This window comes from Indicator indicator, chromosome 7, assembly GCF_027791375.1.
Source record: "Indicator indicator isolate 239-I01 chromosome 7, UM_Iind_1.1, whole genome shotgun sequence".
Lineage (NCBI taxonomy): Eukaryota > Metazoa > Chordata > Aves > Piciformes > Indicatoridae > Indicator > Indicator indicator.
The window spans coordinates 26,090,149-26,219,515 of record NC_072016.1 but is presented as its reverse complement, the minus strand read 5'-3'; the positions used below and the strand labels follow the sequence as shown (position 1 = coordinate 26,219,515).

The window sequence follows — 129,367 nt, the reverse complement described above, 5'->3', positions numbered from 1 at the left end:
AGTTTAAACTGAAAGAAAATTTCAACATTTCTTCTATCTAAAAATGGAGTACAAGATTTTTGGATACTGTGCGTAAACACTGTGTAAACATCAGCCCCAGGTATGAAAGCAGCCTGGGTTATGAATCAAGCTGTGTTGCTGGGGTTTATCCTAGTGACAGTCCACCTTGAATTACCTACTGCTGTAACTCTGGTTTTACCCTGTACTAGGAAGGTTATGCTAATAATGGAGCTCAGGGCAATGACAGGAAGAGTTCAAGGAGGTTACCCGTATGAAAGCCTTCTTTTTTATGTTTGAGCAAAACTCTGGAGTTGCAATTCACAATGTTTTATTTCATTCTATGTAACAGCTTGATGGTTTTGTTTTCTGTTTGCTTGTTTGTTTGCTCTTGTATGTGGGCAACATTAGAATGGCAAGACAAGACTGAAAGTGGGAATGACAAATCTCTGTCTTACAAGGGTAGAATCACCAAAGTAGAGTTACTCTAGAAATTTCTCATGTGAGATGTTCCTGCTACATTCACCTAAGATTATTCTGTAAATTTCTGCAAAATAAAAATGCTGAAGATCCAAAATATTAGATTCTTCTGGCAGGTTTTTTTTTTTGCCAATGCCAAAAATAAAGCAGTGATTTAGACTGTTGACTGGACATATCTATCATCCCAATTTTAAAGAAATGTCTTCCAGTCTTTTATCAGAAGTGAAAATTGTGAATTGTTTTGCAAATTGTTTATTCATTCACTAATGTCTGAAGGAAGAGACCACTGAATATCCTGCCCCCTTATACAGCACATGTAAAGGACATTCAGTACTGCAAAGCAATAACGAATGAAAAGTCCTCATTTACTGGAGCTGTTACAATTCAGGTAAATGGTATAATTCAGGTTAACTCAGGCAAATGCACCCCAGATCTGCGCTGCTCTAAAAGTGAGCACTTCTACAGGAACAGCCCAATCAGTCCCCACAGAGAACACCTACACAGCCCATCAAAACCAAAGATTATACCTTGTTATTAGTTGTAATCAAGAAGATCTCAGAAAGCCACACTCATCACTACTTTATTTCTGAACTCAGAACTATAACCCCTTCAGCTTAGCAAGCAATGACATCACACATCAAAAGTATTATCCTGGGAGAAAGCGTGTCCATATTTTGTGCTGCAGTGTATTTACTTTACACGTTAATCTTCATTGGTGAGGAACTCCTCAGCAGCTAATAAGGCCATCCTTGCTGGGCAGCAATCATTCTTTTACTTTCCCTTACGGCTGTACCTTCAGTTTACAGCTACTATAACTAAACTGTGCAGACAGTTTATTTAAATGCCTCAAAACCCTAATGTAAACATACTGCAGAAATTTATGAAAAATGAAGGGCTTATTTACAAGAAAAACGGCCTTTTTTTATTTGATCAGAGGCTGAACAGATACTGCAGCAGCTGGGGAGATCACATTTTGATTAGAAGAAATGATACTAGACTTGGAGAAAGGCTTCTGCAAAATCCAGAATTAGCCCTTGACAGAAATATCCAAATTTTCCAGGAAAGGAAACTGCCCAGGCTGGAATGAAATTCATGAGTCAAAGGCAATTCACCCTATTAATAATAAAATAAACATAACTTCTCTTCATGTGGATCACATTTTCCAGCCTAAGTCCATGATTATGCTACTTTACAAGACTTGCTCATCTGCAGGAGAACTACTTGTGGTCATTCTGCAGCTTTTGTAATTTGGAGAGACAGCAGAATCAATGAGGACTTCAAAAGACTACAAAGATCTACATACAGCTAACTCCAAGGATAACAAAGCATGTATTTTCATCCTGATATTTGTTAACACAGATACACCTGCAAAAAGCATCTGACAATCAAAACTCCTACCCTTAAACACACTACTGAAGGTCCGAGGAGGGCTTTAAATGCACACTCACACAGCATATGGTGAAATTAGTACACACAGAACATGTGCCTGCAGCCACGTGCCACAGAAAGTCAAATCAGATTCTGCCCTCATTTATTCCCACCTAACCTTCCTAAAGAGAATCAAACAGGGTATGAATTTCCATTAAAGGGAGGCTTTCAGCTTGGTAAAAGCATTATTCAAAGCTGAAAAATGAATATTTCTGGAAGTTCTGAAGCTTTCTGGCAGAGAGAAAATGATATTTAGGTCTTTTGTTATACCAACTTCAGGATTAAATAACCACTTACTTGAAAAACACCTGTTTGCACATTTACACCATTTGCAACTAAAGAATCACAAAGTTTAAACAAATTGAATAAATTTCTTACATTTTACCATGCAATTTCACTGCCTCCTCAAGATTAATCTAACAGGTTCACAGTTCACAGCTGTGTAACAAAAAGCAATTCTAATAAAATACTTCAGTATTTCCATGGTTCACAGCATCAGTAGCCACTAACAGCCATTTAAAAATCAATCTTCTAATTGCTTTCTTTATTAAAAGACAAATTAAAAATACTGCTGTCAGCATAATCACTTCCCCCCCAAATGAGAGGCATCATTTAAACGATGAATGAATTTTGAAAAAAAGTGCTATCCAATCTGCTGTTGAAAAATAAATGATCTATACACAGCAACCATCCCGTTATTTTCTGTTTTGGCTTGCAGGAATCTTGTTTTTATAATACTTGGTAAAACTGATCTGCTGTATTTACGCGTTGCTTCACATCTGACAAACCTTTCATACAAACTGCATTGTCTTGTGGTAATTATTGATAACATTAATGGCCTGTGAAAAGCAATGTATTCAGGCACTTGACAAGACACAAAATGTTTCCTTTGGGGGCGTAAGCAGACTCGTTAGAAGAGTATTTTTTCAACTATCAGTAAGTTACAATTCATATGAATATGAACTTTAGCCAACCATAAATAAAAAAAAAAATCTAGATCATAATTTCCTGTCCTGGACTATGTATCCTGTGTATTGGACCAAAAGAGCCTACTTAATCTGCATCACAGTCAGTACTTAGGAATGGTCTACATGTGGAATAAATCACAGAATCATAGAATTAGTTTGGATGGAAAAGACTTCTAAGATCATTGAGTCCAACCATTGACCTACCACCACTGTGGCCATTAAACCATGTCCTGAAGTGCCACTTCCACATGTTTTTTGAACATGTCCAGGGATGGTGACTCCAGCCTATTCCAATGCCTGACCACCCTGTGAGTAAAGAATTTTTTTCCTGATATCCAATCTAAACCTCCACTGGTGCAATTTCAGGCCATTTCCTCTTGTTGTATCACTTGATACTAGGGATATTTGATTGACCCCAAGCTCACTACAACCTCATTTCAGGTAGTTATAGAGAGCAATGAGGTCTCACCTTGCTCTCCTTTTCTCCAGACTAAACAATTCCAGTTGCCTCAGGTGTTCCTCATAAGGCTTTTTCCCTAGAAAAAGACCCTTCACCAGCTTTGTGGCCCTTCTCTGGGCACGCTGCAGAACCTTGATGTCCTCAGTATCTTGTAGTGAAGGGCCCAGGACTGAAGACAGTACTTGAGATGCAGCCTCACCAGTGCCCAGTACAGGGGCACAGTCACTTCCCTACTGCTGGCAGAGACCTGAGGTTCTGTAAGACAAGAAGCACTAAACCACAACTGCAGCTCTTTTAAGTAAGCTAGAGCTGTGTTGCGAAAGTATTAAATTCGTTGTGTACCTCAGCGATGCCACTGCTGAAAGCATTCCCATACGCGGCCTGTCAGGCACTTTCGGACTCTTTCGCACTAAAGGTTTCGTTAGCCGCTGCCACTCATGGCCTCGCGCAGGGCAGACGCTGCCGCTTTCGCGCTCCGCGCAGGCCCCGAAGCGCCGCCAGCTACGGCCTTCTCGGCCACCACCTGCAGTGGCGCCAGCGGGGCCAGGCTCCTGTCCCTGGTCCTGACGGCAGTCCCTGCCGGACACCCCCCGCCCTGAGAGCCCACAGCCGTCTGCTCGCGCCCCGTGAAGGCAGACGGCACTTCTGGAGGGGCTGAGCTCCGTCAGGGCTTGACCAGCGCAAGGAATCTTCATTCCTGTGCAAATTCCAGGTGACTTTGATGGCGCACGGCAGAGTTCGAGGACTCCAGCGCTTGGGAATGGGCTTTTTTTCTTCACACACTCATAAAGCAGCGTCTCTGTCACTGCACTGAAAAAACAGCTGTCTTGCTGGGAGATACTCTTGGGAGCATAAAAAAGGTAGGACTGCTGAAGAGCGGGAAGTGCATAGTGGGTAGTTTGGCTCTTGACAAACTCAGCAGTCATATGAAATCACCACGAGGCAAAAGCATCCAAAATTCAGATGCGTAATGGCATTATTTTTTTTTAAATTGTCTTCCAAACCCTCTTCCTCTACTTGACTTTCCCACTCAAGTGAAACGATCATTACCTATCACCACCAGTGAACCACCGAAGGGGAAAAAAACCCAAAAACTTCCACTTGTTGTAAAGAGAAATCACAAATGTCATGTGTGTTCTGGAGGTGAGCCGATGAGAGGTGAAGGCTGCAGGCTCCGAGCTCTCACAGCATAGTAACAGCACATGCTTCAGAGCTTTCGCTGCTTCCCGCCTGTGCCTGCCGGAGCGTTGGCAGACCAGGAGCCCAGTGCCCCTTGCAAGAAGTGCTGGGAAACCGGGGGAGCACCTGTCTACCACTCCAACTTCCAGAACTTTCCGAGTCCCTCCAGCAGGCGCAGCCGCACCCTCCTCCCCCAACACCGCCTCTATTTCTTCCCTTGCTGCGGCCCCGAGGGCATCCAGACTCCCGGCTACCCCTAGATACCTGGTTCAGCCGAACCGCTGCCCACAGCTTTGTATCACCTTCCTGCTCTGCCACCCGGGCCAAGAGGTAGTCTCCGTTCACAGACGGATTTGTTATCAGCACTTGGGCGCGGCACACCGCGCTTTCCCCGCTCACGGTCACTGCGCCACCACCCGCGGCGCCAAATCCCCTCACGCTCCTCGTCGCCCACTCAGCGCCCTCTCGCGGCGGCCCCCAGGGAGCCGCCGCCTGCCTGACGGGCGGCCTCTGCACAGCTCAGCCGCCGGCGGGAGCTGGTGGGCACCCGTGGTCTGGGCACGCTATGCCCACGTCCGGCGGCGGCGCCTGGGAGGGCCGCGGGAGCTGGGAAAGCTTCAGCTCGGCCGCAGCGGTGCTTGCCTCGCCTCGGGAGCCGGTGGTGTCAGGGGCACTGCAGACTAGTCCCAAGGGCCGCCCTCTCGCTGCGGGGGCGGCATGTCCGTGGGCACGTGTGACCGCAAGCACCGCCCGCTGAGGGCAGCAGCTGCGGCTCCCGCGGGGGCGGGGACCTCCACTCGCCGGGCGGTCGGGAGCTGGGCCGCGGCGGAGTGGCCGTCACACGCCTGCCGACAGTCGCCCGCCTGCCCGCTCGGCACGGTAAAGCGGTGCGTGGCCAGAGGCAGAGCTGCGCTCCCGGTCGGCCTAGAGTTACCGGCTGTGCTGCTGGAGCAAGTAGGCAAGGTGGGTCGCACCGTGGCGCCGAGGGAAGGAGCCGCCGCGGCACCAGAGCGAAGGGAAGAGCTATGCCACGCAGAGCGGGGCCGGGGTCGGCGGGGGCCGCCCGCATTCGCCTCCCCCATCCGCCGCCCACAGCGGTCCGTCAGCGAAGGGAGAGCAGGCTGCCAGCGCTCTGCCATGCCGAGGTCAGCAGAACGCCTCCCGGGCAGGAAAACGCAAGCGCTGCTCTTGCCAAAGCGGCTTGCAAGCGACCGCTATAGAGCGGGAGCCGCTCACTCCCCTTACAACTCTCCCTGAAGGTTTAGAGAGTGTTTCTAGTGGGAAATGTTACCCAGTAAAGCCTTTACTGGTAAGGCAGAAACAAGTAGGCGAGCTGTTTCGCTGAGATATTGACTTAGGGAATCTGCCCAATTTGAGGTTAAATCCTGCACCTTTGCGCCCGAGGGCATATGCACAGTCGTACACCGCTATATGAGCATGGTGTAGCGATCCTGGAGGAACCTGCAATGGACAAGTTACGCTGAGGGCACAGGATCCCTCTCCTAAGCCTTGTACGTTAATTGCCCTCTGCCAAACCTCAGGTTCTCTGGAGGCAAGCCAACACCGTAGTGGCCCGGTGACACTGATGTCATAGCTCTTCTGCTGTTTTCTCCTGTAAGCACAGTCAGTTAGGATCCCCTGCAGCAAAAGGCACAAATCGCAGTAGTCACAGTAACAGTGCTGCTACAAACTTTCCTGATTTTAACCCAGCATTGAGGAATAAAAACCACAACAGTAGTAACATGTTTTGCAACCTTCTCTTTCTGATTCAAGTACCCATGCTAGAAGCTGAGCCTTGGGTTTTAATCCAGTTGCTGCTGTTGATTTATCAGTCACCTAAATCCAGGTAACCTAAGTGCTATGGCTACACAGACATGCTAACAACAATAGGTTTTTAGGTATTCTTTACTTTGAAGAAATTTTATATTTTGGCAAGGTAAGTGCCATGGAAGTGTTAAATACTATGTGCTGCAGTGGATGCCTTTAAAAACAATGACTGAAATGCTGGTAAGGTGAGAACTTAGTAACATGTCCTTAAGTCTTCTGTAATACAGGGGCAGAAAAAGCCTTTGGAAAGAGTCTGGACAGGTATCTTTTCCTCTTCTGTTGGTAGGCTGTCTCTCCACAAGTGTGGTTTCCAGTTTAATATCATTACCAGAAATCTTCAAAACTTATAAAGGTCAAGTCTAATTACACTCTTCTGTGTACCCAGTCTAGTTGCAACAAAAGGCCATGACAGGGTAAGGGGGGGACAGGAAGAGGGAAAGAAGATCACCTAGCAGTGAAAAAAATGTGAAATGTCATTTTTCCATAATGGCAAAAGTAGTCATGGTGAAGGATCAAGAGGTGAGAATAAAGAGCAAATTTGATTATTCAGTAAGATGACACTGTCAGCAGCAAACAGCCAAATGGAAAACGGTTTGAGCTACATTTGTGAAGGCATTGTGTTACCAAGAAGGGACATAGTATTTCATCATTATATTGCTCTATCATATCTCTCCAGCTAAGCTATATTCTGTTGGGATCCACAAACCGCATTACTAGAAGGGTATTGACAAAAGCAGAATTTGGTCAAGCCATGTGTGACAGAAAATTTAGCTTTGTAAGAAAAATCACAACTTAGGAGATCTTGGCAAAAGGACTAAGAGGAACTCAGTACAGTGAGAATGTAAGGACTTTGGTTAAATGGGTGAAACAAAGCTGTATATGGAATTACAAGCGGGATTAGTTTGACTTCATTCACAGCTCACCAATGAAGGAAAGGAGATAGCAATGAGCTCTTTTGCATTGTAGAATGCTCTTGCTTTGGAAGGAATGTTGAACTTGTGCTGAACTTGTGGGGAAAATCTTTGCTCTTGGTAATTACATATTCAATTTGACATCAGCAAGGTAAGAATTCAGAGGTAAAAAGCTTTTATATCTACAATATGTCAGTTTCAAATTCAAGTTTTAGTACTGATTAGCCAGTATATAGTAAACACATGACATTTTGTCTTATGGATTGTAATGATCAGCTGTTGTTTTCTTGTTATTCTACATGCAATATAATTAGCAGTGGATTGATTAATTTTTTTTTAAACTCTAGGACTGCATATACCAGAAATCTGTTTCTAAATGTAGGTTTTCTTCATGCATGCATCTAGGTGAGTAGGTCCTTCATACACTCCTGATCCATCTGCTTTGCACATCCACACTTGTAAAACAATGTAGATAATCTTACTGGGGACAGTGCATGGGGACATGTTTGTCATAAATGTGAATGCTGCTTCCTTGTACTGCCACTGCCTCAGATGAGAGAAACTGAAACAAAGGCAGCCAATACTTTGCCTGATTTTTTGTCTGCCCTTTTTTTGTTTGCTTGGGTTTTTTTTTAAAGGAATGCCTATCTGGCTCGTTGAAACTGTTTTTATTGAAGAAATTATAGTTTATTCCTTGTCAGTGCAAGTCATTCACTTGCCTAAAGCAAAACATGTAAGGTTATTGAAACCACAACGTTGCATACATCTTTGTATAGGTCAGAGATGCAGTCTGTTGCAGATCAGAAGTAAAATTCTCAAGCAATTTGCTTCTGAAATCCTTAATGGTAGAAATGATACCACATTGTTGCTGCAATTCAGTGTGTCAAGGCTCTTCTGTGAGCACATCTACCACTGCAGCTAAAACAAGATCAATGAGTATTGTGGCTAACTTAATGAAGTAGTAGCAACTTGAACAATTGGAGTTTCCTTTCACCTTAATTTAGCCTTGGCACTAGTGGTTTTTTATTTCATTCGCTTAATGGCTATGCACTCCCAAGCATGCATTTGTAGCTTTCCTGAAGTCAGTTCACTATAATACAACATCATCTTCTAGCATATGGAAATTTTTTCCACTAGTGTAACACCACTGACGTAGTTGTGGAAGGATTGCTCTGCTCAGCAGGGTCTGAGGCATTTGCTGGAGATGGCAGCATTCTCCTCTGCTGTAAAGCCTGCATAGCCTGGTACCCATCCAGCTCCCTCACAACTGTTCCCATCAGTCCTCTGGAGACAGCTCTGGGGGGACCTGGTGAGCTCTGGACAATTCTCCAATATCTGTAGAGAAAATGTCACACTGCTTCTGAAATATGTTTTTAAGGTCACTCCTTACACCAGTGACCTCATCTGACTTAGCATACCTTCTCTCTAAAGGGACGGGACTGTAAACAAGTCATAGATTTTGACATAGCTGGAGAACGCAGAGAAGGAAGCACACCAAGAGAAACAAAATACTGTTATTTGAACAAACAAAAACTGATTTTTGTAACAATCTAAGAGGCAGTTATGTAAAGCAACTAAAACCTAATCACAAGCTTCTGAAAGCAGGGGAATTGTGTATTACATATACACAGTTTATTTCATCCTCACATTTCCCAGAAGGTTTTGCTGAGATTTTTGATGGTAGCTGTAGTGGCACTGTACCTGCTGCACCAGTCCAGTTCCTGAGTTTGCTATGCATGTTTGACAACAGTGAGGACACCCATGTCTCTCACCTTTGAAATCGTCATCTGGGTGGGTCACTAGCTTTCTCATTTAGAGAATAATTGTATTAAAAGTCTGTAGAAGACAAGTGAGACCTATGCTAAGAGTGTCCCCAGCAAATGAAGTTGTGACTACAGCATGAGCTTCTTTACTGTTTGCACTTCATTATTTGGCAAAGAGCTTTCTCCAGGCAGGCAGTAGGGAAACAAACACAGAAAGGCCCGGAGAAAGAAAACTGTGGAATATTTTTGCTCCAAAATGCACCTGGTAGTCACAATGCAGGCACATGAAAGAGCTGTGATCTTGTTATGTTGAAGAGGAATGTTGGCCAGGACACTGGCGTATCCTCGGAATTTTAAAATCCTTGGAATTTTAAAAATTCCAAGCTGTGCTGATCGTTCATGCAGACAGATAGAAACCAAAGGAGTAGGAAGAAGTGACCTCAGTTTAATGTTTCATTCAAATGACTGTGCCCCTAATGAGATTACCACCCTGGTTTCCTAGCACACCACCCTGGTTTCCTAGCACACCACCCAGCATGAAGGATCTCATAGCTCCCTTCACATGTCCTAAACTGATAAGCAAATGGCATGTTACACATGTGAAAGTAGTACGTAGTGTTTGATTAAGCGGCATCACTGTTTCTCAATGCTTAGCTGAGTTCAGCTTGCTGTGCAGTTTATTGTGTTGTGGGTTTTGCTTCTCCTCAGGCCTGAATATTCTGACTTTTGGAGTGCAAGAAGGCAGATTTGTCTCCCATCGAAAGTCACTGGTCCAAGCTTAGATTAGAAATGCTGCTAATGTAAATGTGCCCCAGAGGTATTTGTGAGACATCAGAAACCCCTATTCTTTTCAAGCTGTGTCTTGCTGATTTACTTTGATTTTTTTTTTGTGCCAGTTCTGCTGGCTTAGTGTAACTTGCTTAAATCCATGTGAATTGCTGTGGTTTGATTTGAACCTCTAACTAAAAATATGGTTGTGTGGTTTAGTCTAGCATGTATGTGGAGCTTAATGATTCCCTTGTACAAATGGCTCTCCTGACACCATGAATGCTAAACAAAGATATTGCCTCACAGTTTTGAAAAATTATCAACCATCTCATCAGATAAAGACTGAGGCCCTGGTAGTGTTTGCTCTCTGCCATTTCAACATTAGTTTTTCTATCATGTTTTAAAGTAGATGCATGGGCAGACTGATTTATTATCAACATTCAAACTGAGCAACCTCACTCTAGCATATTGTGTGGTTTTGGTTATGCTTTTTGATATCAGTGTAGAAGCTATGGGTTGGGTTTTAGTTGGTTGATTGGTGTTTTTTTTTTACTTTAATGCAATAGGAATTTCTTTCTAACTGGAGGGTAAAGGCAAGGATGCTGTGGTAATACAGGAGAGTGGTTCTAGAGGTCATGCACATATTAATGACTTGAACAGGTTGAGCATTATTGAATGTTTACAAGCTTTATCCTGACAGCAGAAGCTTTTTTTGTGTTTGTCTGTAGTTCTGCTAGCAGCTTCTGCTCTACTCTCATTCTCTGTATTTTAGCTATTCCCAGTCTAAAGCAAAAATGCTATCCAGCATTACTGAATAAGGTTTATAAATTTTTATGGAATAACTAACTGGGACATAAACTATGAAAAATCAAGGAATGAATTAAGGAAGCCTTTAGGTAGGTACTTGTATTCTTAGCCTTCAACTTACGTGTCATGCCTTTAGAAGACTTGTGTTGAAATAATGAGACAGATAACATAGCGAAACTGCTTTTGCCGTGTAAATTAAATGCTGATTAGAAATAAGACGTACCTCTTTCTGCATTCAGATAGAGTAAGTTTTAATTTTCTTGCAAGAAAGCAAGGGCTGTGGAACCCAGAGCCCAACATAAAGTTGTGGGGATTTTTTTGTGAAGCTCAATGCATGTAGTATATATATATTTTTTTTTCAGTTTAATAAGCCAGTGCAAAAGAATGTAACACTCTGGTTTGGTGCCATTCCTGCTACATATGAAAAGATCTATGTAAAAAGAACTTGTTTGTAGTACATTATGTATCACAAGTACAATAAACATGTTCTGAATCAGAAGTTACAAATGGGTGTGTAGTTGTTAACAGATTAATAAAGAGATTTCAGTGTTTGTGGTTTCAGCATGGGATTGTTTACTTGTTTTATTACAGAACGTATTTTGCCCATAAAGTAACTGAGCATGAAGAGGGGCTTGAGAAGCCTAGAAAGATCTGTCCCCTTCCCTGGGGGCTATATTAGACCTCTGAGTCATGGAGTCTTTGCATAGTAGGTGTCTGGTTACAAACCTTTTATGGCCCCTACTCAGCTGGGATATCAGCATCTGCGTTATAGCTACCATCTATTCTTAGGTGATACCAGAGCACAACTGAACAGGCAAGGCAGAAAGATACTTGCTTTCATTTTTTTCCCCTTCTCTCATTCTGTTTTTTCACACTTTCTCTGTCTACCCCATCCTTGTATTCCACAGTGCCCTGTTGTTGCTTTGTGACAGAGGTTCAAAATGGCTTACAGCGTAACTCTGAATGGACCTGGACCATGGGGTTTCCGACTGCAAGGAGGCAAGGACTTCAACATGCCCTTGACCATCTCCAGAGTAAGTGAGCAAAAAAAGCCTTGTTGAGCATGTTTAGGTTGGTAAATAGCAGTGAACTGACTGCTTATATGTACACTCTAGCCTGGCCTGGCGAAATAAAGGATCTTTGCAGCTAGGTCTGAATAAAGGAAATATAATGTGGACTTTAAATATACCAGTGCAAGGTACAATGTGGCATTGGTGATGCCTCAGGAAGACAGTTGAGGTTAGTATATTTTAAAGAATGACAACACTGTCCCTTTTAATAAGCTTCTAGTTCTATTTTGTACAATGTGATCTCTCTCCTAGTGATAGGGACCTGAGTGGTGCTATGTGGGGGGAAGCAAGTAGAACAACTACGAATGTGACTATAAAATTTTATTTCTAGAAAATAAACATGTAACTTCTTGTAAATATATTAACTCTACATGTTAAAACTAGACAAAGATAAGGATATATGTCTCCTCTTTGGGGGGGGAAGTAATAATTGGGTGAAAATTGGACATGTCAAGCAGAAGACTCAATAGTGCTTAAAATGCGGTCTTAAATTATGCAGAAGCCTTCCATTTGCAGCTGGCAAACAGCATCTGATTTAATAATTAATTGCCTGGTGTATCTGTCGATTACAAATTAGTCTGTTTCCTGGCTGTCTTTTTTTTTTTTTTCCTGTAAAAGCAATGTTTTAAGGTGTTGCAATGGAGTGCCCTTATTACCCTAATTAGCTCAGTTTCTTAGAAGTTTTTAGTACAGATTGATTTCAGGAAATTTGTAAGAATTTGCCTAACTTACCCTTCTCTTCTCAAACTAGGTAATTCTTTGTTAACTTCTGGTTTAGGAACACTACTTTCTACTACCTCTTACAGCTCCCTCCTTTTTTTTTTTCAGTTTTGTTTCGGACGCTCTCAAATCTGTTCCAGAATGTTCAGATCTTTTTAGAGACATTTTGCCTCCACAAATCACCTGCAGAATGCTTATTTTGTAGCATCTTGACAAGAGAGATTATTTATATAACCATGTTTAAAAGAAATACCAGAATTATTTAATCAGACAAACAAATAGAATACAAACAAAAGGTTTGCACCACTGAAAAAACCAAATCAAAACAAAAAATTAAAAACCCAACCAACCAACCAAAAAAAAAAAAAAACCAAAAACAACACCCAAAAAGCCACCTACACTACTTTTAAAACTTTTTTTTTTTTTTTTTAATGGTGAAAAAATAGTCTGCTAAGTTTTGGATACCAAATTGATATCCCTGTTTCAATCATGTTTCAAAGTCATCAGTGAGTGTCTGAAATTTTAACTATGCTATTTCATATTCATACTGTAAAGCTCTATATTATTTGATCTCCCTTATTCTTATGCATAATATTCCCTTCTCTGAAGACAGAGCTGCATTTGCCTTAGTGCTAAGCCCTGTGATGATGAGAGGAACCTTTTGTAACCTCTTTTGCAGAAGTGGCATAGTAATTGCAAAGAAAGCTGTTCTGTCGGTGTTATTAAAAACAAACAAAAGACAAACAGAAAAAGCCTGCCCACAAAAATACACTCATTTAAATACTGATTTCACTATGGTAAATAGGTTTGGTATTTCTTTTCTTGTCTCACCTAAGGTAAGTACAGAGAGGTGCCACCATATTTCTGTAGACATTTTTATGTCACTTTGCAGCATGCACTGTTTGGTATTCACTATTATTTTGTAAGTAATTCAGTCATACCTAAGGGCTGTCAGTCAAGGGCTGTAGCTAGGGCACCTGCACCATATATCACACAATCAGAAATGAAAAACCAGTTGTTTCCCAAAGCACCCATTGTCTCAGATTCTAATCTCTGAAAATAGGATCATTATGCCCAAAGGCTGTGTGATTCTCATGGGGCTTTTGAGAGCATGTGATGAGGAAGAGTGAAATTGAAATGGCTGAATTCCCAGAAGTGTGGAGGAATTGCCCCTTCACACAGATGGCTGCATTTCCAGCAGCATAAGTGTCACAAAGCACTGTTAATGTTTTGAACTTCCCAGTGAAGCTTAGCTTTCAGCTGGGAACAGTGCTTTGAGATGGGATTGGATTTTGTAGCCTGCCTTAGAGGGGAAAAGCAGGCATGTAGAAATGAATGTAGCCCCTTTTAGGGGGAATTGGAGGAAGAATGCCTACTAGTTGTGATGCTTCTTATTTGGAACACAGTGTAATACACAGCTTTTGCTGATAGTATTCTTAAAGTTTGTTTTTTCTTTAATATCTTTCATAATGTATCTCCAAACAGATCAGATATTCCCCTTAATTAGCAATTTACAGTCATAAGTGAGTTGAGCTGTGAATTTAGCTCTAATTGCAATCTTATCATGGGGGAAAATGGGAAGAGGAAAGCTGTACTTATATTCTTGGGGGTGTGGGGTGGGGGGGTGGTGTCAGCGGGGGAGGGAAGATAACTGTGAAGAAAATCCTCTTCTCAGGAAGGGTGTACAACTCTAAAATGTTGCCAGAGGGTGCCATATGCTTACCAACTGACTGAGTTTGATCCACAGCTGCCCTGAGATGGGATTAGACTTTCTGTGTGCAGTCCAAACACTTTAATTTAAGTGGTCTTATAATTGCATTTAAAACTAGATAGATAGACCCTTTTGCCTAGACGTGCGTAGTATCCCTCTGTGTGGGCAGGCAGGGTTTATATGAAGATGTGCTCGTTATACTTGTAACTGCCCCCAAGTAATAAGGCTGTCTGTGGTTGGGCCACAGAGAACAAAAGGATTCATCTTTTTTCAAGACTCTGCTATTCTGTCATGCTGCAAGTCCTGCTGTGAGAGAGTTGCTTCTGAGAAAGACAATGGCAACAGTACCACACTGGGATTGCCCCATCTATAGGTTTATGGCTGCATGTTTCCAAGGACCTTCCTGAAAGGGGAAGATATTATTGTGCCAGTACAAAGCTAGCCCACGCTTAGACATCAAATGGGCACCCTGGACTTAGAGCTGTGGCTTGGCTGTCTGTTGCCCTGCATTCTGTCAACCAGCTCCATACAATTCCTACTCAGCTTGCACTTCACCTGAGAAGTGAGGGAGAAAATCTGAAGGTCTCTGAAGTCTGCTGACAAAACACAATACAAAATTGTGGCATTGCTGCTGCTTCTGTTCAGGAAAATGCTCTAAAAACAGTAGGCAAGAAAAGGAATTACTCAGAGCTGTTTGGCACAACAGTTGAGTTTTAAAGGGCTCTACAATGCTGTCTGAGATGCTGTATTTTCTTTCCTTCAGGTAGGTCCAGGTAATCAGCTTGCTGCTGAATACTCAATAACACAAGACACAGGAGTCACAGTCAGCTGGGTAACAGGTGAACATGTGTTACCCTGAAATGAATTCTTCTCTTTATCTGATCTTTATCTAAAAATAAGTCACCACCCTGCTGATCATTCTACCCTCTAGAATAAATTCTGTTGTGAGATGTCATAGGTAGGAGGCAGAGGTAGGAAAATGGTATTGGCAGACTCTTAGTAAAGCTGAGCATCTGTCACTCCTACTGAAATGAATGACACTTGCAGGATTTTGGCAGTGCTAAGAGCTGTCACTGGTGGCATGATCATATGTATAATTCTGGTCTTTCCACATTGGTGTGGGCAGCAAAGCAGGTATTTTATTCTACTGCTTGCATGAACTGTCTGGAAGCAAGAGGAATTAATTAATTTTACAGACCTAACTCTTTTTAAGAGGGCTTTTAGGCCTTATAATTAGGTAAGTGCCGTGTTGCCATGTTACCCAAGATGATACAATTGTACATTCACAGATGCAGTAGCAGAGCCTCTTCATACGTTTCTGAATGCAAGCTTTTCTAGTTAGAGAGTCTGTCTTGCAGGTAATGCAATGAGCTTGATGCTGTACAAGAACTGTCATCATCTGAGAGAGTGGAAATATTATCCATGTGGTAACTCATGACTGGTATATTTACTCTGTGATTATCCATTTACTCTGTGATGATCCACTTAGTGGTCCCTGTCTCTGGAGGAGCAGGAACGCTTTTCTCAGATTTGTCTGTCTCTGTTATCAACATCTTTTCCTGATTACTTCATGTCCACCTTCCACTCCCTAGTATATGTATGTCAACCTCTTGCTGTGACTGTTTCCTTTAGATGAGCTGTATGAGAGTGTTCATTTCCTGAGGGTATAGTGGGTATCAGTGCCATACAACAGGCAGGTGATGGATGAAGGGGACTCATCCTTTTACACTTTTCCTTCTAGTCTTGAATGCAGGGAAACCTCAGGTTATCTGAGTGCCGTTTACCTCTATTGACTAAAATGATCTGGTGGCATCTCTAATCAAACACAAGTGGCATGTGTATGTTGAAGGAGGGAAGGAGCAAAATCTTTAGTTGCATTCTGCTTAAGTATTATTTATGGGACCAGAGAAAGAGATACATTCTGGCACCTGGGGATCAGAAAATGCCTGGATACTGAAAATTTGATTCAAGCCTCTGTTCTGAATAAAGCAGAACAGAGGTTTAAACTTGGCAGTGCAGGTGCTCTGAGATAAAGCATTAGTTATTCTGAGGTAGACAACATTTCTTGCCTTGACTGAAAGTACGGTATCAAGTCTGAGAATTAATCCCCACAATGGATTTTTCACCTGAGCCACTAACACTTTTAAGAGAGGCTTCAGCCTCAACAATTACATGATTTTTTTTGTAATACAAAGCAGTTTCAGCACAAGATGTATTTTTTCCCCTTTCTGGTTAGTGAGAAGCTTTTGTTGTCTTTCTGTGCAGAAACATTCTGAAAAATCCACAGAGCTTGTTGTTGTATCTTTAAACTCAGGATTTTGGGGGGAAGAGTCCCTTTATTACAATTTGTATTCAAGGCCTAGCATCATAATGAAATATTGTATGAATGCATGTACTGTTCTCCACCAAATAACTTTCAGTAAGGATATGGAGCAAACTACAGCTCTTGGTCAAATGACTTCTCCTTCAAATGAAGTATGTGCTTGGAGAGGAAAGGCAACCTCTCATTTGTTTGTGTTGATTAAAGTAATATCACTGAATACTAAGCTCACAGCTGAAGGCCAGGGTCATATGAGGAGTATACTCTGCACAGTGTGCACAAATCATGAACAACTCTGTTTAAGGTTTTGTTTCTCAATTCTATCCATTTTTTGAATATCAGGCGAAACATTTAGCCCTGTTAGAATGTAGGCCAGATTAATACGAATAGCTGAAGTACAGGCTTGACTCATGTTACATCATCTAACTTCCTGCTCTCACTGTTCTGGCACATAACACATAACACATGGGTTTGAAGCCCTTCCTTTATTTCACCTGTTAAATGCAGGTTTTCCCATTGGAGTGTGATTGTATGTGAATCGTCAATGCTTGTCTGGTATTATCTGTGAAAAGAGCTTGGTGTATGAAGCAGTTTGGCTGGGCAGCATCTAGGCAGTTACAATCTCAGTTATAAATACAATCAGTAGTTACTTGTGCTAGCTTACTATTCAAGGATGGCTTATATACAGCATGTATACAGCCAACAGGTATCATCTGTCAAAATGTGCCACACAGATAGTGAGAAAAAAATGAAGATGTGTTTTATGTAGCCTCTATCATAACTTAAGGTCTTAAATAAAAGCTTGATCATAGAAGGTGTTTCTGAAGCTTAGTCCAGCCCTACTGTTGGGTATCCTTGGGTACCAGTTCCAAAAACTTTCATTTTCAGATCCCTCCCTGAAGAATATAATTTTTTTGCCCCAAGTGTGAAGCTCTTTGTGTGTTCTTCTGAGAGATTTTCAAGCATGAGAACATGCAGTTCTTACTCATAAGCAGAATAAAGAACTTTTATTTTTTACCCACTGACTGAGCTTAAGTACCCTGCACTTCTGTAATTGTTTCCTGAAAATAATTCATTTCCAGCTTACAAATGTCTCCAGATGACACCTTGAATATGCTTCATACAAGGTGACTCCTCTTTTTGTTGGTAGCAGCTAGAAGCCGTTTTTTCAAAGAAATCAATGAGATCTTGCTCTTCCTAAAGGAAGATGTAATGGGTCAAGTTTCCTAAAGGCATGCAAATCTCCTGGCAAGGATAGAGTTACTTTCTGCACCTCCCACATGCGTAGCTGTTGTTGTGATCATCTGTGCCACAGGTGTTCCAGTTCACAGACACTGTGCATAAATAGGTTTTAACCTTTCCCCAAAATCCTTCTGAATACACTTGATTTGTAGCAATGGCAGCTGAGGATTAGGAGCAGCACAGCCTTTCATACGCTCACACCGTATCCTCTCCTTTCCCTTACCCAAAGTCTAAATTCCAACTGCTGGGCTGTTTTGGCTCCCTTCCTTGCTGCTCTTGGTTAGACATACTTGTTAATATAGACATAAAGCCATATTCTCAATGAAGGTAACAGACTTAAGGGCTCACACTTTAAACTTACAATGCTTCACTTTAAAGCCAGCAATAGTGACAATTAGTCTTTGTGGCATGAAGGAAAATAACTAAGTACCTATTATACCTGGTTAGGGTGCCACACACACTCTTCAGAAGCCTCTGTAGGACACTCATGCTATATTTAAAGCATCCTGTTGCTTAGGAAGCTATTTTGAATTGGAACGAATGCTACATTTACTTCAAGCTTCTGGAATGGGACATGGTATCCAAAACTCCAAAAATACTACGTGTAACCCCAGATTCTGGTATCCAGTGCCAAATCTGAATGCTCTGGTATTAGGGTGAATTTGGGCTGCCTTTTCTTGATCCTGGGGGTCACTGAGACTGTCCTGCTCTATTTGAGAATGTCAGCATTCTCTCCTTACCTAGTCATAGCTGTTTCAAAAATGGCCAAGGGCAGTTGGGACTACGGCAGGTGTTTAGAAAAGAAATAGGCAGCCAAAACAAGATGGTCTCTTTCATTAGCATTGGCTAAGATTAACTATTCTGGAAAATAAATGGATAGTCTTTCTGCTAATTTTTTGACACTCATTGCAAAGTACCTTCCTGTCCTGCTGTCAAAATTGGTTTCCTGTCTTGAAGATTATCTCACTTGTTCACTTAAATTATCTAGCAAATTATTCCAGATTAAATCCTTTTGTATGGGGTGGTGTGAAAGTAGATCTCTCTATTACATGCCTGTTTTGCATTCTTGATGGCACTAAGTCATCAAAAGTCTATTAAGTCTTAGCATTTGTTTGAACGACAACAAACCAAACCTATCTGAACAGCAATCCCTTCTCAGTTCAATTGCTTACTGCTCAGTACTGCTTCTTTTCACTATAACATTTATAAAACTAATGCATGTGCTGTGTTCACATACAGTTCTCAGTAGCTCAGGATGAGTGTGCAGAGCTGCAGGTAGAAGGCTGTTGGAGGTAAGCCCCCGAAGGAAAAGGTGAACAGATTATTAGGGTACCAGAACTGTTTGGCTGTTTCATCCCTGAGGCACAGCAAAACTGTTGCCTCTTTTGAAGGAGGAACTATCCCACACTCAAGACCTGCATGCCTTAGTCGTTGCAGTTTGCTTCATGGACATGTACTGATATTGCTGTAGTCATGTGGCAGATCCCTAACACTGCCTTTTGGCATTACTCTTTGCACCATGTAGGATGATTACTGTGCTGTCTCCTCCTTCTGTACACCCAGGATGCTGGCATGGTCTTCCTCCCCTGCCTGCCTTTCCTTGCTCTGCACCAGACGTTCTCCCTCATTGGAGTCTGCTGACCTTTCTTTGCTTCCGGCTTTTGACGATGTTCAGATTAAGTGCACTCTGAGTGGAGGAGCAAAGAGGTGAAGGCTGCATTTGGAAAGATAAAGTTACAGAAAACCACAAGGTGTTACAATTTCTTATAGAAGAGTGAAGGGAAAGAGACTATGCAGGATGTAAGGATGCAGGAAGGAGCTGGCTAAACAGGGTACCTTTTGGAGGTTCACAACTGCTTTGTGTGTAGCTGTGGGGTTTCCTGTTTCTCTGATTACTTACGTTGCTGTATTAAATAGTCATCCTTACGCTGTGTTGGGGAACCCAAGCTGTAATTAATACCAATGTAATTTCTGTACTGGAAATAGAGTATATCTGCACTGACAATTCCTGGAAGAGACTTTCCTCTGTTGAGAGCCATATATCCTACAGCCTGCAAAACCATTCTTACTCTCCTTGTCAGCAATTCTCTTTTCCTGCATTTCTGTGCTTAAGTTTCTGCAGAGCTTTTCTTCCTCACCATGCAAAATGTCATATTAGACTGTAATCTCCAACTTTTTCTCTAAAGAAAATTCGCTGATCTTAGATGACAAAGCATATTAGTCTTCTTTAAACAAACAATAAAACCAAACAAAAAGCCCAAACAAAAACCCAACCCAAACCAAAACAAAAACCAAACCCCCCAAACTTCAAACAATAAACAAACAATCAAAAACCCCAAAATAAATCAAGCAGATAGTGGCTGTGAGCATTTCTGTAAGTTCTTCTTGGCAACACATGGGAATATGCACATCATTTCTAAGCCCATGTTGTATCTTCTGAGGCTAACATAATTTATTTGATTGGATTTCTAGAAACACTGTTTTAGGTGACCTACAGAAATAGGCACATAAGTAAAAGTTTTAAAAACCAGCCTTCCCTGCAGAGTAAAAGAAACAATCTTTTGTGGAAAATGTGACTTGTGAAGATGTGCATGTGTCCTAAGTGGCAATGTAGACACTTCAGTGACTATCATCAAAAAGGTCTGAATCATCAGCTCTCACAGATCTAGTATTTTTATTTTTATGCAATATGATAACATGTTTTGATCTTTGGGAGTCAGAGATGAATAAATAGGGGCAAAAAAGGCAAAGCAGAATTAATCTTACATAATCTCTGGAGAATCTTTGAATTAATTGAGTTTTAATTTCAGAACAGTTTCATCTAGAACAAATTCTAGTTCCTGTCCTAGTAAGAATGGGAAGAAGTCTAAGAATTGATAATTTACATAAACGGTGTTGCTGTCTGTAGGAATATGAAATGTTTGGGGTTTTTTTCGCAGTGTGTGTCAGGGTGTGACTTGTCATAGAGGTTATCCCACATTGTGAGAACACTACAGGCAAAAAAAAAAAAAGTGATCATCACTTCCAAAATATTGAAGACATATTTGAAGTATGATTGACAAGATGAGGAGGTGGTATATAATTTCTTTGCTCATCAAGGGACTGGCAGCGAATGAAACCAAAACTAGAACTTAGCTGCGTTATTTATGCTTTGAACAGGTGCAGTACAAGCAGCTGCAAAAAGATCCTTTATACATTCCACCCATGATTCCCTGGAGTTCATGTGTCCTAAAGAAAACCTGAAAAGGAGGCAGGACAGTCTCTTGTACAGTATTATATTTTATAAGTACAGTGTGAGATGCTGATCCTTCCCATGGGGAAGGAATTCAAAGCTGGAGCTGAGTTTCATACCATTTGATGCTATGGGTAGATGTCTTTTTTTCTTGCTACTCTGAGTGTTTGGCTCAGTTACTTAATTTGGTTTCTAACTTTTTTTTTGTTTTGTTTTAATAAAACAGTTTATAGGTCAAGAAACAGCACAAAGGAGTAGTTTTAATATAATTTAACAATTCCAGTTATTTGCCTTATTAATTGGATATTTGATTTGATATATCTGAGGAAATAATCACTAAGAAAATTTGTTGACTGTGTTACTTTTTCACCTACATTTTTTTCCTGATCCTTCTCCACTGGTTTTGGAGAAATTGCATTGGGTCCCAATATTAAATACATCTCCAAGCTTAGAAGGTCGAGAAAGTGCTCTTGCCATGTGGTTGGTTGTTAAGCCTCCTTGTTCAATGTGTAGGTAGTTTAGGAAGAAACTTTCCATGCTGGCATTTATTTTTAGAACATACACAATGTATGTTCTAGCCTGGATGCCAGAAGTCTTTAGTGTTAATCTAAAGCATCTGCTCTAGGCTACTGTCCAAGTACTGGCTATCTATCCCATACATCCACACTAGTATAAAACTGCCCCAGGGTATATTAATGCTGTAAAGAGACATGTGTAGAAAGTAGTCTCTAGAATATTTTTTGTCACTGCAGACAAACTTCTTTTACAATAACAAAATATGGAACAGGGACTAGCAAGAAAAGCCGCGAAATTGCCAAAGTCACTCTACAAAAAGAAGAGGGTACTGTCACCTTCTGAAGCAGTTCATACCCTCCAATCATTACTACAATTACATTAGTGTGATACTCTGTACTGAATTACTTGTCTCAGTGTGGCATAAGAGAAAAGCATTTTTCTGGCTAAATTCTAACACCCTGTAAGAGCTGATGGTGACCACCTTGAAGAGGTGAAGTTGAAACATCTAGTAGTTTCTTAATATTTATTTGAATATTTTCATATATTTATTAAAGCCATGATATTAGAACTTACATTTCCCTTATGTTTACTTCTGTCTTAAAAAAAAACAAACAAAACTGTAAAGAAAAGAAGTCTGAAATCAAGTAAAAGCATGTTTGTTTAGAAAGATATCAAATACTGAGATCAGAGGAAGGTGATAGTATCTTGCAGTATCCTTGGTACACTTTCTGTTGAGCTTAGTTGTATATTTTCGGCTGGTCTGCAAGAATTGTTCTCCCTGCTTTTCCCTCCCTGAATGTAGTCTCCCTGTGATCTGTGTGTTTATCTTTGGATGCAAATGGCCTGTAGAAAAAACTGTCCTGTTTTTTCTTTTTGTTTTGTCTGTGATGAATAGCTGCTGTTGACATATGTAATATATCATACCATGACTTACATTTTGCCCTGTTTATCTTGCATTGCTACAAGAATAAGTAAAAATCTTGGATGTTTTGATGGTATTGGTGACTTGTATCACTTTGTATTGCAAATGGGTTGCACTGTGACAATTGTCAGTTTAATTGGATAACAGGGAGAGTGCCATGGCCTTAAGTTTAAGAAGCACAGCCTATAAAATTGGTGGTAGGATTCTTAACCTCTGCTTAGCTTTGAAATGCAGCTTTCACTTCCTGTAATGCCTGATATTGTATTGAAATTTTGTCTCTTTCCTTTGACACTTCCATTTTCTGTTTTTTTATGGCTAATTTTTCAATGTGAAGACTAGTGAGATAGAGAGAGGAACCAGGGCAGGTGTTTATTTTTTGATTAAAATATACATTGCCCATTTTCTGATATGGGAAAGCTATGTTAAAGATGATGTGGTATTGTTTTTCTAGCTTCACTCTTAGTCTTATCATAAACATAGCTGTTTATACCCTCTGTGTAGAAAGCCAGGTAAGAATTAAGTACAAAAATGGACAAACCACACAAATACTAAAGAGGTAAGCACATATTCCAACATGGTTGAGGTTGTTAACAAGCTATGTATATACCAACGAATATGTAGGATGCTTGTGGAAATGACTGGTCTGCATCTTCCTCTATCAAAGCATTCATCAATGTCCTTGTAGAACTGGGACAGTATACTAAAGTTTAAGTTTCAATTGAGTAGTGTCAAGAGAAGGGCCAGGGTCAGGTCTGAAAGAGAGAGCGCTGCAAGCCTATGTGTACTGATGTGGGACTATAAGGAAGAAGTTCAAAGTCTTGCCTATCAACTATCCTTCTAGAGCAATCCTCCTATTTGAATGAACACAAGATTAATCTATTTTAATTTAAACAGGGAAGTTGGAAGACTGGAGAATAAATAGTCCTGCTTCTGCTCCAGTGCTTGCTGACAATATTTACATTGGGGGTTAGAACATGGATGATTTGTTTTGTTTTGATATATAAGTTATTTTAAACGTGTTCCAGTTTCTCACTAGGGGTAAACCACCCCCCCCCCCCAAAAATACCAATCAAAAAAACAAACAAAAAATCTGCTCCCCCCCAAAAAAACCCACCACCACCACCAAAACACCAAAAAGGCAAGCAAACAAAAATACCCAACTCAAAACAAAACAAAAAAGCAGCAAATTCTCATTAGTATGAGTAAAGATTTGGCCTTTAAAGAACTGAAGCTATTAGGTAGAATATAATTAATTATTTTGATTTTGCATACTTTGAAGTGAGTACTAGGTCTCTGAGACATCCCCAATTCCAAATGTCAGATTTCCTTTTTGTTTTTTTCCTGGCTTTATCAAAGTATGAAAGTATTGACTGAGTGAGATGCTATTGTTGGCAAGTCTTTGAGGGACACTCCTGGAATTTCACTGCAGGAGCCATGACTTCTGTTTTATCTGAAATCTCACTGGCTCTTGATGACAGACAAACTCTGTTTTTAGCATTGCACTGAAGGTCAGACAAATGACTGGTTTCCAAATAGAGTAACTGAAGGTACTGGAACAGATTTATTCCTGGTATAATTCCATTAGTTCTGTGAAGTTACAGGGGAAATATATTTGTCTAGAGCCTTATGAGTTAAAGGATAATGCTGATGTTCTCAATCATTTGTGCACAAAAGGAACTTGAAAAGAAAGGAATTATGAATTTAAAATTCCTTCTGTAGGAGAAATGCTACACTTGCTAAGATAAGAGTAATATTTTTAGCTGGCATAAACCAGGATAACGTTAATGAAGAGACTGAACACCAAGGAATGTGGCATTTTTTGATAATGTATGAGAATTTAGCTTTAGGTTTTTAACCAGGGATGAGCTTGAGGTTTTCTGGCTGCGTATATATTTTAGGGTTAATCTAGGAAATGCATGTATTCTTAGGTTGCTTTCCTAGTGGCATTTGGGAAGATAGCATGATTTTTCACAGGTCTTTAATTCTAGCTAAATTTCTGGCATACTTCAAGTCTATAAAGTGACTATCAAACACTTACATGGTTAGATACTTCTCTTCATTTTTTAGAGTTACCAGTGACCTTAATTCATATATAAAGCAATATATTGGTTTTGCAGATGAATCAAGAAAAGTCAGTATTGTGAAGTGAAGACCAGGTTATTGTTGTACCATTGCTCAAGTATTAGGAAAGGAACAATCAATGTCTTTGTAGAATGACATTGCAGAGGCCAAAACTATCAGAAGCTGCAATAATTTTTTTTTTGTAGGAGAAGGCTTTGTTGTGCAGATCACATCCACATTGACTGTTTCCAAATCACTGTGAAAAGTGGAGGAGCATATGCTTGCTTATGGATGAAAGAAGTGTATGTGTATCAGCAGTCAGGCAAAGCTGTGGCTAAAAAGAGGAGCTTTTCGTCTCCTTCTTAAAGTGAACTGGTTAGTCTAGGTTGGGCACATATAAAGTCATAGATCCTTTCATTGATAAAAGCTATCATTCTTCTGTGCCACTTTGTGCCTGAAGGATGAGGAATATATTGATTACCAACATCCTGTAATACAGAGCTGGTGCGAAAATTCAAGATAAGGTTTTTACAGAGGGTGCTATCAAGAATGTGCAATAAATGTAAACTGTGTACACTATGTAAACCGTGTAAACATTTTGTAAAATAGATGCAAAAATAATTTTTACAGTTCCTGTGTCAGACGTGTATCCCTTAGAGCTCAAACAACATATTTTAACATTGTGATTTTGCTTCCACCAAGAGGTTATGCTTCAGTGGACTTCTCCCTTCAAGGTGGCAAAATGTTTCTTTGTGACAGAGACCCTGATGATCATAAAGTATAACAACCATTGCCATGACAAGGCAGTATTTCTTCAAATTCAGTTAGCTTTGATTCTAATGCTTTAGCCCAAAGGCTTTGCTTTTCCAAACCACTCACAACATATGCTCATTTTAAATCCATCAAACAATCCTGTGCTCATTCTATACCCTCTGTTCTAATGTCAAAGCAAATCTATGTTCTACTTGTGGCACCTGCTGTGGCACATATTTCAGCTACTTTAGGGCAGTACTAAGCATACCACCATACTTAAAGTCCTGTCAACATAGCTGTGATAAAGACCCTTTGGAAAATGTATGGCTTCACCCTAACATAATAATTTGTCATACCTCATAAGAATTAATTGTAATTTAATAATTGTAATAATTTGTGTTAGTGCCCTTCATGAAACAGGGCTGTGTATGTAAAGTGCAAGTCTCATACAGAATACTGGTACTTTCATTTTGAACAAGACAAAATTATTTCTGTTACAAATAAATTCCACTTTTAAAACAATACCTAAAACAGTCAATACATTAGCAAGTGCTGATTTACTAAATACTCTTAAGTCAGGCTTTGGAAGCATCAGTCTGAGTTACCACATACTGAAAATCCTATCACAGTTTAAATTACAAGTTCGTAACAAAAGTATATTAAATCTTTTTCTTTTAGCAGTATAAGCATAGTTCAAATGATGGGTTAACAAACTGGTGTATTCCACTATAGAAATACCTGTGCTGTGGACTGACAAATATTTGTCTATAATTTATGCATGAATGTACAGACCCCTTAACCTCTTTGGCATGTTATAGATTATGTCTGGAGAGTGTGTGCTATCTTCACATGGACGATGTTTCCCAGTTGGTTGTACTATGTATTACATAAAACTAGAAAGGGAAACAACAACAAAAAAAAATTAAGAGTGGAAGAAAAAAAATCTACTTTCTTAGTATTAAATCATGTACAACTTGGAAATCCAATCTGTCCTAACTCCATTGTACATTTTTTTTCCAAATTATTTTTAGTTGATCTCTGTGCTTTATAGGTTTGTCATAACAACTAAATGTAAATGGATCCTTTTGATCCTGTGGCCAACATGGGCTTGTCTGCATTCTGCCAGCATAGCCATCTTTAAACTTTAATTTCTGTGATTTAGCCTTATACGTAATTCAAAAGCTTGCAAAGAATGTGTGCTTTGAGTGTTCACATACTACAGCAGAAAAGGACTGTCTGGTACAAAGAAGAAGGTCTGCTTCACATTGACTTTGCAAGATGGCAAATTATGTATGAATCCTGCCAGCTGTCTCTTTTGTGAAGGGATTTTGCTGGGGTCCTGGCCATAGTCATTAGAGAGGGGTTCTCAAATATACAGGTGAAATGGACTTGAAAATTCCTACTTTTGCTAAGAAGAGCAGCGATGTTGCTCTTCAAGACAAAAGGAAATATGGACATGAGCACCAGGCTGCCTGTAATCCTGAGTTTTATTTCCATACTCATAAAACCATCAAACATTAACAAAACTGTCGAGGGAATAGAAGAGCCTTTAGAACCCTGTTGTAAATTTTCCAAATGTTGCTTAAGAAATCACTGATATTTTGCCTGAGGTGAAAATGCAAACTCTGATTTACAATTGCCAGGCAGCTGTGCAGTCATTTGTAGTGCTACAAAGCAGTTAACAGAGAATCTGAAATACTTGCATTTGCACTGAAGAGAGTAACTTTGTGCGAGTGATGGAGAATTGGGACCATAATATTTTTGTTGTGCTAAAGCTTTATGTCTCATGTATTGACAGGCAGGACAGAAAAATAAAATATCAGGAAACAAAAGTTCTCTGGTCCTCCAAGCAAACAGACTGGGGTCACAGGAGGAATATGTACAAGGGAATTAATTTCCTGCATGAAACTCCTTGTCTCACTCACTCCCACAGCAGCTTGATTCACATCTTACTTGGGGAAAGTACTTGTAATCATGCTGTTTCAAAAGCTGTTAATCTTAAAGCAGTTCTGTTCCTTGCTCTTCCTTCTTTTGATATTCCGACTTCCAATTCTCCATTATGTTTTTGGCTGTTTTGTTTCATTTGTTTTGAGGGGTGCTTATCAGTGTACCCACTAATACAAGCACAAGACTTTCTTCTTGCACACTGATATAGCGTGAAGAGCACACAGCCTTTTTATCAGTCTTTACATAAGATGGGCATGACTTTGTGTCATATCTGAGTTGCAGCCAACAAAATCTCTGTTTGACAGTCTAGTGATTTTCCCTCTGGACTGTCACATTGCACATTCTTATGGGGTCATGCATGATAAAAAAAGGATAAAGGGCCTCCAAAGAGGCATTGCCAAAACCTTATTGTCTGTTGAGCTTTTACCTCTGCACTATCACTGCAAATCTCTTCCCAGACACTGTAGCAGATGCTAGAATTATTACCTAGACTACAGAGCAGAGTAGCATAAAGCTTGAAATCCGTACTTCTGTGTCAATTCTGTTTGTCTGTGGTATTCACACAGAGGAGCAGTTAGATGAGATGATATTAGATGTTTTAAAGTGGAAAGTGAAGACAGTTCTTCTCTGACATAGTCAGAATCTTGTAAAATAATTTTTTTTTATGTCTCAGTTTCTTTCTTTTTGTTTCTTTTTTTCCCTCTGTTTGTATTTTTATTAGGAACTAATTTTAATACCTGGATGATTTCTTTATACAAGTCTCCTGTATGATTTGCCCCAAAGACTGCTTGATGTCTTGTTTGTCACTCTTGTCACACAGTGATTCATTATTTTATTACCCTGAGGTATAGGGCTGGGGAAGGTGTGGGCTAGTTACCGAATACAGGCAGAAAAGAGAGGTCAGTGCCTCACTGTTTAAAAGCAGAAATTTTCCTCAGATTTCTGGTGTGCTTCTTCATCAGAAAAGAAAGGTTCATCTAAGGTTATGCTTGCATCTTTTCTGTTTGCTTGACACACAATAGCTTTAATATCATCTACAATTTATGCTTAATATTATCCTCAGAAGTATCACCAATGTGATAATAACATTTTTCTGGTAGTGACTCAAAATGTTAAGTCTGAGTAATAGGAGTCCTTTTCTAGTTCTGGTGTTCCATAGCTGTTGAAGAATAGCATCATTATGAAATTGTTACTTTCTAGATATGGAATAGGACGTTAATATCACTGCATGGAATAGAAATTACTTTTCCTTAAATGTATGCTGGACTAAATATGACCCAAAAGACTCATTGGTATGAGCTGTAATAGTGAAGGAGCTCTTCTCTGAAGGTTTTATGTAGAAGATACACAGGAAATGGAAGCAGAAAGTAGAAGGGTGAATTCCTTTCAGTCCTGGAAATGATACAAAAAGGCAGAGGGGAAGGCCATTCAGAAAAAAATGCCTGTAACCAGCTGAGAGCACCAGATGGACATAATCTGTGTTACTATTTAAAATACATCTAGTAAAAGTTTGGGAGCATCTTCAGATTTTATTGGCCAGTTACATGTAAAATGCTTATGTTGCTTCTATGTCTTATGTGTATGTCACTTACAGTCTCTTGAAGAGCTATATAATTCTATAAATAGAAGACCCATCCCAGAATAAAGAGAGATTACTAATACAGCTCCATTTGGTACTTCTGTCTGCTCCAGGAATCTCCCCAGCTGCCAAATAACCATCCAGGCATTCGTAATTTCCATTTATTTCCGCTTCTTAGTATGTGATGTAAAATCCTTCTGTTGTTAAGTAGGTGCATATCCACTCTGAGAAGTGTTTTCTGCTGCCATTGCAGTTAGCATAGTCTTGATGTGGAGCACATCAGACTTCCATTACTGAGTTTTTTATAGTTGAAGAATGAAAACTAGGGAGAATGGGAGCCAGTCATCCACAAAATAATCTCCTGATTGAAGAGGGTTTAGGGGAAGTTGGCCAATATCAAATTCTGACAACTCCAAAACACCTACAGATTTTGTATGTGGATGTACAACTCTGAAAAATACTACTCTAAATATAACTCCACCTAGAACAAAACTCTCACAATTCCATCTGCCTAGATCTGAGATTTGCATTTTGGTATTAGGGAATACATCAATTTTCTTTAAAGACATTTTTGCTTTATGCAGTCCAAAATTTCACTTCAATTTAGCCATTCATATGCTTGCTTGGTGACAAAATAGTGATGAAGCTCATTGTCCTGCCATTTGACTAAGTCCTCATTTGAGATCAAATTGGAGGGTTAACTTTTTTTTCTTTCTACATGTTCTTTCATTCCTCATTCCTATCAGGCAAATAATGGTTTTACTAGCAGCAGGAATCCCTATTAAAGTAACTGTCATATTTTGTCATCTACACAACTCATTGTTTAACAATTCATTTGGTGCCAGATGAAGGAAAAAAAGACAAACTGGGCAGAGAAAGGCAGACCACCTTAGACTTTCTGAATTTTTTTTTCTTGGTCAAAGAACAAACTTTCCTGCTGCCTCTTCCAAACCAATTATTTTGACATGCTCCACTGCAGAAGTTATTGTCTAATGCAGCCAAGGAAAACATTGTTAAGCCAAATTCTGAACTTGATTGCATTCCATTCATGGACTTAAATAGATGTCTTGTAAACATTTATTCCATAACAAAATATGCAATCAGATTATCATAATTGGTGTACTTGCCTTGGACCAGGAGGGGAAAGTTCCTAATTTGGCATGCAGAATTTTGAAACTCACTGTGGCTAAGTGTGTAGCCTATCACAACCTCTGATTCCAGTGCTTCTGAGAAAAATGTCTGCAGTTACCAAGGAATGAGTAGAAGATCTAAAAAAAAGCTTTGAAATGGAAGTGAAGTATCCTGAAGAAAAGATCTTTTATATCCAAGATATGCATAAGTTACGTAGCTTGATGACCCATGAGAAGCCATGTTCTGAATCAAGGATGTATGGATATCTTAAGCTAAGGATCAGAACCACATTCGTCTAGATAAAGCCTAGCTAAGTATACCAAGCAGGCTAATCATGGTTGTCACATGTAATTTATGCACCTAACCTTTGTAACCTAAGAATGTTTATTAGATACAAATGTGTAAGCCATTTTTTAAAATCTACCCTAAGCTCCTAAATCATGTATCATGCTGCCAAACGGGTAGAAATCTTTGTTTCAGTGTTACTTTTAAAGTATAGAATCATAGAATCAGTCAGGGTTGGAAGGGACCACAAGGATCATCTAGTTCCAACCCCCCGGCCATAGACAGGGACACCTCACACTAGATCAGGCTGGCCAGAGCCTCATCCAGCCTGGCCTTAAACACCTCAGGGATGGGGCCTCAACCACCTCCCTGGACAACCCATTCCAGGCTCTCTCCACTCTCATGGTGAAGAACTTCTTCCTCATGTCCAGCCTGAGTCTCCCCACTTCCAGCTTTATTCCATTCCCCCCATCCTAAAACGTATAGTTGACTACCTGAAAGAAACAGGAATGTACATAGAACTGGAGGAGTATATGTAGACAGCATGTTCAAGGCCCTGTCTGAAACACTGTTAAAACCTGTGTGCTCTGGAAGAATAATCCCGCCTTAGCTTGCTTCTGCTTGCTCCAGTAAATGGTGAACACCAAATCTAGATGAAATTACACAGGAACAATCAGAGTATCTGAAAAAGAATTGGCGCAAGCATTGCTCCCCAGCTTAACAGGTAAAAGTACTTAGAGAGCTTTCAGTTTGCATCAGGAATGCTAAGTATTGCATCTTAATAAATTATTTCACTTTATTCCATACTACATTCCAGAGGGTCCAATGAAAAATCTCCTTTATTTACAGGAAGCAAAGTGGCTGAGCAGCAGTTATGAATGAACACTTTCTGTCTAACCAAAAGCCACCTGCAAAAGCCAGCCTGCAGATCTGACTGTGATACTGATGATGCTGGTCATGGTTTAACCCTGTCACTCCCATGGCAAATTGAAAGTGCTCTAACCCTCACCTGTTGATCACCAGGATGAGCTGCTGAGAAATGGAAAGGCTGCCCACAGTAGCATGTCAGCTGGATAGGAAATATACTGATCAGGCTTCTCTTTCTGCCTTAATACCTTCTTTCAAGAGCCGGTTACCATTCATAGACTTCACACACTGAAATCCCCCTACACCTGCACATGTGCTGGGTAACTCCATGGGGAATCCAAACCAACAGATCCCCTTGTCTACAAGGGAATGCTTCTGTGGGCACCAATGAACTTTGACGAAGTAGGTAATACACTCGGTATTACTGCTGGCAAGGTGTTCAAATATCCCAATAACTATATAAGTTATTCTGTGAATGTCAAAAAGTTTCTGGTTTTCCTATTGTGGAAGGAAGTTTTGCTTTTCTGACAGTGAGTATTTGGGTTATGCTGCTAAGTGGGCTGGTCAAGTTAATATGTTTTCCCATTTTTAGAGAACTCTAGACGGATTGGGAGTTTGAATAAATAATTTTCCCTCTAAAAAACAGCCAAAACAAACCAACCAACCAAACAAAACAGCCAAGAAAAACCCAAAACAACAAACCCCAAAATCCCAATAGCTTATCCAAAGATAATTAAGGCTGCTTGAAATATCCACTCTGCTGAATTAGGAATAATGAGATCACAGACTCCTGCCTTTATCTAGAATGGAAATACCCCCAAAACAGCTTTCCTTGTAATGGCTGGAAATTTTTGAATCAAGTTGCAGCCCAGTTCATGGGCATGGAAATAGAAGACACAGCATGATGAAAGTGAGTGGCATTGTTTGTATCTTCAAATAGAGGTCAGTTTAAATGGAGTGGTGAATGAAGAGCCATTCACCATATGCAAATAGATATCAGCTAGCTGAAGTAATTTATTTCTGAAAGCTCTTTCTAAATATCCTGCTTCTAGATAAGCCCAAGTTTATGGGACATTCCAGTTAAAACTTTATTTCAGTGCACCCTTCTTGATGCTGCTTTTTCTTAACTTACCTTTCAGGATGTGTTGGCATATAAACAATATTGATGTTTAATGAAGACTTTCTGTAAATTTTCAGAACATAACGTTTTTAGGTTTTTTGCAGAGTCTCCCTAGGAAGTGGTACAGATTGGGAAGGAGAACTGAAGCAGTACACTTGTAAGAAAAGAAGACTGTGTATAGCACACACAGCTGATCTGCCTTCTTTTCTGAACTTAAAGAAGGGTGTGAGCCCTACATTCATGTAGAAGCTCCTCAGTCAGGGTTTGCTTGGCTTCCTGTTTCACCACAAGCTTGTAGGCAGAGAAGTAGGTAAACTATTATAGTCACCAATCTACCTATGTTGCGTTAATAGTTAAACAAAAATCACAGTATCTTTCTCAATAAATGATACTTTGCCTATCTCATTAATTTATTTTATTATTATTATTTTGAGTCTGAAATAGTCTTTAACTACAACCAGTACCAGTATGTTAAAATAGGAAGCCATTCTAGTCACATAGAAAAATTTATTGAAAACTTACACTCTAATAGGTGGAAAAAACTTCTCAGCTCAATGCTGCTACATGCCCTGAAGCCACTGTGAGATGAGTGGGAAGGTTCACAGCTGCACTGATGCAATAGAGGATTTTTAAGCTGATGGATGTAAAAATCACTTAGAGGGATGCTCTTACCTTGTGAAAACCGTATATGTCACTGTCTTGTACTTTATCAAATAAAATCTGAATTTTTTTATTATGCTCTGCAATCTTTAAACAGGACATTTTTGAAGATTGCTGTACCCACCACTTCAATGGGTTAAAACACCCAAAACCAGCATTGAAATCACCACAATACAAAGTTCAACCTTTGTCCTCAGCAATAGCCACACCGCTCCTCAAGCAAGATAAAGAAGCAGTACAACAAGATGCCTCCTTTTTAAAAATTCAGATTTGCTACTTTTTATTTTTATTTTGTCTTCAATCTTCACAATACAACCTTCAACATAACAAGCATTCCCTTTTAGATTTGTTCAAATTATTTCCTGTTAAACAGATGTTGTTCCTATGGCTTCATGAGGGAAGTGGCTTCTCTGTGTTTAATTGAATAGCTTAGAAAACAAACCTTAAGCTATTACATTTTAAGAGGTAAAGGAAACATCTTCAGTATCTACAACTTCCATTGCTTCCTGAAGCATCCAGCAGTAGACATACCTGTTAAATGTGTCAAGATTGCATTTTACCTGATAGATCTTTAAGCATCCAGGGATCCTGCTGGGTTACCTGAAAGGAAGTTGTGTTGTACACTAAACACGATACAGCATGTTACAGAAGAAATTTGCATTGTACTTTCTCAGGGGAACTTTGATTCTGTTCTTTTTTATTCACTTGGATCTTGAATACTTCACTTACTGAAGTTTGAAGCCTGTGCTTTTGTTTATTCTGTCACAGAGCATGGATGAATGCTACAGGCACACAACAGTTATTCTTGTGGATAAGAAGAGTGTTTAATGAGTAATTGATGCTATATAGTGGATGGTTAATGCTGAGCTATCCTATCGAAACAGATTCACATTGGTCAGTACGGCTTCTTAAAACCTTAGATGCAAAAGTAGTGGCATCATCCTGGGTATATTTTCTGCAAATTTAGTTCTGATTCAACATCTCTGTCACTGTGGACATATGCTATATTTCTTCTTTCATACAGATGCCTTTCTGTGTGTAGCCCCTGTAGGAAAAACACACAGCTGAATACAGTGTACATCTGATTTAGAGACAGGACTGCTATTTGCTGTGTCAAACTGGCAGCTCATGTTTTAGTGATCAGAGGAAAAATTACTACCCTGGTATTCTGGTGGCCAGAAACAAAAATAACTCAATAAACAAATGCACATTTAATAAACAGTTAAATGTAAGCCTGCATCAATGTAATAATGTAATTTACAAACACACAGGATCAGAAAAGTCACACATCAGTCACGTCTGTACTTGAATGTTAGAAGTTACTCAAAGTCAAAGCTATCTTACGTTGCTTAATATCTAAAGTTTCTGCAGGCCACTAACTGCCAAACTAGAGTTCTCAGTATTGTTTCAAACGCCCTTCTAGTCAGGCCTTATTTTTGTTGAACCAATTAAAAGCCCTTCAAAGTTCTAAAGCATTGCGGTCTTAGCCTCTACAATGAAATGCATTAAGCAGAATGAACTTGAAAAAAAAATACAAAAACCAAACAACAAACCACTAAAATCTTACCATAGTGGCCAATAGCAAAAGAAATAAACCTCTCCAATTACTGTTAATGCTTGTAGGGGGAAATAAGACAAATCGTGTTTTATGAGGATGTTCGAAACCCATGCAGAATACTAAGCATTAATACCTCAGTTATATTCTCAATTTTAATTTGCATTAAGGTTATTAGACTCTCTTAGCAAAGAAGAACTTACTCATTTGTTCCTTAAAAACTGTGGCAACAAATCAATCTATTATTATTATTATTATTATTATTATTATTATTATTATTATACTCACTACTTCGATGTCATCTCTGCAAGATACACAGCTCATACTATCCTGGCACAGTATGTGATGCTGAGAATAGACTGAATAGATCTAACAGCTATTTTTAAATGAAAACTGGGAGAAGAAAGATTACTATTAGTCATACCACACAGGATTCAGAGAGCTGCATAGTCTTTTAGCTGTGCCAACACATCCACATTTTTACTATCATCTGTATAGCTGGTGTACATGAACAAATCATCATCCTAACAGGCTAAGCTGCAAACTCCAAAATAGTTCCTTTGCTTATTTTTAACAAAGGATTGATTTTTTTTCAATCAGATAACATGGAGTTGAGAGAGGGAACAGAATGATTTTCCTTGAAACCAGGGACAGCATTATTCCCACTCATTCTCAAAACCCTTTCCTAGGGCAATCCTCTAAGCGTTGCCTATATGCTTCCTTTCATTTCACAGCTGAAAATCTTTTACATTTGTCTTATTTGTATCACCTTAGTCTATTTGGCTTGACTAGGAATAGATGTCTGTCCTCTTTCTTGAAGATCAGCAGTCCTATAAAAGCATTAAGTAGAAGAAAAAAGTCGTGGTGTTGGGTGGTATCACTCCAAAATGGCCTGGCGTAACTGAAACTGAGGTAAGTTGAATAGCTCAAGTGCCAATAGCCCTTCTGCTCTTGTGGTACAGATTTCAGTACAGGGTGTCCTGAACTGCAAGTGCTTGACTCGCTGTCCCACAAAATCTCAGTGCTGCAATGGCTCCTGGTACCCAAGTGAGGTAGATTAAGCTATTTTGAGTGTGATCACATGTATTGTAATCTCCCTTCCTAGCTACACATGAAGCATAGCCTTGAGAGGCCACTTCAGATTGTCTCTGCAGATTGCCAGCTCGGTTCTGTTTAATATAAGTAGAAGCTCTTCAAGGTGTCAGTGGCATATTTTGCAGATGCCATAAGGTTCATTTAAGGCAGGTTTTGTTGTCTCACTAAAAAAAACCCCAAAAACCAAAAAACAAAAAACCACCAACTAAGCCAAAACCAAGCCCACAAAAAAACCCCACAACCCAAAATCCCAAAAAAACCAAGAAAGAAAATTTTAAAAAGTCAAGCCTGATATTAAATTGAAACCAATGAAACATATTCTTCAGGACAATGATAGCTGCAAAAACTGGGAGTTTCTTTAGGCTTGGTTAGTGGTATGTGAAAGGACTTCCATTTCCAGTTTCCTACAGTCCTCTGTCTTTATATTTATTTGGTGTTGCTCAGCTCTCCCATCTGATAATAGAAGTTGTGAAAGTCATCATCAAAAAGTGGGATGTTTGCTCTATGGTGCAGGTTATCTAGTCTGTTTCTTTCTTTGTTCCTATTTTATGCCTTCCAGCAATGCATCACATATGGTGAAATTCACAAAATGGTGAATTTGTGCCTGATGACTTATCTCAGTGGTTTGGGTTGTTTTTTTTATTTTGGTTTTGGGGTGTGGGTTTTGTTGTTTTGTTGTTTTGGTTTTTTTTTGAGTGGCCTTTTTTTTTTTCTCCTGTGTTTTCTTATTCAGAATAGTTTTCTAAGAAAATCCATGATTTTCCCTTTGGTGCTGTTACACACTTATTGTGGGGACAGGGATGGAAAGTGACTCATTTAGCAAACAATAATGTATGTATTTCCTTTATTAACTTGTTCACAATGGGAGATGTCTCCAGCCCAGAGATAACTACTTGGATTCATGTGGGCATTCAACAGTTGAATATAACTGTTCTGTGGTGGGATTTCAAGGCATGTTTGTCCTCCTTTCAGTAGGTTGTGCTCCATGTGTAAAATGAGAAAGTTCTGCTGCTGCTTCCAGGCAGTATGAGCCTTCACTTAGAAAGCCCATGAAGGCTTGTTGGAAGCATCTATATAAAAACTCACTTGCAAAATTGTAATGGGAAGAGATTAAAATCTGTTTTCTCCATAAAGGAAACATATTTTCTTTTTTAGTGATCCTTACTGTCTCTCCATTCTTTTTCTCATAAGAATGTATTGTCTCTGCTAACTGATCTCTTATGTCCTGTCTCTAATTTCTATGAAAAATATTTTCTTTTAGTATTTTCTTCTTTTCCAAGGGTCCTGAGGAAAGGGTATTCATTCCCATTGCTTTAGCATATTTCTAGTGCTAGTGAATACCTGATTCTCTGAAATATTCTTCTTAAATGAGAAGTGTAAAATATAACTTGTTGATTTTGAGTTGGGATCAGGAAGGGGTTGAGGCATAGCTCAAGTCCTGGAGAAAGAAGAGGCCCTGGCTAATGCTGCAAGCTACCGTGTGAACACCTTATCAGACCTCCCGTAGACCTCTCATAGACCTCCCTGGGGTTTTTTTGGATGGTTGGTTGGGTTCGGGGGTTTTTTTCTGTCTTGTAAACTAGAGGTTCCATCTGTTTATATAAGCATTCTCATTAGTATTTTAACACTCAGCCACTCAAATGCTGCTGATCCCTATCTCTTCCCCTTTGGATTGTAGCTGAGGGGGCTTGGATAGTAACATGTGCTGTTCTCAAGGTGGAGCAGCAGCTGCACTTTGTACGCTGTCTCCCAGAGCTCCTGCTAAATAGTGTTTACTCTTAACCTAGTGCAGATCTTTTTTTTTAGGGCACAGCTGTCACTGATGTATTATAATTCACCCAATATACAGATCTGCTCACAACAGAGTGCCAGAAGAATTCTCTGTGGTTCACTGAAAGATACATGATACTTCCAGCCTGCCCACTTGCTTTCAGCTGGGGATATTGGAAGTCAGATATGTCTTGTAGGAGATTTGTGAGGGCTGAAAAGTCACACCTTTGAACAGCAAGTGTTCCTCTCTTTTCTGAGAGAGTTGAAAGATGCTTTGCTTTTCATGATGAAGTCTGTGCTTGGGCTATCAGCACTAAAGAAAATGATGAAAATCAGTGGTACCTTGGCCTGGATTTCATAAATCAATTGACTGAAATTGCTATAACTTGAATTTCTGGTGATCATCTCTCTGTAGCCTTAAATAAAGTCATTTGCAATACCTAGCAATCCAGAGCAAATAAGTTAAGACTATTGCAAAGGTTTTCAGAAATAGTTCTGTCTAGATCTTTCTTAGAGACGTTTGAAGAAAAAAACCCATAGGTGGTCAAATAAAAAAATACATATTTGGCCCAGGCAATATTTTATTCTTGTCTTCTTTTACTTCTGAAGATGAGACAAAACTCAACTTACCAAACATTGTGTAGACAGCTTTGGATTTGCTCTCTAATTCCAATGGTTAATTAATATACACCCTTAATTTAAGAAAGATTTTTAAACCTTTAAGTACAAAATAATGCCTAAAGATTTCATGAAGACCCAGCAAGATATTCTCTATTTGTGATTATATTTAGTAATTTTTTTTGTAGATCAGAGATGAATTTTCTGTAGAAAATAACAATAGCTAAACACTTTGCACTCCATTGCTTTCTGCTGGCTCTTTAAAAATGTGAACAAGACAGTCTTGAATGTGCTGTGACACTACAGATCTGGCTGCCCTGTATTTCCATCTGTACACTGGTATTTTATCCCTAACATTACTGTTTTCAATGTCTGCTGTAAACGCATACTTTGGGTTCACTTGAAAGTCCCACAGAGAAGCCTGTTAGCTTTTGATTAAAATACATACAATTTTGTACTTTGAATATTTTATGCATATTGCCCTCTAAACTTTAATAAGAAAGAAGTAATTCTTTCCCAATTCTGTGGTTTTGAATTACAGATACAATAAACTTGATCCTTCTGTTATACCTATGAGTCTTACTGCCTATGAAGCTAAGATAAACAGAATTTTAGAGGTAAAGTGACATCAGTGGAGTGATGGCCCCTGAAATGCAAAGTGGAAAGGGTAAAACTATATGAAGGAGTCTATCCCAGAATTTGTTGCCACTATACTTAGCTGAAGAGAAGACTACAAATCCCTTTCATTTCCTTTTTAAATAAAGGAAGGCAGGATGGTAAGCCATGGCTGAGACCATTTCCCTGTCTTTCACAGCATGGTTGTCCTGTAGCATTTTGCCTCAGAAAGGGTGTTGCAATGGCAATAGTTAGAAATCCATAAAGTCAAAATTTAAAATTACCCAGGACTTTTTATCTGGTAGATTCTTCTGATTAATATATTTTTAATTTAAGTAGTGTCTTCTAGAAGTGTTGGGCAGAAATAGGTCATTTGTTATAACCACAGGTGAAGTAGGTTAGGTGAAATAGGTCATTTGTTATAACCATCCCATCCCTCTTAATTTGAGTCTAATTCTGAGAGAGTTATAATTGCCTGCTATATCTTTATTTTTCTTTTAAGATATAGCATTTAAATTTGGGACTGCAAAAAGCATCAATCAAAGGAACTGAGAGGGAAGTCAGTATGTTGCAGCTATGTTGGACTAGCCCTAGATTTGGATGGCTGTATCCTTTTTGTGGAAGTGCTGCTTCTCTGAGCTTATTTTGTTTGAAGTATCACTAGGGAGTGGAAGAAAAGATGTATGTGTTAAGTAAGAATTCCCAAATTAGGGCAGACATTTGATTTTCAGTAACTGGGTTGATGTTCACAAACCAGTCTTTATTCTTGCTGAGCAAATGGAGGAGTTCCCAGCATTTGGAAAAAGCTGTCTGGAGAATGGAAGTATCAGCATCACGCAGTTAACATTTTGTGGCAAGAACTTGCATGTTTCATGAGGAGGTAAAAAGTGGTGGTGTAGAAAAGTGATGTGTGAATATTATTTATTAAAAATTCTATATTAAGAGGGCTCAAGTCTTTGTATCTATCTGTTTGACAAGCAGTTCATGTTAATAGAGAAAAAGGATAAATTGAGAAAGGATAAACTGAGAAAGACCAAAGTGTCCTACTTGATGAATTCAAGTCTTACTGACTGATTTATCTGAGTCTGGCTTTTGTTCACATTTTACCTTTTCCTGACCTCTTATTGAAGATTCTGCTTCTTGACATATCTGGGAAACTGAGCAAGGAAGTCTTTCAGTAACTGTACATGTACATGTGATTATGCAAATAAATCATATTGTTTATAGGTCATAGGTAAGAAAAAACATGCTTCCAATATGAATCTCTTGTTTCAATGAATCTCTTTGTAGGAGGATACACTGGACTGTAGAATAAACCTTAACTGTTGAAACTACCACAAAATATTTCCCCAACCTCTTGATTCCAGAGAAATGTGTCAGGGAGTGGCACTGCTGTTATCAGTCAACTCTACTTCACATGAGAACATTGTGTATGTGGCAGTCTTTTCCTCAGAAAACAGAACTGTTACTACTTCTATCTCTAGTGAAAAGGTATAGAAAGCTGTTTCTCTCAGTCAGATCAGTTCTGGGTTATTTACAGGACTTAAATCCAAAGTAATCTCTTTTTTTAAAGTAGTGTCCAAGTACTCTGGGTGCTGTGTTCTAGCACTCTGGTACCTCTGAGGAGGTTCCATCTCAACATGAGGAGGAACTTCTTTACTGTGAGGGACATGGAGCACTGAAACAGGCTGCCCAGAGAGGTTGTGGAGTCTTCTCTGGCTATTTTCAGGACCCATCTGGGTACATTCTTGTGCGACCTGCACTAGGTTCTATGGTCCTGCTCTGGCAGGAGGGTTGGACTCGATGATTTCCGGAGGTCGCCTCCAACCCTAACATCCTGTGATCCTGTGATACTAGAGCATGTGTTCAAGTAAGTTGACAGCTCCTCTTGGCAAATTATACTGTCAATTAGACTGCTAGCCTCAATACTGAGCACCTTTAATGTGGTGTTAAGAACTCTTTTTTCTTTTTTCTTCTTCATCTTTGCCAGTGGAAGAGCACAAGCAAGCAGTCTAGGAAATTGTTTTGGAAGGACTTTTTTGTTTTGAGTATGTACACATTTTTAAGTGTTTTGAGGTCATATTAGAGAAGGAAGGTTATGAAATTTCACTTCACACTTGATGAGGAAGCATGTTTGGATTTGCCTTGGGCGTTGGTTTTCCTTAGAAGTTTAAATTCAAAGTTTAAGCCTGGCTGATTTCACAAGGGAAATTTGGCTTATAATCAGACACATCTTCCTTTTATGTTCACTATGCTGAAGGAACAGTGTTTGACTACAGCCTTTGTTGTAGTATTTTAGATTATTCTTGGGTTTTCTTACAAGTGAGGAATCTAAGGAAGTGAGTACCTGAAGATAAGAGCAGGACTATAGTTTATCATAGAATCATAGAAATCAGTGAGGATCGCAAGGATCATCTAGTTCCAACTCCCCTGCCATGGGCAGGGACACCCCACACTAGATCAGGCTGGCCAGAGCCTCATCCAGCCTGGCCTTAAACACCTCCAGGGATGGAGCCTCAACCACCTCCCTGGGCAACCCATTCCAGGCTCTCTCCACTCTCATGGTGAAGAACTTCTTCCTTTCGTCCAGCCTGAATCTCCCCACTTCCAGCTTTATTCCATTCCCCCTAGTCTTATCAGTACCTGATATCCTAAAAAGTCCCTCCCCAGCTTTCTTGTAGGCCCCCTTCAGATACTGGAAGGCCACAAGAAGGTCACCTCAGAGCCTTCTCTTCTCCAGACTGAACAGCCCCAACTCTATCAGTCTCTCCTCATAAGAGAGGTGCTCCAGCGCTCTGATCATCCTCGTGGCCCTAGGTCCATAACCTTTGAGTACTGAATACTGAAAGCAGAGGCCAGCTCTGACATGCTCACTAAAATTTGTCTGGCTGATGGTATGTGAACGCTCTTCTGTTTTAGTTGGGAGTTCCCTAAAGGAGTCACGTTTCATAAGTAGCTCTACTTGTATCAATGTCATCCAGATGCAAGCTGAGAAGGCTGTGTAAAGATGAGGTCAGGATTCTGTCCTTTCAGAGAAGATGCAGTTCACAAGGCATCTTGAGCTAACAAAATACAATGCCATAATGTATGACCGGAATTTCTGAACTGTTGTCTCAGTAGCTGAGTTTATACTTTAAGCATTGTGGCTTCTTATTTCTGAAAGTGCTGGTCTCTCTTTGGAGTGCTAGGTCCAACAGGTTGGTGAGGTCATCTTGGGTATGTAGACATCTGTCTGGGTAACGGAGCTGTACTTGGATGTGAGTAAGGTTAAGCAGAATGATTTCCAATAAATCTTGCAATAAAAGAAGCAAAGCATGGCCAAGGCCTCTCATACACATTCTCTTTCTGTCTGCTCAATATAATGAATTAATTCAGGATAAATGGCTGTTAGGAGGAAAAATACAATAAAATCATGCAGTAGATAGTGGCTCATTAGTTTTCTGATTCTGAGTAATGTCTCTATATATTAGTCCAATATAAACACTGATAATTATCCCCTGAGGAGGAGATAATATGTGGTAAGGGAACCACTACATTGGGCTCAATGACAAGTAGATGTTGTCTTGGAACTTTGCAGAGATGTAAGTTAACTTTGAGTTTAATTTCCATAAATGTTGTTGTTCCACCCATGCAATAATAGATGTAACTACAATATTGCTGTATCTATTCCTCATTATAATTCTGGAAAAGTTCTCTATAAGGGCTTTGTGTACAGAATGACTTCTCCTCATGTGACTTTCTTTTCTTTTCCCACACAGATCACCCCTGGCAGCAAGGCGGCACAGTCACAGATGAACCAGGGGGACCTTGTGGTAGCCATTGATGGAGTCAATACTGACAGCATGACCCACTTAGAGGCCCAGAACAAGATCAAATCAGCCAGTCACAACTTGAGCCTCACTCTTCAGAAGTATGTTGATACAAGTTAAAGTCTTTGCATTCCTAAGGGCATCCTATGAGACCTGTGATTAAGTAATATAAGTGCATTATCTCTGTCTATTAGAATTTTTTTTTTAATTTTCATGGCACAGATATGGGATGGAAAGACAAAATCTGTTCTGATTCTTGTAGAAATCAGCATGGGTTCTTACAGGAGTCAGTCTGATTGATACATTGAGTGAATCTGTGTTGAATTCAGTCTGTTGAACACAGGTGTAATTCCATATCCACTCAAGCTTCTGTTAAACTATACATCTGACAACTATCTTTTTTTTTGTTTATTTCATGGACGACACATATAGTGGGTTGAAAACTCCCCCCCAACATTAGATTTGCCAGGCCAGCTCAGTTGGAGGCGAATGAAAGCTGTATTTACAAGGAAAACTACAATCTACAATGAAATGCAATGAATATGTACAAAATATACAGTATTCACATTATTTACAGGTATTTACAACTAATAAGCAGCACAAGGAGCTCCCTGGCCAAAGACCAGGGGAGCTAATAGTTTCTCCCCCTCTGCTCATTGCCCTGCCCCCCTATACACAAAAAGGACAGGAGACAGAGCAGAGAAGTTAATACCAGTCACAACAAAGAGTGCAGTGAAGGTCAGTAAAGCCAGGAGAAGCATCAGCCAGAGCCGAAGAAGCGAAAAGAGAGAAAGACTGTTTTGCAGACTAAATCTTATGGTAGGTAACTCTCCAATAGGATTGTTTAGAGCTAAGAGCTATCATTATTTTCCTTTTTACACCCAATGGTGATTTATTTACATTCTACTACTTTCTGTTCAAGATCTGTGGAGAATTTTGAAGGTACAGCCTAAAACTACCACAACACAGCTTTGTTTCACTAATTCATGGGTGACTATTCTAGGAACAACTATCATATCAAGTGCTATGAGTGTTTGGGAGGAACCTGTGCTTCACAGGGTGAATAACCACAGCAGACTGAGAATTTGTGTTAATGGTCTGGTACCTGTGAATTTGAAAGTGTCCTCTTGCCATCCGACAAATTAAGAGAGGTGTAGTCACTGTGCAGGAAGGGAAGTCAGTAGAACACAAAGATGTGATATAAATTGTTTTGCTATTGAGAAAGCAGAATCTCTTCCCATAACAGGGCTCTCAGCTTCTCATAGTTAACACTGCTTCCAAGGAAACTTAAGTCAGATAACCTCACAGAAGGATTTTCTGTTGCACTAATATTTAAAGTTCCATAATTATACAAGGCAAAGTAACTGATAATGCATTGTGGAGAAGAGAATTTTTACATAGGTGTGGAAAGACTGGTACAGAAAACCAGGTTGTCATGTTGAAGTATGATTTCTGAGAATATATCAGAAAATCTCATACGTGGGTGTGCAGTAGAGCTAAGCAGTACCAGGAGCAGACTAACACCTAAGGGAAAAAAATCTTTAGCTGAGGCAGGGTACTCTAAAGCGAAATGTATGGCTGCATTTCCCACATGGCTTTGTACTGCTCGAGTTTCTCTTTATGTGGATATTCCAGAAAATATGTACAATAAGTACCCAAAGTAAAAAAGTTGTTAACAAAATTGCAACATAGAATCATAGAGTGGTTTGGGTTGGAAGAGACCTCCAAAGGTTGTCTAGTCCAACCCCACTGCAGTCATCAGGGACATCCTGCATTAGGTCAGGTTGCCCAGAGCCCTGTCAAGCCAAACCTTGAATATCTCCAAGTATGGGGCCTCAACTACCTCTCTGGGCAACCTGTTCCAGTGTTCCACCACCCTCATGGTTAAGAACTTGCTCCTAACATCCAACCTAAATCTACTCTTCTCTAATTTCAAACCATTACCCCTCATCCTATCGATACAGGAAACAGTACCTCTCCAGCCTTCTTGTAGGCCCCCTTCAGGTACTGGAAGGCTTCTATTAGGTCTCAGCAGAGGCTTCTCTTCTCCAGACTGAACAACCCCAGCTTCCTCAGCCTGTCTTCATAGCCCCCACTTATTTTCGGTGCCCTCCTCTGGACCCTCTCCATCAGGTCCATGTCATTCTTGTGTTGAGAGCACCAGAGCTGGATGCAGTATACCAGGTGTGGTCTTACCAGATCAGATTAACGTGGCAGAATCACCTCTCTCAACCTGCTGGGCATGCTATAAGAATACTGAATAAAGTATTTTCTGGGAAAGAGCTTAAACTGCATCTCTTCAGATTTTTACATGTTCCACGTTTTCCCAAGGAAAAACTGTGGAGATTTTTCTCAAAGGCTGTTGTGTGGCCTGTCTCTCTCAGTGAATGCTGGGGCAAGGTAGGGAGATGCACAGAATAATTTCTTCTACCTCATATGATGTGTGTGTGTGTGCCTCTGCTGTGCTTAGGCAAGACTTTCATCCAAATCTGAGGAGAAACCAGGAGCCTAATCCTAAATATGATGAAATGGCCTTTATGGCAGAAGTCAGACTACAATGGTCTTCCAAAATTGTTGAGAGGAGATAGGGCAATGTCTTGTTATATGTTGAATTTTCATCCTATGGCCTACTCCGGCTTCCTTTTGCTCCATTCTAATGACTGCTAGTGATATTATAAATATAAGCATGATACTTTTTAAAAGAAATATTTACATTGTCCTGGATTATTTTGTATTGGAAAGTTAAGGAAAAGGCTTTCTGCTAATTTATTTTAGAACTTGTGTCTGCTCTCCTACTGAATCCTTGTGTTTTTACATTGTGAAAAAATATTTCTTATTGAGCTTTGGCTTGCTGCATATTTGAAGTTCATTTTCCTGAGTGTTGGACCTGAAAAGTGTTTTGGTGGCTGCACTATGGTCTACAAACAACTCTTCTTCCACACAGAGGAAGAATTCTCAATTCTGTGGCTAATAAAACGTTATCCTAATACACATCACAGATGCAAGTCACCGAAACCAGTAATTTTGATCAAGTGTTGTCAGGGATATTTCATGTGAGTAATTGCTGTGCTTTTATACTTGCTGACCTCTAAATTACAACATCAGAAACTCTATTGGGCACATTTTATTTTTTTTTTATTTAAAGTGTTTTACATCATCAGAAACGTCTTATTTATTATTTAATGACTGAAGCAATAGCTAGCTTTTCTTAATGTATTTTCAGATTGCTAAACCTTTGTTTATTGTTGTATACATTATACTTTGTTCACTTAGTTCTGATGAAGATGTCATTATTATTTTCTTCCTCTGTAGTTGTTTGGGTTTTTGTGGGTGGGTTTTTTTTTGTGGGGTTTTTGTTTGTTTGTTTGGGGGGTTTTTTTGTCTCTTGATTCCAAGACAATACTATGTGATTCAGATAATCAAGTTACATGGATAATGAACAGCCAGAGTAAGCAATAAAGAAGTCTTCCACAGGCTTGCATAGATAATAGATGTAGCTGAGTTAAGATCCATTTGGAAGAGAAGAAAAAAGGTATAAAGTGATAGGAGATAATACTAAGCAGAAACAGTTCAGATAACTTCTGTGCTAGAAAGTGACAGCTTTTGCAGATGATGTTTTTGCCTTAAACTTAGTTCATAAAATCTTTTCTTCAGTATGACAGTTGCTTTTTGATGTGAGCTATTAGTTTGTACTGGTGACCCATTTCAGCCTCACTAGAATTATATGGGAAAAAATGATAGAGATTGAAAAGTGTTTTTTTTTTTTTAAGTAGTGTTGTGTATTGGGTTGATTGAAAAAATTGTGCTCAGAGGCATTAAGCTGGCTTTCACTTTGCATGATTCAATATTTATACAAGCTAAACCCTATCATATGTGATCTCTGCCAGCTGACATATGCATAGGTCCCTATTGAAGATCCAATATCCCAGTGTCTTCAACAAAAGGCATCTCCATGATGTTCAGGTTGGTCCTGGGACCAGTACTATTCAATATATTCATCAATGACCTAGATGAGAGAACAGAGTGCACTGTCAGCCAGTTTGCTGATGACACAAAACTGGGAGGAGTGGGTAACATGCTTGAAGGCTATGCTGCCACTGAGCAAGACCTGGACAGGCTGGAGAGGTGGGCAGGGAGAGATTGAATGAAATACAAGGACGAGTGTGAGTCTTGCATCTGGAGAAGAGTAACCCCATGGACCAATATAGGCTGTGGGCTGATCTGTTGGAGAGCAGCATAGGGAAAAATGACCTGGGAGTCCTGGTGGACAACAGGATGACCATGAGCCAGCAATATGCCCTTGTGACCAAGAAGGCAAATGGGATCCTGTGGTGTATTAGAAGTGGTGTGGTTAGTAGATCCAGAGGAGTTCTTTTCCTCCTCTGCTCTGCCCTGTTGAGACTTCATCTGGAATATTGTGTCCAGTTCTGGGCCCCTCAGTTCAAGGACAGGGAATTGCTTGAAAGAGTCCACACAGATTCTGAAGGGAGTGGAACATCTCCCTTATGAGGAAAGACTGAGGGAGCTGGGTCTTTTTAGTTTGGAGAAAAGGAGACTGAGGGGTGACCTGTTCCTGTGTGACCTGCTCTAAGGGTCCTGCTCTGGCAGGGGGCTTGGACTAGATGATCTTCCAAGGTCTCTTCCAACCCCTAACATTCCAACCCCCCCAATTCTGTGATTCTGTGATCTTACCTTGAAAAAGCGTTTTCCTTAGGTACAAAAAGGTTGTGCCAACTTAGTCACCTGCCCAAAACCGACAATGAAATATAATTTTTTTCAACAAAAATAATTTTACAAAGATTGTATTGGTGAGAATAGTTGACATGAAAAATACATGAGCAGTCACTAGTGATAGTAATTTTCAACCTAATAAGAACAAAAGAAGAGAAAGGGGAAATCTCCTGGGAGTTGGTTACCAGGAAAATGACTGTGCTAAGAGATAATTTTGACTTTTTGAAACATGACTTGCAGCAATGAAACTAGATTAGGGTGTTCTACTACTATGGAAAAACAAAGCTACTTTCCATAAAGATCATTATCTAATCTCAGTTATCTAATTTGCATAAAAGTTTGGAAATACTGAAAATCCTTCCAAATGGAAAAGGCATATATATGCATTAGGAAATTGACTGTTATGATGAGAAAACTTAAGCCCTAAATTTTTATGATCTTGGACATTTATCTGAAGTACTCACATGGCTCTACAGAATATGTCTCAAGGTCATGGAATGCTTTACCAGGCATTCTGTAGCTTGATTTTGCTGTTGCAGCACTGGAAGTAGAAGTGAACTTCCTCATTTAGTTTCTTTGGCCATGGAAGAACCAGTGTAACATGAGATCTAGACATGAATGCTCAGAGACAGAAAACTTTATTTCTCTAATGGCTCTTGGCCCTCAAGAGCAATGGCCTTTCCTTTTATTGATCCTGGCCATGAAGGTTTCATGAGCATTCTTTGTAACTTGACAGACAGTGTTCAGGCAGTGTTTGCTGCTATTCACTTTTACTATCACACTTCAGTTTCCTGTGAGGTTTCCTTTTCAGAATGGAGAACTGGTTATTTTTCACTTGACTGCCAAGAAAATCACCTGGTGTCAGCACCTGTGCAGAACATCAAATTGCAAAATATCAAACACAGGAGAAGAAAATCTTTAAGACTGCCCATTTGTACTTGCCTGCCTAAACAGTGAGAGTCTACACTTCTCTGGCTATACAAACATTTTTTTTCTATCAATCTGAATTCTTTGAGGTACACTAACATAGCTCTTCAGTGAGTGCTCAGCATGCGGTGCTGGCCTGAGTGGAATTCTCTGTGTTTCAGTCATGTAAATATCTCATTATGGGTTCAGGAATTTGTGGATGTCAGGTTTATTTGAAAGCTTCCTTCTATAAAATCCCTGTTAAGTTTGTTCTTACCACCTCATCCATGCTATGTTCTCATATGAAACTACAAAATTAGGATGGAGGTCTCACCATCTATGCCAGAGGTTTGATCAGACAGCCAGAACTTGTCTTGTTACTGGCTTGAGTGAATCACTGCATCTTTTGGCTGCAAGTTTTCAAAGTCTAACTGCATAGTTCTCTAGAGCCTGCAGCATGCCTCCTTGTGCTGCTTTCGGAGAGGTAAAGGATGCAGACAGGTGTTAAAGTATTTGGACCATTCCTGGAGAAAGAGACTTGTGATCCAGTGGTGTGGAAAGGTGTGGGACCATCCTGATCAGCTCTGCTTTCTTCAATTTAGAAGGCAAAATACATCTGTGAAGTGAATTCACTTTTGCTGAAGGAAAGAGAGCAGCAGTGAGGGGAGAAGGGAAGAAATTTTTTTGGCACTGTGCACTATTATCTGGTAGAACTCCATGAGGAATGATAGCATTCAGGCAAACAAGGCTGATATTCTGACATACTAGATACTTACTACTTAGATACAGCTTGTTTGTTAGGTACTCTAAATATACTGGGGGTGGGGGAAGTGTGCTAGTTCTGCTAGACAATGCTATGGAAGGTTATGATCATACTCTATTATAATGACCTGGTGGAAAAAGACCTTGCTTTTAATCTTTTTGTGACCTCCTGGAATTTAGTATTTTTTTTTTTCTGTATCAGTTTCTAATTGGTTACCTGAACTACACAGCTGCCCCCAGGCATTTTTAATTCTGGGCTAGTTGAAGTTCATCTTACCCTGGCTGGCTGTTCCACAGAAACTAGGCCATAGACTTACTGTCCCACAGTATTCAGTTCACATGTGAAAAATTAAATGCACGCAAAATATATTTTTGTTTCACAGAAATATATTTCTTGTTTAAATACAATGCACAGGAGTACAATATTGTTTGTCAACATGTTTCACTGGAGCATCCACAACATTCATTTGATCTTAACTCAAGGAATCTGATCTGATGCCTTGGAAAGTATTCACCAAATATATTGGCTTAGTTTTGGAAAGTGCTGTAACATGAGTGCACCTCATTCTGCTGGCACAAACATTCCTGCCTTGGTGTCACCGTGTGCTGCTGGAGAGGAGCAGGGGAGCTGCCAGCTTTCTGTGCCTAGTGTGCACTGACACAACCTCCCCATCCCAGGGCACACCACTGATGCTGCCATTCACTTCCACAATCACAACTGGCTGTCGTGCCTTGGAAAATCATAAGCTAAATAACCCTTTTTTTAGTGAAAGGGAAAATGTCAGAGGGAAACCTATGAGAGAATTAGAGTAAATATTTAATAGCTTTCCTTTTTTGTGCAACACCAAAAGATGGCTGATCCTGCAGTATTTATTTCAGGCCTACTATAAATAAAGCATGTGGTGACAGCAAAATGCAAGCAAGATTAATTCAGTGGTTATTGTAAAGTGCTTTCTTTTGTCTAAAGCTGTGAATGGTAACCAATTCTGTCCATGTTTTAGATCTGCTGATGGGCACATTTTAAATCAGAACCAGATTCAGGATGCATTTATGCTCAAAGAATTAGAAGACAGTGTATCTCCCAGTTTAAGAGTACCTTTAAATGGTACAAACAATATTGATGAAAGCATGGTCTGAAATAGTAGTACTCAGACTGTTCTGTAGAGACATTTCCTAAAAGCATTGTAGAAGATTATTCGTAAAAACAAACAGAAAATGAAAATGTGGATTTGGGTAATTTCTTTTCCCCTACTTTGAATGATTCCATTGCTTTCATCAGACTAATGACATTTTCATTCATGGACTGCTTATATACTGGAGTTAGAGCCCAAACGAATGTAATTTTTTGTTACTTTTTTAAAAGGAACAGTAATGCTGGTGATAACTTGCTAGTGTTTGTGTTCAGCATTGTGCATATATCTCCTGACAAAGTTTTTCCTGGTTGTTCCTGTTTTTCTGACTGCAGTCTTAAACTTGGAAACTGAATGCCTAGTACAAAATTACTGCCTCCTTGCAGAGGCCACAGCAACAGCTTTTACACTTGGGAATCTCACCTGGGACTCAATGGCTAACATAGTAGCACTTAAGAGTTTATGGAGCAAGGGCCATATCAAGACTCCAGAAAGGATCTCTGAATTACTGGATGCAGAATATTGAATTAAAGATATGAATGCCTGCCTTTTATCAGAACGTATTGTTTAACAACTAATCCTTAAGTATTGATGAAGATGTGCTATTTGCACGTGATAGTACTTCACTAGAAATTATGGACTCTTAATCATATTTTCAAATACAAATATGATAATATTCCCATAGAAATAGAGCCTGAAATTAGATGACAATTAAATGAGTATAAAAAGGGTTGTGTTTTTTTTAAATTGAGCTCTGTCCTTTAATCCTTTCCCTAGAGTTCTAACAAAATTATGTTTAAATATTCCAGTATGATCGTCAGCAGAATTTAAAGAAAATATTGTCTAAATATCAGAAACAAATCAATTTAATACTGTCACAATACTAGATATTCCCTGTGACGTTCACTGGAATAGCTATGATCTAGATTGGGCCAAACACTGAGATCTGTGACCATGTGGACAGTCTGTGTGGGAGCCCTCAACAATTTATTCAGGTGACACCCTGCATAGTAGGTAAGTAACTACATTTACCTGCACTCAGGAGAGGTATTACAAAATCTACATTTAGAGTGATAAGAAAAGCAGAGCACGTAAACAGCTGCTTGAATGCTTTACTGAATCACAATGTGTATAAATTCAAAGTAGTAGAAAAAAAGAGGAACATTAATGGGGGACATGACATGTGATAGTTTACTTGGCTCAGACATTTGACTCTAAACATTTTGAGAGCCATCTGCCTCCAATAACCAAGATTTCTTCCCCAGACTTCTGATGATGCTGTGTGCTCAAAGCATTAAAAAAGATATATTCTAGCAGTGCATTAAGGAAGCTGTCATGTATTAGTGTGAGCTGAGATAGTGTGGGCCTACCTCCTTCCTAGTGAAATGGAGGTGAATCCTAGCCTATGCCCAGTTGTCTGTACACAGGAATGAGAGGATGGCAGGATTTGTTAATAGTTGTCAAGCCAGCATTTGGACAGGACTGTGAGTTGCTGTCTTTGAGTAGTAACATTTAATGCTGTTAAAATTAATGAGCGACTTTTTTTTTTCCATGGAAAATGAAGCAAGGTACCAATGTCAGTTACTGCAATAAGTATAAATATATTCCTTAAATGGGCAGTTTAACTGAGTGGACTGCTGTTTACACACCCTGCATAAAGCATTCATGTTAGTTTTAGAAAATATCCTTGAAACTGTGGATCTATGCCAAGGCTTTAAAGGGCAATTAAGTTTTCATTACAAGATTCTACTTGAGGATTAGAACTGTTCTCAGAGTGCACATCACTTCCTACTGTTCCCCCCTGCCCCACCCTGCCAAATACCAGATTAGAGATGAGATTAAAAGTCATTGTTTCAATAGACTGAGAAATACTATTTGGATGAACTAAAGATAATCTTCATTTGAATCCTTTCACATGTTATATTTCACTCACCATGGAAAGGTTAAGAGGAGTATCACAGACACATCTCACCAGAGTTAGTGGGCTGATGCGACCTGCCAAATACACGACAGTTGTAATCTTTCAGACAGTTACTGGTTGCATTCTGCAATGAGAAAATCAATACATAACGCACAATGTTGTGGCAGGCAGGAAGGTCAGAATGTATTAGGGCTGGGAGCTTTTCTTATTGATTAACATTGATTAGTGTAAGCATGGCCATATCAAAATGTAAATTACACACTTGAAGCTAATTGGAGTGGATGACATAGTATTTTTAAGAAGTGGAGCGAGGTATTGTTCAATCAGTTAAAATACTAAGGCTTAACAAGATCAATCTTGTAATGTGTTATCTATGCATGTGACATTTGTAGTTTCCTTCAGATCTTTTTTACTGTGGTGGTTCTTATGTACCCGCCACTATAAAAGCTGTCAGACCTCATTCTTTTTTTTCTCCACAAATTCTTAAGCACTGGTGGCCCCGTTGTTTCTTACAGTGAGAACAGAAATACACCAAGGTCCATTTAGCCTGAGTTTCAGGCATCCTCAGAGGCTGGCTGCCTCTTTGTGTCTGTGCTCTCCTTGGCTGGTGTCTGTTGCAGCATGGCAGAGTGATGCTCTACAGCAGTCTCTCTCCATTGCTGTTCTGAAATCTGTACTTGGATGACTTGCACCCTTGAGGAAGTTGTTAAGCCAAGTGTTCCAGGACTGCAGTGAATCCTGATGATTAGGGTAGTCTAAGTCTTGGGTACACTGTCTGCATGGCAAGTGAAGATTAAACCAGGGAAATCACTGTGAATCACTTCATGTATTTTTCAGCTAAAGGACTTAGTATAAATATTTGACACTTGATTCTCTTTAACATCTCTCAATCAATATAATAATGAAATCGTTAATGATAAATAACTATGCTGAGGTTTCAAGTGAGACAGTGTATTTGAAGGTTATGTACCATTAAGCTTTGATCCCTCTCTGATAATTTTGAAGGTATTTCAACCTCTCACTTCCGATTCTGTAACACCATTCTCTGTAGCTAGGCAATCCACGTTCTGCACTTAGCCTATTTATTATGGAGGTGAGAATAGTAGCTTCCTATTTATAATCAATATCTCTTTATATATTTCTGAGTATTTGAAAATACTCTGGTTTTGCCTGCACTGTGCTGAAAGTACCACTTCTATTAATCTTAATGTTTCTCCAGTCATTTTAAAGCAGGATTTGAGAGGGACATCTGATGCTCTTATCTGATCAATCAAAGCAGAAAGTAAAAGGAACCCCTGTCATCCCTCCAATAGAACCCTGTTTCAGCCTAGTTAAAATGCATTTCACTTGTGCATTCTGTACTATTCAAACTGTTAGTATGGCTAAATAGAAAAGCTGTGCAAAACTTGTAATGAGATCTGAAGCCAAACGTGAATTTGTATTGGCTTAACATTAAAAGTTCAGGTAAGTAGCATTGTGGTTATAATATATGGATGAATGGTCTCAAGCAAAACTAGTAAAATATCATTAAACTTAAACAGCTGTGTGAGATTTGAATGATAATGCAGTGATGTCAACAAGGTTTTGCCAGCTGTATAACTGAGTGGTCTGTTTGGTAAATTAGCATTAAAGCAAGCCCATTATCAAAATTTTCTTATTATTTTATTATTATTTAGAAACAAAACTTGAAATAATGGGTTTTTAACAGTGCAGATTGTAATATCTCTACATACAAATTAAATCCACAACAGCATAAGCAAGTTCTGTAAGTGGATGAAATTTCCTGTGGATGAACCCACATTCCTTCATGGTAGTGATAACAAGAGGAAAAGCTTGAAAATGGTTTAAAAATCATGCAAAGGCAGGAAGAAGAGCAAGAAAAATAGCCTGTATGAAAACAAGATGTCCATGCTCCATGGAGGTTAAGTGTAGAACTTGTTATGAATGTTAGGAGAGTGCCAGGCATGCAGTCAACATCCATATTTACTACTCTGGAGAACTGTCACACACAGAGCAGAGCTGTAGATACACTACCAGAGCCTCCCCATTTGCCCATAGGAGCTGCTGGGATGGAGGAATTCTAGGGTTGTATGGAGTTAACTAAGAGGAGGTGGAGGCATCTGTAGCCAGTTACTTCATTCAGGAGGGAAAAGGCTGGAAGACAGATAAAAAGGCAGACTGGGGGAAAAAAAAAAGGGGTGGTATTTATCAGGGAGGGACAGCAAGAGTTAAGAAGATGCAATAGGCACTGTGCAGATGCCACAGAATTAGAAAGTATCAAAGAGAGACCAGAATAGTAGAATTTACTTCTTCAAAATTTTGTAACCCGTACCCCTTTTAAGAAATCTCAGCTTTACACATACCATCTCCAGTTCCTTTCCTTCACAGAATCACAGAATCAACATCTCCACAGCTTCTTCCCTTGTCCTTTCCCTTTGTGGCTGCCCCTGACTCAGATCCCTTCTAAGGGAAAACAGGTAGTTTATATTTCCAAACCATAGAGTTTTGGGGTTTTTTGATCACAGCTTCCCTTTCGGTTAGTGCCATTTATGCACAAGAAGTTTTGTCCTTATATTGCTGTGGGTATGATGAGCATTAGGTCTGTAAAGCCTAATTGCCTGTCCTGCAATCTGAGTGCATCAAATGCAGGGAAATAATTAACAAATCAGTCATCTAGCCAAATGCTGATATTTGCATTTGCCATTGATATATAGAGAGTGAAATTCCTGATGGAAATACTTTTCCATTTTATTGCAGGCATAGATTATATCCTGAGAGAGAGAAATTAGGTCTCGTCCTAGCCCCAGAATGATCTCAGTTATATTTGAAGCACTCTGAAATGTTCAGGGGTTTGGTTTTGTAATTCTCATTGGAACCACTAAGTCTATTTGTTGATGTGCCAGGCACATCTTAGAGAATTAAACCATGGTATCATGAGACTCAAGATTTTCTGTGCAAAAAATAGAAACAAGAAGAGGCTTCTGCTTGAGTGATTAATTCACTGCTTAGCTGAAGATTTAACTGACACGTTACTGATCTTAGAACTTATTAAATGGCCACCTTGACTTGACAAGCATGAGTAATATTTAGTCTGTCCCTTTTTATGTCTCTGCCAACCCTCCACAAATTGTTAGGAATAGTATGGCATTAAAATGGATATATCAGCAGCCAAATTTTTCATGCTATATTGTTTTGCATCCTGCTGCGATCACTCACTCCACTCCAGAATGACTCCAGTTCAATTAAGTGATAAATAAAGTATGCAAAATATTTTCTAAGCATTTTGAACCCTAATCTAATCTGGTTTAACACATTTCCATGCACTTGACCTCTTTTTATTTTCTAAATGTTGAAATATTTGGATACAATTACTAAGATGCTAAGTATAAATAAGTGCTTATGTGTAATAAAATGAAAACAAAAGCTTACTGTAAGAAAATAAATGTAGATTTTAGCTGCCCTGAGAATTAGAAAAGATAGATACTGACTGGTGAAGATATGAAATATAATAAAAAACACATGAAGACAAAAGAGAGATAGTATCTCTTAGATCATGTCACCTTTCTGCAAAGACAGTGTTGTTCTTCCCCAAGGAGATAGGTTAAACTGATAGTGCATCACAGAACTTTTTGGCAGCCCTTCCTTAAGCAGGTACCTCTTTTAATACATTTGACTCCTACTGAACATCTGTTGTGAGTGCAAAGATACCAGGATGGAAATCAAGCACCCTTCAGTTAAAGATATATTCAGGTAGGTGGGAACAAATAGAAATTTTGACAGTCATATCAGCAGTGCTATCAAAATTGAACTGATTTGCAAAACTACATCCATCTTGGTTCTGAGCTTCATTAAGAAGGAGGACTTGTATTGAGGGAGAGGGGAGGTGTGTCTGTGGAATAGAGAAGTTAAAAAATACCAGAATGATGTATTTGCTCATCATTGGAAAACTATTTTGTGATTTCAGTTTGAAATGAGGTTTTTCTTTCTAGTTTTAAGTTTGAAAATGTAAAAATAAATGTCTAAAATTTTTTTACAGTTACTGTTTCAGAAAAACTCTTGATGGAACATTTCAGAATCAAATACAAAATCGTCACAGTGAAATTGGGCTTTCATCCTCATAGGCCTTCTAAGCAAGTACTCTTCCTAAGTGTTGGGAGTAAAATCATTTTGCAATCAATGGATTAAAATGTCAGCTGGACACTTATGATTACAATAGCACCATTACCACTTGTAAAGCAAACTTGTGTAGCTGGAGGATTTGATTCATCTAGCAAAAGAGGAATGGGGAAAAAAACCCCACCATGTTCTGAACTTGCAGATGTTTTTCCCTGAGGGGTAATGGCTCTTATGTAATCACTTTCATTCCACAAATTGACTTTACCCCTTCTGCCCTTTTCTCTGGTGCAAGCCTCTGCTAAATCTAGCAAGCCTCATCATCCTGTTTTTAAATATCAAAGCTGTAAACATCCAAGGCAGAGTTCTGTAGGAATCTCATTGTTTTAAACTGGCATCTTGAAACCTCAAAGTCAGTGTGAAATAAAAATCTTGGTTGAATAGCACTGTGAAAGACAAATGTAGCTTATCAGTAATGTGGAAGAAATACAGCTTTCTCATATAATCCTCTGTGGTCAGGTAATGAGAGAGGAAAACCAGACATGATGTTAACTAGTGAAAGTTTAGACTGTTTAGAGCTGTCAGTGCTGATGAAGCAGCATTTTTTGCATCAAATTAGAGCTGAAAAATAGGAGTCCAGAATGTTAATCTCTTTTTTTCTTTTGGATCCCCAGATCTAAACGTCCAGTGCCAGTTTCAACCACGGCACCTAGAATTGACTCTCCCAGGGCTGTAATTCCCCACCAGCAGGTATGTTACACACTTCTCCTTAGCCAAAGATAATACAATTTTTATCTGCAGTGAAGGTTCATACCTACCACAGAAAATAGCTTTTCCCCACCCGAAAAAAAAGTAAACATTGAATGAATGCACAAGCAGCAAAGCTGCCACAATTCAGTGTCTTAGTGATCTGTATTTTGTGAACTTCTGATAAGCAGAGCCAAAGCATCCAGGTATCCTCTGAGATATGATCTAGTCTAACCCATTCTGAGCTGTGTGTTTTCATCTAAGATGCAAGAGGCTACCAAAGCTTCTCAAAATAAACATTTGCTTTTGTAGATACTTGGGGAAAAAATGTCAGACTGTGTCTCAGTGTATCCAAATCCTGACTTCAACTGAAAAGACACTGAATTGGAAAGAGGACATCAGGACATTTGAAAGCTTGCATCATATTGCATTCTTGTCACGTTATTCAAAAGACAGAAGAATAAAACATAAAGAGGATAAGTAAATTTAAAGAATATCAGGAAGTGGCAGAGGAAATGGATGGCTTGGTTTCTGCTGTCAAAGCTCATCATCTTCCATAAAATAAATGTTCATATTAGAATAAACAGCATTCATTGACTGTACCTGGCAATTCATCTGTATCTTTGGAGGCCCTGAGGAGCAAAGGTACCTGAAAGATAGCATGTATCCTGAGGCTTAAGTGCTGGGTAGGACAGTTGTATTGCTGATGTGTTTAATTGGTAAATGGGGAGGAGGTAAAGTTCCATTGCTGCAACGTTATCCCTTCTCTGAGTACCAGTTTCATCCCTAGCACACAGTATAAATAAGAAACACTGAAGTTCAAAATACACGGGGAATTAGGTGGTTTGGCAGTTCCACTGTTTGGCAATTCTGACTTCCATAGATTAATTTTAAGTAATTTTCGTAAGTGCCATGCTTTCCAAATTCAGAGCTCAGAAGGTAACATCATCCCTGTAACTGCTGCAAATGTGTTCAGACTAACAGAAGAGAATGTACATGAGGAGAATAATTTGATTCAGTTCTATTTTGTCAAATTGGAAATTAACCTGTCAGGCCGTTTATTAGTTGAGACAGAAATAATGTTATTTCACTCCAGATCTTGTAAATTTTTTTGTCAAGGGAGGATGAAATTAAGAATTTATATTGCTCAGAGTTGTTTCTGCTTATATCATGATTCTATAGAAGTTATCTTAGAGTAAGTTATTGGAAGAGACACCCAACAGTACTGTGAAATTCCTAGAACAAAACCAATGTATTATTATTTTAGTTAGACTGGTATTTGACTGCACGAGGAAAGTAATAGGGACAGGAAGGGAAGAGAGAGTACTTTCCCTCAAGAATGACACAAGGCATCAAGTAGACATGCCTCTTTAGAGTTATTCTGCAGCACAAGACTGACAACTGCCTTTAGCCTCTGCAGAGCTGTAACAAATTTGTCTACTTCCTCCACAGGCACCAAAAAAAAAAAAAAAAAAAAAAAAGGCTTTTATGCATTGAATTTTCTATTAGGTGCATTTCTTCCCTTGCAAGTGGCAGTTTTTAAATTACTGCCATAGGTATTCAAAAGCATTTACCACACAAAATATTTTTCTTCCTTATCTGCCCTATAGAAAAGTTAATTCCACAGACTACATTTGTTTTTTAAGGTGCTAAATTGCCTTCAGCTTGAAAGCTATGAAGTCCATTTAAATTTTGACCCTTCAGAAGGAGATGAGGGTCAAAAGAGCATGTTGTCTCACACCTGAGCTTTCTGTGCATCAATGCTTACAAAAGGTTTATAGGAGCTGTTGCAGGCAGCCTGTTCTGAATGGGCTACAGGCAGTACTTGCAGCTAGAAAATAGATTTACTGGAACAATGTTTCTGGAGGTAAAGGGTAGCATCTAGGACAAGGTGTGGTTGGAAACAGGATATCTATCAATATTCATAAGTCCTCTTAGGTGCAATGCAATTGGCACAGCGGTAGAGTGGTGGGGAGCTTTTGCAGGTCAAGAGGAGTGATGCTTGTGTCACTGGTATAAACTAGGAGACAGTGATTTTTAACTGAAGAAAGGTTCTTTCAGGGTGGTTTGAAAGGGAATGGAAGCATTGAACCATTCAGGAAGTCTCAAACTCCAGAATATAAATTCTTCACCAATACAAACAGTGGTATGGGGATGTTGCAGTCAGGTATGTTACAATAAATATGCTTTAAAAATTGAAGTTTCTTTGCTTGTCACTTTATTATTTTCAGTAACAGTAGCAGTGAAATGAAGAATTCAGTGACACATAGGCAGAAGCTGTCACCTCCGTGTCACTGCTTGACAGTGTTTATACTGATGGTTCATGTGAAATGAATTCTATTGCATTTTAAAAAACAGGAACAGAACTGCATTGCAAGACAGTCACAACAGTGTTGTCCTCAAACACTGAGAGAAGTTTTTCTCACCTTTATCTAAGTCAAGGTTAAGGCATGGCAATGTTAGCTACAAAACCTGCATGTGCAAATTTGGTGCCTAGTTTAAACCATAAATTCTCTTGTACATAATTGCTGATCTGATTGCAGCTTCCACTAATTTTCAAGCCTGTTTTTCTTCTTTGGCTGCTATTGTAATGAGTTTTTTTGTGTTTTAGAAAAACAAGGGAGGTATAAAGCTCCCAGAGTTCTTCACCAGGATTGAAATTTTTCTACATCCTTTCTTGGGTTGACCAGTGTTACAGAAAATAGAGGTTCTTCGGCTGTAACTATGGCATCAACTGAGGTGCAGGGGTATCATTGGAAATAAGAGTTGACATGATTTGCAGTTTCACTGTTTCCTTACCTTACTCATTTAGTCAAGTCTTTTGCAAAGATGTGGCATAGCTGGAAGGAAAGACACAACTAATGCTGAAAGCATTCAAATAACAAGAAGAGTAAGCATGAGTCCAAGGGATAAAAGTAAGCTATCATGGGTTTCCCACAGCTTTTCAGGGGAGAGAGAAATACAGAGGAAGATTCAGCTCAGTGTCATTCAAAATGTTCAGGCTGAAGCTTTAAGGCTAAGCACAGCTTTAACACTTGTCCCTTTGCATAAAGCTATTGAGATATCCTTTTTAATATATGTTGTTTATGAAACAGTACAGAGCACGCTTATTTCACAGTCCCAGTGAGGATCTCTCATAATGCTTATGATTTGTTTCCTGCCAAATCTGGGAACTTGTGTGGCTAAGGGAAAAATAGATGAAAAGATTACAGACTTTTTAAGTAAAGCATGGGATGGAAAAGCTGGGTGAGACAAAAGCTATTTGTCAAGATATCTTTGAGCAGAGTTGCTTAATGGCATGATGCCTTCATTTTCTTCTTTCTGTAAAAATTTTAAAGCAACAACTACTTCTTGAGCATGTTTGAGGTCAAATTCATTAGTATAGTGTTTAAATTGTTCTCCCATAAGCACAAAAGGTGACTAAAGACTGTAAAGTCATAGCAATAGTTAAATAGAACATGGGCTGTCAAAGGAAGAGGACCTGAAAAGCTAGTATTGTCTTCCAGTGTAAATTTGTTTCTAACTTCTCTGATACACAAGAAGGTAGTTTCCTTTCATAGAAACTCAGTGTTTATAAAGAAAGGAATAACAGTATTTCAGAATGGAAATTGAGCAGGTTCATAGCTTACTTCTGTTCCCAAATGTTTGAAAATCCTCTACATTTATCAGTTTTTCATCTCATTCACTGACATTACACTGGGAAATTAAAATGCACTTTTCCCCTCGTAGTTAATGATTACTGCAGGATCACAGCCATCTTTCTCGTGGGGAGAAGCCCATATTGCTCGGTGTCAGAGCCTCCTCTTCTGGTCGGCTGAAGGGTAGCATGAGACTTCCATAGTTTGAAGTGATAGCTTGCTTTTCAGCCACAGAGACTGAAACAGAACGGGATGAGAGAGATGGGAAACGGGAACGTTTGTTAGTATTGGCTGAATTTCATATGGTGTAGTGCTAAAAGCCCCACTACTGCTCAGTATTAGAAATTTGACCTTCACGTTCAGAAATGGTTTCATAAATGCTGCATTGATCTGTTTTTTGCCACTGAACCGGAGGGAAAAAGGTAATCTAAAATATCCTACCAGGGATAAATTATAAAAAGAAACAACTAAAGGTCGTTATTGGAGAGGAATTCTGTACAAGAAGTTATACAGCTGTTCTCTCAGACACTTTCCATTTCATCCCTTTCACACCAAACTGAGGAAAATAAACTACCTTGAACACCATCTCAAAATGGATAATGGTAAACTGGCACTGCTAGGTTCCTAAGGAATTCTTGTGCTGAGTTACCAGCACATTGCTATTCCAGCTAGAAACTGTTTATTACTAAGAAAAATGCTCTCAGTTCATTTTATCTGCCTTATATTTTTCATTCAAAACATTTTGAGTGTAGTTAATGTTATGATTAATTATATCTTTAAATTTTAAGGTTATTTTGCAATTAATTTTAATTAATCAGTCCATATTGTCTTTATTTTTTTCAAATGTAATTTCCCTAAACTAATATGCAGTTTAGAAAAATTCAAGAGTAGATTACAAAATATTTCTGTTTCCATGGCACCTTAGTATCAAAATCAGTTCATTTAAGTAGTGGTAACCAATACTAGCAAAAGAGTAAAATCAGAAGCCAAATTATTCTCAGGCCTATTTCCTGGAAGGCTGTGAGAGAGAAGTGTGTAAGATGTTAAAAATGGCAATTGAAGCAGTGCCAGCCCAAATGAGGCAAAATGTCCCTGCAAGCCACCACCTGCTTCTGTATTTGCTTTCATTAAGGGCAGGTTGTGGGCTCCATCTCTTCTTTAGGGTAACTTCCCCTGCCTGGCCCTGTCCCACAGAGCTGCACAGCAGCATGCTGCCAGTGCTACTGGTGGGCCTCTTAACTGTGAAAATCAAGAAATATGGATACTAATTATGGCTGCAGCTCATTTAGGTCCAGAGGGAGAGGATGAAGTGTTCCTTTTCCTGTAGCAAAAATGATGTAGACCAAGTTGAAGCCAGGATCTTTTGAGATAAACTACAAATTGATATTATGGCTCTAGAGAAATCTGTGAATTGCCAACCATTCAAATAATTTATTGGGTACCTCAGCTATAGATATTTTTTTATTCAAAGCATAATTACAGAGAAACAAAAATTAAGAATAAAACTACTTTTGAAGCTATATGGTTTACTGAGGGTAAACGTAGAAAATTCCCACCTGAAAGTGAAATTTTTATTCCTTTGTGGTAAAATTGTTCATACTCCAGGTAGGCAGACTTCCAAAAAATGATCACACTGCCAGTAGCTGGAAGGAAAGGAGTTTCACTAATCTGCATTAATAGTAAATAATTTATGAAACTGGAGTATAGTACTGCATTTCTCCAGGGTGAGGTTTTGGTAGAATGTTTCTAATTTGAGCATCAGCACAGGTGTCTATGGGTATATAGCTATTTTAGGAGAGATTCATGTGACTTCAACTAAGATAATACATCCTGATGTCCTACTTAAGAATATTATCTGTGACATGACTGTAGGATCATTCATTCATCATCTACATACTCATGCACATGTTCCTTCCACTGGAAATGAGACAGAAATTATGCAGAATAGAAGCATCCTATCTGTTGAGCAGTACCTGTTCTCGAGTCCTGTTGGTCTATCTGCTAACCATGCTGCATGGCCTAATTAGCATGAACCAGAGCCTGTGAAAGGAGTGCAATGTGTGGACTTCTGTAACTTCAAGTGTACTTGCGGAAAATAGAATGCTGTGGTTTAGAATCATTATGTTCTTGTAATAATGGCATTGGCTTTTATGTTTGTATATTATCTCAAACGATGTTGACCTTAAAATGTCTTTTTAAAAATTCTTAATTAGCCTAGAAATTAATGGACAGTGTTGCCTTTATATGAAATTATTGCTATGATGTTGACTAGTACAAATGCTCTTTTAATGTTAAGCTTTATTTGTTGATTTCAACTAAAACCCAGTTAAAAAAAAAGCTTGAGTATGTTTTGCTTTCTTTATTTTGAAATAATGCATTTCTTTCTTGAAAATCTTCTGTTTAAGGTTGGATGCTTTGGTCCCAACCTATTTAATGCAAGTTTATCAATATATTTAGAAAGCAGTAATTGCAGATACATTATGTTTGCATGTTTTCTATGATTGCTCTTTTCTTTTTTTCTTTTCTTGGCCTGCATGTTTGCTACTACAGGAACCTGCTTGGGAAATCAATGGCAACAGAACAACCTTGAATCCTCTAACTAACACAGCGACTGGGCCTATGGGTAGTATTTTAGCAACCAATGGAACGTTTTCAGGCTACCTCAACAAGCAAGAGATCAGCTTTTCAAATAGCTCTTCCTACTTAAAGACTACTACAGTTAGATCTTCCATGTCCTCTCAGTCTGTGACTCCTGACATGTCACCTGCAAAAAGTAATCTAGGTTCAAAACAAAGCCCTATATTGAGTGGTGGCAGTAGTGCTGTGAGCCCTTCAAGGCAGTATAACAACCCTATTGGGCTTTACTCAGCAGAGACTCTAAGAGAAATGTCTGAGATGCATAAATTAAGTCTCAACCGAAGGGCTTCGGAAGGTGGACTTCCTAGAGGGTAGGTAACATGGTAAAATGTTTACTATTTCAATAAGTGATGAACGTACTGAAAAATGAATGTAGTAGTACCTACTCCATTGTGCATTTGTCTGTTATTGATGATTAAGGTCTTGAACAATCATTAAATTTTTCCAGTACCCCACAAAACATGTACACAGGACTGTTACAGAATAACTCTTGGTCTTTGGTGTCTGCATCACAATATGCATTGGCAGTAGCCACCAGAAAATGAGGAGGAACATTGTGACTGAAGCAACTGTGATCATTCTGGTGTTTAGCAATTTAAACTAATGCATGTAGTAGTCTTAGAGAACCAAGTATCACTGTTTGCCATTACAGAAACTGCTGTAAACCAGATGTGATCTTTGGTACTTTCCTAAAGAGAAGTTGCTTTAAACATCAAATCTGTCATGCTAGTCCATGAGAGTGTCCCACTATAATTCCTGCCTTTTCTGTGCAAAATGAGTCTGAAGTACAGTATTTTGAATCCTTAGTTTGAACATTGTCTTTCTCACATCCATTAGCTTTGCTCTTAACTTGTATGTAACAAGGAATGATCTCTAGGTACAAGCTAGATAGCTTGATCCCATGCTGTCAAGGTTTTCAGTGTCAGTGTGTTGCAGATTAACTATTTTAATAGTAGGTCTGTGAACTGAGGGGCTTGGACTATAGTACATGAGAAAAAAGCAATGAGAAACAGGTTTTCCTATTAATTTTTATTTTGCCTTCATTTATTAATTTGCAAACAAATCTCTAATTTGTTTATTTGAAATGAAAATAAATTTCTTAGTGTGAATATGGGGAAAAGTGTGAATATGGGAAAAAACTAGGGACTGGGTTATATGAGGAAAACCAGAAAATTCAGAGAATCCACTCAAGGTCAGATAGCAAACGCATATTTTCTAGTACTTTATATCCAGTTGCCGAAGCTCTTTGCAAGCGTAAAACCAGTGGTTTTCAAGTTGTAGCAAAGTAAGGGTATTTTACTGTTATAAGAGAATTTATACTTGTTCTAGGTGAATCAAGCAGTTTGGATGATTCATTGCAACTCCCTTGAGCACTTTGCGTTAACAGTCCTAATTAACTTACCTGAAAAAACCTATCCTCCCTTCTCATACTGGGTAATTAAGAAACACAATTAGTGTTTAAAAGAAAATAATTTCAAGTGGTAAGCAAGATCAGCAAAATAAAACTCAGAATGCTTCTCTCAGTTAACAATTTTCTTGAGGAAAACTAACCCTTGTCTTATTTCAGTACTCCGAGTTTCCTGGGAGTATGTCTCACTGCCTTCCTCCCATTATCTTCACAAGCCTCCTTAACATCTGCAAGGATGAGAGGGAAGGGGCTGTACTTTGGATGGCTCAGCATTCTGACTTTTTTTTCTTATCAAAATGACGATGCAGCTGCATCTGTCACTTGCCAAAGTCAGTGTGAACCATTGATTCCAGAAGGCACTGTGATAGGACTACATAACAGGACAGTGATTGTTGGGGTGCAAAAAAGCTATACCTGCAGAAGACACTTCACTGTTTTCTTTCTGCTGGTTTTCCGTATTTTATGTCTCCTTTATATGGAGTCCACAAGGTTTTACCTTAGAGCAATCTGAGGTTTGTTTTTTTTAGTTTGAACAAAATTTTAGGGAATTGCTATCTCCCTTTAATATCTGTAGCAAAGTTAACAAGAAATCACCTAAGTGTTCTGTCAAAAAAAATTTGTCCTTTATCCTGCAGCTGAGAAACAACCTCAAAAGATAAAGGAGCCCAGAGCTGCTGAGTACATGTGTCTCTTTAGGTAATTCCTCTAGGGTTTAGAGAAGTGTGCATCTTCTGTTTACATGCACAGAAAAATCAGACTTCAATAATCTGTGGAGAGTAACATGGAACCTGTAACTACCTTGGGCCTTGATATCTCCAAGGCAGTCTCAATCTTGTTGTGGATATGTGTGAAAGAGTGCATAAGCAAGCACTGTGAGCTCTGCAGTATCAGCTCTGGACTTTGTTGGGGACATTCTTATCTTAGAGTACAACATGGGATACTGTGTAAAATTTGGTACTCCAAAACTGTGAATTTATTATGCATTCATGAACATGCACTTAGCATTGTGGTAAAAGCTGCAAAAAAACTCATACTTGGGGGTTGATCTTATGGTATATTTTATATCTCAATTTGGTGTCCTTTTCTCCAAGTTGTTTAAACTTAGTTGTGTGAATTACTGTTAGAAGTTTAGCTAAACCCTTTGGGGAATCCTGTCAGAAAGCTAAAATTAATTTTGAGATAATTTCCTTGATCTGCAAAGAATAATAAGGCAACTGTTTCTTTGATACACATTTATATTAAAGCTTTATCACCCTGGCCTAGGGTGAAAAATAGAGGTGTCCTGCAAAGAGCATGGAACCTGATGTGCTGAAAGCTCTGGAAAGGGGAGTATTACTAAATATGAAGAGTGAGTCATAGCTTATAACACGTGGCTCTTTTTCATTCCAGTGTAAGTTATTTTTCACGTTGTAGGTCAAGGGCAGTAAATACCTGTCCGACAAGTACATGCTAGGTGGCTTGGGTTACCAGCTTCCTACTGAATGACCTCTGTGAGCAGCAAGTTGGGTGTTCCATACATATCTGTATTTAGAATCAAGATAAAACAGTGTGTGGTCCTAAACTAGAGAGAATTTTCTCATCAGGTACTAATAATAAGATGAAGTAAAGCTTTACTCTATTTGCAGGAAGCTATAGTAGCTTCCTCGCATCTATAAATTCTTACTGAGACATGTGGCTGCTGAGCTCTTTCTTAGTGTGCACACATAAGGATTTTTTAATTCGAATATATTTTATATGAAAATAAGTCATTCCTCTAATGAAGGTGTATTTTCAGGCAGTAGTTCTCCCTGTAAAATACTACTTTATATGTAAGGCAGAAGCCTGGATTAGCAGATTAAAGGAGGCATTAGAGTCCACTTCAGAAAATGATACTATTACACTGTGTTTCATTGTAAGTAAGTGCCCAGCTGTCCTTCACATACCTAAAATGGATATAGGATCACTCATGTGCTTACAGGCTACAGCATGTTCCTAATATATCTCTACTGGTTCCTGTAAAAAACGATATATTTGGCTTAATGTAGGGTTTATAAACTTAGAAGAATATTCTCAAATCCCAGTGTCTGAAGAACGGGAACAGCAGAAGGTGATCTGTGATTGCTTTTCCATGGAAGTGCAGACGTGCAAAGCCTTTACTGCATCTTTGGCTCATTAGAATGTTTTTTGTCACCAGTATCAGCCAATGCAATAGGACTGTATGTAAAAAGAAGGAGTAACAGCCAAGATTCTGCAAAAGCAGAAGACATTTGCACTTTGAATGTCACTGTAATAGTATGACATTGCTTTCCAAGTATTTTGTATCAATTCCAGATCCAGCAATATTACAGGAGCAAGTTGGAAGGTTCACTACCCAGTTGTGTCAACAACATTTTGTGCAGCTAAATAAGAAGAAGTATTTAACAACTGATCCTTGACTCTCCTGCTTTTTATTTTGTGCAAAATATGATTAATTACTTTTCATCATAAAAATATAAGAGCAAATTATAGGTATTCCAAGCTTTGAAAAAGCTAAGTTAAAATAAATGCCATAGCCAGTTACTGCTGTTCGTGCAACCACGAGTTATTAGCAAATAATACAGTATTCCAGTTTGAGCACACTATCTGTTCATCACTCCCAGGTTTGGGTCACATAAGGCCTACCCTGAGTTTTGTGTTGTAGTTTTTTTTGAATTAGAGTACAAGCTGCTGTCACTTCTTGTTTATGCAGTTAACATAGTGCTTATTTTCATGATGTGTTCATACCAGATGGAATATGGTATACTGATATGGGCATACAAAAAAACTCATAATGCATGGATGTGCTTCATTTCACATGGAGTAAGTAAGAAATGACTATTCCAAAATTAATTGGCTTACACCATTGTTGGCATAATGTAGGTACAGTCAGATTGAGGCCAATAGTTTGTTAAATACAAAGGAATTTTCCTTAGTTTTAGGTTGTAAACATCTACCGATATATTCCTTGGATATACTTCGGCATGTAAAAGACCAAAAAGTCCATCCTGTAATATTAGTTCTGAGGATGGCCTAAGGAGAACAGACTTCATCCTTGAATATTTAGTGTCTGAGGGAAGAATATAATCTCTGCCACTCATTTGCTATTTTGAGATGAGAATGTACTCTGCAAATGCTTCTTCCCTGTACACTTTGGTAACAGTACTTTTAGGGCTGCACAGCAATAAAATTGTGTTCAAGGCTCAGCCAAACTTCCATGTTACCCTACTAAATCCCAGTGGATCAACCATAATCCCTACATTTTTTCCTTTCTTAAGCATATTGGGGGTTTCAGGCATACATTTACGTTTTATTCTTATTTGAAATGGTCTGAAAGAAGCGTTAGTAAGTCTTTGTAATACCTGTTGCCCTTTTCACTCTAAAAACTTTTAACTGTTTTCGTGGTTCGTTTTGATGTTGTTTGTTCTCTTTCTCCTCTTTTAGGTCGTAACCAACACTGCTGCCAAGTTAGTATCACTTCTATATAGTGCCAAGTATTTGTGTTATGCTGTATGTGTGAAGATTTGTTTTCTGGGTTAGCATGATCCCTTGTGTTTCTGCTGTGGCTGCTTGCAAGTGGAAGTACTTCTAAAAAGATCTTACTGGTATGGCAAGCATCATGGTCTGCCACTGGTGTCCAGTGGTGCTGCCTTCTAAGCACACAATGTGTTCAGCATTTCTTGGTGATGTTCTAATGCTGCAAATGGAGTCAGCATCTGAGCTTGCTCAGCACTTGCAAATGCTGTCAGATTTTTTTGTCTCTACAGTCCAGGTTTAATTCCTTCTAACTCTTTAAGTAGCATTCATGCTTTCCGGACTTAAGCAGCATTATCTGATCCTTTTTTTGTGTATTATTAAGTGATGCATTTTTAGCCTCAGCATTAAATTACTTTCCAGACTCTTACTCCACTAAAATTCCTGTTTATGTTGGTCTGAGATACTGATATGGAAAAGTTCTAAAAGGTAGTTTGCCTTAGTAAATATATTGGCCAAACAAGAAGCAACTATTGATTTGAAAATGCAGTTGATCTGCTTTGTTTAGTGAAGTTCGCAGAGTCCTCACCTTTGATCTTTGGTTTTCTAAGGGCAGAGGATTGTCTCTAAATTCCCACTTTCTGAACTGAATATTGTCCAGAAATTGCTGGAGAGACTGTCTTAAATTCAGCATAAAATAAATCATTATATCAGTTAAATGTCAAATTTAACCTGACAAGAGAAGATGAGAAGTAGTAGAATAGTTACAGTTGAAATAATATTTAATACATATGATTTATACTGATATGACATTCTCTGTTGATTTTAATGCGGTGTGGGTGCGAGGTCATGCAAATAATGTAACTCGTTTGGAGTGAGGAAACTCCAGCCAATTTCCATTGAAAGTTATTCTGTTACAATTATCTTGGTAAACAGAAGCTACGCTACAAGGGGATTTTTGCTTGGGGTTTGTTTTACCTGATCCTTTCCCAGCTTGGTAAAAAAATCCTGTTCGTGTTGCAGAAGTGCTCCAGCTTTCTCTAGGGTCTGAACTCTGCCACTTTGTCTTGGTGCACAGCACCCTGTACAAGCACTAATATCTGGAGTTATAAAGAAAACTCAGTTGAAAATCTGTAGGCTTTTCTGTTGTTTTGGGGAGAATTCTGTTATCTTTAGTGAAAGTTTTGCCTTGGTATGTGAAATGTTACTAAAACTTCTTGAAGATGTCACTAAAACTGTTCAAATACAAGTGAAAGCCTAAATCCGTTAGGACTGTTAAGGCTAAGATTACTAACTTTTGTTCTTGTAATTGATCGTGGAAACCAATTGCTTTGAACTTTAGTCTTTAAAAGTGGCATATTTAACCTTTGTCTTTTCATTCACATGGTCTTCTTAGATCTTGCATTTAGACTCTCTTCAATACTTCTAAAACTGTCAGGGAAAGAGAACACTAAACTCAAGATCTTGAGGACATGTGTACTCCTAAATGTCACATGGTCATTTAGGGTATTACAAAGAGAAGAGATACCATTTTAAAGTAAGGCATGTGTGTACTAAGTCAAGAGTATAACAACCTGCACCCCTCTGCATACCACCCTTCAACAGATGACCTAAGAATAAGAATAAGAATAAGAATAAGAATAAGAATAAGAATAAGAATAAGAATAAGAATGCTGTCATAGTTGATGAATAGTTAATGGTAGACATTTGCAATGTGAAAATGTCTTTGCAAAAAGATGATTTTCACTTTTTGAATGCATTATGTGGTTTCCCACTTCCCTCCCTTATAATGTTGATGCCTGTAATCAAGAGGATGTTGCTGTAATACAGCATGTGCATGTTTATGTCTCTGTTCCTTGAGCATGTGGCTGTTAATGTTATAGCAAGTATTTTGAATGATATCTGTCTCTCTTACCGTCTGTCTTCAGTCAGGGCATCCCACCAAACAAAAGGCTGAAAACATAGTGGAATCCTTTGACTGCATTCAGAGGTGGCACAATCAGCTTTGATAGTCTCTGGAAGATTTAAGTCACATGACTGCGAGCTTTATTTGATATTTCCTTTTTCCACTATGCCAGGTTGAGAGTTCCAGTTTAACACTCTAACACTCTCTGTGGCTAACCCATGGCAGACAGGCACACTCAGCCCCTTGCCAACCAGAGAAGATGTTGTTCAGTCCCATGAAATAATGCAGCAAAAAATTTATTAGCTGATAAATTTATGGTGTAATGAACGGGTTTAAACTGAAAAGGAAATTTTTTCCAATCAAACAGGATTACATTTTCCAGAATTTCTTTTGGGGAGGAGATACATTCATTTCCAGCTTTTGGGCTCAGTTCAAAATTAAGCCTTTGTGAAATACCAGTTATTTTCCAAAGGATGGAATTCTCAGTTTTGTTCAGTTTGGTGAGTGTACAGAATCTATAGTGCTGGCATGCTCCTGCTGCTGGCAGGACAGGAAGAGCAAACTAGAAATCCATCTGATCTCCCAAAGGTTAAAGAAGGCACCTACTACAGTGGCTGACAGCTAAGGTTTAGCTTGGCCACCAGCTCCATGCAATACTCAGTCCTGACTCCAGGACTACAGCAATGTACAAGGTGCTACATGGAAACCATGTGCTCCTTAGCTGAAGTCTGACATTAAACTGACTTGTTCTGTTGCAATGTTAACTTGCTCATGACTCCATTTCTCAAATAAAAATCCTCATAAATGGAGCCCCTGGGGAATAGGGCAGCTCCTCTGCCAAGAGCAGTTGTCTTGTTGATTGCAGTGCAGGTTATTTTGATCCAAGACTGTGTGTTTCTTATGCTGTAGCAACACTTAGAGCTGGATGTACAGAAATTTTTGGAATACTAATTTAGTCTTTGTGAGGAAAGCTTTGAAGATTAAAAGATACAAGTACTAGATTTCACTATGATTAATAATCCATATAGAAAGTGCTGGAACCTTTTAAATAATAGAGGATCTGACATCTGTGCACCCTCTTGAACTTTATAGCGCTTTGTAAGACCCTTCTGAAAGAATGCATGGATGCAGTGAATAAACTGGAAAATCTGTGCAGTATGTATGTACACCCATGGGCATGCATATATACACGTGTGTGTATATGTTTGTATGAACTTAGCAGTGTTAGAGTAGAACTTTAATATGTGTAAGTATCACATAAAGAATTTAGGGATTTGTCTTGATTTTTTTATGCAACAATTGTTTCAGCTTTTTATTCTCTTTGCATATGTGTGAGGCAACACAAAACCATAATCCATTAATGTGGCCATCTTTTAACTGTTACTTGTTACTGATGTCTCTTGTCCTCTTACTTTTGTGGGTTTTGCGGTGAGATGCCATGAGCAGATGTGTACACTCCTCTTTTGGTGCTTTTTTCTCTCACTTAACTGTCACGCCTTTCTCCTTTCTTCTCCCTTTCCCTGATGAACCTCACTCTTGCATAACCCAGCAAGGAATTCACGGAGCGTTTCAACCCCAATGTCCTGAAGGACTCTGCCCTGTCTACACATAAACCCATTGAGGTGAAAGGCCTAGGCGGCAAGGCTACTATAATTCACGCCCAGTATAACACCCCGATCAGCATGTATTCCCAGGATGCTATCATGGATGCAATTGCAGGCCAGGCACAAGCCCAGGGTGGAGAATTTGCTAGGTAAGGTTGTTTGCTTGTGTGGAATGCTCTTTTGATGCATGATACATCTAACAGTCCCTGTGGGCACGACACGGCTGCTCTTCCTAGATTCTTTTTTTTTTTTTTTTTAGTATCTTTAATGTGAAAAGAGTAAATCAGTCCTACATGGTGACAAAATCATTTTGAGATTAAAAGGTTGGACAGTTAGAAAATGTAACATTTCTCTTATTGCTCTTTTGGTATTCTTCCTACAAATGGTAAACCCCACTGAAATATATCTAGTGCTCTGTGTATGACATTGGGTGGCTTTTCATTTATGATGACTCTGCTTTGTAATAACCACTGTATTTTCTGCATAACTCAGAATGGGGAAGGGGAGAGAAAACTTTTATTGATGCTTTGAAGAATGCAAAATATTTATTTAAGTACTGGCAACTGTTTTATTCTTCAGAATGGAGTGTTGTGCTGTATTATCCCTCTCCATAATCTGCCTATGTGTCTTAACATATCCTTTGGACAAGGGCAAAATCCATTGAACTTTAATAATTATGCTTTTCCAATGCATGTTTCTGGTAATCTTATCCACAATTGTTATAACTTAACTGTGCAATAAATGTAGTCAGGTTTTTCTCTTCTTGGGTATCTTTCTACCCTAAAAAGAATTTACCTTCTTTTCATTGACACCAAAGCATAGAAATAGTAACACACTTTAACATAGTTACTTCTCAATATGCTACCTGCAGACTTATTCAGAACATAGATGTTTTGTGTATTTGCTTGTGCAGCCTGTTACTGGCCATTTCTTTTGGTTTTTTTTCAACTATTTCCACTAATCTTGTGCACCAGTATTAGTTGCCAGTCACAACTCTCCTAATGCTGAATCCTGAACAATGCCTTTAGTACGTTTTGACCATGTTTGACCATGACTCAGTGAATCTCCACAGGCGAGACTAGACTCATATTTCCACTTAGCAAAATACAATGGAAGAAGTTCATCCTATGTGTGTTCTTGATAGTGGTCCACATCTTTCATTGGCATGGATTATACGAGACATTTTCTCATATGCTGGCATTTTCTATTAAATGGTCTAGGGATTATATAATGCAAATAGCAGTGTTTTAAAATGTTGCTTATTTAAACGATCAGATAATTAGAAAGTTTCACTACTGAGCATGTGGAACCTTTTCATTTTATAAACAGCACATGAAAAGAATCTCTCAAATGCAGTTGCAATCACAGCAGTGGCTCTGCTGGGCTGGAAAATACCATTTTTTCCCACCTGTGGAAGAGATCAAAACACAGTTTTGCTGGGAGAGGAAAGTGAAATACCCTTTATAGAAAATCCCAGATAGGATGAAAGAATTCCAGAGTGCAACTAAAACTGGAAGATCAGCACGCTTTCCAAGAGGGTTAAAGATTTGTCTTAACATGTAGAATTGTGAAGGAAAGAATCTGAATAATTAAAGAGGCTTGAATCACAAATCATAAGGTGGTAATGAGTTATATTAGTATGTACATCTATCTTGAAAAAATCCAAGTGAAAGGATATGTAGATAAAAAATAGATGTTTGTGAACTGTTGAGTCACTGCACCAGTAGCTGCAGGAGCTGTGTTAAACACTACTGGCAAAAGGCCTGGTTTGTTTGGGGTTTTCTTGTTCACGTTTTGAACATTGAATTCACTATCACATGGGTGGTTTTGAAATGAGATTATTATAGAATCATAGAATCATTAAGGTTGTAAAAGACATTTAAGATCATCAAATCCAACATAGGAACATTTTATTTGAACACATCCAGGGACAGTGATTCTACCACCTCCCTGGGCAGTCTGTTCCAGTGCCTGACCACCCTTTCAGTGAAGAAATTTTTCCTAATAGCCAACCTAAACCTCTCCTAGCGTACCTTGAGGTCATTTTCCTTCATTCTATCACTAATTACTTGTAAGTAGAGACTGGCCCTCACCTCACTACAATCTCCTTTGAGGTAGTTGTAAGAGAGCAATGAAGTCTCCCCTCAGCCTAAACAACCCCAGCTCCCTCAGCTGCTCCTCATAAGACTTGTTCTTTAGACCTCTTACCAGCTTCATTGCCTTTCTCTGGACACACTCCAGCACCTCAATGTGTTTCTTGTAATGAGGGACATCAATCCTTTACCATTAATCCTTTTGTATCAGACAGTTCTAGTGGAACATTATTCTTTGCAAATACCTCCATGACCGTGTTCTCCCCTGTAATGTTGCAAAAAAAAAATTCTTCTGCAAGATCTACTTTATAAACTACTGTTTAAGCTTTTCCTTCATTTTGGAATATGACTGCTAAGCCTAACATTTACCTGGCCCCAGAAGAAACTGATGCTTCTGTTCCTATTTGCAGTCAGATGCAGGGTTCTCTGCAAATCTACTGTGCTGTGAGCTACAGCCTGTGTTATAACTTTTTTAAAAATAAAACTCATAACACTTCGTAACCAAACAATTTTCTCAGTTGATTGTTTTCTACAATTAAGACAGCATTTTCAATCTAGATATAAAGGCAAGCTTTGTGCTGATACAACAATGCTCTACCCACTGACTGATATTGATTCAATTAAATCTGTAACTCATTTCTTTAATGTATTGCTTTCACCTCTGTGGTAATCTGAACTTTAATCTGCAGTGGAAACTGAGGATGTTCGTTTGTTTGTGTAGTTAATTAATTCTGAGATAAGATTGTCCTTAAAGCAGAAAGATTTGTATGAGAAGTTGGAAATATAAAAGCCGATCTAAAGGGCTTCTGATCTTTTTGGCAGACAATAGCTGGAAGCATTGCATACCACTTCTATCAGTAATGAAGACTAGACAGGCTTAAGATAAGAATTCATTTTCTAGATTGACCATTGGAAATCAGTGACATTTTAACTTAAGTCAGTGAGACCAAGCTCATATTCCTTAGAAGACAGCCCACACGTACTGGATCACCATGGAAAACACCAAGGAGAGCATATACATTATTTATACTGTCGTTATTCAGACCTCATGCTGGAACTTAAAGGTAGAAAAAACTGAATGCTTATATTTTGTGTCCTTTCTCATTCTGTTGCTTTGTTTTGATTTTGCTATACCATGAACCAAGAGTTCGTTGCAGTAAAACCATGTGGTCAGTACATTCCAAGTACATTTCTGTCAGACTTTTTCTAAATTCCATTAAGCAGCTGAGCCAAATTCACAAGTCATAGAATCGTAGAATGGCTTAGTTTGGAAAGGACCTTAAAGATCATCTATTCCAGCCTCTCCTCCATGGGCAGGGATGCCTCTCAACTGGACTCGGCTTCTCAAGGCCTCACCCAACTGGCCTGGAACGCCCTCAGGGAGGAGGCATCCACAACCTCCCTGGGCAGCCTATTCCAGAGTCCCACCACCCTCCTAGTGAAGAACTCCTTCCTAAGATCCAGTCTAAACATTTTGCTCCCTCAGCTTAAAATCATTCCCCCTTGTCCTATTGATAGACACCTTTATGAAAAGTCCCTCTCCATCCTTCCTGTGGGATCCCTTCAGGTATTGGAAGGCATAAATCCAACAACTTTGCATTTATTTATTTATTTTTACATCCTAGAGCTGTTTTTTAATTGTTTAATAGTCGAATATCTGAAGTCACTATATTTTGTTGTATGTCTGATATACATCAGGGGTAGAACACTGCAGTGTTCCTAGGAGTCTACTTATTATCTGCTTAAATCTGAATTGTGACTTCAGGAAGTGATTCACATGGTAAACCGTAGTTTGTAATGACCTCCAAGAAAAAAAAATCACATTGCACTTATTCAAAGTGGTTTAGCTGTTTTAAAGCTTGTTTTTATGTTAATATGTGACGTGTATGACAACATGAAAAAGGGGGACAATTTTTTTATTGGATCCTACTAAAATGCCTTAGGCTATATGAAGAACACCAAAAGCTCTAACCCATTTGGAAAGAATTTTTTTTCAGTAACATTGATTTAAAGTAATATGCTTAAAGATGCATCATGTCTGCACATACACACCCAGATGGAAAAAATCAAATTAAGGAGAGTTATAACAGAGATATTAACATGATTATGTGCATCTTTAGGCTGTCTGTAAGAATCAGCTGTCACATTTAGGTTTATGAAATGCTCATAATCAGCGGTGCGCTCTATTTTACACTTCCATGCTGAATAGCTCACATGTCCTTGTTACTCATCTACAATATAATTATGATTTTCTGAAAAAAGGACAAAGGCCTACTGTACTAAAGACAGAGCTGGAAATATTCCAGTGTATTGCATTAATTTAGTTCAATTTATCTGAGCTTGTTTTACTCTGCTAGGGAAGGTTAACTCACCAAGCTCTATTTCCTGTCTTAATCATCTACCATAAGGATATTAATATGTCATCATAATGCCACACAATACTACTGTGAAATTTCTGGTGCAGCCTCTAGTGTTTTTTGACTACTTTTGAGCTAATGGCATATCTATACATACACTTTTCAACTGCTTCTTTGTGTATTGGGGCTAATATAAGAGCAAAGCATTCCAGATAGAGGATTAAAACAAAGAAATGAGAACTGTCTATGACTTGCACACTGCTGTTGCCAGGGAGGTCCATGGTTGAAATCATCAGTGCTATCTATCCCATGGTTTATTATCCACACCAGTCTGCGGCTGTGACATTTGCAGATTTTTAAGTTTCAGCAGGATTAAAAAGTCTGGGAATATGAAGTTAACTGTTGGCCAAAAGCAGGCCAGTTACCAATGAGAGTAATGAAGGCAAGGTGTGCTTAGTCAGTACTAAGACGTAGGCCTGAAATGCCACTGGGAACTTGAAACTGGGTCACCTTTTGGGGAACTTTTAACTGGAACCTTTAGAGGGTAGAACTTTTCAGTGTAGCCAAGAGTGAGAAGTTTTAGCAGAACAGTCACAAAAGGAGGTTGCTGACTTACTTTTGCTATCGCAGAGTATCTCTGTTCCATATAACCATTATTCCTGCATGAAGTCAGCAGAAGGCAGAAGTCTTTACTGTGTTTACTTCCCTGCCTAGCAAGCCCTTCTTCCATGTATGAAGGGCCAGAAGAGGAAGACTACCGCTTTCTCTCTCCCATACTCCACTTCAAGGCAGCTGTGGTGCTAAGTTGTCTGTTGGTGCACAGGAGCAAACCTGGTAGAAGCCACGGATGGCACACTCTTCCCAAAATAAACAAGTCCACATTATGCCTTCCATATCTGCTAGTGTTTAGATATTGTAAAGATAGTGATCAAGGAAACATGAGCTAAAAATAGAGCTGGAAAATACTGCCTCCTCCTACAGGGCATTTTCCATGCTAAGAGACTTTTTAACATAACTTTCAAGTTTTGTGGCAGAGCTTAAACTGAAGATTCAAGGGTTTTTTCTAAGCTGTGGTCCATCACGGAGGTGATTTGTGCTGAAACATATATAAGAAAAATAACTGGGATTTGTGCCCTGCTGGGTCCTTAAGAAAGTGAGAAGCCTGCATGTACTGGGCGTTATGAAGAATATAAATACTCCTCTAACAAAAATAAAATCCTAAAGAGATGGGGTACTTTGGGGTCCATAGCATATATAGACAGTCTTACTTGAAGAACACATCCCATGCTGTTGTTAGGTGCAAATCTGTTAAAACAGTGTGTGTTACAGTGCTGAAGGAGTGTGCAAGCTGGAAAATACTGGTATTTAAGGCACTACCTGGCAGTATTCTTCTCAAGATTCCAAATTACAAACCAAACATCTCTGTAGATTTGCTCTACACGATGTTATCTTGGAGAACACAAACTTCAAGCCTGAACCCAGGAAGACTCTTCTATAGCAGGTGACTGCTTCCAGAACTTTGCAGCAGTGACTTAGATGGACCAAATGGCCCTTGACTTTTCACAGAGGCTTTTCTCAATTTTTGTGGAGTTGAGCATGCTGCTTGTGAAGCTCTATATGGAACAGTACGTTAAAGCTGTTACAATAAATCACTTGCTTCAAAAATAGACCTTGTATTTAGAGAAGTCTTGGAGCCAAGTTACTCCAAGCACACATCATCCCTTCTGTGTATATTTCTGCAGCTCTGTTAATGTTTAATTTTAACTGTATGCTATGCAGAAGTTATTTGTGCAGGGAGAAAAAAAAACTATCGAGTTACTAAGTCCCTTTCTAGCTTGCATCAGAAATCAAAGAAAGTTTACCTCACTTGTGCTGCAGGGCTTTATAGCTTTGACTTTAGGTGTGCAATACCAGAAGTTTTTTCCTGGATATATTACTTTGCAAGGTGATTTAAGATGTCATAAGACTCCAAGATACATTCTGATGTTAAAGGTTTCAGATGCAACATCTGTATGGAAGTCTGAGTACAGACTTCTTAGTCTTCACCTGTTCAGTAGACAATGAATCCAAAATTAAGGCATTATGGCAGCTGGAAGTTTAATTTGGACTTTGTCAAAGAATAATCATCTCTAGAAAAATCCATAAAAGCCTGACATGTTATTTTTATGATGGAATAAATTTTTTACCTCTGAATGAAACCTTAAAATACACTGGCCCAAAACTTCAATAAGACATAACATAAAACAGTAACAACATTAAATCAGAGAAATAAATGGAATACCTTCCTATATCACCACACATTATTCTAACCATAAGGCTGTGGCTGCCTTGGCTAAGGACCCATGAACAGACATTTCCTAGCGTTTTCACACTATTTTGAACATGCAGATTTGAACAATAAGAAGCCATTCCAAAGACAGAATGAGCCACAACATTCATAAATCACATTAAGCTGATCTATGTTTTTGTTTGTTTTGGGGGGATTGGTTGGTTTGTTTTGTTGTTTTTTGGTCTTTAAAAAAAAATCATCTTTTCAAAGCTGTGGTTTGAACTCTAGATGAAAAGCTGTAAGACCAGACAGAGGTTGGGATGAAAGGTGCCATATGCTGTTTCACAATGTTTTACTCTCTGAATTGCAGTACCCTTCCTATTAAAGATCCTCACATAGACAGTGCCTCTCCGGTGTACCAGGCTGTGCTTAAAACCCAGAACAAGCCTGAAGATGAGCCTGAGGACTGGAGTCGCCGTTCTGCCAATCTGCAGTCTAGATCTTTCCGCATCCTTGCCCAGATGACTGGAACAGAGTACAGTAAGTTGAATAACAAAACGTCCCTTCATCCTAATTTTGGATTCATGTCTTTATTTTCCTACCCTGGTATTAGCAACTGATACTCAAGAAGACTCATGTCCAGCTTATAGTCTTTGTCAGTGAGGGCTAAGATCGGAGAACTCTGAAGGAACTCGATGGAACTAGGAAATCAAAGTGTTCAGTCTCACCTTATCCTTTATGAAGAAAATTCTTTTTTTGCCAGGGCTCTCACCATAAAAAGTATCCGAGACTGTACAGTAAAAGAGCATTTGGGAGTCCATAGTTCTTTTTACAAATCAAGTAAAATCTCTGCATTGTAATCTTTCGTTTTCCAGCAGCCTAGACACAGAAAGCTGTCCATTCATTAGGGGAAAAAAAAAACCCAAAACATAAACAGCTTATGTCTCTTTAACAGTCTTTTATGCAAGTGACTTCCAGAGGTCAAAAAAAGTGATAGATCATCATTTGTTCTAAACTTATAGTTCTACCAGCCTTATTACGTGAACCTAGATCTGCTATTAGATCTGCTATAAATGTCCCAGGAGCTTGAACTCTGTTGCTTATTGCCTATGGAACTGTTTTTGTGACCAGCTAGTACTAGATTCAGAGCTTGTTTCTGATCTAGAGAGAAAGAAGTTCAGGGACCTTTCACACATCAAGGGGGAAAATACTTAATATTTCCTCCTCATGTGAATCTGCTGCTGATTCTGCCTACAAAGCAGCAGGCCCTCTCTGTAGATTCATTGGCTACAGAGGTGAAACATGGCTAATAAAAGAATGAGGGAATAGTTGTAATAACTACTTTCCTACTAACATCCTTCTTTCTAGCTCTTCGTGCTGTTCTTACAAAATCCATTGCTGCAATGTCAGCGTGGATGCACATTTAGATAGGCTTTTGATAAAGAACCTAGGATTTCATTATGAAACCAATTCCTTTCTTTCTCTTTTAACTGAAACATGTTTTTGCCTGCAGTGCAAGATCCAGATGAAGAAGCCCTAAGGAGGTCAAGGTAGGCAACTCCCTGTGAAAAATGTGACTTTCTCCTTACTGATAATTAAATAATATTTTAAACCAGCATTAATATGAATATATATTATCATACTTTTGTCTTAGAATATTCTAATACATTTACTTAAAATCACTAAAATTAAAATGCTATCAGAGAGGTATTTGAGAAGGATGACAAATTAGCATGTTTTTAGGAAACGACTGCGTAAAGTTTCTGAATTGTGTTTTCAAATCTGAAAGCTCTCTGCACATGCAAATTGTGTGCACTTGACTGGGTGTGTGAATGCAATGAGTTCCTAAGAGCAAGCCTTGTGTAACTACTTCATTGTGTAACTGAATGAAAATGCATAATATTGTGATAGCACTGAAATTTATAGAGCAATTTATTTGGATGACCCTATGACTGACATTTGATTCTCCTCAAATAATACAGTAAAGGAGTTGTTTCCATCCATATCCATAATAATTTGCTTATGTTTTGTTTGGATTAAACAACCCAAATTTGTAAAATGTGGAAGCACAGGACTGCTTTTGCTAGTAGATAAATGTCTTTGTTTCATATGATCTACTAAAAACACTGAAAAAGTGGACGTATTCAGAGATATAACAAGGAGTTAAAGAGTTATCTCTTTATGTTGTCCTGCATAACCAGGAAATTGATTAATTAGAGATTCTTATGTTGAGATTAAAAACTGCATTCAAATGGGAGCATCCTGTGTGCAAGGCTGATTTTATGTCTGCATTCTTCAAATTCCTGTATCACATTAGCTACTCTAAGCCACTGGCTGGGTTTGTGATGTGTTTGATACTCAATCCACCTTCTTTTCTGTTTGGCTGATTTTTTGTTTGGTGGGTTTTTTTGTTGCTGGTTGGTTGGTTGGGGTTTTTTTACTGCCATTTGGCTTCTATAAAGATTCTGAGCTTTTGATCACAGTGTGAGTTACAAATGTTGAATCCATGCAAAAAATGTCTGTAATTTTCCTTGTGAAAATAGAAGTATACTTTCAGTTTATATTATAAACCTTCCACTGCACTTCACCAGAGTTCATGGTTAGGTGCCTGAAGATAAGGATTACATCCCTCAGGGCTTTATTTCTTCCCTCAAAGGTGGAAGCCTAATTCTTATTATGTGTATTGTGTGTTATCTGTTTTGATGCAATAGTACACATCCAAATCCTTATTATTGGCATTTAAAGAGTTGTGCTGAATTTAACAGTCCCCCATACACATCTGAGATCAGTACGTTGTTTTAAACAAATAATCTTTCTAGCTATAGTCTGTGACTAGGTACTGGAACCCTAACACGGTATCAGATAAATAGAAAATAATTATCTAGTAACAGATTAACATGTGTAACCTGCACGTTCCTGTCAGTGTAACTTAAAGTACATGACAATATCCACTGTGCTTTGCACGGGTTTTTTGCAGTTTTGATGTATTATATCACCATGCTATTTTTTTTTTTACAAGGACAGTTATGGTTATAAGTGTGTTTAGGCACAGCCATATTACTTAAGAGGTCTAAAGGCATTCATTGGTAGTAGAGGCAGAAGGCAATATACACTAGGTAGTTACATGGGTATAGTGCAATTGGCACAAGTTCTGGTGCAAGGAATAAAGTGGGGTCTCTTCCTAACTAACTGATAGTGCTTGCACCATCTTGGTGGCTTGGTACTTATCACAGAATCACAGAAAATATCTTGTTGGAAGAGACCTCAAAGATCATCCAATCCAACCCAGCACTAAAGGTCAACATTAAACCATGTCCCTAAGTGCCAGGTTCCCATGCTACTTAAACACCTTGAGGGATGGTGACTCCAACACTGCCCTGGGCAGACCATTCCAGTGTTTGATAACCCTCTCTGTGAAGAAATATTTCCTAATACCCAGCCTGAACCTGGTGCATCTTGAAACAATTTCCTCTAGTCCTGTCACTTGACACCAAAGAGAAAAGGCTGGCCCACTTCTCGTGCCATTCTCTCTTCAGGTAGTTGTAGAAAGCGATGAGGTCTCCCTTCAGACTCCTCTTCACCAGACTGAACAACCCCAGCTCCCTCAGATGCTCCTCACAGGCCAAACATAGCATATAGTCCACTGCAGATTTGGTAACAACAGCCCTGGTTATACATGCATCCATCATATACTACATTTTGGCCCCTATTGAACACCCTCTTTATGCCACTTTTGATTTTTGTGAAAGATTGAAGGACCTATGTCAGATGGATAGAATCCATACTTTAACTCTTTAACTCTACTCTTCCTGTACAATAATGTAGTAGAGACTTCTCTTCAGTATCTGCTCCATACACCTTGTACAACCACAACTTTATGCATGCCCACAGTCTGGGATCACCTGGAAGAATTCTTGGGCTCCCTAAAGGTTTCCATGGAACTGTGGAACCTGAGTCTTGCCAGATTCAGTGTTGTATTAATCCCATGCTGTGCTGGCATTCTGGAAAAGTTCCTTATGTTCCAAAGCTGAAACTGCTAAAGATTTCACAGCATGGGGAATTTTAGTCTCAGGGCATACTGTGAGCTCTCTCTCTGCTGCTCTCTCCTGTCTCTGTCAGCTATTCAGCATAGTCAGCAAGAACTGCGTGAAATAGTGATCAGGTTTCTTCCAAATGCTTTGGGGTGGTGGTGGAGGGGGGGAATGCGTATAGCTTATACTTGGCAGAACTGTTTTACATAAAAATAGTCACTTGTAGATTGCTGCTTCTAACTTCATGGCATGCTCTTAGCAGAAGTCATAAAGTTGGGGAATTTTCAGGTGTCAGAACGTTTGCTTCAGTTAATGAATGCGTAGCATGACTGTCCGTCACTCATGCTACTGCTGCTTTGAAGGCAAACATAAGATTATAACTTGGTAAAAAAACTTCCCATTGCCGTCGGGATGATTGCTACAGAATATTTTCCAGAAAGATGGTATCCATTTCACGCCAAACGGGTGTATCTGAATGCCTTTTCCTTCAACAGAGGGGTATATCTTTAAAGCAGTAAGGGAATTCTTGCAGTAAGGGAATTCTTGCATTTCATGTAGGGCCCTCTGTACCTTGTGTGCTCCAATGTAACTTGAAAAAATGAAGTTTCAGCCATTTTAGCTAGAAATACTTGATGTCTTTTAAGTAATTAAAAGATCATTTGGGGAGTCATGCATCAGGTCTTCTTCTAGACTGTTACATTTTAGGAGCCTTACACTGTGTTATTAAGAAAATTTAGAAATATCACTGAATTTGTTGACATTTAATATGTTTATTGTTTTGGGCTTTCTTCAGCCTGAGGAATAAAACCAGCCCAGTTTGTTTGTTTCTGTTTGGCTGGTTTCATTCTCAAGTTCCACTGCATTAACACAATTGTCTTGTGTTTTGGGTGTAAATAATGGGGCAGCAGGGGGAAATTAGCTTGTTTGTAGTGAATCAAATATGTTTTGCAAATAATAAGAATGTTTTATTTTCCATTATGTTTGAGGTACTTCTTGACTGTGCTCTCATCCCACATCCTCCTCATTTTTATTTACAAAACCTGAGTTTAAACTATAGAACATCTAGAAAAGATTAAATCCGGAGAGCTGCTGAACATTGCTTACAACTTGCTTGAGCAAGTAAAATGTTGCTAGGAGAGTTCTCAAGAGGTGGCAAGTACTTCACTGGACTGTGCTTTGAAAATCCCATGTTATTCTGCTTTTTTGATACTTGCTTTATGCAGAGAAAAGCTATACAAAAGAAGTGCTGGAAACTGTGGCTGATATTGAGATATCCATATGTATGTGTGCCTATATATATAGACACACATATATATAGGCTGGCTTAGGTAATACAGAATGGAAATATTTCTATTAATTTTGCTCTTTTATGGAGTTAACTTTTACTGACGACTCATTTGAGGGAGAGGGAGTAACAAGCTGAGAGAATCTGTTGTCAGGAAAACAATGGGGTTACACTGTGTTTCTAGCAAAAGCAGCCCTGTACTACCAAGCACAAGTTAAATAAAGAATATGAAGTTATATCAAGTTACTTCGCAGAAATAAACAACTGCAAAACATTTCTTGCATGGTTCTAAAAGGATCACCCAGCTTTCTTTGCACTGATCTGAAAGCTGAGGAAAATATCCAAATAAATTGCTGTTGCCCTAGTTATAAGGCAGGGGAGTGGCAGCCATCGTCCCTAACCCCTTTCTTTCTCCCTCCTTTCTTTTTTTGTGTGTGTCTCTGTCCCTGTCTCTCTCTTTCTCTCTCCTCTCTCTCTTTCTTCATGCCACAGGGAGAGGTTTGAAACGGAACGTAACAGCCCACGCTTTGCAAAATTGCGCAACTGGCATCACGGCCTATCTGCGCAGCTCCTTAATGTTAAAAGTTAAAATCCCACATTTAGCAGGCAAATGTATGAGGCAGAGAATTAGAGTCAAAAATTAACTGCTGTCCTGAGTTAGAGCCCTAAGAGTGTCATGCATACAGGAAAGACTTAACTGCTAGGGCCTTTCTCTAAGTGCTGCCTTCTATAGATTTTTGTTGTTAGCATGTTAACCCTTCACCAAAAGTAAAAATAATGATACAATGTTCTTCATTATAAAGTAGATTAGCTTTTGTCATTTACTGTATCAAATGTAACTTCAGTGTAGACAAAAACATCACTATTGTACGCTCTTGACTTTAATTCTAGAAGAAAGTGAGTGGGAAGTTACTGACTATTTCCTTAGGAGGAGAAGGAATGAGACTTAGTAAAGTTACTGAGTTTTACTGCTGTAAAGATAATTAAGTAGAAGATAGAAAGATGAAAAGGAAAACTGGCTGAGCCTAGCCTAGACTTTGCTAAATGTACAATATACTTAATTTGCATACTTGAGTGATGCTGTCTGAAATAAGATATTAGCAATGTGAAGTTATAGTTTTTCGATATATTAAACTGAAAGAAGTCACCCTAATGGCTGAAACCATTGCTCTGAGTTTTCTGTTGGAGACCTGAATGTATCATTATATGAAAGCTAGAATTAGCTGTCATTGCTCAAGATCTGTGATGAAATGACATTTTGCTAGAGATGATTTAGGAGTGAGAAGAATATATACTAGTACACTGGCATTTTTAAAAGCATCTTGTAAGTTTTGAGTAATATGTTGCCTATTATGTATTGCTCTTGCTTTGACCCATATTTCTTCTGTATATAGCAGCATGCTTTATCTGAAATAAAATGTTTTAAAACTAAAATATTATGTGCCTATTTTACACAGTACTTTATTCTGTTTTAAAACAATAACTGTTTCAACTGATTATTGAAAGGAGACCTTTTCTTTGGACAACAGAAAATTTGGTCAAAAAGCTTTCCCCTATTAAATGTAACTCTTACTGACCTTTAAGTTATCTGAGTTAGAATAAATGTGACAAAGCAGTTGAAAAAACAACAGAAATGAACAAATGCTGTACTAGGTGTGAATAAAGCATAATTAAGAGATGTTAGATGAAAACCTACTGATAATATTGCTTAGCATTTCCATTTGGATAATAAGCATTCTCTGGCAATAATTATTAATTTGTGCTCATGGTGAAGGCACTTGAGACACTGCTGCTGCTCAGAATGGGATCTTTTTGTTTCAAAATTATGACAGTGCTTTGCTTTTAAGCTTTGTCAGTCAAGTTATGGCAAACCTATTCTGAAGGCCTCCAAATATTTCTGGGTTTTGTTTGAAGTACACCAAGAGCAATGCCACTTCCCTTTCCAGTTTTTTCTCTGATTGTTAAATGAAACAAGAATGCAATTTAATTCAACTGTTTGTGGTTTCCATTGCTTAAAGCAAAAGGTGATAAAATGCTGATCTCTGCAATAGAAGCCCTTCCTACATCCTAAAAAAAAATCTTGCATTCAGTTCTATAAACTGCAAATTAGGTACCTCTTATCTGGTAGGAGTAATTCTGATAAAAGAGATTAGTGCATGAGACTAGGTTGAAACTCTTAAACTTTTTCCTGCTTCTAAACATCTGGAATTTATATCAGCAGTCCATACAGGAACGAAGTTTGTTTTTTTTCTGTGTTATAGAAGGAAGGAAAAGCCACCCTTCATAGAGAATTTTGCACAGATCAACCAAATACTGGAGTGTTCAAAGGAAAAAAAGAATAACAGTCTAGCTACTGTACTTCAAAACAAACACAACAAAAACCCCAACAAAACCGCAAAAAAAATCCCAAACAAACCAACAATTTTTGAGTGTTATTTAAGATTATATAGCACTGCTTCCTTTTAAAATGCCTTTCACTTTTCTCACATAATTTCCATTGTAATTCAGTCACTTAATGCACAACATTAATTCCTATTTTCTTTATGGGAACACAAACAGATTGCAGTCCTACCATGTTATTAGTGCCTTTGGAAAATCAGCATAACTGCATGAAATAAGAGCAGCATCTCAACATTTCTTAAATGGTGCTAAGATCAAACTTTGGTTCATACTGGGTGAATTTTATTCTTATATGGCAATTTAAAATATTAATAGGCAATTAACTTCTAAAATAAATATCAAATGTACCTAGTTAAAAACTTACAGTTCTAATTTTCAACTAAATTAGATGTTTTCTTGAATAAGTAATAACAATATTTTCAGTTAAATAGGAGTTGTGTATCCTTAAATTTTATGAACATAATACAAATGCTATTTGTTTCAAGTAGTCCTACTGCATGTACTATAACCGAAAAAAAAGTGTCTGGATTTCATCTCTATATTTACACTTAATGTTATTTTTAAAGTTTCTTTTTTTAACAATCAGAAAAGCATAATTTTATCAGATAAGAATTTAATGCAGATACTATTAAGGAGCCCCCTCCCCTTTGTTACGCTTCAATGGATTTTATGATGAGAATTCACTGCATAGAAACCATGTAATCAGATAAAGAAATAGTTGTAATCCTTTTTCCAGGAGGGAAAACACTCTAAACATTATTCTCCAAAATTGTAGAATTTCAATTCTTTATGTCATTACTGATAAAAAACAATTGAAAAATCCTCAGTGCTTGTTAACATCTGAAACTTTTGCAGTGATAAAGATTTTTAGTAAAGGTGCTGTCACTAATCCCTCTGGCAAGGTTATTTACTACAGCATATTTCTACTGCTTAGTACAGTCCCTGTCAAAAAAGTTTCCCAAGGGATGGACTTACCATTTAGTTACCTAAACTGTCAGTCAAATTTTTCTATCCAGTTTCTTATTTATATTTACATCAGAAAATCCTTAGCCCCTACTCCTCAAAAATTTGCCTTTATGTTGTCATGGTGATCTTCAAGGCCAGAAAAATTAATGTTACAGATCTATATATAACTGCTAAGAAACCTTGTTTTTCCTTCCTGAGTGAGAGGCAGACCTTTTTCTCTAAGGTGAAGAAATTGGGCTGGATTTGTCATTTTATTGCATCTCATTGCTGGAGAAGTAACAGACATAGGCCTGATAAGAAATCATTGACAGATTGAAGAAGCAACTAGCTTTGTTCTAACAAAATATCTGTGGCCTCTTTACGCCATTTTTAAAATATGTGGACTCACTCTATGTTGCTTCTGATTGAACAACTCCATCTCACAGTGTTTCTTGACACTTTGCAGAAGTCTGCTGTTTTGCCTAGGAAAATCAGGCTCAGTTAATGACAGTGAGGCTTAGAATAGATTCCTGATTGAAGACTAGATGAGTCATGTAATTCTTTAAAATAGCTCTGATCATAGGCAGGTGTATTTTTCCCATGGTGAATACATTTTGAACTATGACTGTTCTGCTGAGCAGAGGACAATGGTTAGTGACAATACTGCCTTCCATTTAGCTTTTGTGCCAAAAATAAAGTAAAAGACAGGATGTGGATAGTGATATTAACCCCCTGCCCTTCTCAGTGTTGTAAAGTGTAGTGATATAAACATTTAATGAAGATACAGCAAAGCTGATGCCAGTAGGAAATCAAACCCAAAAGGCCTTCCAGGTAAATCTGCTTGTCTGGTTATGACACAGGGAAATGCTCATTTTCTGCTGTGGTGTTAAGACCATTTGATCTAAACTAACGCGTTTCCTCATTACTGCTGCCTTGCCTTCTACTCAAATGATCTCCTCCTCACCTCCTACAGTGCTTAGTTTGCAGCAGGAATACTGACTGCATGGAGTGTGTGCTGAGGGGATGTGGCTAGAGTGTGATTCCAGGAAAGCAGGAACAACATGACCTCTCCTTCCTTTCATGCATGAAAAAATTAAAAAGGAGAAAGGTTCTGTGGCCCCTTGACTTGCCTCCCTCTTTTCACACCTGCCTGCATGGGAAGGAAACTAAGTTTGTGCTATGTAGTAAGTCTAGCAGTTGCTTTTTCTTCATTGCGATTTCTCTGGCATTATGCACAACTGTGTGAGGTATAACTTCAATAGCAAGGAACAAGTATTCTAGGGACTGCTTTATCACTTTTGAAAAGTCCAACTCTTCTGTATCACAGAGATGTCTGAAGCCTTCTTCAAAGGCAGGAGAGGAGATACAAATTTTTTAAGTTCTGTGCTGAGGGGCCCACAGGGACTAAGTTAATTTTGTGGCTTCTTTAGCAGTGTCTACCATGAGTTTCAGTGACTGGGACTATCATTACGCTTATCAGAAAATACATGGATATTTGCAGAAATTTTACTTTGCAAAGTTAAAAAGCTAAGATTTTGGTATGGTTCATAGGAGCACCAGATAATTACTTTCTTTAATCAGCCTTTAATGAACAGCTCTCTGCAATATACATGAAAAATGAATTGACTAAATTTTTCCCTTAAGCACAATAGCATTCTTTGTTCTACTGCCACTTAATCAAAGCCATCTGACACCACCAAGACAAGCTAAGGCACCTTGATGCTCTTCCTTTGCCAGAATTTCCAGCGATTAGCATTGCTGACCTGCCCAGTTGCTTAAAATTTCCTATCTATGTGCTAATAAGGTTGCCAAAATTCTTTAGAATGATGTACCTTATTTTTCTGCAACAACCCATGAAATAAAGCAAACTGCTGTAGTCAGCTTTCTCATTTAAGGAACATAACTGCAATAAAGAATAATAAACACATCAGTTCAATATATTCTGATCTCCACTTACCTTTTAGTACCTAAAGAGTGACAAATTGTAGAAATCATGGAATAAGTAAGTTTTCTCTATGGAATTGTTAGTGAAACCAGAAGGGAGAATTGATCAAATACAATGTCTTTCTTCCCCAGAATACTCATGGAAGATCTGTGGGAAAAAATTGAGAGATCATAAACTCTTTGTTTTCAAGTCAGTTCTCTGTAGAACTAATTGATCAAAGATGATGACCGTAAGGTATGGTGTATCTACTTGGATGTACTCACTTAAAATTAAAAGAGTGAGGCCTCCAAGTGGAATTAGCAAATGCCATGAAGCTTTTCTCAAAGTAGTTCATAAAGTAATGCAAAAGCTACCAGAGCTTGTTAAAGTTCAAGATTCAATTGAGGGGGGAGGGGAGTGGGAGAAGGGGATGTGTGTACTGACCTATTTTTAACATCATGTATTTACCATTTTGGTCTTCTGCATGTTCCTGTCCAGCACTTCTTTTTTTTCTCATGGGTAGAAATTAGCATCACTTTCATTCCTACTGCACAACCTGAAACATTCTCATATGCTGATTTAGATGGCTAATCCAGATACCAGTGCTCCCCATCTCTCTGACTACTCCCTTGTATTGCCTTCAGTCTAACAAGGAAAAGCAGATTTTGCATGTAGCTGGCTTTCCAACAAGTGCTTGTAACCCAGAGGCATTCAGTTGTGGTCTGTGAATCATCAGACTGGCTCACATAGCTTAGTATAGGGTGAGCTGGAGAACTGGCTGATAGCATAGCGCTGCACTGCTTCCTTTTGTTCTGCTTCTGAATTGCATTATGTCAGCAAAATTATCCTAAATACTAATAACTTCCTAATAGTTCATTTCCATCTAAGCATTTATTGTAGTAGACCCAGAATGTTATATGATTACAAATGAGAGAGAGTGAAAGTAAGAGGATCCTTAAGAGAATTTATGAAATAAATATAATCCACATTCTGAAAGAATGACAATTGCTTTAATTCATACTGCTTACTTACGTGTTTTGGGAACTGAATTGAAATGACACATTAGTTTATTTCAGAGGGAGCTTCAAACTAAATAGCACATAGAGAATGTAAATTTTGTTATTATCAGTGTACACAAATTAAAAAGCAGCCCTAAAAAACTACCATCAGAAATTGGGATCTATGCGTTCTTGTTCTTCTCTCAGGTTTCCTGGAGAAAAATGTAGTCATGATGAGAAAGAACATATCAATGAAAGGGGAATGATTTCCTGCTGTACAATACCTAAACCTGTTGTATATTTTGTTTTGACTGTAATGGTCACAAACAGAGAGACCTGATTCTGTTGGCAGATACCTCCACTTTTCTCACTGTAAAAGTCTAGAGGGAACCACTCAGATAAGAGACGCATTTAAGGCCAAGATAGGGAATTATTATCCAAAGTATATCACAGCTCAAATTGCTCTGCGTTCGCAGAATTTTGTGGTCTTTGTTCTCATTAAAGTGACATGTTTACCAGTAAGATAAATTGGATTACCTATACTTGCTTGCCAAATATCACTATGTAAATATTGGAAAACAGTTATCTAACTTTCACCACCAGGGATGCTGCTATATTTTCAGCTGTGTTTATTGTTTGACTGTTAAATATAACAGCATACCAGTAGATGCCACTAAAATGTGTCCATAGGAGGTATTTGCTTTGGTTCTTTGAGCTGCCTTGATTGAGTTCCATACAATTTGTTGAGAATGAGTTGCTGGTTGTTTTTACTTCCACTGGGGCACTTTCTGCACAAAACAGGATACTTTCTGAGATGAATCTTTTTCCCAGTTTTGGAAAACAGACATAGTGGTAGGATATGTTGCAGTCATTTTGGCGTGGGCTGCTCACATTCTTAACTACAGTGGCTGAAAAAGAGAGACTACCTCTTCTACCTCTTTTTTTCTGATCCCAAGCACAAGTTTCAACTAAACCAGCATGGTAGTTGTCTTCTGTCCTCTCCAGTTAACTGCCTATGGTTTCTTTGTGTGTCTTACATTGTCTTTGTTAAAATAACAAAAATATAGCTCGAGGCTGGGGGCATGTGGAGGGGAAGACGTACAAGCTTAATAGTTTTATATTCATCTGACCATGGAAAAATTCTCAGCTGCAAGTGCAGAAAGGTAGAAGTAGCCTCACTGCATCAGAACAGCAGTTAATCTAGCTCAATATCCGGTTTCCATCAGTGCCAGGATTTCATGCCTTTGAGACAAAAATGTTTGGAAGGTCATTACAGAATAGGTTTCACACAGCTTTACTCCAGACACCATGTAAGATTGATTGATTGATTGATTGATTAATAATTTTGAGACTTCTACTTCTTAAAAGGAAAATTTATTTGTAGGCAAATATGTTTATGTAAACGTAAGTACATTTCAGGATGAAAGCTCTTATAAGTCTAAAATACACAATATAGTACTAGAAAAACAGAATTTTTCATTTCAATGATATAGGCCTTAAGAAATTCTAAGCTTTAATAACTATTTTCTACTTGAAAAAAGGCTAGTATATAACTCTCAGGTTCTATAGAAGACTGTTCAATACAGTAAAATACTGGTAAAATGAATAGTAGTATTTATTTTTAAAAACCCTATAATCTCTTATTTAAGAGAGTGAAACAGCATTTTAAATAGTTAGTTTGGATTCAGGAAAACTTATTTCAGTTCTTTGTCCTGCCATGGACCTTTGTTTTGACCATGAGCAATTCTAGTAAGTTTTAGTTCCTCATTTGTAAGATGAAAAAAAATTATCTTGCTCCATGAAAAAAACGGAGGAAAAAAAATCAAATACAATATTCACTTACTGCTTTCAGCACTGAAAGACAGAAGAGCTGAAGGACCATGTGGTCTCTCAGGATGCCTAATGTTCCTTATGTCATCACATCTTCATTACAAATTAAATGATTATGTGTCGACAACATTGTAATGGAACAGAGAAAGGCTATTCAAGAGATCTGTTATTCTCTAAGGAGAAGGCTGAGGGAAGGTGCACAAATTCCACATCTCAGGTCATCTGTTACATGTATGTTTTTGTTTGGGAATGTTTTGCATTCGGTTTCCATAAATAAAATAGAATGGGAGAGTATGCTAGTTTCCAGTACATGCAGATCAAATTCAGTAGACTCATTTAGTGGAATGAGTCTACTGAATTTTCTTCAGGCTCTTTTTTAGGATCCAATAGGACACACAAGCTTGGTTTTCAAATGCATTTTATGTTTTGTTATTCTAACTATGATAATTCTTACTAGTGTATGGGAAGAAAAGACTCTTTCTACTGTTTCATTCACTCTGTGACCATACCATGTCGCATATTTTTATGAGAAGGAAGTATTTAGTATAAAGTATTTCTGTTGTGTAGTACATTCTGTAATATTTCATAAACAATTCTTATTTGAGATATATGTCTGATATTTAATAAAATCTCTGAGAGCTGCACTGTTCTCAGAACAGTCATTGACTAAGGCCCTTCCATCAAAAGCCCTTTCAGCTGGGGTCTAAGAGGGCTGCAGAGAGACAAAACCCACATTGCTATTAAACCTCTCCCAGATAGCTCAAAACTACCATCCGCTTCAGTTCGTTATCTGAGCCACCAGCATAGCCACAGGGTTATAAATTGCTCTTAATATTCTCAGCCAAATGTTTTCATGTTGTGAAGATACCGAATTCACTGAGCTTGCCTCAGGGATGTGTTTGATTCAAAAGTAAAACTAACTCTGCATTTAGTTAGCAAACAGCATCTAATAGACTATTCCTCAAAATGCAGGTATTGCCAGTAAGAGATTCATCTCGAGTCTTTCTCACTGTTAGCCAAATGAGAATTGCTCTTGTTGACTGGGAAGAGAAATAGTTCCTGGAAACAAAACTATGAAAAAATACCTTTGAACTCATCTTTCACTTTACTCCCTTCTTTTTCCTGTGCTTTATTCTGTGGAAGTATGTTTACTACACTTTTCTCTTTTTAACCTTCACAACTCCTCTCTCATTGTCACTCAACATTATTCTATCTTTGTACACTCATGGAAAAGCTTTTGTGAAATCCTAATCTCAAACTCAAGTGACTTTTTCTGCATTCTTCAGTATAGCCATAGCTAGTGAAGCAGAAAAGTTTGGATCAGAGTGATAGTAAAAACAGAGGCCTAACTCTGCTTCTGCCTGAGCCCAAATGCCTGCCTTTTGCACTTGAGTGTAATTTCTCATAGAATATTTGGAAACACTGGAAGTAAACTATACTGTACTCATTTCAGATTGTGGTTTTTAACATTCTTGCATGATTATGGCTCTTGGTATGCTAACACCTCCTGTCACTACATGGACAGTCTCTATTCCATCCTCTTCTACCTTGCTTTCCTATACCTGGCATTCCAGTGAACTCACAGCTTGGTTACTATAAAGATAGTGTTTGGTTTCTCATTGCTTTAGAGTGGTGAACCAATTGATCTTATTGGGCTGTTCATTTCAAGACAGGTTCTTCCATTCTGGCCATAATAACATTATAAATCAGCCACATCTGAGGGTCATTTCAGATCTGCTTAGGGGTTTGAGAATATGGCTTCAATTCATGTATTTTAGGGGTTACATTGTAGTTAGAGGTTTTAAAAATTGGTAGAGAACACCTATGGCTGAATGTTTGCTGATGTAAACTGAGCTGGTTTTTACAACTTCATTGGAGCTAAAATAAGGAATGAATATGTAACTGTATTTATGTATGTGCTTGTACATATGCAAACACAGAGTAATATCTGAAATACTACTAATAATGTGGAAAATACTAAGACCAGCCTTCAAACACCATGTAAGGCAATGCTTGGAGCTCAACAAATCCACAAAAATAAATACATTTATTCTTTTTTTCCAAAGGACTTTTCAGAAAGAAGGTTCAGCTGGGTGAATGAGCACATTTATGTTGTGTTTTATAATTTTAGATTCCAGTTAAGAAAAATGCTTTCATTTGACGTGTTTCAACGTCAAACAAGTTGAAATTCCAGCACAGTTCCTTAAACAGGAAAGGTTGTAACCACCGACTAAATTGCTAAATATTGAGACTATTCCAATTATTCTATTAGTTTTCAAACTTGTGAGTCTAAGGCTAAAGGATTCTGTTCTTTATGTAAATGCCTATATATTAATTTCTTACAGATACACAATTACTTGCACTTAAACTGATCCATTGTCTTTGTAAGCATGTGTGTGTGTTTACAGAATAACAGCTGATTCACTGTCACAGAACTTGAGGCTGATGTAATTATCTCAGTGAAGGAATTTCACATATTTCTAGTTAGACTTAGGGTGAGAAAACTAGTGCTTACTGAGGCAGGACAGAGAATTTTTAAGCGATGTCAGGCATATGTAATCCATCTTGTATGAGTCTTTGTTAACCATTTAACTGCTTATCACTTCAAAATATTGGATCCTTGAGGACTGCCCAAGTCTGATTATTTTAACTGCTTGGAGTTGAATCAAAATAAGTTCCACTGGAATATTCTTGACATTTTCCTTTAAGAGGAAAGTTACCAAAGTCAAAACTATGCCTGAAATTATATGCATACATACAATATCTAGTTTGTAACTGTTAATTTTCCTTCATTTTACTTTAATATTGAAACAAAGTTGTTTGCAGTTGAGAAGTTGAAATGCAGTAAAAAAATACAGTAAGATTGGATATTTGGTGGGTTTCAGATGGAGAGCTGAAGAGGTTTCTCACAACTCTGTTTATGAGCAGCCACTCTAGTATGCTTTTTGCAACCAAACATTTCTTCTCAACCCATCTTCTTTCTCCTTGTTTTGTATGGCATTTTCTTGTTGTTGTTGTTTGGGATTTTCCTGTGGGAAGTGGGGGCTGTTGAGGTTTTTTCTCCACCATTGCCAATTGCATTTACTTTATCTGTATTGTATCCCCTCCTTTCACAGAGACAAGGAAAATGTTGCTGAAGCATCACAAAACAGGTAATGTTTGCTCTATGTGTTTGGCTTACCTCCTATTCAGAGTTTACCTCCTCTATATTGTCCTTGAAATTTGTACACTTTTTGAGTAGATGATGAATGTAGAGGTTTCAGCTAAGTGGGTTTATTAGACATTTCTTTCTAATGTAGACTTAAAGAGATGGGGCAGGCATAGATCATGTTTCTTTGAACTTAAAAACCTGGAAAAAAATAGGCATTTATTAACGTTGTCAACTGGGAGTATTGTCAGTTTGCAATGGAGTTTTAAGAACAACTTCAATTTTAAACGTTCTCTAGATTGTTCAAGGTATTCTTAGATTTTATCTTTCGGGTATTTTAAGAAACCATATAAACATGATTCTTGCATGTCTTGATTGATCCAGGACATAGTATCTCAGTAAACAAATTCTCTAATTTCAAAAGTTGTTTTCTCACAAAGATTCTTAAAGATTTTGCAGTTAGGTACAGAAATTTATTGTTTCTATTAGTTCATATTCTAAAATGCACAAGTATATCTGGAGTGAATCTGACCAATTGTTTAATGGACCATGGAAATGCCTCTTATTAGTTTGTCGGGGAAATAATTCTATCTCCTGCTTTCCTTTATCTTGTTGACTCCTGCCTAAACAATGTGCAATGACCTTTTTTTTTTTTTTTTCAATTTGTTTTCCTTTTTTTGGGGGGGCGGGGTTGGTGTGGAGTGGGGCAGAATTCATCGAGGGTTAGTCAAGGTTTGTTGTTGTTTGGGGTCTTTTATATTAGACTGCTGACTTTGAACAAAGGTTGCACAGAGTTGAAATCCAAGTGCAAGCATTATCATTGCTAATAACAGAAGTAATGGTAACTGCAACTTGAAACAGTAAGGAAGTTATTTTTTTATTCCTAAATTATTTATGTCCAAAAATGAAATGAAGCCCACGATTCCTTTATAACGATTATATATAAACTGAAAAAAACCAAACCCAAACCAAATAACACCTTAGCATTTCACTAGCAGTTTCATTTGTGTTCCACCAAAATGTCTAATTTTTCCTTATTTTTTACATTATTTTATTTCATCAGGAACAATTTCTGATGTATGACTGGTATTAGTGTCATACTACATTGCTTTCACCTTGCATGGTTTGTCGTACCATAGCTTTTCTCCATCTCCATTATCATCACAGCTCTGGTGTGTGTTATATTTTCATATTCCTAGCAATATGGTTTCCAAATTTAACACAAGATACTTATTTAATTCTTAAAGCCTTTCTTTGTCTTTAAGTGGTAATAAGCTGTCAAGATTTTTCATGACTTCATCTGCAATATCATGATGATCTCGTATGCTATAAGGAGTATAGGTATGCAAAACCAGGATACTGGATACTTACAGATACAAATCCTCCTCCAGGAAAAAGAAAAGTCAGAAAAATACAGCCTTCATTATTAAAGTCTAAGGACTTACCATGACTTTTTAGTTATGGGGATTTTATTTTTGTTTCATTTTTATTTGGTTTTGCCTTTTTTCTGAAGGCTTTAGTCCATATAAATAATAACTGCTGTCCGAAAGGGCCAAGTATGAGCATTCTAAAATGCTGCTTTATTTGGTATGATAGACAATAAGCACACGTATCTCTGAAACCTAAAAAGCTGAGCAAACCATTTTATGTTAAATCATCAGCTGCTTCTTTGGCTAGAATCCACTCTCCCCTTCACATACTTGCTATTACCTATGAAACTGGTGACATGAAAATAAATACCTCATTTACAAATTCCCTTGTAATCTTTGTTACCCAGGCCTACAGCTACTACCCATGCTCCACAGTATGTGACCTCAAGTATTTGGCATCCTCCTAAATCATCCACCATGGATGCCAACACTGACAATGCTAAGCCAGTGACCTCCAAGGGGTCTGTGAGGCTTGGAGCAGGTACAAGTCAGAGGGAGGCCAGTTTCATCACAACTGGCCAGAAAGTCCCTCTTACCTCATCCAGTAATCAAAGGTACACTGTGATTTGTAACTGCGTAACTGACCTGGTTTGGAGCTTTGGAATGATTTGGTAATAACAACCTCTAACTCCTTCAGACAGAAATGCCCACAGCCTAAAAGGCAGATGTCTAAGATCTACAAATTATAGTAATTTCTGGTTCACATGGGTTTCACATTTTAAGTGGTACTCTTCATAGAGACAGCAGTCATTAAGCACCTTCTGCAGAGAAACAGCAACTGATATTACTGACTATATTTCAACAAACATTCTATATTAATATGCAAAACCCTTCCATATTATGTTTTTCTCTAAATACCTTCTGTAGTACTATTTTTTCTACAAATACTATAATAAGATGTAATTTTGCCTCTTCATTTTTATTTCTGTTCCCTATATTTTCATTTCTTTACAAAAGATCTGTTGGAGGATTTGGAACAAAAAGGACTTCATGCATTACATCCATAAAGGAGACTAAGTTCTATTTTAATAATCCACCCTATTGTTATTTGTACAGAAAGTTTCAAAACTTAGGACTTCCCTGAGGCAAAGCAGAGTAATCTGCACTTTAAAAAAAAAAAAAAAAGTGCATTTGTTGCTGTGTTTTTTTCATTATGGTTGTTAACCACTGTTATCCTCTTAACCTCTACTCACCCGTTTTCCTTTTAATGAGTGAAAATCAGCTGAGAAGAGACATGTTTGTTTTCATCCATGTAACTTACTTACACTGTGTATTTTTATGTTTATTTGTTACCACAAATATGGAGATGTTTGAGAACATACATTTAATTTGATTACTTAAAATACAAAATCCTGTAAAGATTAAAAGTGTACAGATAAACTGTATTTAAAAACCAACCAAACAAAAAAACCCAACCAAAACCACAAATAACAGAAAAAACCTAAACAAAACATATCAGCAAATCCCCAAAACATTGTCATATAATAATGGATTTTTTTATAATAGATGTTATGTTTTATAACGTAGCATTCATATTTTTCAGGCTTTAAAATTCTTCTGCGCCTGAAGAATTAAAACAAAAAATTAAATTGAAAATCTAGAAAGGAGGCAATCTTGAGAAAAAAAAGTTGTGTTATTTTAATGTCTAAATAAAATTATTTTAAACTTAGAGTGGTTAAACTAAAAACAATGAAGTTAGTCTGAGTTGTTTCCATAAAACTGAGTAGAGAATTAGTTACCAAGTGCATATAATTCATGTAACAAGATCACCCTGATATTTAAGGTTATATCAATTTAATTCTACCCTGCAGGAAGATATTCAAGTCTCTCACATTTTAATCACATAAATTATTACCAAGATAAAATTAGTTTTGTGTTTCTTCTAAATTGTATAAAGTATTCCAGTATATTTGCATTATTTTTATCTATATGTGGTCCAGTTCAAATCTGTGTCCATGCAGGTTCATATTCTTATATTTCCTCCCTCCCTCCTTTCCTTCTCTTCCTTTCCTCCCTTTCTTCCCTTTCATCCCTTTACTTCCTTTTCTCCCTTTGCTTCCTTTCCTCCCTTTCCTCCCTTTCCTTCCTTCTTTTAAATACATATCACTGATTATTGGTTAACATTTTGGAGATTATTACAATAATTAAATAATTCCACTGTTTTCTTCTATTCAAGGTATGAAGTTTTGATTATTTTGAAATCTGTAGCAAATTCCCTTTCATATCAGTAAAAACAGAAAATTGGTGAAATCATAGTTTGTGTTTGATTTTAGGACATACATTAAGTTCCATTTTTTATGTGCATTATAGTCTCAGTACTTTCCTGTTTGCCAGATCATTTCAAGGTAGGCAAGTACTAAATTTTGCCTCAACACTCTTTAATGGGGCAGTTTCAGTACGTAAAAACAACCCTATGAGTATTAAAACTCATTAACAGACTAGCCCACAATCCTCAGCCATGATGTATGCAATCAATGCTCTATTAATTAAGTAGAGAATTTACATCATAATGCAAATGCATCAAGGTGGAAGAACTGGTCTGAATTTCAAATACATATTATGATGGAAAAACTGTTGCAAAACCGTTGCAAAACTTTTGGTGTGATGATTTGAAAACCAGAATTGCCAACAAGGTGTTTTCAGGAGCACACTTCTTATGTGTATAGTGGCAGATGAAACTTAAAAGGGAGAAAATGCTGACTTTCTGCTTTTGTCATGGATTTCATTCAGCTAAAATAATACACCACCATTTAGACTATTAAACCACACAAGAACGCAAAGAACAGGAGGAAAAATGGGATAGTCTTCTGAAAAGCAAAGGAGGATCATGAATTCTGAAGTACCAAGCACTCATTCTAGGTCCTGAGGAGTTGAATCAGTGCTTCTGAGAGAAGTAAAATAAAATGCTAGATAGAAGGGCTGAAATATAGAGAAAATATCTGCACAACAACAAATTACCATAGGGGAAAAGGATGCGAGAAAGAATTTTGGAGGACAAAGTGGCTGAAAAACAGTTGGGGAGCTGTAAGGATTTTTTTTGTTGTCTTTTTGTTTCATACTTACTGTGCTGAGGAATGAATATTTTGGATATTCTTTGTACATTGCACAAGAAAATGCCTTGATTAAAAAAAAAAAAAAAAGTGGCACCTGAAAAAAATGTTCCTTATGCCTGGGGGACATATTGTCATTTCAATTTGTGTCCCAAAATAGTATAATCATCTGAAAAATAAAATTTGAATTAGTTATTTTTCAGTGGCTTATTTGTGGATAATACCTAACAAAATTGACAACGTTGCCTAGACACAAAATTAGTCTTTTGTCTTCTGCTTGTTTCTCCTTCCCATCTTTGTTAGGTTCATTGGTGTGAATTATGAATATACGTATTATTAATCTTTTGTTGATATTAAGATCATTGCAATGGTCAGCAAAGAACTTGAATCTTGTTACTCCCTGTAATGAATTTATTTTTTGTTCCATCTGATGTAAGAGCTGAACCTCCCAAAAGATTGGTTCATTTCTTAGCAGTAGATAGCTTTGACTAAACTATCTTCACAGCTGTCTGATAGATATCTTTGCCCCACTTGCCTATTCATAAGAGATTAATTTCACTACAACTGTAATGTGTTAGTGAGTACTGGGTACTCTTATAGCAGATGATGAAAGGTTGGTTACTAAAATGGCCACAGGATACAAGGATATTAATTTCAATTAATCTATTTTCCAGTCAAATTAATTAAGCATTACTATTTCTCTGTACTTTGTTATCTGTGCCACAATAGCACAAGAAGGGCATAAGGATAACGACTCACACTCATCACTCAATTTTAAAACTGGTGTAGTAAAATTTTATGCTACATTTTCCCTTTGTGTTTTGCATACTGTCCAGTGTGTAAAAAGCCATCTTATTGTTTGCTGGGTTGGCAGTGTAAGGAAAGGTGAATTTAGGTCAGAGATGAAAGGACTGATTTTAAACATCTCCCCATTATCTGTATTGAACAACACTGATTAAACCCAACACAAAACTATGCTGACTTGATTTCCATACTACTGGAACCTGCAGGAAGCCTGCTGATAGAGGACTACAATAATATCCTTTAAATTGCTTTTCTTCATCTAATTAAACTTTACTCCTAACACAGACTTCAGCTCCAGGAGCAAATATTTGTTGAAATTTATCCAAGCTTAAAGAGTTTCTGGCAGGCTCTTTGTAACCATTTAAGTATTGCATGCCATGTTTCCTACCACTGGCTTTGGTGGGAGCAGGACTTAGATGCTGTGTAACACCTGGGATAAATTTCAGTCATGCAAGACCAAAACTTAACTGCAGTCTTAACTGCACAGCTGAAAAGGCCTAACAAGTATCTTTTTTTCTTTACATAATTGTGCTTTTCCTTCTATAACACAGCCTGCTACTATGTTTGCAGGTTCAAACATAGTAGGTTTTTATGCTCTACATTTAAATACGCACCTTCTTAAGATGCTTCTTGTTTAATTTTAACTCTAATTAGTACCCCTGTTGAGCATGCTCCAGTGTCTACCAGTTCTGCTTCTACTCCTGTACCACATGCTTCAGCACCTCAGCCTGCTACTGCTGCTCAAATTACAACCAGTATGATGACACCACCAGCAACTACTTCAGTAGTGCAAGAGTCCTTCTCATCCTCCTTCCAAAGGTAATGCTTCATTGCTTTATCCTTTCACATATACACCTTTGTATGGCTCTGTAAATGCTGCATACACATTCTTAACTGAAGAATGTAGTATGTAAAAGCTCTAACCTATTTTATATGTTTTTATATATTTTGGTGTAGGGTTTTTTTTCTTTTTTTTTTTTTTAAGTACATTGTTCATTTGCAGAATAAAACTGCCCTGAAATAAATGTATCTATAAATCTGCAATACAGCTTACATTTTCAGAAAGCAAGTCTGGGGTTAAAATTAGAAATGTTTTATCATAACGTGTAATAAAACTGAAACTCCTCATAATAGTTACAGTGCTTGGATGAAGGGTCTTCTAATAATGTTTCTGCAGTATAATGTGACATGGAAAATTATAAAATGTCATTTACTCATGTGATTGAGCTTACCATGTCATAGCAGATGTCAATTTAAAAATGGTGGACAATGGTGACAATGGTGGTTTTCTTGACAAGGTCAAGAAAACCACCTATTTGGTGATTGACTTGTTCTTTATGGTCAGTGAATTTCTATTAGATATATTTACTCTTTATTCTCTAACAAGATTTAGCTATGGAGCTAAGGTAAGTTTCAAGGAGATGTGCATTCATAACACTTGCAGTACAACAGAAGTTACAGTTTTATGTTAAAAGTTGTCAGTCTGAAAAAACGTGGGATTTATACTGCTGTCGCATTACAGTAATTCTGGAGATAGTAAGAATTCCTTTGGTGTGTATTACTCTTTTTACTTCGTTTTGTTGCTACCAGAATATTCCTAACAGGTCTCTATTTTAGCATGTGTTAAAAATCCAGGGAAAAATACACTTCCAGTAATATAAACTACCTTTAAAAATTGAGACCAAATATGCTGTCTGTCATATCATAGATTTGTGTAAATGGAATAGGAAATGTTCATTTGGACCTATTTCTTGCTAATTTTTTTCTAGTTTACTTAAACTACACCAAATACTTAGATTCTCCCTAGAGCTTGATTTTACCTAACTGTGACCTACCGGATTCCAGTGTTTTTATTCCAGTACAAGAAAATCAATCGTCCAGTCAGCAGAGGAGGTTTGAATAAGGTATTATCCTGTAATTCAGAACTGTGCTGTTTCACTTTCACGTGAAATAATGATAGACGTTAAGTAATCTTTATCCATCAGTTGAAACTGTAATATGAAGAAAATTGATTATCTAATACATGCTTCAAAAATAAATGCCTCTACTAAATAAACAGTGGCAATGACTTGTGTTTTAAATAGGAGAATCTTTTGGTTGGTACTGCTTGGATATTAAAAACTTTAGCTTGAATTGACACTCAAACATCTTCAGATCTTGCAGATAAAAACGTGTCATTGATAAAAGTCCTGTCCTGAAATACTGTCTGTCTTAATTACCAGTAGAATCTTGGTTTGGGATTTTTCCATATGTGTGCATTTTGCTTTGTGTTCCATAGGAATGTGCTTGGTTGTGCTATTCTTTAAGTCTGCAGATGTATATTACAGAAAACCTGTTCCTGGTAACTATGCAGCAGTCCTCCTATATCTGAAGTCTGACAAACCTTGATTCTGATGTCACCGTTTTTGTCCCTGTTAAATTATTTTGTACATGCTTTCATGCTTTTACTGTGTCTTCTGCAGAGTGCTTGCAGTCCCCAGCTCTCATTCACAGCCTAAGCCTTTCCATGGGCCCAAGAACATGTCATTAGCAGCTTCCACTATTTCATCTGCTATCTCATCTCAGTCTAGGTATATCTGTAAAGCTCTCTTCTTTTTACTTAATTTGGTTTTATTCTGTATTACTCTCTCTGACTTAAGGTTTTCAGCTTCTTAAGAAATTGGCTTGGCAGGGACTGTTGAAAAGAATCATGTGTTGAAAAGAATAGCCTTCTTGCTTTCACATTAGAACTGAGCTAGGAAACACGTACTTTTTGCCATCTAAAAGTGATAATAACTGTTTAGTGATACTGGGTGAGAAGGACAGACTTTGGTTGGTTTTTTTTCTTGGTGAAAACACAGGATCACAGGAATGGCACGCCTTCTTTTATTGTGCTCTTAATCATGACTAATGAAAGACCAGATAGCATAGGTAGCATCTATTACCAGAAAAGAAGAGAGCTGCTATACTGCTTCACTGCTGAGCCTTTTCATGGCTTTCATTAACACTTTGTCAAAACTAACTGGGGAGAAAGCAGTAGATTTTAAGATTAATTTTTAAAAACACAATCTTCAGAAATAATGAGAAACTGAATCAGCAATACAATTGAAATTATAATTATCCATGTCTCTCTTATCTTAATCATAGAATTTTTTAGGCTGCAAAAGATCTTTAAGATCGTGAAGTCCAACCATCAAACCAGCACTGCCAAGTCTACCACTAAACTACATCCCTGAGCATCACATCTACATGTCCTTTAAATATGTCCAGCAGTGGTGATTCTGCTCCTTCCCCAGGCAGCCTGTTCCAGTGCTTGACAGCCCTTTTGGTGAAGAGATGGTTCCTATTACCCTGTTTAAACCTGGGGGGCATTTCCTCTGCTCCTCTCTTTTGTTACTTGGGATAGTACTTGTGATACTAGCGTTTCACAAGTAATTCTTACACTGCTTTTTCATTCAGTCCTGCGGTATGATTAGGTTCTTAAATGCCACTAGTACCATTTCATCCAGTTTGTGTTACTATGAAGTATCACTGTGAGCAGAGGGTCCTACATAGTTGTTGTAGGCAACAGTTAAAAGCTGCTTATAGCCTGGGAAAGTCCCTTGTTTCCTAAGCAACAATAACTGTGCATATTTGAGTTTGATTAAATGCTGGCATGCAAAATCTACTTATTCTGAGCTGCAGAAAAAACTCAGTTTTACTCTTTCTCTCAACTGAGGAATTAAATATATCCATCGGACAGAACATGAAATTAAATTGAAGCCTTGGTGATTACTCTGTCCAGACAGAGGACATTTATTCATGTTTTATAAATTTTTATCATTGGACCCATATAAATCTTGCTGTGAGAGGTTTATTTTTACATACCTGCAACAGAAATTTCCTTGGTATTCTATTAGCTTCAGGGAGAATTTTACATAATTGCAGAATCAGAGTTATTGAGGCTGGAATAGACCTCTGAGATCAAGTCCAGCCTATGACCTAACGCCACCACATTGACTAGACCATTTCACTATGTGCCATATCCAATCTTTCCTTAAACACCTCCAGGGACACTGACTCCACCACCTCTCTGAGCAGTGTCAAATTGCCCTTTCCATGAGGAAGTGCTTCCTAACATCCATCCTAAACCTCCCCTGGTGCAGCTTCAGGCCATGCCCTCTCGTCTTGTCACAAGTTGCCTGGGAGAAGAGCCCAACCCCCACCTTACTACAACTTCCCTTCAGATAGTTGTAGAGTGTGATAAGGCCCCCCCTGAGTCTCCTCTTCTCCAGGCTAAACAACCCCAGCTCCCTCAGCCTCTCCTCATAAGGCTTTCCCTCCAGTCCCTTCATCCATCTCGTTAATCTCCTCTGGACCTGCTCCAGCACCTCAATATCCGTCCTGAAGTGAGGGACCCAGAACTGCATACAGTACTTGAGGTGAGGCCTCACCAGTGCCGAGTATAGGAGCGGAATTACATCCCCAGTCCTGCTGGCCACAGCTCACGCATAACAATACTGCCTGTATGACTTTTTATTTCTGAAATATATGCAGATTTCATTGAGGTTAGCCTTGACGTCATAAAAGGCTTTTGTTTTTCCCATTCAAGAAAAACACATTATGAAAGACTTTGATTTAATGAGCAATGTTGGAGGAATTCAGAAAGATAAAATCACAGATTCACTTCTTGAGTTATAAGACCGTACTTGAGTAATCTAAAAACTTTGGGAAGCCCTTGTGAATCCTGGCACTGTGAGCTTTAAAAGCAGTTATAAAAGTGGTAAATCTCTACAAGCCTTTCAGAGACAGTTCATCATCATAGAAAATCTTTATAATAAGACTGCCCAAGTAGGCAGAAGGCATGTTTTCACAACATAATAATTTGTGCATGCATACTTATTTTTAACTGGAGGCTATTAATTTAAGAAGCTCATCGTTCATTTATATTAATCACAGAAATATGGATAGACCTTCTGATTCCCAAAGCAGGCACTCTTCACATTGGTAGCCACATACAATACTTCAGGAACTGAGTGTAACAGTTGCTTGGGACAGATTGAGAACTGCTGGCATAGCTTTAGGTGCAAGATTTAAATGCAGATAGCTTTTGTTAGCTCATTTATGGAAAAGCAGATTTATTCCAAAGGGTATGTTTTCATTGCTGTATTGGAAATGATAGTTAAGAAACAACTATGTATGATTTACATATGAGAAGCTAATAAATTAATATAAAAATAGCCATTATTTTCTGATACTACTTGCATGGCTATCTTAAAGCTAATATAATATGATTTCTTGACTGAGTCTTTATGTGTTTTACTTTAATTTCACATTCATTTATTAGGGAGAAAGGAAGCAGTGTGAGACCTTAGCTATACATTCATTTGTAATTGTGTATCAGTATGGACTTAATGGGTGTGAATCACAATTTTCATGAATACTGAGAATAACAAGATCACCTTGAGACATTCAAATATACTTCCAAATCAAATGCTTTTTTCTCCTGCATTAAATTGGCATGGACCATTTTTACCCTTTGAAAGGATCAGTTTGCCTGCATCTCCATTCTTGAAGGTTTTCAAGACACTGGATGGAACAACCTCGTTTGGCCTCAGCCCTTGCCTTGCTTTCAGTAGGAGGTTGGCTGCGAGACCTCCTAATGTCTCTTGCCCCCTGAAAGACTCTGTTAATCTATGAATAACAACTACCCATTTCAGAAAACAATGTTTTAATCTGAGTACTAAGACCTGTTGCTTGTACATGACAATTATTTAAATCAAATATGTAAGATCTACAGCACATCAGCATTATATGCTTCTGCCGTAAAATCTTGCTTTCCAGTGGATGACACAGGTATCATAATGATACATGCTTCAAGCTATTGCCAGCAAGCAAATATTATTGTCTTAGCTAATACCTCTCTTGGAAGTTCATCAATTCATCAAGCCATGGGACATGAAGGCAAATCAGAAATCTGTAGGATCTGTAAAAAATTGCTTCCTTGGTAATTGGGTACAAAAACCAAACTCAGTTTTTGGAGGAGATCTGCTTTTGAAGGGCTGTGTTGAAGCTGAAATAGGTTCTTTATCTGTGTGCACTACTTCCATGTTTGTTTTTTTAAACTGTCATGTATTATAGCCAGTCTATTCTAAAATAAGGGACTAAAAGTGGTTTCTAAATTAATTTATAATTCGATTTTTTGAGCATCTGATTGTTTTCATTCAGAAAGTAAGCAGTGTATTAGGAGTTTCAGCTTGACATATACCATTGGAGCATTGCAGCAGTATTTAACGTAATTTCAGTTCCAAATAAAATATGGATGACCTGAGTTACAGCAGTGTCCCCATCTTGTAAAACATGCTCTGATAGAAAGGGGCTGAGGTTTTACCATCTTTATTCCAGTGTTTATTGGAGTTTTTTTCTTTCTAGGTACCTTAAACAGGTCCACCAAGAAAATGCAGGATTTCGTCATTAATGTCTTTATTTAAATCTGATTCTAAACTTTGGTAGATCCAGTTCTGCAGTGATTCTGCTTTTGTGAGCAAGGCCATATTGCATAACAACTAACATGAATAAAATCTTATAATGTTCCTAAAGAGGAATAGTTTGAAGTAAGCAATTAACATCCTCTGATGTTTAAATCGGCAATGTTATCTTTCTTTTTCACTTACAGTCTTACTTACAAAGAAGAAAACATAACAGGACTGTTTTAAATAACCTGTGAAGCTCTTTGTGCTTATTCCATCAGGAGGCTAAAAGCAAGGCAGCCAGTGAGAGAGCACCATGGGAATACCAAAATGCGAGAATGGTGCAACAAGTTACCATTATGGTTCTGAAAGGAAGGTGTAGTTTCTGTGATCCTAGAATTTTAATCCAAGCACTGTGTCTGTGCTAAAGGGAAGAAAAACTCTTCTTCAGAAGCTAGGAAAATAGCTGGCATATGAGAAGCCTCTGGTAATTCTTGCAAATGGCGGCTGTGCTCCTGTGAGGTGTAATTGAAGCCATGTAGCACAGCACTCCTCTGCATTTAAACAGAGCCTGTGTTCATTCTGAACCTTCATGTTTCTTGGGTCACACATTGTGCAGGCTTTAAAGTACTTTCTGCATTTACATGCATTTATGTTCTGTAATGACACTGTTGTCCGAAGGCAAGGAAAAAAAATACCAGTTTACCTAAGACTCTGTTTAATAAATGAACAGTAGAATGGTACTGACAAGGGAAGAGTTGAACGTGTTGCCTTGATGTTGTTGCTTGAACTGCATCCATCCAGTCTTTTCTGTGGGGTTGTCCCAATTGCCTCATAAGCTAGGAAACTTAACTGACCTTTGGGCTTTGGTTCATTCAAGGTTTAAGATTTGATGCAACTTAAGCTTATGACACTGACAAAAGAAACTCATATGTATTCTTTTTTGTGCTAATACAAATAAAGAGTGAATGTAAAAGCAAACAGTCCAGTCGTTGAGTTAGAATCTTACAATTAAAGAATGAGCAAAACTGGATGAGACTTGCTGGGCAATATACTCAGCTCATTTATTTGTTACCATTATCCAGGTACCACAGATTCCTAGCTTAAATAAGCAAAATATAACGTAATATTGATCTTGTATAACTATTCAGATGTTGTTTGCTTTAGCACTTAAGAGCACCTCTTATTCATAATGAAATTGAATGTAGGACAAGACATCCCAATCTTCTTGGCATTTTTTTTTCAAATACAATTTTTGTCTCATTTTAGTTTCAACCGACATTCTTCCACCTCCATCAGCTACCAGTCAAAGAAGAGGTATAAAAATGCTTTGTGCAGCTACTCTACCTTGAAAGCACTTAACAAACCAGTTTATGGCTGCTAGTAGGTGTCTAGTGAAGTGTTAACATGAAAATCATCTGCTTAAAAATATTTACTCTTTCTGACAACTAATAGTTACCAGAGCAAGTATTTAATTTGCTGCCTGTCACATGCCATTGGCTGCTACAGATAAATTCAGTAAGGGTGCTTTCACTGCTTTTTGAGATGCAATTGCTTCCTGTTCCATTAAAGCATCTTTGCTCCTTAGGACATCTTTTTATTCTTCCTTTCTTTGTTTTTCTTTTCCTTCCTTTCCTCTTTTAATCACATGCTATTTCCTTTTCTTCAGCAGAAATTCTGATAAATCTTTTAACTTCACTAAACCCCTTAATGATGTAATGTAACACTTTATTTCTCTTTGACAAGCCTTTTTATCTTCCTTACTGTATTTAATATGCATCATATACTTGTAAAAGAGTTCAGTAACTGACTTCTTTTAATTTTGCCATGATTTTGGTACTACGAATATGGGGAGTTCTGGATGTATTGGTTTGGGGTTTTTTCAACTTAATTTCCAAAAAATCTAGTAGCGTGGTTTTATCATGCTATTAACTTTGGTAAACATTTGAAACTTGATAACCATTTTTATCACAAATATGGCTCAGAACTTCTTTATGTATTTTGTGCATTGAGAACTTCGAATGAGTCTTTCTTCCAGTGGACCTGCACATCTGGGAGCAGATCTTCCTGAGTGTATGCCATTTTCAGATTAAGGCTATATGATACATGATTTAAAATCTTTTAATCCACATTGTAATCACTGATCTTTTAAAGGTAAGTATGTTTTACTGGTTTTATTTCTAGTTTATCTTGAGTGGTAGGTTTTAAACAAGGACCTGATGGCATTTTAAAAGCTGTGTGTGAAGCCAGTGTGCCTGAAATGTACAACTCTGTGTCTGTGTTACAGTAGGAGCAATGATCCTTTCTCCAGTGACTGTGAGCACAGTGCATTCTTATTCACTACAGATGAAGAGGTATCAACCGGAAATAAATGGTTAGAATGGAAAGTAGAAAGTGTTACTGTGCTAATAATAGCTTTGGTGGTTACAAAATGGCAGCACAGTTCACAACGAAATTTACATTAAATACAAACCCACTAAAATATTTTATTTTGGAGAGTCCTGTTCACTCATGGTATAGTGCACCCAAATACAGCCCTGAGCCCTAGACTACGAACAGAAGTAATTAGCTATAGTCATAGTACCAATAGCTATGTTTCTAGGTCTAACTAAACAGACAAAATAAATTAGTCTGAGGAGCAATGCTGTGGGGATTGGATCTATAGTAGAAGCACTGTCAAAGCCACCAAAAGTTGTGTTGTGAGGGTACCCTTATTTTGTTCAAAATTAGAAATCTAAAGTTTACATTGTCAGGATGTTTTTTACCTGTACTGCAAGGAATTTGCTGGGTTTACCAGATGTAAAAATTATAACATGTTCTCTCCAGCTGGCATCTATTTCCACTGTTGAAGGAAAGTACAAGTCAAGATGTACCAATGGTCTGACACTTCTTTTCTTATGCTGACAAATGTTTTCCTGTAGGCAAAGTCTCAGGTAGTGCAAGTGAAGGGGAAAAGAATGTAAAACTGTTTTCAGGGTAAGAAGAATGTTCAATAGTGAATGGTTTTTATTACTGCACACATCTCTCTATCTGTGACTTCCCTTCCTTGTACTTCTTTATTCTGTCCCTCATGCTTTGTTTCTACTGCCCTTTAAATGCTTTATGAAGCAAACCCACTACAAACAGAATCATCCTAAGCAACAGGCAAAGAGAAGAGGCATATATTTCAATGTGTTACTATAATCAAACTGAGAATCACCATCTGAGCCATAAAAGACAGGAAAGCTAATTCTGCTTGATGCTTGGAATCCTGAGCAAATGTTTTTAATCTAGGAATACAGGGACTGCATCATAACATCACATCTCATGTGCTTTTGGCTTATTTGAATCTGAGCATTAGAAAACTTAATGTAAATTGTGGTTTCAGTCTAAACAGGGAGATGTTAGTTTTGGAAATGTTTTTTTAAGGTCACTACAGACTTCTTGAAATGAGTACAATGCTTATAAACAGTAATTAGTGTTCATAGCAGTAGTAATTGTGCTGAGCTAGTATCTTGTTTTAAGTCGGTGAGATGTCCCTCACTGAAAATCTTAGACAAGAAGAGGCCTATTTGTTTGTGGAGAGACAGAAAACAAAAACTTTGTAGTATGTTCCTGAAATCAGATCCCTCGTTAAAATTAATTTCTTCAGTAAGTTTCTCACATTGCTGCAGTAAGCTATTTTCTGTGCCAACAAGAGCAACTTGCCACTATTTAAAATTCTTATTCAGTTAGTTTTTCTTCCAAAGAATTGTCCCAGCCTTTCTTAGCAATAATAAAGACTAACAAATCTCACGTTATTCTCTCTGTAGCTCTCAAGGACAGTTCTTCTTGGAGCGCTTCAGAAGCTGCCAATCTGGTATTTCATAATCAGTAACTTTTGCTGTTTATAAAATTGCTGATGCCTTTGTTTTGCTTTTAGAAACACAAGCCAGTCATACACACCATTGCCAGTTTCTGGAAGCTACAGTGAAAGTCCTACTGCTTCTGCTGCTTCAAAACAGAGAGTTGTTACTACTGCCAGCATAAAGCCCTCTGTCTACCAGCCAGGTAAGGTGACTTCAAAGTACTGAAAGGATTCAGATAAGAAATGCATGTGCATTTCTTTTAGGAAAAAAAGAGAAGTCAAAAAATGCACATTTTGCAACAGGGGACACACATGGCAGGAAAGATTTATATACATGGAACCAAAGGCTGCTAGTTGCTAGTTTTGCTTCAGATAATCAGAAGATAAAGGATTATGTTGTATTTGTATTTTGCTTTGGAGTGAAAATATGGAGCAAGTTGGGGGAAAAAATAAAAGAAAGGGAAAAGTCTGTAATAAAAATGATTTTTCACAAGAAATACATTTGGAAAATAACTCAGTATGCCCAGTTACAAACTCAATGACACTTCAGAAATTATAAAACAGCTTAAGAATACACAGCTCAGGAAGGAGATATGTGAAGGTAGCTTGAGTAGGATACATTTGCAAAATATATAAGACCATATCTCAAACTCAGACTTATATTTGAAATCAAGAATGATCTATTAAAGTACTTCATAATGCTATTCTTCCATTCGCCACAGACTCAGTCACCAAAGGAATACATTTGGTTATTCATTCATGTGGAAAATATACTCCTTGATGTTATTTTAATTCACTTTGTATTAATGTGTTACAAATGGAGTGAACTTCTAAAACCATTGATGACCATAATGTGAACCTTTAAAATGAACAAATTAAGTGAGGCAGCAATATGAGTCTAAATGCAGTTCTGTTTCAAATTAAGTTTGTTCTGATCTTAGCAAGAGAATTTAAAAGTTGATTTATATCTTGACAGTCAACTAAATATGTAAAGGCCAAGAATTCTAATGGTCTTAAACTCTAACAGTCTTCTGTGATGATGTATTCCTGGAGTTACTGAAATGAAACCAATGCAGAAACTTAGCTTAGACATAAAGTAGACAGACAGATTAATAATCTTTATATTTGAGATATAAAGGTGGAAAAAAGCTAGTTCAGAGTTATCATGAGCCATTTAAGGGTCCCAAAGTAAATAAAGATTTCAGTATTTTTGCATTTTGTTAAGTGTGTCAGCAGATATTTCCCTTCAGTGAGAAAGTTTGGGGTTTTTTTTGTCTTGCAAAAGAGGGAAAGATAAAGAGAGAGGATTTATTTCCATAATGCAGAACAGAGTAAACCATAGCAAGTCAAAATATCTCCTAAATAACACTGACAGATACTAAGCACCATGTATTTGGGGGAATTATAGGCTCCAGTTCTCAATATACAATCCTGCCATAGAAATAAATCTGTAGCTATATCCAATGAATAGTTGTATCTGTTAAAGAAAAAGCTGGGTGTTGAATTAGACTTGGAATAAGAGACAAAGCTTTTGTTTTCTCCTGTGTTGGGCATCTTCTTTGCAATTCCTTGTTTTGCCAGTTTTGAGCCTCAGTGCCTCCCAATAAAGGCTTAAAATAGCCAGTACAGAAACTATGTTCTCTGTCACCATATGTACAACAAGCTATATGTTGTCTGCCCACCTGTGGAAAACTCTTTATTTTGCAGGTGCTGCAAGGATATAATATACTCTAGATGACAGGAGAAAATTCAGAATATCTAACGTGATGTATTACAAAGACAAAATTGAAATAGCATTAAAATTGGCAGTGAAAGAAGAGATAAGTCTCCCTGTGTCATTTAGGAGTTGGAAATAGGAAATAAAGGATCCTAAAATACCTTTGTAATTGAACCCCAAAGGGACTCAGATACAGAAGATTACAGACAAAGATTTTATTCAGTTTGGTTTGGGTTGGCTGTTTGTTGTTTGTTTGTTGTTGTTTTGGTACCTTTTAAAGTTCTATATATTTGATGCAGTAGCATTTCATACTGGTTTTGGAACATAAGTAGCTTTAGGAACAGTTGCAGTTGTAGTCCTGAGCAAATAGGTAGTTGTCACTTTGCAAGAAATGGAGGAAACAGCATTTCCTGTCACTGTTAGGGAAGACCAATAGTACTTTGAAACAAACCACCGTGACAGTTAGAAAACCTCCCCGCTCAATTTTGTCAATGTGTATAAATTCTCTCCTGCAGTGTAAAATGCAACCTCAATCTGAGAAGACCAGCTGTTCTCAAATAGTGACATAGGAGATCACAAAATACATCTTTTCCTTCACTCTGAAGTGCAACCTCAGGCTTTTGCAATGACTGCACTCTCACTTTAGCAAATAATTCTTTGACTTCTATTTTTGTAAATCCACTGCGTGAAAAGGCTAAAACAATGGCGATCACCATTAGAGTTTTCAGAGCAGGATTTAGAAGAGGAATGTCTTTATGCTGGGCCTCACTGTTTATGGGATTGAGAACACTTGCCTCTCTTAAAAATGTGGGCAGGCCAGCAGTTTACAGATTGAAAGACCTACCCACAGTGTCATACATGCAATATCCAGAAACCTGAATCAATCACTAAAAGGGCTTACAAGACTATTTTATCCTGTCTCAGACTGAAAAAAAAATGGGGCTAAATCTTGTTTACACTGATCCTGTATTGTTATCTGGCTCAGGTAGGAGTATTGGTAAGTCTAAGCTTTGAAACAGAAAAAAACTACTGCTTTGGCTAAAGTAACTCTGGTGGGAATTTTCTGCTCTTAAAAATTTTGGGTTTTTTCCTCTAGAGAAAACTGAACTATTTTCTTTACCCTTCTCTCGTAAATTTCAGAACCCTTTTTTAAGAGCGCAGGTTCTTCTCTTGTCCACTAGATGGCAGGAAATAGTTGTGTGTGCCTTTCGTGGAGTTTTTCCTAGACCAGAATAGTGCCTTCATGGATTCCAAGCAACTCAAACTACGAAGTAACTTGATACCTAAACGAAAGCAGATCTTTCCTTTTAAGTCAGTAAGACCAAAGAGGATTACTCATGTATGTAAAAGTGCTCATGTGTGAAGGCCTGATCTGCTCTTTTAGGACATCAAACTACTGGAGCAGATCCAGAGGAAGGCCACAAAGATGATCGGGGGCTGGAGCAGCTTGCCTGTGGGGACAAGCTGCTAGAGTTGGGGCTGTTCAGCCTGGAGAAAGGCTCTGGGGACACCTTACAGTGGTCTTCCAGTACCTGAAAGGGACCTACAGAAAGGTGGGAAGGGACTTTTAACATGGGCAAGAAGGAATGGAGGGTAAATTTAGTCTGGATATTAGGAAGAAATTCTTTACAGTGAGGGTGGTGAGACGCTGGAGCAGGCTGCCCAGGGAGATTGTGGATGCTTCCTCCCTGGAGGTCTTCAAGGCCAAGCTGGATGAAGCCTTGAGCAATCCATTCTAGTGAAAGGTGTCCCTGATGATGTCAGGGAGGTTGGAACTAGATGATCTTTAAGGTCTCTTCCAACCCAAACCATTTTATGAATCTATGAAATAGAAAGATTCCCACAGATCTCATTAAAATTTTCATTGAATCCTAAGCACCATCAGTACTAAACCAGCAGGATACATGTCAATTTTTGGTTTTAATTCTTCTGAATAAGAAGGGACTTGTTGCCTTATTTACTTTTTTTTTGCCATATGCTATGTACTGAAACAGTATACAGCAAAATTTTGGGCTTCAGGGATACAGCTGCTAAGTACAGAACAAGCCAAATAAGTTGGGATTATGAATTACATTTGTTAGTGGAAAACTATTATTAGGAATAACAATTATGAGTTCTCCCCACCCCTTTTTTTTTTTTAATAAATAATTTTCATAGTATGAGCTAGTAGGTAAGACTAAAGCATTTGAGTCTGTATAGGTCTATACTAAATGAATCTTTGGTAAAACACCATTTTTTCATTGAGAAAAATATCCATTGATGATAAATGAAGAGCTGAGGGGGGAGAATTCTAAAGTCCTCAGAATCAAGGAACTGTCTTGTTCCAACCACTGTTAAAGGAGAACTCTTATCCTGAATTCTGTCAGGATAACAATCTTCTTATTCCTTCTGTTTTACTCTAAGAGAGTCTGAGGGTGGCGAGAAACAAGGTGATAGAGTTTGGGTTACTGAATTATTGAGACTATTTGGTTTTGAACAGTTCATACAATACTGAATTATTTTGAGAATCTGTTCCCTGGTATACTGAATCTTAGTACTTTTTACCAGCAAACAGCACCTTTTATCTGCTGCATTTATGATGGAAGACTTTGAAATACATAAACAAGCAAGGTGAATTTATGGTAGTAGCTAGTAAGACAAGAAAGTTTTTTCAGATAAGCTTAGGGATATAGCTATAATAATTCCCTCTTAATAACAATAGCTAAAATCTCAAGGGTACTGAAACCTTTCTACTGCATTGCAATGACACTATTTTAAATCAATAGTAATGCCAGCCTGTTCACAGGGGGGAAATATGTTGTAATAAGTGCAACCTGCAAAAGTAAATGATAATGGCTGAAAAGAGAGGACTCAGAGCAGTTGCAAACACCCAGCATAGATACCCCTGATATCTTTCAGCAACTGGGAAAAAAAAGATATATTTTGCCACAGCAAGTGAAAAAAAAAAAGAAGAAGAAGATAGAGACACCGAAAAACAAAGACCTTTCCCAGTGTTCATCCTTCAAATGAGTCTAGGTTACTATGAACCCAGATAAATTATATGCTGTCTACATTAGTTGGAGTAAGCAAACTGAAAAAATTCAACACCAACATTGTGAGATTAAGACAGACAAAGAAGAAAACATAAGAGGTTGTAAGATGTATTTACTTAAGATAATCATAGAAAAAGATATCCTAAAGATGGTACCTGGACTGCATTTGTTCTTCACTTCTGGAACTCTGGGTTTGGAGATCTAACCATTTTGTTATGCCTTCCGTGGGATACACTACTGTACTTTGCGTGAACAAGAATTGGCTCTTGGGGGAGGGAGAATCCTTTCACAGAACTGAGCGAGCTAGAAGTCACCTTATTTAATTAGAGAGCCTTGTAGGTGGGAGCCTTTTGAACTCACCATTTAGAGATTAAATATTGTCTTCTAATTTTGCCTGGCTTAATACTGTAATACATAAAAAGCAACAGCCTTAGGATTTAAAGGGATTGCATATAAACTCTGTTCTGCAATCTTTAAACATTGTTCACCATTCCCAAGTTAAAAAAAAAAAAAAAGCCTTAAGCTAAGGTGGATACAGTTTTATGAAGCAAAAACTTGGTGATGCTGAAGCGTAAGAAAGTTTTATCAAAGAGGTGCATTAGATTCAACTTTGAACTCAACAAGAAGAGAAAAATTAGAGATGACTAGGGTGATTGGTGGATTGATATATATGCAATTTAAGCACCTGCAATTCCCAGTAATCAGTGTATGTAATTCTGTTTGGGAGGAAGTAGGCTAAGGAGTATTATGTAGAACACAGTCTTCTCACCATTTATTCAGAAAGATCCATGGGACATTTGGAATACTCTTCTTGCCTGAGAAGCCCCTTAAAATTGTAAATTTATTTGGTCATCATTTTATTGGCACTGGGAACTACTATGCAGAGTGCTTGCCTAGGCTGCAGGAGAACTGACTTATGTTCCCAAGTTTGCTTGGTCTATTGTTCAGGCAAAACACTTCCAATCTCCAAGCTTCTGTTCTTCCTCACAGAAACAAACAATCATTCCCTTTATTTTCCCAGTGAAGGAAAAACTGCTTTTAGTGCTCCTGTACTTGGCAAAGTGAGGCTGTTTCTTGGGCAATGACTTCAGTCCTACACAATGCAAGATCTGATGTTTTGAAAAGAGCAGGGCAATGGGAAAACTTGTCAGTGTGTGCAGGCTCTAGCTTCTGCTTATTTTTATGTGATAAAGCTCCACCCAAGATTAGAGCCTGGTGCATGCAAACACAGAGGCTGTCTGCAGTGAAGATTTTATGACAATCAAAGGGTGGAAGAAAGGAAATATAATATTTCTATTTTATACATGGGAACTGAGGCACAGAGATACTTTGCTCTGCTCAAAGTTATACAGGAAGTCTGTGGCAGAGCCAAGAACTGAACTGAGATCAGTCATAACCACAAGTCTGGCCTTCCTCTAAGTGCTGTTGGCTTAGTCTTACTGCTCATTTGAGCTGAATTGGCTCTCTCAATATTGCTTCCAGTGCTCTGTATCTCTGTCCCCTGTGTGAGCCTGTTTTTATTCAGAAACTTAGGAGTAAAATCTACAAAGGATAGATAACAGTGACATCTGTGGAAAACACTGCATTTTAATGAATTTAAGCATAACTTCTTATTGAAATTACAGGGAATTCCATCCAGAACTTCACTATGACATCTGGTCTATTTTTAACCTGTCGTAAAACATGTCAGATTACATGGCAGTATTTGAAATTATCACAGAATTGTCGTATCCATTCCTACTAAAGAAAACACCAAAAAACCCAAAAATATGCCCTTGAAAATGATCTCCATAAAATCTCTAAAAGCCAGTAGGCAATGACTTCTGTAATGCATGTGGATTAAAATTCAGTGATTGTGCTGATACCTTTGGCTTCAGTCCAGAATTAATGAGCAGTAATGGGACAGACCATAATTGCCATCTGAAGCTTTTATTTTTTGTGTGTGTCATGGAGTACCCTTTGCTAAGTGTTGCTGTTTTGCTATAAGGAGAAAAGACTTTAAAGTGCTTCTTGGTTTCTTTTGGGATACTTAAAACAGCACCAGCACCAGCACCAGCACCAGCACCAGTTCATTCCTACACCCCTGCCAACACTGAGCCTGCAAGTCGCCCTCCCTGGGTAACAGATGACTCCTTTTCTCAGAAATTTGCACCGGGAAAAACCACCACCACTATCACAAAGCACATCTTACCAATGGGCGCCCCAAGACCATCTCCTGCCTCAACTTCTGCTTATCCATCTCCAGTGTCAACTTCTTCTAAGGCTCCGGCAATAGCCCGGGGAACAGTTCAGAGAGCTGAGCGTTTTCCAGCCAGCAGCCGAACTCCTCTCTGTGGGCACTGTAACAGCATAATTCGGTAAGGTCATGAGGTTTTGAAAAGGGATGAAGCAGGAAAAAAAAATAATCAGAGAGACTGGTTATTGTTCATGAATGTACAGTACCAGAGCCTAAGACTCAGTTAAATTACCCAGCAGGGATGTCTGTTTTCTGCTTCATTAATTTAACATTTCCAGAGCTCATTTTGCTATTGTATGGTTTACTGTGTATAGTGCAAAGTTATAGATGCTAACTGTTTGTTTCTTGGATTCAATGGCAAAGTGCTCTTTGTTTTTTAATCAAGTTTCTTCTGGTCCTAAGGTACCAGCATATGTACAACTTCCTTGGGAGACATGGGAGGTGGGGATAGGATTATGGAGAGAAAAGGAAGGACACATCATTTTGGAACAGCCAAATATAATTGTTGCTTCTGTATCTGGAGAAAGATAATGCCAGTGATTCATCACATGCTTTTCCATTCTCCTCTCCCAATGCATTCTGCTGGACTGGTGCCCACTGTTACCCTGTGGACTGCTAACCAACTTTAAGTAATCCATGTTTAATGACAGTCTCTTCCACTAAAAGGAGCTAGTTTGGTGATGTGGAACTGCCCTTTATATATTCTAATTACAATCAAGAGTAAATCACCACAATTAATTTTAATATGTCTTCCATATGATCAAACAACGAGTTGTCAGTCTGACATTTCTAGAACATGCCAGTGCTCTGTCAGGTGAGAAGGCAGCAGGAGCTATTCTAAGTTGTGGGCCCGTGGTTTAGAAATTTGCCTGGGTTTTGATGATTTCGAACAGTAGTATTATCTTTTGTGTTACAGACCTTGGCTCTATTCTTTGCAGCTGTTGTCTTTGTAGCTGTTTACAAAGACCACTTCTGGCTATGTAGATATGAAAACAGTTGATGGTTTTCCAACAATTGTCTGTAAATCCAATGTATATGACTAAACAATAATGAAACGTTTTAACCAATTAGAAACATGTTTGAGTAATGACACTGAAGCAAACCCTTTCTGCTCAGGCTTCTGGATCTTATTTTAAGCACCTTCATGGTTCAAGTAGAATGCCTGTCATACATGTATGCAATGTCTAGCAAAGTGGGTTTGTAATCAGGGTCATTCAATCCTTTTTGCAATACAAATAAGATAATTACAATTGTTTACAGGGGTCCTTTCCTGGTAGCTATGGGTCGCTCTTGGCACCCAGAAGAATTCAATTGTGCTTACTGCAAGAAATCCTTGGCTGATATGTGCTTTGTGGAAGAACAGAATAGTGTGTACTGTGAGCGCTGTTACGAACAGTTCTTTGCACCAACCTGTGCCAGATGCCACACTAAGATCATGGGGGTAAGAGAACATGCTTAACCCTTTCTTTGCCAAATTAGTGAAAAAGTTTAATCTTTTGGCAATGCATGTGGATACTTAATTATTTCCTCCTTTTTAATAACAGTTCCCAGCCTGTGATTATTTCAGAATGAGAAAAAATTTATAATTATTTTTATCTATTCAAAATCTTGGATATTTCTGTCCCTTATTCAGCTCATAGAATATGCAATCCAATTACCATCTCACTGAGTTCTTTATTATCCAGTACACACTATGTTACTTTTATCCATGTTTTCCTTATATTTTTAGTAAGATACTTAAACTGGTGATTTTGTTCTTATACAGGACTTAGTCTAAAATTTCAGTGGAGAAGTCAGTGATCCTGGGACGAGGACTATTCCTCTTGATGCACAGCACTGGCAGGTAGCAACACAGCTACCAAGTGGAGTTCTGCTGACTTCTTGTAGTTAAGAATATATAGAATAAATACAGTGATCTAAATTCCAGAAAGGCAAAAATAGATGCCATTTTTGTCTTACTGTGTTCATGCTTAGGTACAAATCAATTTGCTCTACATACATATATCTTAGATAGGTATGAGGTTGGAATGCCATAAGATAATTTTAGCAGTGTATTTATGGATGAAGTTTTAGTGAATCATAGAATTGTAGAATACTAGGTTGGAAGGGACCCCAAGGATCATCTGGTCTAACTTGGCATGATTCTCATAAATAGGCAAGCAAGGAGTACCACACTGGTTTTACATTGCTTAGCTTTCACCTTCTCATAGCTGTGTAAATGCTGCTATTGACAGACTAGATGCTTTTCTCTGCAATTGCCAATTAGGGATCGCAGCATCAGACACCTTGGTGAAGCTCTGGCTCCAACCAAGTCTTGTTAGCTACTGCAGCAGTAGGAGTAATTTTACAGCAGAGTACTGACTTAACTTACCTAATTGACACTGCCACAGTTCTCCATTATGGATTTTTGTCAGGAAAATGACAAAGATGCCAGTTGCCTCTATTTATACACACCTTGAGTATTGTGTCCAGTTCTGGGCTCCTCAATTTAAGAGAGATGTTGAGGTACTAGAACGTGTCCAGAGAAGGGCAACGAAGCTGGTGAGGGGTCTGGAACACAAACCCTATGAGGAGAGGCTGAGGGAGCTGGGGGTGTTTAGCCTGGAGAAGAGGAGGCTCAGGGGTGACCTCATTGCTGTCTACAACTACCTGAGGGGAGGTTGTAGGCAGGTGGGGGTTGGTCTCTTCTCCCAGGTAACCAGCAGCAGAACAAGAGGACACAGTCTCAAGTTGTGCTGGGGGAGGTATAGGCTGGATGTTAGGAGGAAGTTCTTCACAGAGAGGGTGATTGCCCATTGGAATGGGCTGCCCAGGGAGGTGGTGGAGTCGCCATCGCTGGAGACGTTCAAGAGGAGACTGGATGAGGCACTTAGTGCCATGGTCTAGTTGATTGCTTAGGGCTGGGTGATAGGTTGGACTGGATGATCTTGGAGGTCTCTTCCAACCTGGTTGATTCTATATTCTATGATTCTATGATTCTATTCTATTCTATATTAATAAGATTTCTCAATCTGTTTTTAGCTTCTTAGTTCAATGAGGTTCATAAATGGATCCAAACATTTTTGTTAGTGATAGCTGTTTTGCAAACAGTAACAGAAGTTAATGAATCTCAAGTAGTGATTCTCTAATAAGATACACGGCAAACAGACAATTTTGTCTATTCACTGGCTAAAAGCATGGTAGGGAACTTCAGTCCCTTCTGTCATAGTCAATGGAGATCAAAAATTGTCTTGAAAAGAGAATCAGAGTCTATGTATATAATTGGAATGATATCAAATAGGAACTAGATTCTCACCTGGCCTAAATCAATGCTGTTTCACTACAGTTAAAGTTAAATTAATTTACACCAGTTATGCAGCTGGCCCTTTGAAACATAAGGCTTAAATCATTTATCCCTTTCACACATTTCTTGGTCTTCAGGAAAAAAAGTGCTCTTTAAAATTTATTTTAAAAAACATGCTCTTGCATTGAAGAATTCACACCAGTCATGTCAAAACAAAGGAGAAAATAATCGGAATCTTTGTGCAGAATCTCTTCTGCAACAGTGATTGGGCATGTTGATACAGACAGCTGGCTGAAATATGTTGTTTCATTTTGGCAAATGCATTGTTCTAGAAATTTTGCAGACCTATTTCCTCTTTATTTCCAAAAAAAACCCCTATTTCTGTCAGACTTCTTTCTTTTGAGAAGGGAAATTGGATGATACAGAAGGGGAAAATGCAGAGCATCTCTGCCTTGCATTAATTCTCCAGTAGGTAGGTTCAGGGCATACTATTCTACTGGAGATTGTTGTTTCTTTGTTTTACAGGAAGTGATGCATGCCCTAAGACAGACTTGGCACACAAGTTGCTTTGTCTGTGCTGCTTGTAAGATGCCATTTGGGAATAGTCTTTTTCACATGGAGGATGGGGAACCCTACTGTGAGAAAGGTATGACAAACTGGATCATTCTGTTCAATAATCATGTGCTTCCTGTAGTATAGAAGTAACGTAAGAATAAAGCAGCTGAACAAAATAAAATCAGTTATGGATTTTGTGTCCACTCTCCACATATACAGTTGTTTTCCTCCTGTATTTTATTCCACTTTACATGAATGACTGGCAGTCTGCTGGTCTTTTGTCTCTATGTCCTAGAATGCCATACCTCATTTTTCCCCTTTATTATATCTACCTTCCATTTATCCCCCTACATTTTTTCCCTGTCCTCCCTGCTTTCTTGATAGATCCTGCTCAATACAAATCTAGGTTATGGAGTGAAAAATTCTTCTTTTAGAGTTCTAGTACAGTATATGTGAGTTGCTGCCCACATTATCTTTACTAAGTTGCTCTGATATTGCTACCTCACCCTAAAACTGATCAACCAAAGAGAGCCCTGCTCAGATGTGCAACACATGGTAGTGCAAGTTCTGTTTTCTGAGTTTTGCAGCAAATAAATCTGATTCTTGCCAACTAAGAAAGGAAAAGGCCGCGTTTTCCCAAACTATGGAAAAGGTAGTATGGTTTAATAAATACTTCTTGGCATGCAAATGAGTTGCCTCACATGGTCAGGAAGCAGGTTAATGCTTAAGTCATATTCCCTCTGTAAGCCCTGCCTTGTCCATTTAATGAGCTTCTGGCCTACTTCGCTCTGGACATTCCTTCCTCGTGGTTGTACAAATCAAATTTTACAAATCATAGTAACTCTTAGTAAAGAATGAAAACCATACAGTATGACTGACTTGGCACTTACTTTTTGAAAATTGGAGAGTTTGCCATAACCTCTAATGAATCTTACAAATTCTGTATATCTTTAGAATTTCTGCTAATCATTTTTCATGTCAGGTCTTTCCAAACTTGATATTCCAAGAAATCAAGCAGTATGGGGTTTCTACAGCATTCTCTCTTAATGCAGAGACAATATAAATCCAGTCACGGAAACTTAAACTATGCTTCTATACCAGCCTTAGGGTAGTAGTCCGGGGTCATTAGATTGTGGGTTTGTATGACCATATTTGTCCTGATGAAGAGCTTTCACACACATTAAAGCTAATTTAAAACTAATCACATAATAGTAGGTGCTGGAAGGGACCTCTGGAGTAAGAAACAACTTCAAATTTGATGAATGTTTTGTTTGTTTCCTGTATTTGTGAAGACAACTGTCATGCTTACCTGGGGTTTTGCATTGAGTTTGTATTTAAATAACAAAAGAAAAGAAGCAAGTCTCAGTGATTATTTCAGTGAATGTAGTAGGAAACTGAGCAAAACCAATCAAAAAATTCACCCACTGGAAGCTTTCTCTTGGGTTTAACACAATTATGTTAGGAGTTTGTTCTAATTTTGCTTTTTGTGTTATTTTAGATTACATTGCTTTGTTCAGCACAAAATGCCATGGCTGTGATTTTCCTGTTGAAGCTGGAGATAAATTCATTGAAGCTCTCGGACACACTTGGCATGATACCTGCTTCATTTGTGCTGTAGGTTCTATTCCAAATACTAGGTCATTTCTTCATACTCACAAATTGTGAAGTAACATCACAAGACCTGAAAGCAGGAATGACTAACATATGTCGAAGGATGCAGAGGGCTTGAATTTAATTTTTTACTCGCAGATGGAGAAGGATGGGAGTAATTTCTCCTCCATAAACCTTTACTAGAATTCTTAAATTTGACCATCATAAGTGAGTGCTTTCTAATAAAACATCCAGGTTTAGAGAGTATCTACAGTAATACATACCACTATTGCTGTTATTCTTTCCAGTGTTTACCAAATAAAGATAAAGCAGGATTTGAAATAAATTAAGGCTATACTGAACAGCATAGCCATCATTTTACTTACAAAGCAGTGCAGTTTGTATTTTCATGCAGAGTGCTTGTAGAAACTTGCAAATGGGAGTCAGTTTAGAGAGAAGGAATAGTAATTACTACAGAAGTTAGTCAAACTCATCAATCTGTGGTGTGCATAAAGCTATGTAGGGTGGCCATATTCCCACACTCTGCACACAAAATAGTAAAATATGTGTGATAAACAGTATTTTTCATATGGTTCTAATACATCTATGCTGCTCTACAACATATTATTCCTAAGGTAATAATATCTAGAACCTCTAATTAGATAAAAAATAGTATGATGGACACATCAAAAAATGACAATTTTTTATGTTTGTTGAACTCCAAAACTCAGGTTGGAGTACAAAGTAATAGAAATATTTATGAATATCTAAAGCTAAACTAGCTCAAGGGTACATGGAAGAAGTGAGTGACAGTAAAAGTGTCCCGTGAGTATTTTAGTATTTTTGAAATTCTAACATAGAGAGGAATACTACGACATCAAGTTTCCTTCACAAACTGACAGTTATTTGTCACTTATAAAAACATCTTCCTCTGAGTTTTGGGTTTGTTTTTTTTTTTTTTTGCTTGTTCATTTAATTGTGTTCTTATGCATTTATTTAAACTAGCAACACAATTTTCAGTGGAGGTGTTAGTTTTGTTAATGCAGTTCCCACCACATTTTTTTGTAAAAGAGCTAAATATTTCAGTAGGTTAAGTCAAACTCAGATAAACACATGACTAATATGACATTTCTAATATGCAAAACCTCATATTCTTTCATGTGATTTTCCTTCTGCTTGGAGTAGCACATCACTGATGTTACCATTTGCTGGTGTTAACCCTGTCATAAGCATTAAGGACAACGTTTATTGTTCCCACATTCTGATGTGTTGACTTCCTTAAGTGGTTCTAGTGAACTCTGACCTTGCAGGAGGTGTTGCTCTGTTATGAGCAGGTATCTGTACAATTCCAGAGCAGTTTAAGCTGATCTAAACCGGGGCTGCCCTGCCTCAGCCGTGCATTCTCACATGCTTTGTTATGTCAACATTGGCACTTAACACAGCCAGTCAGGGAACTCTAACGGTTGAAGAATAAGCTGGTAAGAAGAGGTAACTGCTTTTCAGTGATACCAGCTGTCTGAATGACTTGTTCCTTCATCACATAAGCACCTGTACCAAGAAAAAAGGACTACTAGGAATGAGTATCTGATGGTACCATGGAAGGATGGTGCTCCTGGGAGCATGGCACCTAACCAGAGCTTTTGTAAAATCATGCATTAAAGATCAGAACATAGGTTTTAAAGTCTGAGCTAGCTGCTGGTGCTGGATTGTGCCACTATCCTTTGACAGTCTACACAAGCACTGCTGGGCTATGCCAAAGCTGCCTAGAAGATTGTGTACTCAGACTTCATTTTAAGGAAAACCAGTGAATTCAGTGGGCAGCAGTGGCAAGAAGGTACAGAGAGAAGAGCTGGTGCAAACCAGAGCCTAACCTCAACACTGAGTAGGAAAACTACTAGGCCATGCACTTTGATCCAGGAAATTAGATGCATTTCTGCCAAAGAAATGCGTGGGCAGAAGAGAAATAAAGTTGAAGTTGATAAACACATCCATCTTTCTCTCTCTCTCTCGTTTTTGTGTTTTGGTTTGTTTTTTGTGGTTTTGGTTGTTTGGTTTTGGTTTTGTTGTTGTTGTTTGGTTGGTTTATGAATCCTGATTGTATTTATTATTAATTCTAGGTATGCCATGTGAATTTGGAAGGTCAGCCATTCTACTCCAAGAAGGATAAGCCATTGTGCAAGAAGCATGCCCATGCCATCCACGTTTAAAAGAAGAGCTGGCAGTCAGTAATGCTGGTAGAAAGCAAATGGCTAACTGGGAAATTAAAAAGTTGATAACCACAGCTAGCATTTCTTTTCGTAAAAGCCAGGAAGCCAATACTTCTGAAGTTTAACTTTAGCCTCTTTTATAAATGCAGCACATGCTTTTGCAATGTTCATTAAAAAAAAAAAAAAAGTCAACTCCTGAACAAACAGTCAAAAGCAAATTAACTAGTCCATTATTAGGGCAACAGTTGGGGAAAATCAACTAAGAATTAAATCAACTTGACTTTTGACATTAATTAAAATTAACTGAATTTTATTGGAATTAACTCAAAACTGTAATATAAAAAGTAATGTGCAAATAGAGTTCAAATGAACTACCCACAGCAGGTTTACTGCTTAGACCACACATGTGTTTAAAAACAACTGGAAAAGTCCTGCTGTAATAAGTCCTTTTCTTTCATTACAGGAATGAGTAAGTGCCATATGTACAATATTTTGTAGAACGAAAGGCCATAACTTTCAAAAGGAAATAGATTAGATTTTCGTCTATGAAAAGTGAGTGCTATTCCATTATGGTATGTATGGTGCTACCTCATAGCATCGAATATTTCAGATTCTTTCCAAAGAAGAAATCTGCTTTGAATCCATGTGTAGCCAAGAAGCCTAGGAGACAATCCGTAACATAGTCTGAAAATAGAGTGGAAACAGGGTAACACCTTCCATAACCCGGTAAGATTGAGAAAAGCCTATTGGGTCAACCTTGCTAGTGCTCATGGCTTAGACATGCACAGCAGACGAGTTCATTTTCAAATCATAGCAGAAAAAGACAACTGGCTTTCTCCAAATTGCTCTTAACATTGAATGAAATAGAGCTGGCCGGAAAGGACAGCTTTTAATTCTAAACTAGTTCTCCTTTCCTTTTGTGGGGAAAAATACTCAAAGTAGCTTTGGTTTCTAATTCCCATTGATATCAGTAGGAGGTAGGACTTTTCACACATCCAAGTAGCACAACTAGGAAGTTGCTCTATCTCACATAGTTTGGAAAAGGGAATCTTTTGTTTTTACTTTTGTTAGTTTAAATGCAACACATCCTGAATTAGAATAGTATTTGCCATCACAAAAAGTATACATAGGTTATGAGAATTAGGATAACTGTGCAGTCATCTTTTCTAATATTTTAAGAACAACTTTCAAGTTCTTAATTATAAAACTTTTTTTTTCTCACAAAAAGCAATACTTTCAGTACTGATAATACTTTTGAATTTTAAATATCAATGACTTTTGTATTGGAGACAGCAGTTCTGTCTGATAGAAAACTGAGTTAAAACAGAAAAGCTGATCACTATCCAAGTTTTATTAATTTGTTTAAGTGAGAATTATGATGTGTGGTCACAGCTTGCAATACTGACAGTTTTGAATCAGTATTTCTGAGGCTGAGGATGCATTCTGTGGGCCACGTTCTGGTGGCATCTGCACTCTCTTTTACCTTCTATTTTGAGTAACCAGAAATTACATAGCATTGTCTGACTTTCCCCTTCTATGGGTAATGCCTGTTTTAAGAAAATTGGTGTGTCTTTTCAGGGATGAAAAACTATTCAAAGCTTGGGGGAGGAATAAAAATGAGTTCTAATATGTGAGTTAAGTTAGCTGCAGGCAGTCTGCATCTTGGACAAAAGTAGCAACCTAAACTGCCTGTGGCAGTTCTGACATATATGGCCTGCATGTGTTCACTAGGTATCTTAGTTCTCACTGCTCTTAGCAGGGATCTGATTTGAGTGCTGTGCAGGATCAGATTTTTCTATGCATGAATTATTCTAAAACATTAATACATTATATGCAAAGTGGGTTGTAGGGTTTTTTTGACAGGAAACAAATGTTCTGTTTTCAGTTGGTGCTGGGCTGGCAAGAATATGGCTCCATTGATCTGGCTCATGGAGGAATGAATTGTAATCATGGGAGTTAAACATATTTTTTCACTCATATTTGACTTCATTAAATATGTTTTCCTAACAGTGAGACAGTTCCAGATTTCCTTTAAATTTTTGAATGTCCTTCAACAAAATGGTGTTTATTATTCTCTGTTATTTAAGAGAATTCCTATCAGCATATTATACTGTAAGAGTGCATTAAAGATACTATTTAGGCAGATTTCTGTGATACACAGATATCATTTCTGTGATACTAGGCTCTTACTGTCAACAAAACACCACAAGACTCCTTGAGAGGACACAAAACATTAGGTCTTGTGATGCCTCAGGAGAATTTGACCATGTCTTTCACCTCAAATCTGCATGTGTGTGTGTCTCACTCTCCCACCTTCCCCCTCAACATACCTAAAAGCTCCCTTTCCCCTGCCAGCATAAAATACAAAACTTCTTAAGGAGATGGCCAGAGATGGAGGGCTGCAGCTTAAGCAGGATTACAGTCTGTGAGGAGATGGTGGTAAGAAGCATAGGTAGGCCTGTCTCTTACCTTCACAGGGAAACCCAGACTGCTAGCTGAACTGGCCCAGGTCAACCTATGAGGCTGTGGGAGACCAGGGGTCTTGGAGTGGGCAGGGGAAGGGAGGCTTGGGTCAAGAAGGGAGAACACCTGTAGCAGGCAGAATTTAGAGGTTCTGGGGGCCTCTGGTTGAGCGTGAAAAGATGAGGCATTGTGAAGACCTGAGAAGCTCTTACTGAAGCTGGGGTTGGAGCAGCAGGAATAGCTGGGCAAGGCCAGTTTCACTAAGTTGGCTTGTTAGATAGTTGTGGGGTGGGAGGGAGAGAATAGCCGGGATGGCTCACTACAGTCAGGGAAAGGGCTTGAAACAAGACAGTAGAGTACTAGTAGTTCACAGTAGTCCATAGAGATAGTATGAATATGTATAGAAAGGGTGAGCGAGGAGGATATGGGATTCAGTCGAGTAAATTTTAAGTTGGTAGTGCAGAAAGGTGAATGCAATTGAAAGTATAGCTGAGCTAGCTTGCAGAGTAGCAACAGTGAAAATGCAGCAGCACAGACTTCGGTCAGAGCAGTACTAGCCTGAGAGAGTCCTGAAAATTTCCTTTTCAGTGGGAGCAGTACTAACTTGAGAGAGTCTTGAAAATGTCTTTAGGCAGATAACCTGCACTGTAGCACATGCCCTGACTCCAGCTGGTGTCTGAGCAAGTAAGATTAAAGCTAGTTTACATATCATTATATGAGGTACAGTGATACCCTGAGGATTATCATGTAATAAATTTCCTGTTTTAACTTGTGCTGCTTCATAATGTGGTCCAAAAATAGGGAATCCACTTACCCACCCTTAATATCTATATTCAGATATATTTTTTGCACGTATCTGAACCAGAAATTTGTGAATAACAATGTAGTATTTTCATTTTCACAGAGGTAGAGTACCACTGAACTGCTGATACTCTTCCGCCACATGCCACCTTTGTGATATGGAGGGGGGAAAGATGCAAAGATATATATGTGTGTAATTCAGAATAGGGCCTTTAAACTATCACTGAACATAAATGCTGTACAAAAATACGTAAGATCGATAATGTCTACTTGTTTATGTTTTTGCCTTATAATAGATGCCTGGGACAAGTCCTAAGTTCCTCCAAGTATTTCTTTCTAATTAATGTAGGTTTTTACATAATAAAACAAAGATACCGTACCTCTGAATGATCAAATGCTTGTTTTATGTAATTAAAACATACTCAGTAACTCCAGTCAAATGCTTTTAAAAATTATCTTAATGCTTCTTCTCTTTTTCTGTTCTTTTCTCAGAGCAGGGTAAATTAAATCTTTCCAAAGTCGATCACTTTCATTATCTGGAGAAACCCCACTCTTATGACTTTTTTTTAGAATTTAGATTTTTACGATATTGGATTTACCTGTTACATATTTCTAAAATCAATTCAAAGCAAGGAAAAATATTTTACTTTGGTCCTTCAGTGGTCAGTACTTTGGGTGAAATGTTAAAGATTATTTGTATTTATGTTAAATAATGTGAATGTCCACAGCACTGAACACACTCAGTAGTGTATAAAGCTGGGCATGCTAATGTTTATTTGCAATTCTTGTCTCCTTGTAGCAGTATTTAGTATTTATAGGCATCAAGATTTGAAACAGAGTGATTTCTTGCCTGCAATGATGATATTAGAATTCTAGGTTTTATAATATATTGACATGTTGACTCGATGCCACAAGTGCTCTTGGTTTTAGATATATATTTTTCCTAAGTTCCTAGTTACTTCAGAAACTGAATGTAGCATGGTGTATGAGGTGTGAGTAACTACCTTGCATGGATTATCTGTGCCAACATGAATAAAACGATCTAGTAATAAAAGCAATGTGCAAACACAGTTAAAGCTTTATGATTTGGACATATTTATTAATATGGCATGTGAACAGCTGACAACTTCCAGCCATGTGATACTGTTAAGAAAGCACACACAAGCTTGTACTCTCTACTTCAGACCCAAAAATAAAAATTAAAAGCATTGATTTCAACTTTATTATATATCAGTCTTGAATGTTTTATTAACCAAATACCACTGTTTTGAACAAACATTAGTATGCTTAAGCCATGTAGTGTGCAAACAGTACATGCTGTAACTTAGCAAGACTTGTATAGTCCACAGATCTTATTGTGTCAACAAATACTATTTATAGCAACTTTATAAGGAATGGGTAAATTCTGTCATAGGTTACCTCAATGCATCCGAGAGCAAAGTTTGATTGCGTAAGTTCAGGTGGGTGTTCTTGCATTTCTTAGCAGAAGTGACTTTAAGTAAGTAATA

The 129,367-nt window shown here is 38.1% G+C and overlaps 2 protein-coding genes across 2 annotated transcripts; both read left to right on the top strand.

Moving 5' to 3' along the window:
* The first annotated feature begins 11,506 nt into the window (after nt 1–11,506).
* On the top strand, nt 11,507–84,619 carry LOC128968212 (LIM domain-binding protein 3-like). The gene is made up of 8 exons (XM_054382580.1): nt 11,507–11,622; nt 42,136–42,287; nt 56,424–56,499; nt 67,618–67,640; nt 71,103–71,306; nt 78,247–78,416; nt 79,390–79,426; nt 83,685–84,619. The coding sequence occupies exons 1-8, from the start codon at nt 11,530–11,532 to the stop codon at nt 83,779–83,781; spliced, it is 852 nt and encodes a 283-aa protein (XP_054238555.1). The 5' UTR covers nt 11,507–11,529; the 3' UTR covers nt 83,782–84,619.
* A 16,361-nt stretch (nt 84,620–100,980) lies between these two features.
* Nucleotides 100,981–124,595, top strand: LOC128968295 (LIM domain-binding protein 3-like). The gene is made up of 9 exons (XM_054382707.1): nt 100,981–101,127; nt 106,431–106,525; nt 107,419–107,466; nt 110,051–110,178; nt 116,763–117,081; nt 118,221–118,401; nt 120,769–120,889; nt 122,297–122,412; nt 124,506–124,595. Exons 1-9 carry the CDS (start codon nt 100,981–100,983, stop codon nt 124,593–124,595), a joined length of 1,245 nt encoding a protein of 414 aa, XP_054238682.1.
* The last annotated feature ends 4,772 nt before the right edge of the window (nt 124,596–129,367 follow it).

What these genes read in the sequence shown, in the direction of transcription:
- LOC128968212 (XM_054382580.1), top strand. Translation starts at nt 11,530, where the DNA reads ATGGCTTACAGCGTAACTCTGAATGGACCTGGACCATGGGGTTTCCGA. An exon ending in TTGAGCCTCACTCTTCAGAA is followed by an intron (nt 42,288 to 56,423) that starts GTATGTTGATAC and finishes TTGGATCCCCAG; the next exon opens with ATCTAAACGTCCAGTGCCAG. An exon ending in GAAGCCCTAAGGAGGTCAAG is followed by an intron (nt 79,427 to 83,684) that starts GTAGGCAACTCC and finishes TTCATGCCACAG; the next exon opens with GGAGAGGTTTGAAACGGAAC.
- LOC128968295 (XM_054382707.1), top strand. Translation starts at nt 100,981, where the DNA reads ATGGTGGACAATGGTGACAATGGTGGTTTTCTTGACAAGGTCAAGAAA. An exon ending in GATTTAGCTATGGAGCTAAG is followed by an intron (nt 101,128 to 106,430) that starts GTAAGTTTCAAG and finishes TTATTCCATCAG; the next exon opens with GAGGCTAAAAGCAAGGCAGC. An exon ending in AGCTACCAGTCAAAGAAGAG is followed by an intron (nt 107,467 to 110,050) that starts GTATAAAAATGC and finishes TTTTGCTTTTAG; the next exon opens with AAACACAAGCCAGTCATACA.